The sequence below is a fragment of the Callospermophilus lateralis genome, unplaced genomic scaffold, assembly GCF_048772815.1.
Source record: "Callospermophilus lateralis isolate mCalLat2 unplaced genomic scaffold, mCalLat2.hap1 Scaffold_65, whole genome shotgun sequence".
In the NCBI taxonomy this organism is placed as follows: Eukaryota; Metazoa; Chordata; class Mammalia; order Rodentia; family Sciuridae; genus Callospermophilus; species Callospermophilus lateralis.
Window position 1 is genome coordinate 62264 of NW_027514826.1, and position 114301 is coordinate 176564.

General features: G+C 35.3%; 1 protein-coding gene across 1 annotated transcript; it reads left to right on the plus strand.

The window, feature by feature from the left end:
• The first annotated feature begins 28040 nt into the window (after nucleotides 1–28040).
• On the plus strand, nucleotides 28041–101709 carry LOC143389792 (protein crumbs homolog 1-like). Its single transcript, XM_076842598.1, is given in 13 exon segments — nucleotides 28041–28145; nucleotides 32478–33049; nucleotides 33114–33257; nucleotides 42909–42976; nucleotides 46253–47209; nucleotides 52485–53032; nucleotides 54553–54718; nucleotides 59868–60774; nucleotides 63263–63391; nucleotides 67029–67103; nucleotides 67105–67138; nucleotides 101495–101675; nucleotides 101678–101709. Coding segments are annotated over 13 exon segments (3918 nt in total).
• The last annotated feature ends 12592 nt before the right edge of the window (nucleotides 101710–114301 follow it).

Here is a 114301-nt window from a genome sequence, read left to right on the forward strand (position 1 = left end):
AAACAAACAGTTATTATTATATTCACCATGCTATACAATGTATTTTGAAAACTATTTTGATAATGTATTTGAACTAAAGCAAACAATATACTTAAAATGATAGAATGTTGAAACTGCAAGGAACTATAGTTTGTCTACAGCTTTTGTTCAATATTAGGAACTTGAGCCAGGAAAGATCATGTAACTAGTCATTGATTAGGGTAGAACTAGAAATAAGTTTTCAGAGACTTGAAGTGTAGTATGGAAATAGTATTATGAACAAGAAGAAAAGATTAAATTTATAAAGTACTTCTGCAAAATTGGTTCAAGATAAGTTTTTGTCATATTCACTTGCTTTTATGATTTCCAAAGATTTCCCTATCTGAGGGAAGGAGTGAAAAGCAAACTTATATTTATGTTAATAAGTAAATCCAGTGAATCCAAAGACAGTTTTCTGTATTTTGATAAGAAAAACATTCAAAGACTTTCATATACAGACTATATTTTCTTCTAACAAAAATTATTTTCTGGGATTTCTTGGGAAGTAAATCATTATTTTATTTGTTGATAGAGCTAGGTTCTTTCAAATCAAGATCAAACACCACAAACTGGTAAAAATTAACATCTCCTACCAAAAAGTTCTCTCACTGAAGTAGTACTTTTGACATACCCCCAGATCATATAGACTATATAGACAATATAATTCAAGCACATACTCCAAATGTTCAACACTTCCAACTCAATTTATTTTTTTAAATTTTTTTATTATTAGTTGTTCAAAACATTACAAAGCTCTTGATATATCATATTTCATACATTTGATTCAAGCGGATTATGAACTCCCATTTTTACCAACTCTTTATCTTTAAACAAAGATATGTTACCCAAATAAGCATGTAATGTGATTACAATGGTATCATCTTTATACATGCAAACAGGGCAAATAATCACTAAAGTAGTTTTAAACTACTAATGTGATTTAAAGTAAATTAAATGTTAAAATATTAATATCAATATAACAATTCCAATGTAAGAGTGTGTCAATAAACAATCTTCAACAAGTTTTCACACAATAGATTAAATCTAATTATCCAACTGACAATTTAAATAATTACTGAATAAAGTCATACAAAAACATACTTTTAATGCCTTCACTAAGGATTTGCTATTTTAAAAATTTTAAAAGTTTCAAATATGTAAAAGATCATAAAGTTTAAAAATTTATATCTATATATGATCTCACCCTATTATGATTTAAATTTTTAGCTCCAGATCAAACAACAAGAACAAAATAAATGAAGTGAATATAAATTATATACACTCATATAAAATAAATTGGGCAACCCACATATGCACAAAGAGCAGTACACTTTATTTAAAGTCTCAATTTTTACCCTTAGCTCTTCTACTCCTGTTATGGCTTGGATCTGTCATATCCCCCAAATGTCATGTGTTGAAGGTTTGGTTCCCAATGCAACAATGTTGAGAAGTGGGGCTTTTAGACAGTGATTGATCATGAGGATTTTAACCTTAACAATGGATTAACCCATGGACAGATTCACAGATAAATGAACTATTGTGGGGTGGAGGAAAACTACAGGAGGTAGAACCTACTTGAAGGGAGAGGACTCTTAGGGAATGTGCCTTTGGGGACTGTATCTTTTTTTTTAGAAGAGGAAAAGTGTATTTAGGGGTTCATGGTTTCATAGGTCTCAGTCTATAGAGGGCCAACTCTATTCCTTGGGGCTCCAGATGAGGCATGGTGTAAGAGTATGGTGGAGATGAGGTTCATAAGATGATCAGGAACCAGGAAGGGAGACTGCACTTGTCAGATACAAAATATATACCCCAAAGCAACACCTCAATGTCCACCTCCTCCAGCTATACCCTACCCACTTTCAGTTACCATTCAGTTGATCCCCCATCAGGGGATTAATTCTCTGATTGGGTTAAGGCCCTCATAATCCAATTATTTCTCCTCTTAACCATCTTGCATTGTCTCACACATGAGCTTTTGGGGGATACCTCACATCCAAACCATAACACTGCTGAATAATATTCTACATTGGATATGTGACATTTTGGGGGACTATATCTTGTTCCTCGCTTCCTCCTCTCTTTCTCTCTACTTCTTGGCTTCCACAAGGTGAGCTGCTTTGCTCCACCACACCTTACCTGCCATGATGTTCTGCCTCACCACAAACCCACAGCAATGGGGCCAAGCAACTATGGACTGAAACCTCTGAAACCATGAGTCAAAATAAAACTTTACTCCTTTAACTGGTTTTTCTCAGATATTTTGTCAGAGTGATGCCAAAGCTCACTAACACTACTTCAGGGATTTAGAATCTTAAGTATGAAATTACTTTACTGAGATCTAATCTTCTCATCAGTGAAATGGGAATAGCTGCTGAAGCTAATATAGAGTTGTTGAGAAATACAAAATTAGCTTAAGACAATGTGTGCAAAACCCCTTTGAATCTATAAATTATTATACAAATTTAAATTATATAAGGAAATAATAAATATAATACAATGACACTATTTCAAATCATTAAATACCACAAAATATGGCAGCCTTTACAAATTTCTCCAGTTGTTGTTTTCTTTCAAAATAGTAATGGTTCATAAAAATGTTTATGTTATCTGGGACTAGTGCTGTAGTGCAATCATAGGATCACTTGCCTAGTATGTATAGTGCCCTGGGTTCTAATTCCCAGCACCAAAAAAAAAAAAAAAAGAAAGAAAAAGTATGTGATCAACTGGACATATGTTTTGATAGAGGTAAATAACTATAAACCAATCTGTCATCAAGTAACCTTTTTTCTTATTGTTATCATGACAGCAATATCAAAGAACATGACACATTTTATTGAGTATCTATTTATATAACACTCTGAAGAACTTTTAAAAAGCAAAAAATACCTCTAAGTAATTTTCAGTGTAGATGCCATGATGCTGTATACCCATAAATCATGTAAAGTGTTAAAACATTTCACTTTTGGTCATGAGATAGTAAGCATAAAGTAGTTAGCTAACTGTAAAAAATGTAAAATAAAATAAAACTGCACAAAATATTTGAAACAAATGTTATGAAATAAGCAAAGCAAAATTCTAGTCCCGAGAGAAAGAAATTACATGAAATGAATACTACTATCTCCCTGGCTTTCAGCTTTGAGGCATTTTAGAACTACAGCACACAAGCAAAGAACAGCAGCCATGCTGAGGAGAGAAAGGACAGAATCAAGTTGTGGAAGGCAGCAAAATTAGTAGGAAAAGCTATCAAATATTAGGATCTCCAGAAATTTGCATAAAGGTCATAATAAGTCAAATTATTAGGTTGCAATGATCAGGATGATATTCTACAAAGTCTGGCAGTGAATAGCCAAGTGGCATGCATATAAAACCATGAACAAATGGGAAATCAACTAATACTACCCCAGAAATGTCACACTGTTGGGAAAGAATCCCAGGAGTCTCTCATGTTTCCTTACTCTTTGAGAGCACAGGCACTAACTGGGTTTTATTCCAGACTATCTCTTCCAACATGCTTTTATAGGGCAAGAAATCATTAAAGCCATTCTAAACTACTAGCATAATAGTAACATGATTAAAGCAAACAACCTTGGAAAAGACAATCTGTCTCCATCCAAAGCAAAGGGCAAATCAGCTTATATCCTTAGAAGATAGAAATGAGCTCACCCTCTAGCAGTAAAGGGCAGGCATACTTTTTGTACATTACATGCTATTTGGGTTCTCTAAGCTCAAGGTTCTTCTCTGGTAATGCAACCAATTACAGTCATCCATCTGGTCCTATTCACCTTATATTTCTGTGATTTAGGGGCAAGGAATAGTGATGCAAATATGTTGATGCTCATGCCACTTGCTGTGCCATGTCATGAAGTTCTCTGTATCTAACTCTGCAAACTCATATCTTCTGATAGTATTCATGAAACTCTAATAGGCTAACTGGCATGCAAATAGAGTAAAAGGTTAGACTCTGCCCAGTTCTTGATACAAACCTAAAGAGTATGAGAACCTAAAGAGTCAGCTTCTGTAGCCTTAGAGTAAAATATTCTAAATCCACCCAGAGATTAAAAATTAATCTTGTAAGGATCAAACTGATCCAGCACAAAATTGCAGTTCAAAACTTACTAAAAGAAGATAAATTTTAAACTGTCAATAATATATCCTCAATATTCAGCACACAACAAAAAGTCACTGGACATGAAAATAAGCAATAAAGTATAATTCATAATCAGGATGGAGGACAGGAGGAATGAACAGTAAATAGAAATAAATTTCAACATGAAACAGATACTAGAATTGGTAGGCAAGAATTTTAAAATAATTACACAGGAGACAGAATAGTGACCTCTCAAAGATGTCTATGTACTAATCATTAAAACCTGTAACTATATTAGCTAATATGGCAAAGGAGAAATAGAATTTCAGAGAGAATTAAGTTGCTGATTAGGTGACTTTTTAAAATAGGCAGTATATCCTGGATTATCCAAGTGGTCACAATATAACTGCAAGGATCCTCATATGTTGAAGAGAGAAGCAGAAGTGTCAGTGATGAGATGTGAGGAGGGCTATTCAGCCATTGTGGGCTAGGAAGATGAAAGGGGGCCATGATACAAGGAATGCAGAGAACCTCTAGAAGCTTAAAAAAAGGTGAGAAATAAGATGATCTCCTTGGGCTGGGGATATGGCTCAAGTGGTAGCGCGCTCGCCTGGCATGTGTGCGGCCCGGGTTCGATTCTCAGCACCATGTACAAACAAAGATGTTGTGTCCGCCGAGAACTAAAAAATAAATATTAAAAAATTCTCTCTCTCTCTCTCTCTCACTCTCTCTTTAAAAAAAAAAAAAAAAAAGATGATCTCCTAGATGTTCCAGAAAGAAACATACCTCTGCTGATTCTTTGATTTTACTGACTTCTGAATTCCAGAACTTTAAAATAATAAATGTGTACTATTCTAAGTCAGGATATTTGTTTATGGTATTTTGTTACAAAACAGAAAGAAACTAACACAAGTTATTTCAAATATTTCTAAGAGTTTAAAGGAAGTGATAGGAAAAAAATGAATGACCAGATGAAGACTCTCAGTAGAAAAATAGAAACTAATAAACAGGACAAATAGAAAATATAGAACTGACAGAGTGGCAGCTGTTATGAAGACAAACAACAATAAGTGTTGGTGAGGATGTGGGGAAAAAGGTACACTCATACACTTCTGGTGGGAGTGAAAATTGTTGTAGCCAATATGGAAAGCAGTATGGAGATTCCTTGGAAAACTGGGAATGGAACCACCATTTAACCCAGCTACTCCACTCCTTGGTTATACCCAAAGTACTTAAAAACAGCATACTACAGGGACACAGCCACATCAATGTTTATAGCAGCACAATTCACAATAGCTTAACTGTGGAACCAACCAACATAGATGCCCTTCAACAGATGAATGGATAAAAAAATGTGGCATATATTTACAATAGAATATTACTCAGCAATAAAAGAGAATAAAATCATGGCATTTGCAGATAAATGGATGGTGTTGGAGAAGATAATACTAAGTGAAGTTAGCCAATCCCCAAAAACCAAATGCCATATGTTTTCTTTGATATAAGGAGGCTGATTCATATTGGGGTAGGGAGGGGGAGTATTGGAGGAATAAACAAACTCTAGATAGGGCAGAGGGGTAGGATGGGAAGGGAGGGGCAGGGGGTTAGCAAGGATGGTGGAATATGTTGCACATCATTATCCAAAGTACATGTATGAAGACATGAATTGGTGTGAACATACTTTATATACAACCACAGATATGGAAAATTGTGCTGTATATGTGTAATAAGAATTGTAATACATTTCATTGTCATTCATTTTAAAAAAATCAATTTTGAAAATTTAGAAATAAATAAAAGCACAAAGTAAAATTTTAAAAAATCTAGAACTGAAAGACAAGTTATTTGAAACAAAAGTCACTGTATGGGCTTAATGCAGACAAGAGAATACAGAATACAAGGTCAGAAAATCTAAATAAAGAATAAATACAACTATACAAAATAAAGCAACACAGTGAAAAAATACTGAGAAAAAATAAAGAGTCTCTTTAAAGTAATATTAACAGTCTAACATAAATAAAGTGTAGTCCTAAGGGAAAAAGAGTAAAGAAGAGGGTGAATAGAAAAATAGTTTGAAAGAAACAATGATTGACACTTTTCTTAATTTGACATATGTATAAAATTAAATTTATTTATTTTTAATTTGTATAAAATCAAATCTGTGGATTCAAGAAGTTCAAAAAGTCGTAGGCAGTATAATTACAAAGACAACAAAAGCTAATTAGACAAATGATAATAAAATTTCTTAAAATCATAATGAAAGAGAATCCTAAAAGCAGCTGAAGTAGGGTGGAGATACACTGTCATACAAAGGAATAACAATCAAAAATTTCTGGTGCAATATCACAAAAAACTATGTAAGCTAGGGGCTGGGGTTGTGGCTCAGCAGTAGAGTGCTCACCTATCATGTGTGAGACACTGGATTCAATCCTTAGCACCACATAAAAATATAAATAAAAGAAAGGTATTGAGTCCAACTACAACTAAAAAATATATATTAAAAAAACTATGCAAACTAAAAGACAAGGGAACAGCAATGTTAACATGTTGAATGGTAAAGCTCTCAAACTAGAAATCTATCTCCAAATATTTTTTAAAATTAAAGTATAATAAATACATTTTTAGATACAAAAAGTCTGAGAGAATTTGTCTCCAGCAGACTTCATTTACAATTAATATTCTTTTAAAGTTTTCAGGGTATAAGAAAGTAATTCTAGACCAGATTGTGAATCTACATAAAGGAGATTGCCAAAGATGGTAAATGAGTAGGAAAATACAAGATTATTCTTTTATATCCAAACTTCTTTAAAAAGTAATTTATTGAGAATAATTATAAATTACATGACAGAAAAATGTATGAAAACAATACCACAAAGGAAGGAAAAGAATAAATATTGTTTACTGTTGAAAAGTTCTCATATTAGCACTGGTATGAGTATTTAATTCATGCTAGATAGGATCATTATTGATGTACAATGTTATTCTTTAAGTTTCTAAAAACAAAGCCAACAGAAGAAGAAAAACATAAGTACTAAAAGGGAAAATCCATTAATCTAGATCTATCTAATGTATACAAGGCAAAAACAGAAGAAAATAATGACAACACTAAATAATGATCAACTTTTCTGCTAATCAAAGACAAAAAGTACAGCACAATAGGGAAAAATGTTATCAAAATTTTAAAACAGAGATATTTTTGAAAAAGGCAAAAGTGTGAAAACAGTAAAAAGATCAGAGGTTGGGGGAGGAAAGGATAAATATGTAGAATTCAGAAAATGTTTAAGGCAGTGAAATAACTACATATGATACTATAAAGGTGGGTACATACCTTTAAAACTGTCAGAACCTAGAGAATCTATATACCAAGAGTGAACCCTAGTAACCATGAACTTTGCGTGATACTGATTTTACCATGCTTATAATGAATGTACCACTCCTGTGAAGGATGCTGACAGTGAGGGAAGTTGCATGTGTGAGAGAAGGGGACATATGGGAATTCTGTACTTTACACTCAGTTTTGCTAAGAAACTAAAATTGCTCTAAAACATAATACCTATTTTTTTAAATACAGAACTTCAAAGACTAGAAAAAACAGTATGAATTGTTTGTGTAATGTTTTTATGTTGACTGTGTATTAAAATAGTGCTTTGAGATGTTGAATTGATACTGTTAATATTTTTAAAAAGGATTAATAGTATTGTTGAGAAGAGTGGTACACAGATGCTCTCAAACTGTCAATAGTAAACACAATTTTTCTGTGAAGACAATTGGCCAATACATACCAAAAGTTCAAAAATGATATTATTAAGAACCTATTCAAAGTAGATGATAATACCAGTGCCATAGGATGTATGCACAGCAGACTCAAAACAGTGGAACTCAGAGAATTATCAAATTTTAGTAGATCTCCATTTTCAGACACAAAATGATGTTCATGATAAATTGTCAACTGTTAAAGGTAAAATTGCAGGATGCCATGGGCAGAGGAGCCAGTTTATGAAAAAGAATATAATGTGCACATATTCAGAGTTGTGGAAGATTATTCAACAAAATATTAACCACAACATTCTTTGGGGGATAGTATTTATGATGATTTTTGGTGTCTTCATGTTATTTTTTTTCTTTTGTTTGAATTTTTTACAATGGGCTGGGATCTTTTTTCGTAAATCATGAAGGCATTCCCACTCACATATAGCTAACACATAGTATTTGGCTACTTCAATTTAAACTTCTGATTTATGATTTATCAAGAAAAAAGTTCATTCTACCTAAAAAAATAATTTATGTGATCCTATAATTTGGAATAATTCTCATAATTTACCACACTTATCTGAAATAGAATCAAAGTGTACTGGAATAAAAGTAAGTTTTAGAGTTGAAATCTTGGTTTAAGTCTGCCAGTTATCTGTGTAAGCCTGGTCACTTCACTTTCTGTTTTTCAGGTTCCTCAATTTTAAACAAAAATACTAATATCCATCTAATGATTGATATAAAAATCAAATAAGTAACTCATGTAAAAAATATTTTCTGAAAATACTTTCTACAATATTAGTAGTGGTATATCCTTAAAAGCAATATATTTCAAAATGGAAAAGATACAATATGAAACAAGGAAAAGCAGACTTTTTAAAATGGGAAGAAAATTAGGAAGAGGTAAGCATTATCATCACTCATTACTATACTTTCATTTAAATGCCTTCTAAACACAGAGAACTATATTTGGGAATAGAATTCAAAGATAATAGGTGATACATATGTCATTTTTTGCTTTAGAAAAATTTATAATTTATTTGAAGGATAAACTAGAGTACCAACACAAATATAAACCCAATTATAAAAACAAGGATACACATGGAAAAGAGTAGCAGAACAGATTTATAACCCAGGAATAAGAAAGATGCTCAATCTTCACACCTGTATCTGAGATTTATCAGCAGTAAACGCAGCTTGATGCTGAAACACAGACCTGGAGACATAGCTGGCCCAGTACCTCCTATCCTAGTCAAAACCAGACCTGGGAGCTGGAATTAGTTATTAAATGTTACTCTGCTAGCATTAATATATTAAACATTAAATAATTAGTCACTCAGTACACCACCTAGTCAATGTTGGATTTTTTATTGCAAATGTTACCAAAACTGACAGGAAAAGTAAGCCATCAATCATCAGGAAATAATACCTGTCTATCACCTCAATGTTGAGTTCACCCAGTTGTTAGTTAATTTAAAAAAAATAGAAAGGGTGATTTTTTTGAATCTGAAGAGCTTCCTAGAAGTTATCTGAAAACCTTAGTAAAATCAAAGACCTAAGACCAGTTGTGATCCAGTATTATTTAATGACTGATTTTGGAATAGATCTTCCCTGTCACCTCCTTATTAATAATTGAATCTTCAAATTAGAAGTGGTCACATTCAGAGAGGATATTAATAACTGAGATACTTCAATAAATTAAGAACAAAATAAAAACTTATTTCATCTGGTTATAATTACTGGGTTCTCAAACATTGAGTCTTTTAATGAGAGTAGCAGTTACAGATGGGGCTTGGAAAAAATCTAAACTCTAACAACTAATAACCCCTAAATACACTTTTGTTTCACTAGATTGTAAATTCCTTTATTGAGTAGGCCCCAGTATCATCTCTGCATTCCTTCTAACATCAAGGAGCCTTTTTATATTCAGGAGCATAGATGGATGGATGGACAAACAAGCAGTGGAACAAACAAGACAGGGAACATAGGGGCAACTGGAAAGGAGAAAGAAGGGGTGATCACTGCAACACTGGTTCCCCACAAATGAAATGGGACTGGGATGATACAAAGGTCAGCTGGAATGTCAAAGAAAAAAAGTGAAGTTAATGGTGGAAAACAGACAAAAATGCACACAAGGAGAGACTAAAAGCAAACTGAACAATATTGAAGTCTAGGCAGAATCAGTAATGGCTTTTTAGGACAGAAGTCATGCTTTTTCTTTTTAATCATTCCTTAAGAATTTAATAACATTTCTTTCAATAAAAAGAATACACTGTATTCACAAATGGAGAAAAGAACTGGCATTATTAAAAAGTTAAATATAGTATATAATACAAACTCTCTTACCAAATGATTTCCAAAACACATGGGAAAATAAAGAAAGCAGATTAAGAGTTATAATGGCTATTACCAAAAAATAAATAAATAAATTTTGTAAAAGTTGAAAATGAAGGAAATAATATATCTACAGATACTATTTTGACTTATTCTAGGGGAAAACCTTGTTAGATGATAAACTGGTTTTAAGGTCTTATCATAACATTTGTATATGATTTCATAATTTGCAATTTAATTTTCTCACTTGACAGATGAGGAATGAGAAATACAAAAAGGGTAATTTGCACAAAGTTATATGGTAGGTCATGCAAATGTATTTGGAACTCATATTTTCCAGATTGCATAATAATCTAATGCTATTACTTACAAAATTAATAAAAATACTACAAATGAAAAAATTATATTTTCAAAGAGTAATTTCATGGGTTAATAATCTTCACAATATGTGCCCATATCATGATGAAAAGAAATTAGATGAAATACGCAAGTAAAATTTTCTGTTCACTAAAGTTAATATATATTCCACTTCATAGAATCAATAACATTAATAATAACAAAAATAAGGAAGAGTAAGCATAAAAGCTTTCAGGTATTTTAATACATCACTCACATCAAAAATGACCTAAAAGATGGAAAAGCAACAGAAAATCTCAGGAAAAAAGTTTGAAAATTAAACCAGTTCACTATACTGACATTGGACCAGCAAACTTCGCAGCAACTCAAACTCTATGTCAACACAATCTGATGTTAAAACAATCTGAAAACTAAATTAAGTAAGGCAAAGAGAAAAGAATCTTCATAAAATGCATCCACTTAGGTCCAAGAGGATGTTTATGTAAACATGCAAGCAAATACACTGAAAATTTCTGAGGAAATGTAAAAGAAACAATGAGTATACTCTAGAAAGAGGTGGTAAGGACTTTTGATTTAAGGTAGGAAAGAAGACATGTTTTTCTTTGTATGCCCCTTAACAGTAATGTTGTTTTTTACCATTTCCATTTATTACTTTCTGATTTAAAGACTGTTACTTAAAAGTATGTTTTAAATAATTTCCGTTAAGGCAAGCATAAACTTTAAAAAATTACCATCAAATAAATTATGTAACTTGATTATAGTAATTTAAATATACTAACATGCATTTGGAGAGGACTGACATATTATCCTGAAGGCAGGATTTGAAAGCTGAACTTTCATGATGAATACAAATCGACCACATGAAAATGGAAAATAATAACACTCTGCACAGAACGGAAATTATGCATGATTACCTAAAATTTGTTTGAGTGATGAGAAGTGCAGGTAGTGAAGTAAAGTCTAGAATGATTATCTGAATCCACATCATGGAGGATCTAGAATATTAGAATTCATTGTGGCCAGGTAGGGTGGTGCACACCTGTAATCCCAGCAACTCAGGAAGCTGAGGCAGAAGGATCACAAGTTCAAAGCCAGCCTCAGAAACTTAGTAGGGCCCTAAGAATTTAGTGAGATCTTGTCTCAAAATAAAATTAAAAAATAAATAAATAAAAGGGCTGGGAATGTGGCTCAGTGGTTAAGCACCCCTTGGTTCAATCCCTGGTACCAAAAGAAAAGAAGAATTAAATGTGGATACATGCTGGAGATGAGGCTCACTTTTTTATGGAATTATTCTCTTTTTATATTTATATGAGACATCGGAATGCATCACAATTCTTATTACACATATAAGAGCACAATTTTTCATATCTCTGGTTGTATACAAAGTATATTCACACCAATTCCTGTCTTTATACATGTACTTTGGATAATAATAATAATGATCATTACATTCTACCATCATTTATAACCCCATGCCCCCTCCCATCCCCTCCAACCACTCTGCCCTATCTAGAGTTCATCTATTCCTCCAATACTCCCCCTTCCTACCCCACTATGAATCAGCCTCCTTATATCAAAGAAAACATTTGGCATTTGGTTTGGAGGATATAATGCTAAGCTATTGTGAATTGGGCTGTAAACACTGATGTGGCTGTGTCTCTGTATATGCTGTTTTTAAGTCCATTAGGTGTAGACTAAGGAGAGGGATAGCTGGACCAAATGGTGGTTCCATTCCCAGTTTTCCAAGGAATCTCCATACTGCTTTCCAGATTTGCTGCACCAATTTGCAGTCCCTCCAGCAGTGCATGAGTGTACCTTTTTCCCCACATCCTCGCCAACACTTATTGTTGTTTGTATGCATAATAGCTGCCATTCTGATTAGAATGAGATGAAATCTCATTCCTAAGTCCTTGATCCATTTTGAGTTGAGTTTTCTGCATGGTAAGTTAGAGATTTAATTTCATTTTGTTGCATATGGATTTGCAGTTTTCCCAGCACCATTTGTTGAAGAGGCTATCTTTTCTCCAGTGCATGTTTTTGACACCTTTGTCTAATATAAGATAATTGTAATTTAGGGGGGTTAGTCTCTGTGTCCTCTATTCTGTACCATTGGTCTACCAGTCTGTTTGGGTGCCAATACCATGCTGGTTTTGTTACTATTGCTCTTTAGTATAGTTTGAGGCCTGGTATAGTGATGCCACCTGCTTCACTCTTCCTGCTAAGGATTGCTTTAGTTATTCTGGCTTCCTTATTTTTCCAGATGAATTTCAAGATTGATTTTTCAATTTGCAGGCCCCAGTTTGAGAAAACCTTTAGTTAGCAATGGAGATCAAAAGCCTGTTGGCAGGACAAGATTACCACATTACTGGTCTACATAATCAGAATGGCCATCCCACTATGGTGAGTATGATGATCTGTTAGATTTCACAGGAACATTACTGATATACGTAAAACCAAAAATCTCATCTTCACCAATTGTATAAGACTAATTCCTCAATAAAAGTCCTAGGAATTATCATAAACATACAGTTTACATGCTTAAGAAACAGAGTATTTTGACAGAATTAATATACTTCCCTGATGCTCTGAAGATTGTAATGTCAAGACCAAAGGCTACTGTTAGGTGTTTTCCAACAATTAAAACATGCTCCCTTTAAGATAGTTAGTTTTATTTCTTATGGGGAAAAACTGGTACCAATATCCTGACTTTCAGTAAGAATGAGTCACTATTATCTTTTTTTTAGCATAGATTAATTTAGGTTTATTCTATTTGGACTTCACTAAGTATCTTTTTTATTATTTATTTTTTCTTATTTGTTATCCATGATGGCAGAACACAATTCATTTTATATTACACACATAGAGCACACTTTCTCAAGTCACTGATTATACACAAAGTATTTTCACACCATTCGTGTCTTCATACATATACTTAGGGTAATGATGTCTAACTCATTCCACCATCATTCCTATCCCTTTGCCCCCTCCCTCCTCTTGGCCCTATCTAAAGTTCCTCCATTCCTCCCATGCTCCCCCTCCATTGCCATAGTATATGTAAAGCACTCACTTAGAAACCTTAACACCAAAAAACAAATAACCCAGTCAATAAATGGGCTAAGGAACTGAACAGACACTTGTCAGAAGAGGATATACAATCAATCAACAAACATATGAAAAAATGTTCAACATCTCTAGCAATTAGAGAAAGGCAAATCAAAACTACTCTAAGATTTCATCTCACTCCAGTCAGAATGGCAGCTATCAAGAATACAAACAACAATAAGTGTTGGTGAAGATGTGGGGGAAAAGGCATGCTCATACACTGCTGGAGGGACTGCAAATTGGTGCTGCCAATCTGGAAAGCAGTATGGAAATTTCTTGGAAATCTTGGAATGGAACCACCATTTAACCCAACTATCCAACTCTTCAGCTTATACCCAAAGAACTTAAAAACAGCATACTACAGGGACACAGCCACATCAATGTTTACAGCAGCACAACTCACAATAGCTAAGTTGTAGAACCAACTCAGATGCCCTTCAGTAGATGAATGAATAGGGAAACTTTGGTATATATATACACAATGGAACATTACTCAGCATTAAAAGAGAATAAAATCATGGCATTTGCAGGTAAATGGATGGAGACAGAGAATATAATGCTAAGTGAGGTGAGCCTATCCCAAAAAACTAAAGGCTGAATGTTTTCTATCATATGAGTCATTATTATTGATATTTATCTTTTATTTTAAAAATACATGAAAATAGATGACAATGAGATTGTTAACTATAATATTTATCAGAACCCATAATTAAAGTTAACTATTATTAAAAGGACTTAGCCTGAAATGGAAAGAAACACAGTCATAAATGTAATACATCCCTTATAATATTTACTTTTTATTGTCATTGTTAAATCTTGCAATTCTCCTTCCTAAAGCCAACCCTGGCGTACACTATACCACTGTTTATTAAAATATAGACACATTATATATATGCTTATATATATGTGCATACACTAGAAAGTTATGAAAAGCATACACTTGCAGTTTTCTTGAATTATAATTTAAAAATTTATTATTAAGTTAAAATTATAACTAAAATAACCATATGTTCAAAAGCGTATGCATGCACTTTACTATCTTGATTGAACATCACAGCTTTATGGTTGAAAGAGAAGGGATTATAATTATTTTTGTTTTAAACAACAAAACATAGGTTCAGAAAGCTTAAGTCAGAACTACAACCCAAATTCTTCTAACTCCAGCCAAACTCTAGAGTTTTGCTGTCCTCTTCTAGGATAAATAATAATGAATAAAAAGTAGATTTTCACCAAGAACACAATGAAGAGAACATTCTAATCTGGGTCATTCTAATGGGTAACAGAAAGAAAATAATGACCCCTTTAATCCTAGGAGGCCCCAGACCAGATACCTCCTATCATTGCATGAAGTCCATTTGCTCTGAAGCATTATACACATATTGTCATTTTCTATGTGTCATAACATAAAGTTAAGAAACACTATTCCTGAGAACTTAAGTAATGTAAAGAAAAGTCTTAAATAAATTAGTTTAACAAAATATGTTTCATAAACTTTATTAAATCACTTATAAAGAGACAGAATCTCACTTAACAAGAATCTTGCTTCAAGTATAATTTCTAAACCCAAATTAAATATTGTGCTGTATATGTGTAGTAATAATTGTAATGCATTCCACTGTCATTTATTTTTTTAAAAAATCAATTAAAATTAATTAATTAATTAATTTCATATTCTTTCAAGAAAGCTATAGAGGAATTCAAATAAATGAGAGTAATTTCCTTGTACTTGCTATAATTTTTTTCATCCGAAAATTGCAATATAGGATAAACATTCCTAATCCAAAAATCCAAAATCCAAAATGATCCAAAATCTGAAACTTTTTGAGTGTCAACATAAGGTCACAAGTGGAAAATAACAGTCGTAGTTAAAATGCAGATGTGTCAAAAATACTATAAAAGAGTATATAAGCTTAAAAGTTTTATATATTATATGTAACCTGATATATAAAATAAAGTTACCTTCAGGTATATATGAAACACAAATGAATACTGTGTTTGGACTTGGGTCTATTTCTCCAAATATCATTATGTATACACAAACATTCTAAAATCTGAAGAAAAAAAAATCCAAAAGGCAAACATGCCCAATATGAAGCATTTCAGATAAGGACTACTCAACTTGTTCTCGGTATCTGCTTACACAGTTCTCACAAGCCAACTGCACTGTACCTCTCAACTGATATGTCCTTTGAGAAGCCCTGCACTTGTCTAATGCTATCCTTAATCTTTTCTCATCCTTATTCCTTCAGAGTCATGAACCCTTAATGCTATTCCTGTTCTAATAATGTTCTAGCTTGCTAATATTAACTCTTAGAATGTTGTGGAACTTATATATCTGTGGAACTCCCATTTTGCCATTCAAGTTTGTGTATATGAAGAGTTCAGAAGAAAGAAGTGCCAAAGAAAAGATATGGCTGGGGATGCAGCTCAGTAGAATGAGAGGGCTTTCCCAGCATGTCCAATGCCTTGGATTCAATTCAAGGGAAAAAAAAAGATGGGCAAAAAAGGGAAAAGGGGAAGAGAGAGAAATAAAGGAAGGAAGGAAGGAAGGGAGGGAGGGAGGAAGGAAGGAAAGAAGGAAATATTGTCTAAGTCTTCCTTGATTCCTCTAGAAGCTATCAAGTCTTGAAGTGTATACTATCTTATAAATGGAAAAATTCTACACCTGACTTCCTATGACATTCATAAAATGCAGATGTGCCAAAAATATTGTATAAGATTACCTTTAAACTAATACATATATACATATATAATATAAAATTGCCTTCACATATATAAAAAACAAACAAATTTTGCATGCTACAAATTTTCATACTCTTGACAAATATCCTTTTCAAAGTGAAACTGACTTAGCCTCAAATACGTCAATGTCTTCCATCAACCTTGTTTCTGATACTACTGTGATATTAAATATGGGACTTAGAAGTTACTATGCAACTTTCCTTTAAGCATTCCTTTCTTACAGACTGATGACGCACATCAAAACAGGAGAGTTTTATCACTGATGTTTCCTTTCTGTTGAAGTGATTATGTCCTTTTCACACAGCTAAACACAATGCAGATTAAAAAAAAACAATAACAGTTTATGTACAGATAGTGTTTAACAGTTCGATTTACAAAATACTTTCAGACCAGTATATGTACTTGACTCTTAAAAATATTGAGATATGCTGTGAAAAGATTTTATAAATGTGAAAAGTTAAAGGACAGAGCCAAAGTAAAACATTTAATAAGTGGTGAAGTCAGAACCAAAATCTGTATTCCAACTCTTAGTACAGTATCTTTCCACTCCACTATGATGTCAGGTAAGCCATTCTATTTTATTCATGAGAGGATCCAGATTTTATGTTTTAAGAAAATCATGGTATCTAACCCATTTGTTTATATTCACCCTGAAACAGAGATTAAATTATCTATTCATATTTAGTCAAAGTATAAGTATAAATTCAGAGTGTTTTTACATTTTGCATCATATTTTTACTTCTCTACTAATTGTCCTTTTCTCTTCATTAGAAAAAAGTTATATTTCTAAAAAAGAAGTCAAAGGGTTTGCTACTCATATCAGATTAGGAAAGAGCAAAACTTTTCCAAACAATTAGAGTATTTCATTAAATAATTTTTTTCATTAAATAAATTTTAAATAAAAAGAATAAAAATTTTAAAATATAATAAATAAACTAATATAACATAATAAAAATAAGCAAAGCACAACTAAAAACCAAAGAATCTAAAACATTTCAAAGTAATATAAAATATTAACTGTCTAATCAAAGAAAGAATAAATACTGAATACATCAAAAAAGTAAAAACCACAAGTTCCAAAATGATGGTACATGCACCACCTTCATGTAGGTGGCTCAAGATGATGCAACCAGCAGGCCTCCTTTGGGCCATTCTGGTCAGAGATCCCAAAAGTAAAAAACAAGACCTCTGGAGAAGACTCAACACTCCTGATCAGGATTCTAGGTTAAAAACAACTGTGTGGGAGGAAAACGCCTCTCACTGAGGGCTGCCCTTGGCTTTAATCTCTCAGACTCCTAGGCAAAAGCACCCATTATGTACTCTTCCCCAAACCTAGCTTCTAAATGAAGTTTCGATTCTGAATCTAGTTTTGACATGCCCCTTAACAGAAAAACAAAAACAAATATTTTATTTTGACAAAACTAGATTTAATATCTAAAAAGGATCAATTCTAATCATATTTAAAATTTGTTTGAAAAGTAAATTTAAATTATTTATTGTCATATGTAATAAATATAATTATACATTTTTGAAGAATTAAAATACCTTAAAAACAAACTGTCAGATATCCTCAATGCATTTTAATCTCACTTTAATGACTGGGAAGGCAATTTGGTAGTATTCAGTGCCTTCCAATATTTTTAACACTTACACCACTATTTTGAATATTATAAGGAAGAAAGCAGTAGTAAATTATTCAAGGATTAAGGTAGAACATTTGACATTAAGGCTATATCTTGTCTCATTTCCAAGTCCATCTACAAACAAAATTATCATTGCCAATCTCCTAAATTGAATAAACTATAAATAAATTGATTTAATAATGGGCTTTATAAGGAATTTTGGATAGTAATTTCTACCTCAAAGACCAAATTTAGAAAAATGACACATGTTAAGCTTAACCCTGTGTATGTTCATCACATTATGTCTTTAATTCTGGAGCTAAATATTTCTAATATTTAAAAATTCGAATTTTGTCTTCCAACTTGTATTCAATTTTAATATTTTCACTTCTTAGGGTAAACATTCAATGTCACTAACAACACTATAGTAACCAATAAAAGTTGGAAGCTAGAATTTTTGTATATCACAAAACTCAGCTTACAATTTCTTCTTTAACATGTCTAAACTTGTGCACAGTGAATACAACCAATACATAATATTGATGAAACTGTGCTCTCCCTTTTTGTCAATGATTCCTCTGCACATATTCAACACCAAAATTGCACCAAAATTTCATCATAAAACAAAAAATTCAAAACTTAATTCTCACCAAAGTATTCTGTGTGCACATGAATGTATCACAATGAATTCCACTTTTATGTATGTACAATTATAATGTAACAATTTATAAAGTAGATTGATAATAGAAGGAAGGCCAATAGAGTAAAGGAAGGGGATCATGGTGTAGGAGAATAGAGAAAAAGGTGGTAATGAGGATTGAAATGGGGCAAATTATAAAAATATCAAAATGAACCCCCCTATCATATATAACTATAATGCACTAATTTTTAAAACTTAGTTCTCAAGTCCTGTAATAATACACAAGTTTTAAAATATAACACACTATTTTCTAAAAACTAAATTAATTATCCATATTAACTACTTGCAAAATATTAAACAGAAAATGCTATTTTAATTTATTTAAAGGGTAAAAATGACCAAGATCTTGAAAAAATTTCCTCCCAAAATTATACAACTTCCTCTTCCAAACATCATCCCAGATACATGGGAATCTTAAAAGGTTTTAAATTTTTTTAATAACTCACCATTTAAAACTCCATTCTAAACCACTTCTGTGTCCATTTAAGAGAAACAATACTTTTAATGCATACATCCTGAAAAGCCTAAAATCTAAAGGACAGCATAGTTGAAGAAAATGCGTTTCAGTGTATTAAAACACATCTGAACTCACTTGGATTTCATTACAACCAATGTTTTCTACATAAATTCCCAAGTTAATTTTAAGTATCTTATCAACATAATAAAGTCATCTAAATTTTACAACTACTCAGGTAACAAAGTTTTAAGACAGCTTAGCACTAATTAAATATTAAATACACCCTTATGTTAGTGAATTTCTGCTAACAAACCAAGACAAAATTATTTTTGAAATGATTAATTTTTAGAAGCAAATACACCTACAGAAGACCATCAGATGTACTAAACCGATAGCTACAGGCTTTTTTTTTTTTTTCAGATTCAAGTGATAAATAAGAAGGAACTGAAAGAGGAAAAGGTTCTTTCTATCTGATCTTCACCAGTTCTGCCAAGCAAGTTACAGTTTGTGGTTAATCAACAGTTCTATTTTAAAAATCTTCTTTTAAATAAAGCACCCATTGCTTGTGAGGAGTAAAAAAACTGCAGTCTTTCAAGTCCTCTACATAAATTAAAAGAGTTAAGAAATCTTCAACAGATATTGGTACTACAGGACAACCTTTTTCTAATTTTGTTTTAATAGCAGAATATAATTTAGCAAGTAATCACTGAACACCATCCATATACAAGACACCTTCCCAAAGTCTGCACAAAATTCAGCCTCAAAAGCCTAAAACCTAAGGGACAGCATAATTCAGGAAAATGAATACCTAGTTCACAGCAGAATATAACTGCCACAAGACAAGCACCAAAAGGATTATTATTCAGCAACTTCTTTTAGTTATCTTTTACTTCTGTAGCTTCACTTTCACAAACTTCATTATTAATAATGTTAAAGAAGAAATTAATGATAATTATCAAACCTTCACTACCAATTAAGGAAATAAACAATTTCCTTTTACTTAAAAGCATCTTCATCAGTTCTTCAATAAATATTCACTAAGCACACACTATGAGTCAGACATTGTTTTATGTACTGAGTAAATAAAACTAACCCAACAACTCCCTGCCAAGGCAGGTTACACTGTATAAGCAAGAATAATTCCTGATCTTCTTTAGATGTAAATATTTACAGCAAAAGCAATATATTCTTCACTCTTATTCACACTCAATATAAAGTAACACTCCAAATAACTTAGAGAAAGATATGCACATAACGCCCAATGGCTGACAAAACGTCCAATCTCTCCATCCATCACCTACCCCTGAGCTTCCCCATGCTACATTCACAGCCCAGCTAGATGCCTCCTTAGAAGAACTTCAGTGCTACAAACCATACCCTTGTGCATTGTTACAATCATTCAAAGCCACTTTAAAGAAGGCCACCTTCCTAATGAAGTTACCTGACATGACTGACACACACATTCACCAAATGATGGGAAGGGACAAATGTTTCCCATGGAGTTTAGGCCCCTCTTCCCATTATGTTTGGATGTCTACTAAGAATTGATAAAATATCAAAACACCTCTAGTCAATCCTGGAATTTGTCAGGGATTTTCTAAAATCAGTAGTTTTCGAAAATTGCTGCCAATGATCTTGTTACCATTAGAGAAAGTTCACTGTTTAAAATGAGGTACCACGGGGCTGGGGTTGTGGCTTAGTGATAGAGCACTCACCTAGCAGGTGTGAGGCTTGGGTTCAATCCTCAGCACCAGACAAAAATAAATAAATTATTATAAAGTATTGTGTCCAACTACAACTAAAAAAAAATATTAAAAAAAGAAAGAAATGAGGTATCAATGGATAAAAGCTCAGGCTCTGGTGTCACAGAAACAGGCTGAAATTCCAGTCTTAATTTCTAAAACTATGAAACTTAGGCAAACTGGTTAACCTTTCTGAGCTTCCAATTCCTTATCTTTATGAAAGGATAGCAGTCTCTACCTCCCCAGACTGCAGTAAATAGTTTTATCACTATTTCTGTAAAAACCTACCTGGAAGCCTAATCAAAGGAGATAAACTGATAAATTAAGCTCTGTAATTATGATGTTACAGCTTTATTTCATTAACTAAGAATTTTAAACCAAAAAATCTTAATGAAATTCACTGAACAAATATTCTCATTAAATATACTTACATAATTATTAAAACCTTCAATCAAAAATTATAGAGTATCAACACAGAGAAAATAAAGAAGGTAAAATCTAACCAGGATTTACAGTTAAAGCTACATTTCATTCTTAGTTTAGAGATCTTTCCATTAGAACAAACTACACCTTCTAAATTAATTTGAATTTACAAGGCTTTCTTTAAAATCAAAATGTTCCTGGGCTGGGGTTTTGGCTCAAAGAGCGCTCGCCTAGCACATGTGAGGCACTGGGTTCAAACCTCAGCATCACATTTATAAATAAATAGATAGATAAATAAATAAATAAAATTCAAATGTTCCCTTGAGAGCTTTCTATCAGTTGTTTCACTTCACTGTGAGTTACTTTGATCAGATAAATACTAATACCCACCCACTTAAAGAAATTGTTATTTGAAGAGCTGGGAGATCATCTTATAACAAGTGTGCTTGGGGTGCAACAACACTTTATGCAGCCACAGGGTAGCCAATGACAACAGAACCTACAGGATAAGAGGGGCTGCAGGAGCTGCAAAAGTCACGGAAGCAATAGGTACTTCAAGTTCAATAATTCTACTTTCTTCTATAGAGTGTCCTAAGTGTTACTGCCATAACCCCTTAAATACATACCTCTATAAGTCAACTAAGGAACACTCTTAGTACCCCATATACCAATGATTAACCTATCACACAAATGTGAACCATCACTTTCTATAGATAAAATTAAATTAGTATCTGAAGTAAATCAATTTACCCTTATATAAACTAAGAATCTAACAACCCCAAATAAATATTACAATTGGGAAATCATTCAACCTAACAATATAGGAATACCTGGATCTCAGGTGTTTTTCAAAAGTATCTTTAACCCTTTTTTGTTTGAAACATTCAAACAAACAAAAACTCTCCCAGCTTCAGGTGATGTCTCTCTATCATAAACTAAGAATCAAAAGTGGGAATCACTTTTGAATGTTAAATGTTAAAACTCATTTCTTTGAACCTCCCATGCTCTTGGATACACAGAATTAATACTGAAAAGTGGCCATACTACCAAAGCACTACACAGATTCGATGTAATTCCCATTAAAATTCTAATGATGTTCTTCATAGATATAGAAAAGGCAGTCATGAAATTCATTTGGAAAAATAAGATGGCTAGAATAGACAAAGCAAATCCTTAGCAAGAAAGGTGAAGCACGAAGCATCACAGTAATAGACCTTAAAATTTGATATTACAGAGTTATAGTAATAAAAATGGCATGGTATTGGCACAAAGATAGAATTGAAGACTAATGGAACAGAATAAAAGACAGAGAGACATGCCAATATAATTTCCCTCATATTAGACAAAGGCACCATAAACAAACATTGGAGGAAAGATAGCCACTTCAACAAATGGGGCTGGCAAAACTGGAAAACCACATGTAGTAAATTGAAATTGAACCCCCATATCTCACCCTGCACAAAATTTAACTCAAAGTGGATAAAGGACCTTGGCATTAGACCAGAGACCCTGCATATAACAGAAGAAAACATAGGCCCAACTCTCCATCATATTGGCTCAGGAATAGACTTCCTCAATAAGACAAATAAAAATAAAATAAAGCACAAGAAATAAAATCAAAAATCAATAAGTGGGATGATATCAAACTAAAAAGCTTCTTGGTAGCAATGGAAACATTCAAGAACATGAAGAGAGAGCCTACAGAATGGGAGAAAATCTTTACCATCTCCACCTCAGATATAGCATTAATCTCCAGGATATATAAAAAACTCAAAAAAATTTAACAACAAAAAGACAACTAACCCAATTAATAAATGGGCAAAGAAACTGAACAGTAACTTCACAGAAGAAAAAATACAAAAGGTCAAAAAAATATGAAAATATGTTCAGCATCTCTAGCAACTAGAAAAAATGCAAACTAAAACTACATTGAGATTCCATCTCACTCCAGTCAGAATTGCAATTATCAAGAATACAAGTAACAATAAATGTTGGTGAGGATGTGGGAAAAAGGTTCACTCATACATTCCTGGTGGAACTGCAAATTGGTGCAGTCACTCTGGAAAGCAGCATGAAAACTTGGAATGCAACCACCATTTGACCCAGTTATCCCACTCCTCGGCTTATACCCAAAGGACTTAAAATAAGAATACTACAGTGACACAGCCACATCAGTGTTTATAGCCTCTCAATTCACAATAGCCAAGCAATGGAACCAACCTACGTGTCCTTCACTAGATGAATGGATAAAGAAAATGTGGTACATATATACAATGGAATATTGCTCAGCCATTAAAAAAAAGAATGAAATTATGGCATTTGTAGGTAAATGGATGGAAATAGAGAATAACATGCTAAGCAAAATACACCAAATCCCAAAATCCAAAGGCCAAATGTTTTATCTGATAAGCAGATGCTAATTCATAATAGGGGCAAGAGGGTAGGGAAGAATGAAGGAACTTTAGATTGGACAGAGGAGAAGGAAGTGGGCTGGAAGGGTGGTAGAAATGAGATGGACATCATTACCCTATATACATGGATGACTACACTACCAGTGAGACTACACCATGTTCAGCCAGAGGAATGATACATTATGTATGATGTATTAAAATGCATTCTACTGTCATGTGTAATTAATTAGTACAATTTAAAAATAAAATTTAAAAAAAGAAAATGTAGTACATATACACAATAGAGTATTACTCAGCTATAAAGAAGAATGAATTTATGGCATTTGCTGGTAAATGGATGGAACTGGAAAATATCATGCTAAGTAAAATAAGCCAGTCCCAAAAACAAAAGGTCGAATATTCTCTCCCATAACAAGGGAGAATGAGGAAGGGAAGTACAGAAGTTCATTGGATTAGACAAAGAGAAATAAAGGGAAGGGAAGGGGGTTGGGAATAGGAAAGACAATGAAAAGAATTGGACAAAACTTTTCTAAGCTCATATATGAATACACAACAAGTATAACTCTACATCATGTTCAATCACAAGAATGGGATCAAAATTGTAATTTTTCTTTTGCACCCAAAAGAATTATTCTTTTGGAATTAATTAAAAATAATAGGGATTAAGTGTGATATTTTCATTGTTACCTAAAACAACTTCAACACCCACTCAAAGCACCCCAAAATACCTACTTAAAGCACCCTAGAATGCCTATTTCACATACACACACACACACACACACACACACACATATATATATACATGCATATATAGATATGTATATATATACACATACATACACATGTGTATATATATATATGTGTGTGTGTGTGTGTGTGTGTGTGTGTGTCTCCTAAAATGCATATTGTAAAAGGTAAATTACTATCCTATAATGTGCAAGTCAAAAGTAAATACAGGAAGGGGGGAAAAGAAGGATATTATTTGAACATAAGAAAAATCTTGGGCTGGGGATGTGGCTCAAGTGGTTGCATGCTCGCCTGGCATGCGTGCGGCTGGGGTTCGATCCTCAGCACACAGACAAACAAAGACGTTGTGTCCGCCGAAAACTAAAAAATAAATATTAAAAAAAATTCTCTCTCTCTCTCTCTTAAAAAAAAATATGTCAAGAACACATTATCCTGAAAGTCAAGAAAAGAAAGCTCCAAGAAGAAACCTGAACAAACTTGTTACACCGTGGCAGCACAGTAGTGGCCAGACAGCTGTGGGCAAGCACACCACTGAAGAACACTGCATCAGAGGCCTGCAGCCTTTCACCTATAACAGTTGGAATCATTAACACCCAAAGCCAAGGAGTCACTTTGATTAAAGCAGCAAAGGCAGAGAACATGTGAAACACAGAAGTGCCTGATGAGATAAGTTATAATCAATTATCAAAATAAAAACTTGGTAACATGCCTATCAAAGTAATAATGAGCAAAAATTGAAAAGTGAAATCTGATTTGCTTTTTATATTTGAAGACAGCTATAAAAATACAGACAAGCTTAACTATTTTGTGCATGCAACAAAAATGGCATATTCCAATGATCTGCTTCTAAAAGAATCACATTAACTTGCATTAACTCAGTTCCTGCTGGGTGAGTATGAAAAAATAAAACAATTTCATTTTATTCAACAAACTAGGATATAAAGTTGTACTTCCAGTATGGGTTATCTAATTTATCTTAGTATATCTACATTGAGAACGACACAAAAAAGAATATCTTAATGAACACAAAGCTAGAGCAAAAATAATTATCATGGTAACGACATTTTACTCACAGATATTTTCCATGTTGGACAATAATAACATCTCCTAAACCATTTTACTGTATGTATAATTCTCCAAGATTCTATTTTCTAAATGCCAGGGTTGTTGGACTTAGGTATATGTTAATGTCCCTGATACTTTCATGCCAGCATGCATCTAAGATCACTTCTACAAACAGCTCTCCATGAACTAATTTAATTAATTTAATCAGCATTTCAATAATTCAATGGCCAGAAATAAACTAGGTCCAAGTTTTTTTCATTGTGTAAATATTCACTAAACATGTCTGATAACTGCAATAAGTTTTTTTCTTAAGGATACAAATTAATATATATATATCTGTTAATATGGTCTATGAAGAGCTTATTTCAAGCAGGTAAACAGACTTTAGTCATATTATCTGTATGACCATATATGCCTATATTAGACATTTCTATAAGAACACAATAAGTGCTAAAATATATGCAGAATTGAAAGGCTCTGAATTCTAGTATGAATGGTATCAATAGAAGAAAACATTATTAAATGCCAAAGTGGGCTTAGAAATGCCTTTTTGTGCAGGCCACAGGAAATACTAAGTTAGGATTCTTTGACTTAATGGTCTTATTTAAGAAGAGTAAAAGGTCATTAAACTGCTAACATAAACCAGAGATTTTTAAAAAATGGATAATTTGATACCAGATTGAATAAGCTGATCAAAGTAAAAAGTCTGTTTATAAAAAGAGATTTATTCCTAAGGAAAATTATTCTAGGTAAAGAGGAAAGAAAAAAAGAAAAATGTTTGCTATATATGTGCTTAAAATTACTAACAAATAGAAGTACTGGATCAAAGATTCTTTAAATATAGAGATATAAAATTCTAAAAAAAAAATAAAGGACTAGGAGGTTAGTCTGCTGAGTTAGGGTCTATAACCACATGAAAAAAACCTGGTAGTAGTTTTAGGTGGAATTATATTGGATTCAGTAATTTTAAAACACTATATTACTGTTTCAAAAAATTACCTGCATCACATATAGCATATACTCTAATATTTCCTCTAATGATAAAACAGCCTATACTGAGATTACATAAAGTCATTATGCAATACAGCAGTGATTGAAGGACAGACTCTGCAACTAGTACTTCGGACAAGTTTCTTGATTTCCTTGTGCTTCAGTTTCTTCATCTGTGAAATAGTGATAAATATTTCTGGTCCCCTATGACTTGTGAAACTTAAATAGACAATGTGTTTTTTTTTTAAATCAGGACTGTGCTACAGAAGAAGGACTGCACCATTGTTTGTTGCTTCTGTTGCTTGCAGCAAACTATCAACAGAATAAAAAAAGAGAAAGCTACAGTCTCAAAGTCACTGCATAAAAGAAAAACCTTTAGAGGGGGCATGTCCTGTCTCTACTGGGGAAGGGTTAATTTTCATATCCCTGAAATCTTAAATCACTTTAGGAAAAATGGAGGCAGAATAATAACAATAAGCTCTGCTATTAGAACTGAGCAGAGGCCATCACAACTGGCTGTACTTCCCTGTCTGATGGAAAATAGAGAAGAAAAAAGAGAAGAGGGAGGAGGGCAACTAGCTTGGAGATATACCAGGATGAGCATTAAGATCTAAATTTCGGCACTTCACTCTGGAGAGTTAAAGTACAAGTTACTAAGGTTATCTTGCGGGAAATGGCCATTAAAAGATGCCACAAGCAGTCCACAGATACCACCAGAAGCAATTCTACTAACACACAGGAAGCATGATGGGAAACACTAGCAACCCCTCTCATGGTGATTTTTTAAATTTGTGGGGCATTCCATATGAAGCTAAATTACTCTTCAGTGTTCTAAAATTTATTGTGGCTGCGCATGGTGGCTCACACCTGTAATTCCAGTGACTCGGGAGGCTGAGGTAGGAGGATAACAAGTTAAAAGCCAACCTCAGCAACTTAGGCCCTACATAATTTAGAGAGACCCTGTCCCAAAAATAAAAAATAAAAAGGGCTGGGATGTGGCTCAATATTAAAGCACCCAGATCCAATCCCTGGTACTATTTAATTAATTAATTTTTAAAATGTGTTGTGCTCAGAACAATCAATGTAATGCCTCTGAAGCAAATCCAAATAGCAACAGACCAGGTCAAGATCACTATTTTACCAAAGCTGGCTATATCAAATTATATGTGAACAACTCATACTGTTTCAAACTACTAACTAAAACTTAATAATAACTATCTCTAAAGATACTTATAACCTAAGTTACTCAGGAAAAATGAGAGAATTAAAACTTCCCTATTTAAATAATGAATAAGAGAAGCATACCAAATACCTTAACACAAAGAGTAAAGAGCATTTCAATCTTTGGATAAATCAAGCCTACCCTGAACCTATTTTCCATTTGATCAAGCATCATCAAAAGAAAAAAGCAATGTTCTGAGAAACCTTTTACCAAGAATATTTTAATTGGTTTCGCAACACCTTCTTCTTGCCAACTATTCAGTAAATGAATCATGGTTGTCCTGCCACAGCCTTCCACCTACTCTGCCAATGGTACACTGGAAATGGTGATGCCCAAGATAACTCAGGACACTGAGATCCAACAAGAGTTTTCTGGGGTATTTTAGGAAAGAAACTTGTGAATCTAAAGAGAGAGCCATAAAAAGCCATATATAAAAGCCATAAAAAGCCCTACAGACATAAACAGGAGAGGAGACTTCCAACATCTACTGATGGTCATCTTATACTCACAAGAATCTAAGCCTTCTGTGGGTGGAAGAGCTAGGAAGTAGAAAGAACCTGGATCACTCCCGACCTATTGGGTTTCCTCTTGGGTTTCCTCTTATATGAACTTTCAAGTTTCTTTAGTATTCAAACCAGTTTAATGTTGGTAGCCCAAAGCATCCAAATTCACACATTTTGTTTTCCACTTCAACCACCATGTAAAAATTTCACCCATGCTTGTCTACATGTTAGCAAAAAAAAAAAAAAAAAAAAAAAAAAAAGTATTCCACTTCAAATAAGTTAGTATACATTTCAGAGTCATATTTAAAAGGGTTTATGGACAGTTAAATAGTACAATAATTTTAAAAATAATTTCAATAATTTCCCCTTCTTATTTATCAATAAAGGAAAAAATTGATAAACTATTATAGAACATCAAACTTTCAACTTGACATAAAATTTAACTTTTATAGCCCTCTTAGAGATATCATTACATTTTAGGGCACAAAATTTATAACTTTTTAGACCCTAAGATATTCATTTTGTTCATACTATTTAGATCAAAATCAAAAAAGAAAGACTAATGCTCTTTACAATTAGTTTAGCTTTTTAAAAAAAATCTTCAGAATTTTTTGCTCCAAACACCATATAAAATGCATTAACCTACAGAAAAAACAAATTGTTTACTTTATCCATCATAACATTTCAATTTCACCAAATTGGATAGACTATTCAAATACATATGAAGGTATTTTTAGGAAGTAATGATTTAGATAATAACAACAGCAAAAAAAAGAAGAAGACGATGATGATGATGACAACGGCAGCGGCGGCAATTTAAAAAGGTTGGAAGTACAAGATACATATTGGAATAACTAGCTCGTGCTAAGTGACAAAGAGCAAAGTGAAGAAGGAGGGAGCAAACCACTCAAAATCTTTACAGCAGGTCACAATCTCTGTGACACATGAATAGATCAATTGTTATATAAGGCAGATTCATCCTTTCATCAAGACCACTTTAGAATTTTTAAATCATGCATTCAAAATCACAGACATTCCATGTTTTCCAAATGAATTTAGGCTATTTTACAAACACATCAGGTAAGCATTACTTCATACACTGAGGTAATAGTATGGTAGGTATTTGCAAGATTAACTAATACCATAAATACAGTATAAATTTAAATCAGAGCTGAAAAAAATATTTATCTATTCCACATAACATGTCTATTCTGTAAAGAGGATTTGGTTGGGCCTGAAAGATGCAAACAGACAAACTACAATATGCAGGATAAAAAAAGATAACCTTTTTAATCAAAAAAAGGCTCTTTGCAACCTTAGAATCACTCCTTACCAGTAGACACACCTGATCACAGCTGTAATTCAAACAGGCCAGAAGAACAGCAGGCAGAGCTGGTAGAGTCAGGAATGTGTGTGACTTACTACCTAAAATTAGCCATGCCCATTTCACCACAATTGGGTTGGGCTCCTCTATTTTAAGGTGTGCAGTTCCAAATTACTTAAAAGTATGTAATTGCTGGCTAGTCTCTAAAACTAAGAATGTCAGCAAACTTTACACCAAGGCTTTAGATGGCCAACTAGTCTCCACAAAACCCCAGAGTATGCTATCTAGGGTCTAAGAACACAGCAAATAAAGTTAAGTGCTGAATATATCCATGAAGATGTACCATGTATGGACACACTAGAAAGAATTAAATGAGAAAAGATACTTCTTATCCTTTTCCACTTCTGTTTCCCCCACAAACACATACATTATAACAAAAGTGGTGCAAAAATTGACAAAAGTCATAGTACTAAAATATCCTGTCTTTTCAGGAAACTGTACAGACTGTTAGCTGAAACCCTTCCAAATAATGTTACACTATTGTTACCTCCCTCTGAAAATGCCATGTTACTGGAGTAAATCAATAGTAGGGGCTACTCAGTCTGTATTTCACATTCTAGAAACATTACCAGGAAACTGGTGAAGGTCCCATCAGTACTAGCAAGAGAATATGCACTAAACATTTTTTAAATGGAGCTAAATTTTCAAACAAATAAAAGAAAATGAAAAGACATACTCTTTTACCAGTATGAAAAATTATTTTTATCAACAAAGGATAAAAATACATTGTAAGTTATACAGGCTTAACACATGCTTGAAATTCAAGCTGCGTGGATAAAACTCCTGATTTCTCCGAACCCACCATAAAGACCTAGTATCTATTTTATTACTAGCAACTTGACACATTTGATGCAGAATCCACATGTAGTATTATTTACTTTCCTGATACTATCATGCTCCAACAGTCCATGATGTAACCCTTGTTTTGACAAATGTAATCAAATATTTTAAGAATTAAAACACACATACCTTCATTTTCTGAGGCATGGCATTTCACCTTCAATACCAAGTCAAAGGTTCTTTCTGGATTTTCCCTAAAAGAAAAAGAACTTTGTTATATTTATTTCCTAAAACAAACATCTGTATAAAGGTGTGTGTGTGTGTGTGTGTGTGTGTGTGTGTGTGTGTGTATGTGTTGCTTTTTATCTTTTTAGGGGTTAGGCATGAAGTGTTGTGGCTCAAATCCAGGGCCTTATGCATGCTATGCAAGCACTTAACACTGAGATATACCCACATCCCCTATATTTTCTTAATTCTAAAACTAATCTTGTTCTTGTCTCAATATACTTTTTCTAAGTACATAACTATAACTAGCACAGCAAAAATAACACTATCAGTTTGCAACTTAAGAGAGACTTGAGGCAAAAAGTTTAACCTCAAAGACTGTTTTCTTACCTATAAAGAGTCTTGTCCACATCACAGAATTTTGAGAACTATAAATCAGATAATATATGTGCAAGTACCTTATAAAGGTATACTGCTATATAAATGCAAAGCATTGCTTTTATCCTACTGAATCAAAATTGGAAAGCCACTGCATTACTCAGTGCCTTTAAACCCTGCCACACCTTAACATAGGTTCTCAGGCCTTTTTCAAAGGACATGCAACGACTACCTGGTTCCACTTGCCATTGCCATGTAATATTTATAATGTTCTATAAATGTGGTACTTTGCATATGCTCTTCTTGAGATGTACTTACTGTACTTAAACATGTTTATGGTAGCAAACTATTCACACACTCCAAGGCTAAGAAAAAAGATCTGCTTTGTATGTATTATCTTTGGGGAAAATGAATATCTACCTCCACATTAGATTTTTCCCTACAGAAACAGTAAGGTTGCTTTGATTCATTCAGAATTTACTGACATTTTTACTAACTTCTCACACATTTAACCTATTGGTTAAATTTCAAAAACAGTGGAGTGAAATTTATTAAGCCACTTTTCTCTCCCAAAACACTGGTTTTAATCTCTCTTTCCAACACAATCACAAGATTGTGACACCACAATGCCAAAATGCTAATACACATAACTCAGTTACCCCTGGCAAGACCTTAGTGTCTTTGTATATTTGCAATTTTTAATATGTATTTCCTTCAAGAAATTAATGCCAGCTCTCACTTTTAAATAAATGTTCATTTAAAAAATCTTTACATGTATCTAGAATCATAGGAAGTGACAAACTCTATAAATCAATTTGCAAATATACATTTTCTTAGCTTTCCCACTATTATCTTGTTTCAATGACAATAATGCACACTCAGGTAATTTCCTTCTTATAATAGGTCAAAAAGTATCCTCCTTTTTTTACTCACCCTACTCACTATGGTGTCAAACACTGAAGAAAATAATTTTAAATTACATAGTTTCCCTATTTTTCTAGTATTATTTAGAATCTCTCGTAGGTGTAAAAGTTAAATATTGATTCAGTTACACTCTGTGACATTTAAAAGGCTTTCTGCAATTATACAAATATATGTGATATTTATTATTGTAATTTGAGGGAATAGTTTGAAGGGAGGAATGCTTTCCAAAGTTAGTTTCAGGAGAAAAATAAAGAACTCATGCCTCTAAGATACCTAAAAGAAAAATCACCATCGTTATTCAAATTGCTTTTTACTTAACCTGCTGAAGTAAGACAGGCACTGATGAATACTTTGACCCAGGCATACCCTTTGCCAGCACCACACACCACACAATGCCTCCAATAAACAAGCCTCAGGGACCCGTTTAATTTTCTAAGAAACAGCAAAAGGAAACATGCAAGTCAGAACCGAAAAAATAAAAACAGCTTACAAAAAACGGTTATCTTAATGCTAGGAGAGCACTTTAAATAATAACCACTTAACCTCAAGGCTGCTCCCTCCAGGCCACCTCGCACCACCCAGACGTGTGGAGTCTGACACCCGCGGGAGGAGAAGCCCACGGCGTGGGTGTCGGCGCGCCCGTGCTGTCTGGCCACCCCGGGGTGCAGGCGTAGGCGCAGCCCGGCGGCCAGGGGCAGCCGCGGACCCCGCCCAACGCGACTCGGGCCGCCACGCTTTGAGGCCTAGCGCCAACCCGCCCGCAGCGGGGTCTCGGGGCCGGCCGCGCCCCCGCCTGCGCCGCCCCCTCCGATCCCGGGGGAGCCGGCCGGGCGGGGCTGAGGCAGCCGCGTGGGCCAGGATTCCAGCCAGGAGGGGCCTCCGAGGGACGCCCACCCCGCGCGCCCCGGGTCCCCACTCACTTGGTCCTGTACTCCACGGTTACATGTCGCTGCGGGGCTGTCCTTCCCGACCTGCGGCCGGCCTGGAAGCCAGCTGCCCTCCACTCCAGGGTCGCGCCGCTCCCGCCTCCACCGGCCTCCCCACCGCCAAGGAGGCTACTCACAGCGGCGGTGGCGTCGGGCCCATGTTGCGGCGCCCCCTGAGGAGCTACCCCGCCTCCCACCCCACCCCTAGAGCCTTTCTGTGACAGCAGCAGCGGCGTGGCCGCCGCCCCCGTCTCCGCAGGCCGCCGCCCCCGCCGCCACCAAAGCAGGGGCCTCTTAGTTCCTGCGACCGAGGCCGCCCACAGCGACTCCTGCACCTTCTACAAACCAGGAAGTCGCTGGGAGCGGGGGTAAGGGGCGCACGGGGACGAGCCCGGCAGCTTCACTTGGCAGCAGGGCCCCAGGGCGGGAGCCTGCAGAGGACGCCTGAGCCGGGATCCGGGCGCCCCAGGCGGCCAGCGGGGAGAGAGGGGGTGCAGGCGCCTGCTCACATACTGTTCTGCTACCAAGCCAGAATAGTAATATTGGGCAAGCCTTCCATTTTCTACCGTGGGAAAATCACAGCGTTTCTCTGAAATGAAGAAAAACTCAAGCTGAGACCATGGAATTCGCAATCAAGCAATAAAACATTTTTAAATCCAGCACTTATTTTTATTACCTAAAATTTTAAGGTGATTTTTTTTGGACAATCCAAGCATTTGTTTTCTTTTTCCACCATAATTAATATACTAGTAGTTCTGAGCAACTCTAATAGATGCATAATGAAAATCATATGTAATTGTAAAATTCCTAAAATTTTCATATTACTAAAATTAAAAAAGAAGCATTGAAGTTCATTTTAATAATATGCTTTATTTGGTCCAATACCTTAAAATATGTTGCATTCTTCTTACCCCCTTTAAAATCCTGTCTGTATTTACACTGATAGCACCTTTTAACTAGGAATATCCACATTTCAAGTACTCAACAGTCATAGGATTGTCCCTCAAAATTAGCAAGAGATTGGTTCCAGGGCTGTCCAACAGATATCCAAACCCACGGATGCTCAAATCCCTTTGTGTTGGTCTTGGAGTAAAGAACAGTAAAACATGATGTTATTTATCTAGTCTTCAGATGATGGACATGCTACTTCCTTCCTAACCTCAAATAAGTCTGACATTGATACTGTCATGTAGTCATCTATAGCTCTGTGAGATTTCTTCAGCCTGTATTCACTCACAGGTGGGATTATTAGGTCAATTATCCAGGGGAAACAGAATGACAAATTACTTTGTGAAATGGCTGTTTCAATGTATGTAATCTTCAAAAGGTGATGGGCATGAGCTGTTGCTTCCCTTCACCGGCAGCAGCACTTCCTGTTCTCTACTTTTGTGCTCTTTGCCATACTGTTGTTCATAAAGTGCCATCTCATTTATGTTCATTTGATAGTCTCTGATTTTTGCTAAGTTTGTACATCTCTTCATATACTTTTTTAAATGTTCAGATTTCTGGGATTTCCTAAATTGTTTCTGATTAGCATTTCTCTTTGCTTTATGGCTCTTCGGAGCTGATTTGTAAGAAGTCTTTATAAACTACAAGTTGTAACTTCTTATCAGTTTTAGACATTGCAAGTTCCTTCTTCTAAAGTAGTATGTATGTGTTTTGTGGAAAATGACTTTCAAAGAAATTCTCAAATTTTTAAATAATAAAACCCATTACATTTTACCCTTTAGTTTCTTTTTTCTTTTTTCTTTTTTTTTGTACTTTTTAACTATCATACAGTGTGATTGGTACCTCCTGAACTGTGCAATATGGGGCCTTGATGTTATGAGTTAGAAATGATAAAATCTTATATTTTGTTGTACAAATTAATTCTTTGTCTTAAACCATTTTCTGCTATTTTCCATACTTAACAGGTTGTTTATATTTTCATACTCAGTGTATCTCATTGTTGCTTCTTTTTTTAAAAAAAAATAATTTTTTGACTTTTTTATTCTAATTTGTTATGTATGCCAGCAGAATGCTTTACAATTCATATTACACATAAAGATCACAATTTTTCATATCCTGGTTGTACACAAAGTAGCAATGTCATTTTTGCTAGGTTCATGATGGGACCTAGACATTCAGGACAAACAGGAGTGAGAACTAGTTACCAAGGGGAGATATTTTAGTGAAGGTAAGTATGGCATGAGCTGACCTTGAACAAAGTTGGAATTTTCAATAAGTGAAAAGCGAGAGGGAAAGCTTTGAATATGTTTTAATTTTTATTCTAGTAAAATATGTTTTAAAATAGGCTGCTTATGTAATGGGCAGTGGAAAGTAATACTGAGGGATAAATAAAAGCCAGATTGTGGAGGGCCTTGAATGTCAGGCAGGCCTTTACCAGACCAGTAATTTACTTGGCCTTTGGCATTATTTTTGTAGCTGTGCAGACAAAAATATTAATAAATTTGTGAAAAATGACAAACAGCACCACTAAAGAATGTAAAGCCGATTCTTACTAAGGCAGAGAGAAAGCAAACATTACTTGGAATAGCAACACATCCAACCCAATACAAAGCAGGTTTTTGTAATTCACCATAACTTGAGTGTTTAATCATTCACTTCTGACAAGAAGGAAAAAAGGACTAAGCAAGTGCAGAGCCGTTTCTGATGATTTATTGATCAAAGGTCAATTAGGATGGTTCTGGTTGAACTCAGTTGAGTTTCTCTGAAATTACTTTTCAAAGCAACGTCAACAAGAGTGAGCATGTGCAATGCTGTGCTTTCTATGTGTTAGTCCATAAAATAACCAAAAATCACTTACCTATACCCACTGAGCTTCAGGATGACTTTTGAAGTTTAAAATCAAGGGAAATGTAGAACTGAATGCAAAGCATTTTGCCATTTTGTCTTTCATATGAGGATGTCAGAATATTTTTCACATAATAGACTGGGTAAAATTTTTCTCTAGTTTCAGTGTTTATTTTATCCGAGCTAGGATTTGCTTATGAACAAATACCAAATCTAGAGAGTGTGTTTCTATCATATTTTCAAAGTAGTATTATAATACAGTGAAAAAGTGGGCACTGAAGAAACAACCCATTCTTTATTTTATACACAAAACATAATCTTTATACAAAACAAATCACCAGTTTTTATGGTATCGTTAGGTTTGTGGGTAGTGCATATAAATGAAATTTGACAGAACACATTTTTATAATTTTATGAAAAAATTTGTTTTCCCCTAACTATTTCATATATATATATATATATATATATATATATATATATATATATATATATATAACATTACTGGCTAAAAATTATTGATGAGTCATACTTTTGATTATTATTTTATAATGTCTCAATATTGATTTTTCTCTTTTTCTGAATATCTCTAAATGATTATATATACATATATATATATATATATATATATATTTTTTTTTTTTTTTTTTTTTTACTTTACTGGTGATTAAACCCTGGGATCTTCTACCACTGACCTACATCTTCAGTCCCCTGTGTCTGTCTCTTTTAAGTTTTTATTTTGAGATAGAGTCTGACTGTTGCTGAGATTGGTCTCCAAGTAGCCCAACTTGGGATCCTCCTCCCTCAGCCTCCCAAGTAGCTGCAGTTGTAGGCAAGCACCTCTTCTCCAAGTAATGACTATAATGACTATATATTTTATATTATTTTAGGCCAGCTCATCATATTATTTTACTTGGAGGCACCACACTGTAGAGAAAAAAAAAGTCTCATCTTAAGAGTCAGGCAGTCTGGGTACCAGCCACAACCTTGCTCAGTTTCATCACCTAAGAAATGACACTGGTAGTGCACTCTTCATCATTTATTGAAATTACTCAGTGGTCACGTAAATAAAACTCTTATGGCACTACCTGGTTCAAATTTGGGTCTCAGTAAGTGCTAGCATCCTCCACTGATATTCACTGTTTACCTCTCAGCTATCATTTCTTGTAGCTGAAAGATACATGAAAGTTTTCCCTTTTCCTTTGTTTGCTCTTTGCACTGAAAGTTGAAATATTTGATAATCAAGCTTATTTTAGTTGTATCTAGAATACCAATAAATGACAAACAAGAACCAGAAGCAATAGTCAAATTTCCAATCCTTATTTTTCAACATAGGTTTTTTTAACACATATCTTGGTTCTTGAGTATGTCCAGATAGATGAGGTCACTTATTGTGAATGACCTCTGGAAAAGAGAAATGTAACTATAATCAACACAGAGTACATTGTGGACACTATGAAACCTAGTTATCTTCATGCAGGTAGGGAATTATGGCAAAGACAAGCAGTGTTTATGAGCACTTGGGATGACCTGGAACCAAATGCTTTGAGCAATTGCCTCATTTAAATCCTCATAACAGCCTTCTGAGCAAATTAGCTTTTTATAGATTTTAAAAATTATTATACGATTATTGAGTTGTAAGATCTTATACTCAGTAAGTTCTCCACTTAACAAAGTTTTCTACTGTTATCTATTGATAAATTATTCATTTATGTATAATAATTACTTAAAAATTATGACAGCATCTCAGGATTGGAAAAATCAGTAGAAACTATTGAATGCCATAACTTACCCTTTCTTAAATTTCTACTGTAACATCCATGCTAAGGTATTCCTTTCTGAATTTATTCATTTTCAATGTCAGGAAAAAGGCTATCTCCCAAGACATCTTATTTATTATTTGGTCAGCCCACCATATTTATGGTAGGCATACATATGATATCGTATGGCATCTTACTATTAGTACCAGTTTTCACAGATGGAACCAAACTAACCACAAAATTTGATGGGATGGATGTTCAGCCATATTAAGACCCTTCTGATGTGCAGGATTATTTGCTTTTCTTCACGTTCAATATCCCATTTCCTTCAATTTCTCTTTGACATGATTTAAAGTAAACTATTTTTTTAGATACTTTTTATCAGCATCTGTATTTTTATCTCTTCCTATTAAAATAAAAATATTTGCACATAAATATGAAGTGAGAGACTGAAGTTTCCTTTTTCATAGATATTATCATTCTCCATGACAGCCCCATTACACATCACACATTACATTACTATGGCTCTGTATTCCAATGATAGGTTGAGATAATATACACAAAAGTAAGCGAGCCATGTACACTGGTGCATGCCTCTAATTCTGGCTACTCGGGAGGCTGAGGAAGGAGGATCACAAGTTGAAGAACAGCCTGGGTAACTAGTAAGACCATCTAAAAAATAAATTTTAAAAAAGGTTGGGGATGTAGCTCAGTGGTAGAGCACCTCTGGGTTCAAACCCCAGTACTGAAAAATTAAAAAATAAAGAAGACACTATAAGTAAACCATAAACTACAGAATAATGATAATAAATATTTCCCTTGGTTGTTATGTTTATTATCAATTGAAATCCATATGTCTCCATGTGATAAACTATGTGTCCTTCATCCAGTTTCATATTTGCTTAATCTCAGATAGAAAGTGATAGCCATTCTCTTCCCCTCTCCACCAAAATGGTGTGTGCACTTGACTCCATTCCTTATCAGATCTTCTCACAAGACATTCATGATCAAGAAATTCCATTCTAAGAAACAAAAGTGAAATCATCCCATTCCGCAAAAGATTTAGATGACAACTCATGATAAAATCAGTACAATAAACCCAGGTAATACAACCAGGTCCAAGAGGAGAGATTGGAGAACCAAGCTTGGTTTATAGGGAATTACATACTATATGGCTCATATTTTTATGGTGTGTTAAGGTCACTATCATTTTAATCATTTCTTTGTTTCTAGCTGATTGGTTCAGTGATAAATGTGTGAAACCTCTGTTGGAGAAAGAGAGTCAACTTTTCTCCTCAATTCATGAAAAACTGTCTCCTTATCCAACACAAGAAACTTGATTTGCCTGCACAATATTTATCCTGTTCTGTTATTCTTTATATGTGGTGTGTGTGTGTGTGTGTGTGTGTGTGTGTGTGTATTTTAGTTGTAGATGAAAACAATATCTTTATTTTATTAATTTATTTTTATGTGGTGCTGAGGTTTGAACCCAGTGCCTCATGCATGCAAGGCAAGCACTCTACCACTGAGCTGCAGCCCCAGGCCCATATTCTGTTATTCTTATTCTATTCTGTTCTTTTGCTCCCATCCCCATTTTTCTCTTCTCCTTTTGTAAATCATTGTAATCAGATATATAGACTAATTTACATATATTTGTGTAGTTTATTAAGGTTTGCGTATATGTACATATTGTGCTAACACCTTCAGTTTTTTTCTCTTTCTATTTGTCACCATGCTGTTCAGCTTTCATGTCCTATCACCTGGTTTCCATCACAACTTACCTGACTTCAGTTACAGGGACAATTTGAAACTCAAATGCTACCTCAGGGTGAATTTACAAAGGATTATCTTTTAGTATGGATATTACAGTAGAAATACAACATAAATGACTACCTTCAGGGTAAAATTATTATCCCTCTCAGGTAACATATTTATATTTTCTAAGGATTCCAAGATACAAAAATCTCAATCTAAAGTAATTGCTTTAGTGGTAAGAATTGGAGGCCACTCCATCATTCTGGGTATAACTTCTCACTTGGCAAGACTAAATAAAATTTCCATAAGTCTTCAGGTCTCCCCTCTCAGAAAATATAAATAAATAAGTAATCAAATAAAAATTCACGCACCAATTACTCTAAGTATTTCTCAAACACTACATATATGCAAATTACTCCATTTCAAAGAATGAAATGGCACCAGATTTCAGAGGAGTATAGTTATTCTTTCATAGAGGGTGAAATTTAAGTCAAGCACCACATAAATACAGCCACCCCTTTATATCCATGAGAGCTCAGTTTCAGGACTTCTGGGTACACACACTCCATGGATGCTCAGGTCATGTAAAATGGTGTAGTATTTGCCTATATCCTACATATATCCTCCTGTATACTTTAAGTCATTTCTAGATTACTCATAATACCTAATACCATGGAAATGTTACCTAAATAGTGGTAAGCCATATTGACTAGGAAATAATGACAAGGATATAGTCTGTACATGTTAAGTACATGCACAATTTGTTAAATGTTTTTGATTAAATATGCAGATGTAAAACTTGCAGAGAACCAACTCTAACTCTTGCCACAGTCTGAGTTGATGAAAGCCCCTGCTCTTTTTCCATAAGTTTTTCTTCTCTCCATTTCCTGCATAGATCAATAGATTTGAAGTTGCCATGAATTTCTTAACCACTAATCAAAAGCAAAACAGAAAGAAAAGCAAAAAAAAAAAAAAAAACAGCATTTCTATTGTTGTGAAGAAAAGCAAATCTAGCCCTAATTTTCCATCATAGAAGTTGCTCGAAATAGTAGTCTGTGTTTAGATTCCTCAAAACCCAGTTTTTTTCCATAATAATAGTTTCCTTCAGTGTTGTGATCAGATTAACATTCACTAGTGTGACTTGTAAAGGGAAGGCACCACATATTAAGCACAGATTGTATCTAAAAATAACAAGTGTGTCTGTAATTGGCACAAATGAGTCTTACACTAAGCCCTGCTGATCCTGCTTGGGAGTGATGAGTCAAAACTGAGTCCTCACACTTGCCACCAAAGGGGAAGAGAGAGGCATTGAAGAACAAGAACACTTTTGGAAATGGTACAAAATCATCAGAAACTTGCTCTATCCACCTTGTAGGTGTGAGGTTGGGTTTTCATCCTTTTTTCAGAGACATGTTTGGAGCCAGGACACATGGTTTTCGCATTTTAATGGTGATGCTCATAGGTTATCTGTTCTTTTCTTATTTTTATATATAATTGGTGCCATCATTACAGTTTTAAGATGCTTATTTGGCAACTATGTTTTATTATAATGATGCTACTAGCATGTGAAAAGTAGAACAGTTGAGTAAGGGAAAGTAGATATTACCATGCTTTGAGCTCTTAGTTTTTATATTTAATTTATTCTTGAATTTATTTATTAAATTCAGAAAATACTTTGGTCAAATGAAACAGATCAAGAAAAAACTCATTTTTTATGACTTGTAGAAATAAATTAAAATAATCATTGATTATAAAACTTCAAATGTCATTTTCATAGCCAGTGATGTTTATATTATACATAAAGTCTATGTTTTTATCCATTAATACAATTTATTCTGATTAGTGTATGTGATATACCAGGTAGTAGAGATTTTCTGTATCATTATTTTTTAAGAAAAGTATTATCAGAATCAGAACTAAAAGAATTTTAGTAAAATAAAATAAAGTGACAGTTTCTAGTTAATTAAATTAACTTCATATAAACAAAATGATAGTAAGCTTCAAGTAACATGCCTCACACTATAAATACTTGGAAATAAACAATGAATTAATAGTCAACTAAAATATCCAATTAAGAAGACCAAGTGGCACTTATAATCCCATAAATAATGCCTAATCCTTTTGTCTTTGTTTACAATAGAGCTTCTCTTTGTTCAGACAGTCAAATAACCAATGAAAGGATTTTCAATCTGTTTTCCTACTTTTAGTTTGCTGGGTTCCTTAAATAAATATGTTGGACTTTATTTTACTTTGAAGATGTCAATAGAATTGATTTTTTTAAAGCAAGAACATAAATCACTGTTATCATCACACTTTTCAAATTCTGTTTACTCTTCTTGAGACATTTGACCCTAATACAGGCTTGCTTTCTTCCTTTTTATTGTTTTGCTTGTTTATTTGTTTTGAATGATGGCAGAATTTAAAATTAGCATCTCTCTCTCTCTCTCTCTCTCTCTCTCTCTCGTTCTATCTCTCTCCATATATAGAGAGAGATAGATTTAGTAGTTGTTTTATGGAAGATCAAGTAGAAGAATTATAGGAAAAAAATCTAGTAGTAAACAATAAAGAAAGCCCTACCATCATATTTGCTAGTGAAGTATAAATGAAAGAGAGCTGTAAATTGTGAGGAAATAAGCATCCTATTTCAGGCCCTAATAGTCCTCTGTGTGAACAATTTTAATAGCTGCCTGGAGTGTCTTTCAGTCTCTAGTTTTTCTTCACTTCATTCTGTTACATATTCTAGTGGGAGTGATCTTTACGAGAAACCACATTGGTCTTCTATCCAACAATTACTTTATTGTTTCCCATGGCCAGAAAATAAATAAACAAGTAAATAAATAAAAATAAAAATAAAAATTTTCTCAGTTCCCCGACTTCCAATCTGGCTGCATTGAGTCTTTCCGACTTGATTTTCCTTCATACATCCTTCTTGCCAACCAGATTGCCCAACTTATTGTCAATCTCCAAATGCCTTGAAATTTTCTTCCATTGAAGAGTGTTTTCTTTAGTCACTTCTTTGTATATGATGACTCTTTTGTCAGTCTGACCCATACTTGAAACTTTGTGAAATCTTCTGTAAGGTTGCCAGAGTTTGATGTTCACATATTATCCACACCAACTGTGAGCCTACTGTCTACAAGGAATTTTCATAAATATACATTTTTGTCCTTCCATGATGTCATGAGCATATTCTCTTCTATTTTGCTTCTCCCACAATCCTCTGTGAATAGGACACAGACCAGGTATTTTGTAAATTTGAGAGATGGTAAATTGAAGGGTCAATTAAGGGTACTAAAGTGAGTTATAGACATCAAAAAAAAATTGAAAATCACAATAAATGAAGATAATAGATTTCAGGAATTTGAAATGTTTATAGTCATTCAAGATCATGTAAAGATTATTCAGAGGTAGTTATAAACAATGGGTCTACAGAGAGATTTCTTTCAAGAGACTGTTTTGAATTACATAGCACCCCTCAAATTTAGAGTTAGAAGCTACATTTCAACCCCAAGCAAAATAAGTCTGTGTCAAGAACAATTTCAGTGTCCACTAAACATGGGGTGGGGAAAGAAATCATCCGTTTAGACTAGACTCTCTACCTGGTTAAGGAATCTAATGGGGGTGACTGGTAATCTGAGGTAGAAGGAAAGAGAGGGAGAGAGAATTCCTGCTGTGTGGTGCCGGAAATTGAATGTCCACTCCCCTCAACTGCAGGTCAAAGGTACAGGAATCCCGAGGTCCAGATGGGCAACCCATGATAGGAATGTCCGTGAATGGACCAGGTAAAAGGAAACCTTCCCAACAGGCCTCTGTCAAAAGGTGAGGGAGCCCACCTGGACAGAGAGAGTTGTGAAAAAGGAGTCAATGTCTGTAAACCAATACATACGGGGGGAGGGAGAATGGAGCTGTGAGAACAGCTAGTCATCGGAAAGGCCAGGTCTCCCTTCCTCACAGGTCCCTACAGGAACAGAGCAGAAGAGGCTCCAAGGAACTCAGAAATGACCCTAGAGCAAATATAAACTTTAAGGACCTTCTAGGCTCAGTGGACATGAATCATGCTACATTAGCTCTTGTCATGTAAAAGCTCCCTGTATCCTCTTCCCCTTCACAAACTCCAGTCTTCCCCTTCAGCAAACTCTACTCCCTGAATCCTCTTCCCTCTCACAAACTCTAGTCCTCTAAGGGTCAGAACACTTAGAAGTTTGGAGATAGAGACAGTAAAGGAACAGAAACAGAGGGAAGAAATTTTTCAGGTCTTCCTTTAAGACAGCCTAAGTTTGGCCTATCAGAAAAAGAGATTTAGGTTAGTGTGAATTGCATTGAGACTTTTATAATTATATGTGACTGGCCATTTTAATTACCATTTGTTTTTTTTTTTTTTTAATGATCATGACTCTGTTATCTAAGAGTGAGCAGAAAAATCATGCAGTCTCCTGGAGATATTATCCGGAAGCAAGGCACATCTTTCCCCTATTAAATATATTAACAATGGAGTGAGAGAAAAATAATAGTATTTTGCTTGGTTGTACTTCACATCACAAATTGTTCAATATTCCTCTTAATGAAATACTGGTTGATTAATTATTTTTAAATCATGGGAAAATCAAATTTAAGAAAATATCTTCTAATATAAAAGTTTAACTTATTCATAAAGTCAGTAAAATAAAACTTGCACTAGAACACTACTTTAGGATTTAGCTTTACCTGTCATACCTTTGTCAGTTCTCTGTATTAAGAATGATTAAGTAACAAATTGGTTCAGTTCAACTCTGTTCTATCATCAAACATTTTAAATCATGTGCCCTTAGCACTGTGAAGGCATTGTCAGAAATTTTAGTTTATAGTGCATTTACTATTTTCACAGAGCTTAATTTTTTTAATTAACAAGGACTATATAGAAGTAATTCAAGTACAGTAACATATAAGTATAATAGAATCCAATCAAGTTTCTAAATGTATGGTACATCAATGGCAGCAGATACTCCAAGATTAGCATTGTCTACCTATATCCAGAAGTATACACAAGAAGAGCATTTCGGAGTTTGGATCAGATTAAATGTGTTTATTACTTAAGGACAGTCATTATTGATTAATTCATTCAAAAACCTACTCAAACAATGCCAAATACAAGCCAACCACTAAGCTGTGTTTTAGACATACATTGATAAATAAAACAGTCATTTTCCCTTGCATGACAGAACTCACAATCCAATGAGATTCTACACTAACATGCTATCCATGTAAATCTCTCATTATGTAAAATTGTGCAATTGAGGGGTACTACCTAGGCCACACATTTTAGATTATCTCTTTCAATGATCACAGCACTATTTAAATGTTATCAGTAGAGGGTTAATTCTTTTGTTTATTATCTTTTAGTAATGGCCGACACTCTCTGAGAACTTATATCCAAATGATGATATGAGCATTGTATATGTTTTCACTTACTTAATCAGTTAAAAAACCCCACGATACAAAGAAACACTCTTATTCACCCCATTTTGTACATGAGGAAGTTAAGACACAGAAAGTAAATGTATCTTGTTTAAGATCATATAGCCTAAATGGAACTCATATCTAACACCATATCTAACATCCTTTTGATTAAATTTTTTAAAACATATATTCAGATATTAAGTTAATTGGGAACTTTATTGCCAAAGCTCTTTAATCTGAGTGTGATGTTTATTCTTTACATGTAAAAACATGATGGCATGACTTAATAATTCATGTATGAGAAAAGGCAGAGCTGCTTAATGCATCAGGATCCTTTGGTTAGAAAAGGATTTTTCCATCAAGAAGCCTTGTGCCTATTAAAGATTTCAGTCTTACTCTCTTTTGGGTAAAGTATATTTCCCCCTTCAATTGATTTGTATGATTTACGCATTATTTGCAGTATATGTACTGGTGACAACAGTAAAAAAGAGTGCACTAAGTTGTCAAATAAAAAACAATATCACTTTAGATTTTTTAAAACATAGTTTAGGGTCACATTATAAATTATCTTTGGTATTTAGAATTTGTTCTTCCTAAACTTCCATTTCTTCTGTGAAAATGAACTAGGAATATCTGCCTTGAATACCTCAGACAATTGTGGAGGAAGGTATTGAAGAAATCATAAAGTGTTTCACATATATCAAATTTTGTTTTCATTATTTGTTCATTTGAATTCATCATAATTCTTAAATGGTATTATATTTCTTCCTATTACATTGATTAAATAAATTCTAATAATTATTTTACTGGATGTCTTTCTTCGGCTTGGAGTTAGGAAAGAGTAAAGAAAAATGAAGTAAAAATTTTAAGCAGGGGCTTGATATGAGATAGATGCCTTGTTTTATTCTAGAATTGTTGGGAAGGAGGAAATGGGAACTTTCATCTACTTAAGAGCTCCATAGTGTGAGATGTCCAGGTCTTTGTATTTTTCAAATTTTGGTTTTAGGAGTTATCTGGCACACAAATAAGATAGAAGAAAACATCACTATTTCCAAATAGAATAGAGTGAAATAAATGGATAAACTTATTATTTAACTACTATAAATTGCAAAAGACATCCACAAATTAGTCATTTATATGTAGGATTAGTTCCAAGAGCAATATTTTCCCTTTTTTATTTTTATGGTATTTAATGCTCAATGTATATCTGACAGTGGTAGTTTGAATCAATCACTGTAATCAACAAATGATCTATTTCTACAGAAAGAATTCAAAGTCTATCATGAATGCTCTCCTCATTACAATGTACATGGAATGGTCAAATTGATCTTAGTCTTCCTCAAGAACTATATTTTATTCCTTTACAGTTTTGAATTTCAGATATGTCTAAACTGGGAGATTATACATGAAAGTTATGTGAAATTTCTATTTCTAATCTGAATATATCTATTTTTTAAATTTGCTCTAATTAGTTATACATGACAATAGAATGCATTTTGACACAGCAAACATATATGGAGTATAACTTCTCATTCTTTTGACTGTACATGGTGTAGAATCAAAGCAGTCATGTAATCATATTGAATATACCTATTTCTAACCTATTGTTTATTATTTAACAGGAATTCATTGTGAAGAAGACATCAATGAATGTTCATCAAACCCTTGCTAAAATGGTGGTACTTGTGAGAGTTTACTTGGGAATTATACTTGCCATTGCCCATTTGACAACCTTTCTGGAACATTTTATGGAGGAGAGAACTGTTCTGACATTCTCCTGGGCTGCACCCATCACCAATGTCTAAACAATGGAGTCTGCATACCTCACTTCCAAAATGACCAACATGGATTCAGCTGCCTATGTCTACCTGGATATACTGGATCATTGTGTGAAACTGTCACCACACTTTCATTTGAGGGCAATGGCTTTCTATGGGTCACAAGTGGTCCACATACAACCAAGGACTCAGTTTGTAACATAGCCTTCAGGTTTCAGACTGTTCAGCCAACAGCACTTCTACTTTTCCAAGGGAACAGGGACACATTTGTAAAGATGGAGTTACTAAGTGGCTACATTCACTTATCAATTCAAGTTCATAATCAGTCAAAAGTGCTTCTGTACATTTCCCACAACACCAGCAATGGAGAGTGGCATTCAGTGGAGGTAATATTTGCAGAGACTGTGACCCTTACCTTAGCCAGCAGCTCTTGTACAGAGAAATGCATCACTAAAGCTCCTTCTCCATTTGAAAGGACTCAATCAATATGTGCTTTTCAAAACTCTTTTTTGGGTGGTTTACCAGTGGGATCAGCCAGCAATGCAGTCACTCTGCTTAACATCTATAATATCCCATCCACACCTTCGTTTGTAGGCTGTCTCCAAGACATTAAATTTGATTTGAATCCCATTACCTGGGAGAACATTTCATCTGGCTTGTCGTTAAATGTCAAGGCAGGCTGCGTGAGGAAGGATTGGTGTGAGAGTCAACCTTGTCAGAATAGAGGACGCTGCATCAACTTGTGGCTCAGCTACCAGTGTGACTGCTACAGGCCCTATGAAGGTCCCAACTGTGTGAGAGGTGAAAGGGGATAGGTGCCTAGGAATGCTGTCCCCAGAGCAGAGCAATCACAAGGACAGCCTTGCTATTACTGATATGAAGCATAATGAACCTCAGGACTTACGCTGCTGTTTGCCCACTAATGAGAAAACAGAAGAGTGCAGGGCTGTGTGTTCATTTTGAGTGGATTCATAGGAGACCTGAGTTTCTCTCAGTCGGAAAAATAAAACAATAAGCAAATAGCTCCTATTCAAATGGGTTTTCATTTTGCTGTTTGTACCTGCTCTTAGAATTTTACCATTAGTTGCATATCAGAAATTTGTTGTAAATCTCATTTGTAAAAGGATTTTATTCACAAAACTAGTCAGTGCCACCTATTAGCATAGTCTGTTGTGCTTAGTAGAGTCCCAGTAAATATTCACTTCCTCAATCTTCTTTCTATGCAATTCATACTTGCTCTAAAATCATGCTTAAGTTTAGCACTTTAACAGAACACTAATTTCATGCAAAGTGACAAAAACAAGTTTTGCCAGAACTGCATTGGAAAAAATAGATAGAGGTCTTACAGAGGGAAAGAAAGAAAGGAAGGAAGGAAGAGAGAGAGTCGGTGGGGATGGGGGGGGAGTCAAAAGTAACAATAGTAAAACTTGGTAGATGCCATAAACAAGTTGATCTGATTTTTCTAGCAAATCATGGTTTGAAATAAATTTCAAAATCCTTTATTTCCAGCATCATGTAAAAATTGCTGTTGATAGTGATCAATACATACCTGTTTCTTTTTATTATTATTATCATGCATTGAAAAAGTCTGAGAGGTAATTGTAACAGACCGCTTTGAAGTTCAGCTGTAATTTACTCCAAGATTTTAGAGTAACTCCAAGTAGGACAACATCTGGTAAATAGTCTTCTCTGCTTTATATGAAATAAAATTAAAACCAGTCTTAGCCCATACCCTACTCAATGTTCAAATGGCTAAGAATTATTAGAAACTATTCACGGGTTTCCCCCTTCCCACAATATTCATTACAAATCATGGAACTGTTTGACAATGAGGAATGGCATCTACTCACTCTATGTAATATTTTAAACAGAATGGCAAGTTGTTTCGTGATTTTTTTTTTTTTAAGGAGAAAAGGGGAAATTATGCTGAGGCGATGGTTCACTTTTTGAAGAAAAATTTAATTGACCCAAGGCAATATTTTTAGTACATATACAAAATAACAAACAGATGCTGACTCACTTTGACTGACTTCCAGATGTAGTGACCCTCGAGGTTAATGCTGACCATGGCGATGCTCACTGTCCTAGCAGATAGATTCAAGAGATGCTAATCCAGTGGGCTCTGGTTTTCTTTAGTGCATTTTTTTCCAACTTGGAAAATTATGAACTTTTTAAGCCAAGTTCCTGAATTGCTTATATTCCCTCTACTTCCCCCATATCCTTATATCCTTACACTATTTAAAACTGTTCAATCCCCGTGAGAATGTTTGGCTTCAAGAGATTATAACAAGTTCTGTAAAATCTTTTCTTTTTTGAATACTTGGGATAAGTTTAAGAAAAATTACATTTTTCTTATCACCTCTAGTCATAAAAATAAAATATTCTATATTGGCTGTTGTCTATGAGAAATGTTTTGTGTGGAGCATATTCCTTTTACAAAAGATGCTTAAATGCAGTAATTACACATCTTTTGGCAATTGTATGTTTGTAAATGCTCTTAGAATTTTACCATTAGTTGAATATCAGAAATTTGTTGTAAATCTCATTTGTAAAAGAAATAATTTTTTGGAAAAAAAGGACTTTCTTTGTTATGTGTGTATTCAAGAGGGAGGATAGGTACTAACAAGCAGAAAGACACAAAATTCACCCAAATCATGATTTTTGGAAAACATTTCCCAACCTTGTTACACACTGCAAGTATTAAGCAGACCTGATAGAGAATTTCATTGACTGACTAAATACAAAAAGCATAGGGATTTGTAATATCTTAAAGTCAATCTTTTTAAAATTTGCCTAAACTCTGAAGGGTTTCCCTAAGCTTAGACCCAAAACTGTCTGTAAGGTGGTCCCAGCTTACCTTGGGTCGATTGTGTGTAAGAACACAGAGTTTCCAAGATATTCTTCAGAATAAATGCACCACCTATATCTTTCCTTCGGGAGAATATTTAATTTATAAAAACAATTTATATTTATCTTCAATTATACACCTATACTTTGGGAATCTTATCTTTCTAGAATTACAAATTCACATCTATAGAAGAAATTTCATGCCATGGTTGGATTTGTTTGTTTTTTTTTACACTGTTGTGCCTGCCAAGTGTATGGACCCAAAACTCTGCTTAAATACCTTCAGGAATGGTGAATTCACTCATTCCTTCTTGTCAAAATTTCCCTGAACAGTTCTGTCCTTGTGTCTAAAGAAAATGTGATTTCCCCAAAGCTTTCATTTATTGGTCATGTTATAATTCCTGAAGATATGCTCATATAACTCTTAACACCTTTTCTTCCTAAGGATGCTTAAATACTTGAAGAAGAGCATCTAGAACTATCAAACTTTTCACATCTATCATGCTACACATCCTAGTTTCTTCTAAATTTTCCATATGGCACAATCTTCAGACATGTTGTCACCTGCTTCTTGGTGGTATACCTGCTTGTCTGTCTTCTTTCTAAAATGTGACAGATGTGCTTGATGATACATGGTGACACAAGACCTCAACCTCCTTTATTCTGGATAACATGCTTCTATGTTGCAGCCTAACATTAGACTGATGCTCTGCCACTTTTCTTGTACTTACATCACATGAGTATCTCACTTGGAGTCACTGTCATTCACAATGTCATAGAATCCTATTTCTCTCCCAAAAACCTATGAGGCACTTTTTGATCTAAGCGCCTTTTATTTATTCTCATTAAATTTCATCTTGTGTTCCATCAATCATTAAAGCGTGTCAATTTTTTTTTTCATCTGCATATGTTACCACTGATCTTCAGGACATATATCACCAACATGTATGAGAATTATCCCTTCCATTTCCACAGAGAAATCAAATTTGGCTTCAGGTATTTCTAAAATCTTGTAGCACATCATACATGCTGACTAACTGTATATGATTCTGAAGAATAGGATTACTAAAGAGTCAAGCTTCTCAAGGTGTATGGGGGGCAACAACTCTGTATTCTGTCTTTTAGTTGAGGTCTGCAAAATGATACTGCAGGGATCCTAGATTGATCAGCAGGGACTTCTGAGATTGAATGATTTTGTGTGTATCCTCAATCCTTAAGCTTCAAGAGCCAAATCTTCTTAGTAAGCATTTTTATCGTAAATGAAAGTGCTGCAGTGTATTCAGAGTTGTTAACCTCTTCAAAGAGGATATTTTATCTAACAGTACACTTTGAAAGCTATCTGTAGTTGCCTGAAGCAGGTAGGTCTCCAAATGAAGATTCAAACTGCTATGTTCCATAGGAAATCAAGTCAGAGCTCTGAAAATATAGCCTGTTATGCAGGAGGTCTTCAAACAGATGGCTGCCTAAGCAAGTTTCACTAAAGCTCAGCTGAACTAAAATACATCTAACTTTTGGCCAAACTTTAGCTAAACCATATGATGACATTTAAACACTTCAGATGTGCTTTTCTTCTAGGACAGGGATGCAAAAACCCAAAGACAGCAATATTTTTAAGACAGTGCTCTTGTCAAGTTCAGCATTGATTTCTAGGTAGCAAGACGTAATGGGCATTTCTTAGTCTTCCTCTCACTTGACCTTTTAACAACAGCAAACACAGTTGAGTGACACATACTCCTTAGTGTGCTTACAGGGTATCAGTCTAACTGGATTCCCTTATCTTACTGATTCCTCTTCTGTCATCTCCTTTGCCTCCAAATGTCTGGAACCGACAGGCTCAGTTCCTGTACCACTTCTTTTACTTCCTATATATTTACTTTTGTGATGGTACCATTCAGTCTTCTGTCTTTAAATCCTTCATGTACGCTGAAAAATACCAAATTATTATAGTTATCCCAGAACATCTTCCCTGAATTTCTGTGGCAACTACCCAGTGTTCATTTCCATGTAGATATCTAATAAGGCATCTTTAATTTTATGTGGACTCCCATTTTCCTCCGAAATCAGTTCCTCCAGTTTTCTTCCTCATCATTACAAATGGAAATTCCAGGCTTCTAGTTGCTGGTCCAAAATCTTGAAGATGTACTTGATTTAGAAAATTCTATTTGTTCTACTTTTAAAGTATTTTAAAACTCCTACTACTTCTCACCACCTCCTGATTCAAGGTATCATTATCCTTTCTTGAATTACTGCAGTAATGTCCCTCTCTTTGGGTTTTTGCTCAAATATTACTTCTTAGAGAGTTCTTTCCTTATTATTCCATTTAAAATTACAATCCCATCCCTATTCTCAAATCTTCCCATTCTATTTCTCTATGACTTGTTTTATACTAAATGATCTCTAGTGTGCTGACATACTACACAGCTGGCTTTCTTATCTGTGCCATATATGTTTATCCCTACTAGTATATAAATTTGATAAGGATAGGAATATTTGCTCCTACTACCGGACCGATGTTTTTAAATGCAGGTTTCATTTTTACACGTCTTGAGTTTTCTTGAGGTGGAGTGCATCACTGATATTGCCTCTTTTGCGCATTTCTAACTCCTTCAACCATAAGAAAGACCTAAAGGGGTCAATATTCCTCTTTGCTCTCTTTTCTCTCTCCTTTTCTCCTCCCAAGCAGGACACAGAAGGAAGAGTCTTCCTCTTTTTTTGATCCTCTGTCCTGCCTCATTATGTGGGGTATCATCCCAAAGAGTATTTACTAATCAAATTCTTGATTTTTGTCCTTTACAAAAAAAAATAATTAGGTTTAATAATTCATTGGCTCCAGCATGCCTACAAATAGCAAAGATGAAGCCTGCCTGAACAATATGGTTAAAAATCTCAAATTTCTTCCAAGATGGAATGCAATATAGTGTCTGACATTTCACCACTAAGCCCCAGCATTTTAGGGCAGTGAAGGGGAGGTTCTTTAGTTTTTTCTCTTTTGTGTTCGATGGCCTCATTCATGAACTACAGACTCAAATGCAGTTGTTTTCAGGATAAAGTAAACTCAGAATTACAGAAAATGAGGCCAAATTGTTAGTCTATTCAGTAAGTCTGTCCTGAACACAAAAAAAAATGTGTATGTGTGTGTAGATATAAAATTTTCCCCTTCTGTACCTTCTTCCTTTTGAGTCTCAAGATGTTTCCTCTTTGTTTCTCCTCTTCCATTTTGACATCGAAGAGTATGTGGCAGGCAGATTTGGCCAGGATGACTCCACTGGATATGCTGTCTTTAATCTTGACAGGAGTTATGGACAGAACTTCAGCCTCTCCATGTTTGTCCAAACAAATCGTCCATCGGGCTTACTTCTAACTTTGAAAAACAGCACTTACCAATACATTTGTGTCTGGCTAGAGCATGGAAGATTAGCACTGCTGACTCCAAGCTCTCCCAAATTCACAGTAGAATTTGTTCTTAGTGATGGAAATGTCCACTTAGTGACTTTGAAAATCAAGCCAAATACAATTGAATTATATCAATCTTCACAAAACCTTGGATTTATTTCTGTTGCCACATGGAAAATCCAGAGAGGAGATGTCATCTACTTTGGTGGCCTACCTGACAAGAAAGAGACTGAAATTTATGGTGGCTTCTTCAAAGGCTGTATCCAAGATGTAAGATTAAATAACCAAAATCTGGAATTCTTTCCAAATTCCACAAACAGTGCATCCCACAGTCCAGTTCTTGTCAATGTGACTCAAGGCTGTCTCGGAGACAACATCTGCAAGGTAGGGTTATTTGTACCAACTATGGACATATTGTATGCTAAATTTTTATTTTATTAACATGCAATTTAATAAAACCATCCTTTGTACCTGACAACAATGTTACTGGCCCATCAGCAAAAGACCTGTTAAATATCTATGTTCCCAACAGACTGCATGATTTCTGATAAATTTTAGTGGACTTATTGGCATCATGATATATTTAACAATGATAATAACTTCAGTTACATATTTCCTACCCCACATCAATCAAATTTCTTAAGAATATTAATATTCTAATTCTTAAACTCTTATGGCACTCTATAGGCTTAACTGAACTAACTCTTTTAAAAGACTCAATTAACTTTATCTTAAATACCAAGCTATTGTTGTTTTAAACTTTTATTACTTCAGCAAGAAAAAAAATCTGAGAGTTTTTTTTTTTTTAAATTTGAATTCCTCTGAAATTTCTCACAACCCATGCTTTATATTATGTACTTTATATGCTCTTCTAAGGGCTACATTAACTGTATGAAACTGTCAGCTCTGCATGAGCTTTCAGAGGAAAAGAAGAAAGCATATTGATGTGTGTTACATGTTTACTGAGCTCCAACTATGGTCACAGACTAGCCTTAGTCCTAAATATACACAGAGGAATCATTATGAGTTTACTATAGGAGCACTTCTAATGTGCCAGGCACTATTTTACATAGACTAATCCATTAATTCTGTTGAAGGATTACTGTATAAACCAGATATTATTATCCCCTTTTATACTATTTATAAAGAAACTAAATTTTATGTAACAAACTGAAGGTGTGGCTCAGTGGTAGAATATGTGCTTTGCATGGGTGAGGCCCTGGATTCAATCCTCAGCCCTAAAAAAAAATTAAGAGATAAAAATAAAAATAAAGTTATGTAACTATCCTGAATGGTTTGCTAATAGTTGACCTGGGATACACACAGTCAGGCTCTAAAAAATTTTCTTTTAAAATATTTTTATTTTGAATATTTTGTGAGTGAACTTGTAAGACCTGAATTAAGAACAATGAGTCTCTGATTCAGAGGCAGAGCAAATGGTGAGGGAGGGCATTGCATTGGGACCCAGAGGATCTAGGTACCAAGCTTCATTTTCATTTCCACAACAGAAAGACCCTCATCTGTAAAAATAAAAGTAATAATCCTTATTGCAAATAATTACTGCATGTGAAAATATGGGATAATTTGTAAAATACAGCATTTTAACAAGCATCCTTGTATTATACATTGATTTTATATTTCCTCTTTTTCTTTCCCATTCTCTCTTTCCCCCTTTCTCTTTCCCCATCCCCTCTCTCCATTGCTCTTTCCTTGCTGCTCTTTTAGAAAACAGTGGGCAATGGTAACATTCAGTTTTATTCCATATACTTAAAATCCATGTTAAATGTTTAAAATCTGAAGATATAGGAAAATTGGCATTTTAAAATAACAGATATATGTTGTCACCTTTAACATTTCCACATCTAATTGCCAATGATTTTGATGATTTTTTTATCCCTGCTCAGACCAATCCCTGTCACAATGGAGGCATTTGTTATTCCCTGTGGGACGACTTCTCCTGCTCCTGCCCTGCAAACACAGCTGGGAAAGCCTGTGAAGAGGTTCGGTGGTGTGAACGCAGCCCTTGCCCTCCCAGTGCCCAGTGCCGGTTGGTGCCCAAAGGATTCGAATGTACGTAGAGCTCAGGACTGTTATCCTTCCAATGAATTTGGCACGTTTAAGTTGTTCTGATAGGAAACAAATAAATAAATAAATAAACAGACATGGTCAACTTATTAAATAAGTGGATGGTTGTTCACCCTTCTGTGAGTAGTATAATTAACCTGATATGAGTAGTATAAAAATCCAGATTAGTCTCTTGTTTTATCCTGCCCTGTGTGTCTGCATGGGAAATGGAGAATGTAGCAATACCAAATCTGAGTCCTTGGTCATTTAAAGCTGATTTCTAAAGAGTTAACCGGGTGATACTGTCCTTCCTCATTATTAGAAATACAGAATAAACGTGCTGGTGTTAGCTCACTGCCGTTTTAACTTCGGGTAATTCACATGATCTCTATGGTCTAAAGCCTCCTTTCCTGTGAAATAGGGGTACCGAAATCTATAGGTTTCTTTGTGATGATTGCAGATTCTTATGTATATAAACAAACACATTAGGTACCCGGTGATACTGGCCAGGACTGCATCCCTTTATGTGAAAGATTCCTCTGCCCCTTTCAGTGCTACAGAGCACAATTTCTCAAATGTTAATGATTTGAACACCACACTTAGGATTTTTTGACATTTTCACAAAGTAACCACACTGTCATTTCTGTGCTGTCTCCTCTCTTAATTCAAATAACGCACAGCCCAAGATATAGCCCATCCTCTGTTTAAATTGAATTTGAATCCCTTCCCCTTATCCAAAGATTCTGCTGCTAAACATTTTGCTCCTAGAATTTCTCTCTTACTCTCCAACATCAATAGTTTTTCCATTAGCAGATAAACATTCCATCAAATTTCCTCATTACAAAATATATCCCATGACCTCCCTTCCCCAAATTCCCACCTGTGATTTCCCATTTCTCTACTTCCTTTTCTAGTGAGTAAAACAAAACAAACCTCTGAAGATTTGTGCTCAAAATACTTCTGCTGTCTCATTCCAATCTTTTACCTCATCACTCAGGCCCCATAAACCTCTTCCACTCTCTCAGCCCAGAGCTTCACAGTTTCTCTCCACCATTTCATTCAAATTTGGATGCCAGGGTCTTCCTACCTGTTTTTTTCTTTATATCTCTTACTATTCCTTGATATTTTTGTGGGGTGTGGTACTGAACCTAGGGGAACTGTGTGACTGAGCAACAGCCCTTTTTATATTTTATTTTGAGAGAAGTTCTCACTAAGTTGTTTAGGGCCTCCACAAGTTGCTAATGCTGACCTCAAACTTGCAATCCCCCTGCCTCAGCATTCAGAGCCACTGGGATCACAGGTGTGCATCACTGCACCTGATCTGTTCTTGAGTATTTTGATATACATGTATGTGTTTATTTTGTTTATTTGTTTATCACCTCTTTCCTCAGTAGAAAATAAGTTTCACAGTGCAAGAAATTTTTCTATGTAGTTATTTAATTCACTGTTGGCCCTTAGAAGAGTGCCAAACATCATAGTAGGTTGTCATAAATATTTGTTAAATGAATAAATTTACTTATTTTTCTGCAAATCAGTTATTCACTTAACTGCTCTACATATAAGTATATTATCTTCTTACAATAAAAATATACATAAAATATATTTAAAAACACTGCACTAAAATAATGGAATGGAACTAGATGTGAGAGTGGCTGAAGGTCAGTTCCAACATCCCATTTAGACTATGCCTGACATAACTGAAGACAAGAGAATACATTTATTTTTATGTTTCTATATTTTAAAAGATAGATATGATACATGGTAAACTGTAGATATACTTGAGGAAATTTTCTAGAGGAATGTGTATATTTATAACTCATTTTTAGGAAATACCTACTACATACAAATAGAAGCATGATGAGTTGATAGAAAGTAAAATGGTTTCTAACCAACACAGAACTTTACGGATTTATTTATTTATTTATTTATGTAGAATTGGTGATTAGATCCAGCAGGGCCTTGTGCATACTAGTCAAGTCTGTACTACTGAGCGACACTCCTAGCTCAGCACAGATTTTAAGTGCAACATTTTCCATTCTTCTATCTCTGACATGCTTGTTGAAAACGATGATGAATGAAAATGAACTATTAATTTTATTGTTACTCTTTTGATAGAAATATTACTATTGCTAGTCCCAGCTTTGTTCTACAACAGCGTTCAATTCACTTGGAACATTTCCACAGGGGAAATGAAAAGAGTAGGATTTCAAAAATCAGTGGCAGCCCAAGAACAGCATATACCCAAAGCAGTTTGGACTGGCCCACATGTGTATCAGAAACAAGTGAATCTTCACTGCTGTACCATGACTACTACAAAAGGAAAAGAAGCTGGCTCCAACATCCCCAAAATATCCCAACAGCCTTCTTTTCGAAGTATGACTTATCTTAGTGCAGACAGAAATGGAAATCAATAGGAGGTTTACAATAGGAATTGTATATCAGTTTCATAATTGACAGATATGAACCATGGATTCATTTTTCTTCTTTGTATACTTTAAATTTTGTGTGACCTTATGACTGTATTGTATTTTCTTTTCAAATAAAATATATTGAGAAGATTAAGTGTAACAGAACAACATACTCTTGAGAGCACGGCTCATACATTACTCTGAGTTTGGCCTTTAGATCTTTAATCATCTGTATCTCTGTGTCCCACTAGGATTAAACCAAGATTTAAAAATTTACAACTCACCTTAGATACAGGTGTGTTTATTATGGCAAAGTACCCCAAAGAAAAGTCAAAGAAAAAATGTTATGTGCATCGTGGTTTTTACCTATATCTCAAGAAGTGATTTCAGAATTTTGTTATTTTAACATTTACTTTAAAATATGAGTCACTCATTGCTCTTTCCCTCCTTAATTCTTACCCAAAAACCTGGTTGGAGGAAAAAAAAAAAAACCTCAACAATCAGAAACAATGAAATCAAATGAGATTTTAATTTAGTCAAATAATAAAACTTGAATGATACACTTTAATTTTCTCTTGCTGTGATTTATAATCATGTCATTTCCAAAATAAAGGAGAAAGTTATTTTCATCGATTACTCATTTACTAAAGTTTCCTGAGCACCTATTGTGTGTTAGGCAAAGTTCTAGACAGAGATCTCTGATCTCAAAAAGCCCATGCTATAGAACAGAAAGACAGTCAAGGAACAAGTATACAATTTTAAACTTCAAATGTGATAGGAGTTATGAAGAAAATAAAACCCAGAGTGAAACAGAGAGTAAACACAGGGCAAAAGTTGTTTTAAATTGGATAGTCAGGGAAGGCTTCCCAGAGGAGGTGACATTTGAGCAGCTATCAACGCTGAGGAGGAGCCAGGTACAGGAAGGCCTAGGGGAGAATATTCCAGGTTTAAGTAATAGCAAGTATAAAAGATCTGAGTCAGGGAGAAGCTTGCTATCTTCAGTGAGTGGCAGGATATGTGAATAGGGAAGAGAGTGGAAGGAATTGGAATTGGAAACTTAACCAGGGGTCATATCACATAAACTCCTGTGAGGAGCTGGGGTTGTCGCTCAGCGGTAGAGCACTCACCAAGCACGTGCGAGGTACTGGGTTCAATCCTCAGCAGCATAAAAAAACCCTCCTGTGAGTATTGTTTAAGACTTAGGCTTTCTAGATATGATGGCAACTAATCGAGGTCTTGGGCTAAGGAGTGGTGGTTGGATTCACCCTCAGCATCACAGAAATAGGGACCCTAATAAGTAATTAGTCTATATGAAAGATGACAGTGGTTGGGTATATTGCCTCGCACATTGAGTAATGACAGTGTTTCAAGGTCAATAGCTACTGAGAAGTGGGAAAAAAATGAAAATGGCAAATTGACTACTGGATTGGATAATGTGGAGGTCACTGTGACCTTAACAAGAGTGGTTTTAGTGAGGTGATTGGAACAGAACCTGAGTAGCATGTACTAAAGAGAAAATGGTAGATAAGAAAGTGGAGACCTTGAGAATAGGAAACCATTAGAAGAGTATTGATGGGGAGGGGAACAGCAAAGGAAGAAGCAGAGTGGGATGAATATAAACGGGACCCAACACATTGCTGACCAGGTTGGCCTTGCACAGGGTCATGGAAGGTGCATCCATTTTAACAGGATGAGAAGCAGAGTGCATCTGGGGACTGTGAAGTTTCAGACTTGGTGGAAAGCTGGGGCACTTTTTCTCCTATTTGCTCAAGAATGCAAACAGGAGACTGAGATAAGTTCAAACATTTCCAGAGAACAAGTTGTGATTTAATAATCTTATAGATTTAACAACCTTTTAATAGAAAAATGCAATGAGTACCCCAAACTGCTCTGCTTCCAAATAGTACATGGTAATGATGAGGTAGAGGTGGTTGATTTGGCTGTATATTTTTTTCCCAGTCACACAAAAATATTTGGTGATAGGTGGAGAGTGGGTAGTTTGGATTTTTACCAGGTTAGGTAACCCAGTCATTGGGAATGCACATGTCTGTGTGTTGTGGGCCGGGGGTCCTAGGGATTGAACCCAGCGGTGCTCTAAACTTTTTTTAAAAGCTTATTTTGAGACAGGGTCTTGCTAAATTCCCTGAGCTGGCCTTGAATTTGTGATCCTCCTTTCTCAACCTCCTGAGTAGCTGGGATTAGAGGTGTGTACCTTTGCACCCAGCAGGAATACTACCTTTTCCTCCCTGTTGGACAGCTTCATCAGAAACCAGTCTCTACTATTGGACTTCTGTGTTGCTATAGCTGGATTTGTAATTTCTTGGTGCTCAATTTCTTTGCATATGAAATGGATCATCAGTGCCTTATTTTGGGGTTCTAGTGGAAAATAAAAATTGGCATGCATTAGAATATCAATGAAAAAGAAAAGTCTGGTTTGCGTTTTGGTATTAGACCATCCATGTTTTATGTTGTGGCTTTATTATCTATTAATTAAAAAACATAAGCAGACTGCTTAGCTTCTGTTAGTCTCTATTCCTTCTTTAGTAAAATGAAGATAATAACCATACTTGTAGTCAAGAGTTTTTTATTTGAAATAATTAAAAAAACACAACTAGCACAGTACCCACCATGTCAAACAATCAACACATGATATCATTAACGTGATGATCACTACTATTAATGCAGCTAATTAAGCACATATTATAGACTTAATAAAGTTGCTAATTAGTGTTGTCTTCTCTCTTTAGGTATTGCAAATGCTGTTTTTAATGGACAAAGCAATGAAATATTATTCAGAAGTAATGGGAACATTACCCAAGAACTCACCAATATCACATTTGGATTCAGAACAAAAGATGCAAATGTGATAATATTGCATGCAGAAAAAGAGCCTGAGTTTCTTAATATTAGCATTCAAGAGTCCAGATTATTCTTTCAATTGCGAAGTGGCAACAGCTTTTATGTGCTACATCTTACAAGTCTGCAGTCAGTGAATGATGGCACATGGCACCAAGTGGCTCTTTCCATGATAGATCCACTGGCCCAGGCCTCCAAGTGGCAAATGGAAGTGGACCATCAAACACCTTTCATGACCAGTGCAATCGCTACTGGAAACCTCAACTTTTTGAAGGACAATACAGACATTTATGTGGGTGACAGAGCTCTTAACAATAGGAAGGGCCTGCAAGGGTGTCTAAGTACAATAGAAATAGGAGGCATTTATCTCTCTTACTTTGAAAATGCTCATGGTTTCACTAATAAACCTCAGGAAGAGCAGTTTCTTAAAATCTCTACAAATTCAGTGGCTACTGGCTGTTTACAATTAAATGTCTGCAACTCCAATCCCTGTTTGCATGGAGGAAATTGTGAAGACGTCTATAGCTCGTATCACTGTTCCTGTCCCTTGGGATGGTCAGGAACACACTGTGAACTCAACATTGATGAATGCTTTTCAGACCCCTGTATCCATGGCAACTGCTCTGACAGAGTCGCGGCCTACCACTGCAGGTGTGAGCCTGGATACACTGGTGTGAACTGTGAAATGGAGATAGAAAATTGCCAGAATCACCAATATGCAAATGAGGCCACCTGCATTAGTGAGACTAATGGCTACTCTTGCCTCTGTTTTGGAAATTTTAGGGGAAAATTTTGCAGGTGAGCATAATGTCCATGAAGCTTGGTTCTTATCAAACTGGAAGCTCTCTTCTCAAGGCCTGCGTATACACTGTGCTGAACGGGAAAAGTTTTGGTCATTTCAAACAATTTGATCATCTAAAGATGGGATTTATCTTGATGGGATGACCTATAAGTATTAATGGTAGTGTTTCAACCAGACAGTGTTTCCTCAGCCACCTTTGTTAGAATATGTGAACTATATGAACTATAACTCCAGGATCTGACAGCCCAAGGTCACAAGAAAGGAAGGGTTATAAAGGAAGGCAGGATGTCTAATAACAAAATAATGCCCAGGGTTATTTCAGTGGATAAATCTCATAAAATCCTGAAAAGGCTACATTATCGTTTCAAAAAAGTAAATTTATGATTTTCAAACGTAAAATGAACATGTTTTAATGATTTTATTAGTTATTAATTAATGCAGAAACTAGGGAGACATTAAAAACAGTCCAAAGGACAATATACAGAATATAGATGTATACAAAAAATAGAAATGATGAAGTGGATCTACTAATAAATGCAAAACTGTTTACTATTCCACAGGAGAACAAAATTAGGATCTGAGAAAATCTTTCCTGAAGTATGACAATCAGTTGTATTGCTACAAATTCACTTGCATGTCAATAGCAAGATTCTTTTGTATTAATATAACTTTCTACAATTTACAAAATTGTAATATTGCTTAGTAAAGAAAATCTTAAGACATCTACCACTATAGAATCAGATTGTTCTAGAGATCCTTTATATAACATCCAGTATTTCACTGAAGATAATCCACTGATCTCTTGCCCATTTCAAAGTATTTCTCAATTTTTTTCTGAAACTACAAAAGCAGTATTTTATTTCTAGCAACCACTTCTATTTCATGCTGTGTAAACAAAGATAAGAAAGAATATTTTCCTACTAAGTCACATTGCTCCACTGTTTCCATGTAAGTAGAAGCCATTATTGTTTTACAACTTATACTGCTTTAAATTTACTAAAAAATTGAGTCATTATGGGTAGGTGAGAGGGTTATTATTAACAAGTAATACATTCCAGGACTTTGGCAAGAACACCTGGAGTGGGTTGGCAGCCTGTAGACATTGGAGACATTACACTAATTCAGAGCTGACATTACACTAATTCATTAATTACATGAATCTTATAGCAGACATAACATGTATCCATCTCCATAAAATGTGGATGTATCTTCATAACATTTATTGTTGTTCAGAGCATATGATAGCAAAGTGATAGCTGCTAAGTGTTAACATGCCAGTTAGATGTTACTTTCGTGAGCTCATCCACTTATTTGCCATTATTCAGGATCAAAATCAGTAGCATTCCACAGTGAATTTGGGTAAGTAAAGTACATTTGCCCTAGTAACTATTCTCTAGAACTTTTTTTTTTTTGCCTAATTCATCAAAGTCAAGTTCTTAATGTATAAACTTTTCAAAAGTACCTTCTAATGAGATTCAGAAATTGTTTATTAAACCTAAGATGTATACAGAGCTTCATTTTGCATTGCTAATTGACTTCTTTCAAAGCTGGTTGACATCTTTGACTCTTTTGAAATGTTCTTATATCTTCTTTTAAAAGTAGAAGTGATTAGCTCTTGTGATAAGAGACATTCTTACTATCATCTAGTCTAGTTTCTCCACATTAGCTGCAACAAACATGACAGAACAAAAAGGAATTCATTTTACATTTCCTGAATATTTATTCTGTATCTGATACCAAGCACATACACAGTGGGCCAAAGGACCTAAGCAACATTCTTAAAATCTTTTTGAACATCAGTCCCTTGAAACTAGGGTTTTGTCTAGCCATGATGTTCAGCTTAGCTTTTAAAAGTTTGCTCTGCCTTTTATAAGAATTCTTCAGCACGTGCAGTTTTGTTGTTGCAGAAGAGAGTTGCAGGCTGAATTCACATGCAGTTGCCATGAGTGCTATTATACAAACCTCCTGGACAGCACTTGGCTTACATTCTGCAAAGCTATGAATTATTGGAGAGAGAGCAGCAAGTCTTGGCAGGGCAACTGGAGTTCAGCTCTGAAAGCCAACAGAGAAATCGCATGAGTGTTTGGGTACCACAGTGCTGTCCTTGTTTTCCTGGCCTTTATAGAGATGCAATTTTCCAATGGCCTTTGTTGATTTATTAGCAGAGCGGCGGCAAATCTAACTGTAGCAAGTTCCTTTCCAACTCTGAATTTATTGCCACTCCATGGCATAGATCTTATCTCCCAAATAAAAACTGTGTAGAATAGAAGATGGATAGCCAGGTTTGCTACAGTACCCTCCAGTAGGAATTTTTACTGGAGAAAGTGGTGCTGGTATAATGCAGCACAATTCAGCACTTAGAAAGCGTCCAGACTGAGTACCTAATTAGCTTGACATTGACTCATTATGTGAACTTTTCAAAAAAGTTTTCTTGAATGAAATGAACAAGATGAACAGCTGTGGCTGTTACTTTTCTCTTTCTAGATACAGAAGATTACCCTCAACAGTCTGTGGGAATGAACAGACAAATCTCACTTGCTACAATGGAGGCAATTGCACAGAGTTTCAGACTGAATTAAAATGTATGTGCCGGCCAGGTTTTACCGGAGAATGGTAAGTCACCTTAGAACATTCTGGAAGAGAAATCTGGGCTAAAGAACAGTGGGATTACTTGGAGTTAATTTTCTTCTCTAATTTTTCATCTTAGTTCCCATAGGAATATCTATGCTGAAATATAGGTCTAAGGCAGAGTTGAGCAATAAAAAAGAAGTAAATTTACAGTGTAGGTCAAAGTAGAGAACATTTTATTAGCCAGGACTTCGAATAGGGAAATATGTTTTATTAAAAATGTATAATGTGATATTTTTCTTTCTTATAAGTACTTCTGGATTCATATTTTCCCACTAACTCTAATACACAATGCAAATATGGTTGCTATTGAAGTAAAATGACATGCACCTGAAAGACTGCCTCTTAGAATTACCAAAAAATCCAAAAAGTATGTACACCTTACCCATCTGATTCTCTTTTCCAGAGCAACGCCTTCAGTTCTTCCTCACTTTCTACAGGGACAGTCACTGACTTTAGACAATCTGTGACGTGCTGAAAATGCAGGGAAATTTGCATATGTGTGTGACTGGCTGAGGGTGAGATCAAGGGAGAAAGCAAGTTCTTCATAACATGTATCAGATTCCCAAAGGAACCTGTGTCCCCCAAGCAGTTGCAAACCAGAACTCTATAGGTTATCAACATTATAGAGAAATAGTCAAGCATTTGTTTATCATTGTGTCATGAACCTTATGATATCATCCTTCATTCTTAGAGCTCTCCAAGGTAGGTTTTACTGTTCTTATTTTGCATATGCGCAAGGTAAGACTGACAGGTTAAGTGACAAATCAGGTGTCCATTCAAATGTATGTAGCAGTAAGGTTGACCTGCCTTGGAAGCCTCCAATCATTTATTGGATATGTTGGCATAATTGTATGAATAAATTTTTGCTCACCACAATTAAAAGAAAATGGAAAAATTACTCCCCAATCTCATGTTCCATCCAGGACAAGGTCTTTCTGGTCAAACTTTCTGCACAGAGCAACATAACTAACAAAGAGATTGTAACTGAAATTTCCCAGAAGAACAGATAGTAAAATAATAGGAATGTCCCTGCTCCAATTACACTTTGGATTAATTTGAATTTTTGGTTTCTCAGCTGACTCTTTTGGCATTACACAGATACAGCTCTTTTGCCATTTTTACAAAACAGACAGGGACCATATTACCCTTTGGAATGTTCTAGGTGGCATAGGCAGTCTGAGTGTATAGGTGTGGAAAGAGATAGACTAAAGTCACACTTTCCATTTCACAAATCTATTTCATGCAGTTATCAATTCAGAAATGGTCCAGATGATTTCCACTTCCATTTGTCTTCCAAAAGGTTTATTTATTTATTTTTTCAAAATTATTTCCTTGTCCTAAATTTTGAAAAACTGCTTTAAGTGCGGATCACTTCCTGGCCTAATTACACCACTTCTGTTGATGTCACAATGCACAGAGCTCATCTGAAATCTTGGATTATTTTTCTATTACACCTTGCCCCTATGTATAGCAAATATTGACCTCGCCTCTTAAATGTATTTATTTATTTTTAAATTATATTTTGCATTGAAATTTAAGTTGTTGATTTGAAATATGAAAAAGAAAGCTCATAACTTTCCTTTCTCTCTGAATAAACTTCTCATCTGGATAAAATTGTCTGGCACAGCATGATTTCTAAAATAGCAAATCTCAGGTAGACTCAGTACTTTCAAAGACTTAATTCATCATTAGTTAATTCTTTGGATACCAGTGGATTTATTTAGACTTTCCAACTATAAATTCTTTGAATGAAAGCTTCAGTGTTGCTTGTTATACGTGTGTATGTGTTATTCACTGTTTAGCTCAAAATATAAATAGGTGAGAAAGAGTAGCTGGAGGAAGACTAGAAAACTTGGGACAATCTCCCAAGGACTAGGGAAATGAGACTTTTGGGACACCCAAGGTTATTGAAGAACTGCCCTCTAATACACTGCCTTCTCTCTTGCCTGGAGAGAAACCTCCAAATTTATAGTGTCATCCTGGCAGGTTGGATGATGGATGATGTGAACATGTTGGCCCACCCAGGACAGAGAGTGCTTGGAAAGCTCCTGTGAATTGTCAAGTTTTGCTCAGATCTAATCAGAAAAGACTCCTTCCAGCCCAGTAGGTTAAGCCAAAAAAGGAAAACAAAATGTCTCAGCTATGCTTGGTATTCAATGGGATAAGGAACTGTTTTTCTTGGAAGAAATCTTCATTTTTCTATACTGTGAGTTGATTACATGGAAGTTCTATGTTTTGGAAGGTAGAGGACATTAAAAATTGTTTACATCAAACTTCAACATTATAAGCTGCTCTGCTGTAATTCTTGAAGATGAAATTTTATATGAATTTCCTACAGTAATACAGATGTTTCAGTCACTGCTTTATTTGAAGGCCTGAGCAGTGTTTGTCACATGATAAAACCTACTAAATGACTGAATGAGTAGTTGGTGAATTAATCAATGAATATAAAGAAGAACAAGTTGCTGACCATAGGTAACAATAATGTACTGTATATTTCAAAAACCTAGAAGAAAGGAGTTTGAAAGTTTTTGTCAGAAAGAGATGAATCGTTTTTGAGGAGAGAGAAATGTTTAACCTAACTTAAACATACAATGTACACATATCAAATACCATGAATACACACAATTTTTATGGTTTTATATTGTGAGTTAAAAGAACTAAAAGACAAAAAATGTTGGTGGAGATTAAGGTAAATAAAAAGGAGGAGGGGAGGAGGAGGAGGAGGAGGAAGAGGAGGAGGAGGAAGAGAGGGAGGAGGAGGAGGGGGGGTGAAGAAGAATAGTAATAGCAGTAGTAGTAGTAGTAGTAGTAGTAGTGGTGGTGGTGGTGGTGGTGGTGGTGGTGGTGTTGGTGTCCAGAAAAGAGAAAAATTTCAATTTACTTTAGAATTGATGTTGAAATTTCTTTTGAAAATTTTGCCTTTGAAAGGCATTTTATTGGATCAACTAAAATTATGCTTAGCTTTTGAAAATAAAAACAGATTTATTAGCAAGTGAAATAATCTAATTACCCACTTTTGCTCAAATTAAAAAAAATGGAATTTCAGTGTAATTTAAAATCTCTCAGAGTTCACTGTTTTGTTGTGTCTGTTGGGTGGCTCACCTGAGGGTGCCTGTGTACTAGCATCCTGACAGCTAAAATGTAGGTCTGCTGTGCAGACTCTAGGTTGGCAAAGTGCAGCCTCACCTCATGACTTCTAAGTGCACCTAATAAACTGAGCATTTATAAGGTGGCAAACCCACTAGTGCTCTTAAGGGAGAAACTGTTCTATGCATGGCCCATGTTCCCTTGGTTTCTAAATAGTCGCACCTGTTTTCCCATTCTAATTAATCCAGCGTGTGCGTTTGTGTGCCCCTACACGTGTGCACAGATAATTTCTATTAAAACCACAACTGGCCGAAGGAGTTTGAAGGAACATTTCCCATGTTATCCAATATATATATATATATATATATATATATATATATATATATATATATATATATAAATTGTGTGGGAATGGGCAGATAAGATGGTGCGGTCCTGGGTAGATGAGGCGAACTGTTGCGTTCCCCATTTCACAGCCAATTTATTAAACCAGGCCCTGAGTCTCTGCTGTTTCTGTTTATTTTCAAAGGTGTGAAAAGGACATTGATGAGTGCTCCTCCAATCCCTGCTTCAACGGAGGCCTGTGCCAGGACCTACTCGACAAATGTCGCCTTCGCTGGGGAGTGCTGCGAGCTGGACGTAAGCGGCCTGTCCTTTTATGTGTCCCTCTTACTGTGGCAGAACCTCTTTCAGCTTCTTTCCTACCTCATTCTGCGCATGAATGATGACCTGGTTGTGGAGTGGGGCGAACAGGAGGATTACTAGCCCTCATTTCAACATTCCCCAGTGTAAAAGCCCTGGAGTTTCAGGACATGCCTTGATTCACTTTAGACCTCTAAATAAGAAAAAAAAATTTTTAAGTAAAAACCATCTTAAATATGGAAATAAATTCAAGGCCTATATTAAGCATATCACAAGTATTTTGTGTCTGTATAAAATATTTTCCTATTCTAGCTTTAAGAAATGAATAAAAAAGTCTTAACACAAGTAGAAGTATTGAGTGTATTTATTACAAATAAACATATTATCATTTTTTAATACTTCCATATTTGAGTGGTTTAAGAAACCATTTTCTCCCCAATCCATTTTTTTACAGACATACTTTCCTGCTGTCAGTTCCTCTATTCACTATAATTCTATTTTCACATATGTTCTTTATTCTCATCTATTATTTATGACATAAAAATTTGAAAACTACTCTAAACTGTTTTATATCATGTATGTTTTCATTCAAAGCCATTCAAATGAATTGTTGCCAGTTCTCTGATAAGTGATAAATGTATAAAGGAAAAGCAGAGAATTATATCCCTAAAATTATACAAAGAGAATGCTCTGGTATCAACATTTAAATTATACTTTGCTAGTGTAATTTCTGATTTTTAAGACCTTCTCTTTTACCATAAAATAACAGATAACATTTTCTCCTTTTTTTGCAATACTTTCCCTTTTATCCATGCAAAAAATTGATTGTTGATAAATTTATGCCTTAGTTGGCTTTTCTATCAAATTTTCACTGACATTTTATCACTTATTTTAAATATATTTGTGTACATATATCTGTCCAAAGGAGGCTTTGTTTGTGTTCATTGAAAGAAAAGATACTGGATCTTATGAATTAATTCAGAACACAAGTAAAATAATAATAATCTACTAAATGTCATTTTGTGAATGTGTCAATGTCTTTGGGAGCTTCCCTGGTTTGAATATGTAAGCATAATTTATTCATTGGATGATATCCAATATTCTTATTATTTTAAGAACATTGTTTTTCTCTGGAAATGACCAAGGTAAACCTAAATATATGTTCAGACAATCAGGAGAACAAAATAGTGTGATCTAAAAGCAAAGAAAACACATTACATTTATTTTACAATAGTAATTGAATGTTTATGCAGCAAATATTCGATGGAGTACCAGCAATCACTTCAAACCAAAAGTATCTAATTTTGAAATCAGTTCTTTATACGCAACCATTTCTTTCACATCCCAGATTTTGTGGCAAGAGACATGGGGAAAGCTTTACCCCAACATTTGCATTTCTAAATATTTGCAGGAAAACATTAGATAAAATATAGCTAAAGACCATACATGTAGTTTTCACATTTACTCCCTCCTAGACATATCTGTAATTATAAACTCATAGGCCATTCCAAATGTAATTTTTTTCCTACCAAAAATATATCTAAGAAATATTAACTCACAATCTCTTTGTGCAATTCTGAAGCCTCTATTGTCACTGTAATTGTCAACTGCTTTCTGTTTTCCAAATGTGTTTTTGTCATGCAATATCTGACTTTAAAAACGTGCTATCTTTTCTCTTTATTTTTCTGTAGTTTCAACTGTGTTGTGTGTGACTATGGCTTTTACACATCTGCATAGAAAAATAAAACCTTTTCTCCTGCACCTTCTATTTCTCACCCTCTGATGAGACTGTCTTTGTTTTCTTTAACTGTGCCTTGCATGGTAAATGTCCACAAGGCAGGCCCATGTGTGCAAACGTGCATGCATACATACACATAATTCACATAAGGAACACAGAAGCACTAGTCCCAATCTCCTGGATCATGATCTCTTTCTCCACCTGTCCCTGCAAATAAACACTGTGGCATCAAGGTCAAGTCCCTGTACTTTCCCTCTCTGGCAAGTAATCATCTAGTTGGCAATCTATTACTGATTGCAACCCTAATTGTTCTGACTATTGATTTATATTGTCCCTGATAAACCTAGCCTTAGTTCAACCTAGCTTTTAGGAGGAGACATCTCACCTAAGTAACAGAAGTTCTCAAACACTACTCTGGACCAAACTTCTAAAACATAACCTGCATTTATCTGCATAAAAACTAATTTTATTTTCCTCATTTTTCAGATTTAACAACTGAACTAAGTAAAAATATTTTACTGGTTTGGGCCACACTTCCTCCTTTGTGTGTGTGTGTGTGTGCATAGTGATTGGGTTTTGTTACCCTCTATTTTGAATTAAAGAGAAACAGAATAGGCAAATTTGGAGAAATTGGTGTTTTAGTAGCCAGGAGAGACAACAAAATCTAATTAACACTATTGCACAACTTATTCTGTGCCAAAAACTGTGATAAGCCATTTTTAAATACATGATTTTTTTTAAAAAAAATCATGTTTTTTTTTAAACACAAGGTCAATCAAAATCTTTTACCTTATAAACTCTTCACTAAGTTTTGCTGAAAGATCCTTTTGCAATGTGTGGGTTTGAGATAGTAGCTATTCAGCTGTGATTTTTTAATGTTTAATTGAAACTTTTTAGAAATGGTGCTATATAAAATTTGAGTATGGTAATTTAAGTAGGAAAACAGTGAAGAATTTTACTCAACTGCTAATAGTATCACTGCTATGGATTATTTCACTTCTCTAAGTTAGCTTTTTGGGTTTTTTTAAGAGAGAGAGACTGAATTTTAATATTTATTTTCCAGTTTTCGGCGGACACAACATCTTTGTTTGTATGTGGTGCTGAGGATCGAACCCGGCGAGCGTGCTACCGCTGGAGCCACATCCCCAGCCCCAGTTTTCTGATTTATTCAACACATGCTAAATGAATAATATGTGCAGGGCCCAAGGCTAGGTGCTGGGAATATGACTATGAATTAGTTGCCAAGCTTGCTCACAACAAGCAGAAGCTCTCACAGGGAATGTAGGAAGACAGAGGGGCAGGTTCCAGGGCTGTGCTGAGGTGGAGTTGAGCACCAGCAGGAAGAGTGTGCAGAGGAGGAGCATTTCACCTAATTTTAAAGATGGATGTGGAAGGTCAAGAAACGTTTTTCCAAACCTAAGCTGAGATTCAAAGGTTAAACAGAAGCCAGGCTCTGAAAGGAGAGAAGGAACAGCCAAGAGTGTTTCAGGTCAAGGTTGGACAGTGTGACAAAAGCACAAAGAGATGGGGACATGGTAAGACTGGGGCCATAGAACTGAGTTGAAGAGAGTCCTTACACGCCATGGTGGAGAAGTTGGCTTTTCATCTGAAGAACAATGGGAAGTTTTTCAAAGGTTTCAAACAGAAAAAAATTACATAATCTTACTAGCACTTTTAAAAATCCCCTGGGCTGCTGTGTAGAGGATGGATCAAAAAGGAAAAAAAAAGACTAGACCCAGAAAAACATAGTTAAGAGGTTGTGTAGGATACAGACCAAATGAAAGAAGACTTTGCTCTACCTTTCACAGTTGAAGGTGTTATAGGGAAGGGGAGAAATTAACCAAGTCTGAAGTGGTAAGCCCTTGTGATTGTTTTAAAGAAGGTGTCGGATGATAAGGGAAAATGAGTTACATTTGATGAATATTATATTTTAAATATTCACTTATTGAGAAATGAATAAATGTAAGGTGTTCTGGGATATCTATTAATCAATCAGTATGGAAATTTCATTCTGTAGTTCAAGAAACAAATCTGAACTGAGCATATAAATTTCAGTTTCATGTTACAGATATATTGGCTTTTATATTCTCTATCTCCATGGGTCCATATGTACAACCCATTTGTATTATTTATCTACTACTGTATAACAATATCTTTTCAAACTTAAAACTATAGGTTTATTATCATACAGTGTCATATGTACAACCCATTTGTATTATTTATCTACTACTGTATAACAATATCTTTTCAAACTTAAAACTATTGGTTTATTATCATACAGTGTCTGTGTGCAGGAGTCAGTCCAGGCATGGCTCACCTGGGTCCTATGCTTAGGAGCTTATCAATAGCAGTTATCAACTGGGGATGTAATCTCATTTGAGTCTCCATAGAAGAGAAATCCACTTCCAAGTTCCCATAGTTGGTTGGTGGAGTTCAATTCCTTACAACTGAAGGACAGAGGACCTCAGTTTTTTGTGACTATGGCTCAGAGACAGCCCACAGAGTTCCTGGCCACATGGGGCTCCCCAACATGGCTCCTTGTTTTAACAAAGTCAAAAAGGGAGAGAGTCCAGCAAGACAGTCTAATAAAATGTAGTCATGTAATCATGCTCATGTAATCACAAAAATCCCTTGGCTTTGTCACATTCTGACAAAGCCTCTGATTAGAAGCATCACAGGACATGTCCACACACACAGAGAGTCTCAACAGAGACTAGGAAAAGGTGACCACAGAGTCCACCTTCAGAGTCATCTATTTGTCACATCCTCCCTATATTCTCTTTATCACTCTCTGTGTGCTCTCTCCTCCATGTTTTCCTGACATCTCTCTTCCCCTTAGATCTATTTTCCACTCTGTAGAATCCATTGGTAGCTTTTTAAATTCAATTATCTTTTAAACTGCTGGATAGTTTGTCATCTTACAAATCAACCTTTTCTTTCATCTTGCCCTATTTCTTTTCACCATGATTGCTGTTCTTTTTCTTTGAAATACTAAGAACTTGTTTAATAATCTCTTTCAGATTATTCTAATATTTCAGACTCTCAGAATGCTCATCTTCCTGTTTTTGTTTCTGTGGAATTTTCTTCACAACAGTTTTTCCTCTGTAGATACTATTTTTTTGTGGGTGAACACAACTTTAAGAGGATTTCCCCCCACTGTGGGAGTCTGTGTACTCTCTGAGTTATGGAAATGTTCCTGTCTGGAGTCTTCGCTTTGGTCTTTTCCTGGGTAGACAGGAGGTTTGTCAGTCTAGTGCCTGCTTGGGGATTCCCACAACATCTGGATACTGTAAATTTGGGCTCCGCATCCAATTTCGGTGGAAGCCCTTCATAAATATAACCCCAGCTGCCTCTCCAGCCTCATTTCTTATCCATTCTCTCACGACTCCCCTCTCCAGCTGTGTGGAAACTCTCATCTCCCTCAAGCTTTCCACAGCTCCTCCTTTACCCACTGGTACCTTCCTAGCTTCCCATTTCCTTCTTTTCTTCCTGGCAACACACGCTGTTTCTTGAAATTATAGATCTAATATGACTCCTCCAGGATCTTCTCCCTGACTTCCCCAGAAGTTGTTCACTATTTTATTTCTCTCTCTCTCTCTTGTCACTTTGTACCTCTCTTCTAGTGCTCATTGTTGGTAATCTAATCATCTAAACACAGAAAACGCTTCTCAATAATATGCAAGGACTGTCTAACACAAACTGACATGGCTCTACAAATGCTGGTGAAAGAATTATCACTTTACAGAACCATGAGGATCTTGAGAAGTAACTGTATTAGTTTCTTACCTTCATATGTTGATGTTAGCAAGGGTAAATGCTTGTTTTATATAGGATAAAGGTTATCATGATATACTTATAACTCAATTGCATTATCTTTGATAATATAAAATAGCACTTATTCCTAGTGGTATAATAATGTCAAAAGAGTTGTGGTTATGTCAGTCTCAATTTTTTTTCTTTCATTATATCAGCAGAATTCTAATAGCTGTTTTAAAATCTTATTTGCTCATTTCAACACCTGGGTCATCATGAGATTGGCCCCCACTGATTAAATTTCCTCTTGCACAAGGGATTTCATTTTTCTGTTTCTTTTTCTGGTAACTTTGGATTGTACCTTGGGCAGTATAGATCATGTGTTATTATAGATTATATAGAAACTATGAATTCTTTTCCATTCCTTTAAGAAGCATTTTGTTTTAGTGAGTGATCAATTAGCTAAATGAAACCCCCATTCTTATAGTGGTGCCACCTATTGATGCCATAGCTGAAATCACTCAGTTCTTCCACCTTTAGCCGGACTGCTTGGAGTCTCCTTTACCTGTGCACCTTTCAGAATATAGCTAAAAATCTGAGCAGAAGTCATTTTGTGAATTTGGGGGCTCCACCTCTGTAGCACTGTCCTTTCCAGAATTTTCCTCTTCCCTTTCCAGCTGCTATGGTGAAACCTACCTCTTTTCCCTGGTTCATTAAGCCTCAGGTTGCAAAGTTCACTCCTGGATTTAATTAATCAGCTTGGTGTTGATTTGGGACTGCATTCAGAAAACAGGTTGGGGAAAACAAACAAACAAAATCACCCAGTAGCCTCCTCATTTCTAAGTTCCATTGTCACATAGTTTAATGCATATTTTTGATTACTCACCAGCACTCTTATATTGCAGTTTTGTTATTCTATCCAGTTTTATAGTTGTTATTTAGCAAGAGGTTGGTTAAAAGGAGAAACTTGGTTATCAAAAGTGGAAGCTGTGATTTTATGTAGGCCATTTCAGACTGTGTTAACATAGGTATTTGGTCCCAGAACAAAAGATGCAATTTTCCTTCTGACTTCTGCATTGGCCAGGTCGCTTCAGAAGACAAGGTTTTACTTGTGAATCCATATTTAAAGGAAAAGTTTGAGGGTAACTGCCAGGACCTAAAAACAGGCATTTTAGAAATAGTGTAAGGATAAAGGAAGGTTTTCTCTAGATAGAGATGGCAAGGAAAACATAAAACTTCCTTCACATATTTCAGTGGTTATTGTGAGAATTTAGAAGTTGATTCATTTTATATAAACACAGAGAGTAGAAATAAAAGACAAAAGGATAAAAATTTTAGGATGATTTCAAGTCAGCCTAAGGGAAAGCCAGCTAACATTAGAACTATTCAATAATGTTAAGAATTGATCTGCACCAAAGTGAACTCCTGTCCCTGGAAACCTTCCAAGAGAATATGTCAGAAATATCACAGAGAATACTTGTATAGTGATTGAGAAAGATGCATGGATCTGACAATTTTTAAACATCCATGATTAGCTGAGTAAGCACAACTAATGCACTTTGTACCTATGAAATTTCTTAAGATTGTGGTATCTATATATATTACCCATGACAGCAGAATTAGAGCTAGTTTGAGAAATGAAATCTGTGTTTTTTAGTTAAATAAAATGCAGTATTGAGGGCTAAATAATTGACTAAGCTCACCTGATATTTTGGAGAAAGGAAGGACTGTGAAATATACTTCTGGGATTTTCAGATCGTTAATATATTAGACCATGTTATAGTGAAGCAATGTTTAAAAAATGAGAAATTTTCCTAAGAATGTATTTCTTGATGCACTGATTTATTATGCTGGTTTCTTAAAAATTGAAAACCTAACACCATCAACTCTGTTCCAATTACCATTTGAAAGGTAACTCTATCATTCAGAGCAAGGATAGCCTGGGTCTGGATGTCTTGTCATGGGTTTCACATGGGTATACAAGCTTTTCTGAGCAAACCTGGAGGTCTGCTTTGCTCCACCATCAATCATTTTTAGACAGGCTATGCAATAGAATCAAGGCATGTAGCCAGAAAAAAAAAAGAGCAATCTGGAAAGTTTATTTGGATGGTGTTTCTTTTTTTTAAGTCATATGTTAAAAGGATGTTGGAAACAGGTTCCATTTTAAATTAGAGGGCAATCCCTATTGGAAGATTAGGTTAATGGTCTTTCAACAATCACATTGAAGTACATGGCACTGAAATATTAGACTAAATTATACGAGGTTGTGTGTGTTTAATATTTAAGATCCACAAAAATGACAATTTAATATGGTACAATCTGTTATATAATAAGTACCTATATGTGCCAGGAGGCTGCTTCCCCTAAATTTTGGGTTACTAATGCAGCACAGTCAATTAAATATTTAAAGGGATTTCAGGAATGATCCAATTCAACTTCTGTTTATAAAAGATGAAGAATGTAAGTTGGGACAGGCGGTGCTTTACTTAAGCTGTTAAAGTATTCAGTTCAATATCATTTCCATAGTCCAAAGCTGAAAGAGCAAATTCCTTTCCCACTTGCAATGAAGATTCTGAATGAGATTTTCAGAGTACCCTAGAGTCCGGCATTTTCTCTACAGGTATTGTGAATTTTAAAGAACAAAAATACGTAAAACTGAATCAACATCAGACCTGTATTCATCAAAATTATAGTCTTATTCTGAGGATGTTAAAGGTACTACTCTAAGGCAGTATCATGACAAATGTGAATCATCATTGTTCAGTCCTAAGATCTTAAGAAGTTGTAGGAGGCAAAGCTGAGTCTGGCTTGATTTTGTAATAGAAAAAAATGAAAAGATATATGATCTGAAGGGAACTATTATAGTTATGTTAATATTCACAGAACCCTTATGAGATAAACACATAATGTATTTTTGACATTTTTGTCATTGACATTTATTTTGGACATTGACAATTAGAAGGGTTAGATATTGGCCCAATGTTAACACAGAAAGTAGATATCTAAATCTTAGCACAATTTAGAACTTAGGAGTGCTTGATTCCAAGCCATGTCTTTCCAGTATGCACCACTATCTTTAATAACAAATCCAATAGAATGAGTGCAAAAAAAAAATTACTCCTATCAACTTGTTTGTTTATTTTTAATAAAAAAAAATGAAAGAAAATATGCTTTGCTCTGAACTTTCTCATTTGGCATTCAGAAGGGCAAAAAAATTATAAAATTACTTCAATTGGTACCCCTAAAATAATTATTGTGAAAGGTACAAAAGAAATAGATGATACTATTGAAACTGGGAAAAGCAAGCCACGCCTACACTGTATTCTTTTTCAATTAAAGAAAGTCTATCAATTTTACAACTTCAGGATTTTCTTCCTTTCACAATAATTCTGACCGATATTTTTATCTTTATTTTAAAAGTGAAGAAATGGAAATTTGAAAAGTTTCCCTGATTTGGTCAAGGTCAATCATCTAGGAAGTGACAGACCTGGGGTTGAATCAAGTTTTCTATTTCTAAATGTAATGCTAAAGAAAGGCTCAGGATCTGTCAGTTGGGACCCAGGAAAGGGATATGGAATAATTAGTAGGGGTTCCTGTCTTGTGGCCCAAATTTGAATTATTACCAAAAATGGCTTGATGATGATTCACTTATTCCTCTTCATTCAACCCTAAAGCTTTGGTCCTAATGGAGTAGTTGCCATATTTCTAAAATGAAATAACAAGTAAAGATAATATAGAGGAGGGCAACTAGAATCATAGGATATAGGGGATTTGAGGAGTGGGCAGACACATCTAATGACAAAGTTCCTCTTCACCTGAGCTCAGTGAAGGGCCTGAACACACCTGGAAATTAATGGATGGTATGATTGAGGGAACCTGTTTGGTAAGCTCCCAAATTCCAGGATACAGGCATTCACTGAGACCTACCTAAACATAGCAAGTAACAAGAAAATCTTCTTCACATCATTAAAAAAAAATAATAACCTTATAGAACTCGTTAACCCAAGATAGTAAAGCAGAAAATAAAAATAAATGCAGCAAGGATTTGGAGTCATTTATGAATGACAGAGTCATAAATGGTTTCTGAGAGGGTTAGAGTTATGCTTAATTGTAACGGCTAATGTCAAGGATAGAGCCGACTGGCCCACTTCCTCAGGCTTCTGTTGCAAACCGAGCACTGGCCAATGCCACAACAGTCTTACTCTGATGTCAATTTCTTTGTACTCTGAATTTGGCCTGCAGGAAGGAGGCACACAGAATTCTCTTCAAATTATAATATAAAAAATCACTGTCACTTCTCGATGACTTTCTACTAATTAGCATTCAGAAGGGAGAAAATATAGCACTAGATATTTCTCCAGAGCAGACATAAAAATGGCCAACACATATATAAAAAGATGTTCAACATTACTGATCATCAGGGAAATGCAAGACAAAACCACAATGAGCTATCACCTCACACATGTTTATATGGCTATTCTCAACAAAACAAGATAGCAAGGGCTAGTGAGAATGCAGACAAGTGGGAATCCTGTGCACTGCTGTGGAGAGTATATAACAGTGCAGCCACTATGGAAAAGAGAATGAAAGTTCCTCAAAATATTAAAACAGAATGATTATAGGATTCAGTAATCCTGCTTCTGGGTAAATCTCCAAAAGAATTGAAATCAGGATTCAAAGACATTTCTAGACTTCCATGTTCCTTACAGCATTATCAATGCAAGTCAAGATATAGAAACAACCTAAATGTCCTTGGAAGGATGAATGGATTAAAAAAAAGAAAATGGTAGACACATACAATGGAATAGTATTCAACTGTAAAAAGAATGAAATTCTGACACCTGCTACAACATGGATTAAGCTAAGTGAAATTCACTAAGTAAAAAGTTTACTAATGTAAAATCATTACACAAAGTGAAATTCACTATTACAGAAAGACAAATACTGGGCTGGGGATGTGGCTCAAGTGGTAAGGAGCTCGCCTGGCATGAGCAGGATGCTGGGTTCGATCCTTAGCACCACATTAAAAAAAATAAATAAATAAAGATGTTGTGTCCACCGAACACTGAAAAATAAATATTTAAAAATTCTCTCTCTTCTCTCTCTCTCTCTCTTCTCTCTCCCTCTCTTTGAAAAAAAGAAAGACAAATACTGTATGATTTTACTTATAGATAGATGTCTAAAATAGTCAGTTTTGTGGAGCAGAGAGTAGAATGGTGGTTGCCAGAGGCTGGGCAGAGGAGGAAATTGGGAGTTGCTGTTAAATGAATGTAAAATTTCAGTTATACAAGATGAATAAGTTCTAGACATCTGTGTACACACTGTGCCTGTAGTTAACAATGCCTTATCGTGCATTTGGAAATTCATTAGGAAGGTAGCTGTCCTGTTGAGTGTTCTCACCACAGTTAAAAAATTACTTAATAGAGTATTATAAACATTTTAAATGGAGAAAAAAAATAGATATAATAAAATGAGTTCTTAAGTATTATTTTGATGCATTATCAGGCACTGAAGTCAGTTCTGATTTAGTTCACTAACCTGTTTTCCTTTCCTCTTTTCACACATTATTATGATTTCTGCTTCACCAAGTATAATTAATGTCCTTCATTTCTTAATGTGAGTCCATTGCCGCAGGCGTCACAGAAATCATGTACCATAGATTTTCACCTTCACAACGCATTTTTTTATGTGTTCAAAATAGAACACAAAGAGAAAATATAGTGAGACTCCTGAATGGTGGGTCTAACAAATGGAATTTATTCTTGTTATTCCATAAACAAGTATAGAAAATAACCAGGTTGGTGTTTGCCACTGAGGTGACTAGCTAACCATATTCTACAGCATTTTTGTCACTTGTCAAATCAACTCCTCTACTGAGATCTCCCTGAAATGATGATTGTCTTGCTACATACACTACTGGACTTAAAGAAACAATTTTTTTAAATAGTGCATTTATTCACTCTTCCACCATTTATTGAGGTCCTACTATAGGCAAGGCTCTGAGATAGGCAAGATAAGCAACTAAAATACACACAAAGGATGTTCCTGCTTTCAAAGAACTTAAGAGAACCAGACATATCTCCACACATAGAATTGTCCATTTTTGTAAATCATGGTGATATTTGAAATGTGCCCATAATGATGTACATTGGTTATGTCAAGGATGACCATATTATTGGTTATGCAGACTGGGATACTTTGAAAGTGAAAGGGAACTAGGAAAACAGCTTAAACTGATATTGTTCTGGGCTAACTGGGACATACCCTATTATCCATACTGTAAAATTAATTGTTTTATGTGGTACACTTCTGTTCTCTTTAAAACACAGTTAAAGTCTATCATAGATAGTTCAAGAAATCAAGTATACACTTTACAAATCAATTAATTGATCAAATCATTCAAAGAAAACCATAAAATTGATTGCCTCTTGTTAGTTTTAATTTCCTTATTTCCCTTATTGTTTACTTGAGGAGAACTTTTTGACATTTGGTTCCATCTATCAAAAATAGAGTTGTAATCAACCAAACTTGAAAGTGCTAGTATAAAACTGAATACATGCTGTTGTCTAGTACAATACGACATGAATTCAGTTTCTCTTAATTTTAATTTTCAAGAATGGAGTGTATAAATTTTTATGTAATATGCATCTCTTAAGTAACATTGCTTTTATGAATGAGGCTGTATCTCATTAAACCCATTGCTGAATCCTTTTGGTGAGAATACACGATTTGGCATACAGAAAACTAGATAGATAGCAAAATTTAATATTTGAAAAACTTAAAAAATCAAGGTCACTTGAAGTTGGTAATTGTTTTAATATTATTTCTACTGAAAGCTTCCATGACTCATAATATTTATTCATATAATATATGAATAATTTATTCATATAATGTATATGATTAAATATTATATATATTATATAATGTATATGATTATAGTTCTATGACTTTATACATATATATAATTTTCCTGACCTTTGTAATTAAACATTTTTCTTTTTATATATAAAAAAACTTAGTCTTGCTATTACCTTTTTCTCACAATGTGAGTACTAAAACATAAATTTGTTTTATGTAAATTGTTGAAATCTGCTTAACTAGTGGTCTACAAAAAAGAAGCATCCTGTTAAACATGATATCCAAAAACAAATAGGCTATTTGCATTGAAATTTACCTGATCATTTGGAAAGCACATTTATGATGGCTCCATTGTCTAGCTGAGTTTAATTTAGTTCTGTAAGTAAATACATTTTATTTAAAGTAAAGAGAATACATGTTTCTTTCATCTAACTCCCTTTATATTCCTTTGATAATCCTATTATGATAATAAGATAGTGTTATAAAGGAAAACAAAGATATTTTATATTTCTTATTCAAGGTGGCAAAGTATATATTTGTGTCTGGCAAATGACAAATATCACTCTACTTGATATCTAAAACTCAGGGAAAAATTACATCCTAAGACCAATATCTTCCTTTGAAATTTTTAATAGCCAACATCATGTTAGTTATAAAGAAGATAATAATTATTAACTGACATAATCAAAGAAGTGGTTCTGAAGCAAGTGCCAAAACAGCAATTTCTAACTTTAGAATCGTCTGTGCGTGGGCATGTGTGTACGTTTGTGTGCTTGCGTGTATGTGTGTTCAGTTTCTTCAAAGTTACTAAATTTAAGATGAAAAATGATAATGCATATTAATTACAGAAAATGGACCTATTTTCCCTAACAAATTCACAGAAGGAAAAGGCAAGGTATTATGGTTTGGATATGAGGTGTCCCCCAATGTGTCCTGTACTGATGCAGAATGCTCAGAGAAGAAAGGAATATATAATGAGATCTATAATAGGTAGATTAATCCATTTTATGAACTAATAATTTAAATGGCCTTACTAGATAGTAACTGTGGGCAGGTAAGTTGTGGCTGAAAGAATTAGATCACTGGAGGCGAGACTTGAGGGTTTACATTTTGTCCCTGATGATGTGTTCTTTCTCTGCTTTCCAGTTGGCATTTGTGGGGCTGAGTTTTCCTTCACCAGACCCTTCCACCATAATGCACTACTTTATCTTGGGCCCAAACAAATGGAGTCAGCCCACCAGGTACTGATCCTCTGAAACCATGAGCCCCAAATAAACATTTCCTTCTCTAAGTTGTTCTTGTCAGATATTTTGGTCACAGGGATGAAATGATGCCTAACATTAGATTTGGTCCCTACTAACCCCTTTATTGGTGATAGTGTCTTGGGGTTAAGTATGTCACACACTCCAAAATCTCTATCCAAGAACCAAATTCACAGACAGCTTTTTATTCATATTGGACTAAAACTTGATATAAATTAGCTCTTCTCTGAACCAATCCCAGAAGCAGTTTAGATCCATGAAGATATAACCTGTAATGAAGAACACTCTCATAGCAGTTATCCAACTAATATTCAATTAGACTTCCTCTGCTTTTAGAAGAGTATTATATGATGTCAGAATAGAGAGGACTGCTCAAAATTCTAGTGATCTAGAAGAAGTGGCGTAATTTCTCTTCAAAGTTGGATAACTATTGTTGAATCATTATAATCCACATCATTTTAGTTTACCTCATCTAAATCAGTAAGAACTGACCACTGTTGCAACTTTGAAAAGATATTTTAAAGGATATGCTGCTCATGATTCTTTTTAAAATCCTTATTTCATTCTTCTTTGCCTAGTCAAATATACATTTTCAAAATTCTCCAATGAAGACTTCCTGGCTTCCCCCACCACAATCAGTATTTGGAGGGTCTTGTTCCCAGAACATTAAATACACCTCTGTCACAACATCTTATGATAACACTAATTAATGAAGGCTGATTTGTCACTCTGAGCCAGAAATTATTCTATGGCCTTATGCACATTATCTTATTCATTATTCACAGAAGTCTTAAGACATCTTCCATTTTACTGGTGGGAACATAAACCAAAGAGACAGGAGAAAATGTCTTCTTTATCTTTCATAAATTCAGTTCCTGGCAATCATGCATGGCAGAGGAGAGCTTCATTATTTACTGAAGGAATAAAGGAATGGATGAATGAGTGGTATGTGGTATGCACAGATGAAAAAAGTACAATATTTACAAGAGTGGGGAGCACAGAAAATCTTCCCACAGAGGACATTTGACTCAGGACCTAAAGACTGCATAGGAATTTTCTTCAGAAAACACATTTTCTCTTGACCTGCATTTATGTTTTTTTTGATTATTTCCTTGTCATCGAAGTGTTGTTTTAAAATTATTTTCACTGGAGAAATTTACAAATTGTGCTCCTGTCTGCAGAAAGAGCTGAGAATACTCATGTTTTTAAGAAACAATATAAGTGCCATATTGTGTTCATAATGATCCTCTATGCCTTGATGGATTACTAGTTCTTTCTATAACTGCATTTTTTACATTTGTGAAGGTAGAGAAAGGGAAACCTTGGAAACAATCATTAAAGCCATAGACTTCCTTAGGGATTCCTGAACAAGGCTTGTAGATGTGAGAGAAGAAAGGAAATCTCAGGCACTGGCCCCAAAAGATAATCAAGATTGCTGAAGAGGTCCCAAGCAAGGACAGAGGAAAATATGCCAAGGAAGAGCAGGTGGTTCCAGAAGAAAAGCAGGATCCAGGAAAGATCTGGAAGAGCTCATGAGTAGAAAAAGCGCTGGTGCGGCCACAATAGCTCAGGGACAGGGCTAGAGAGGACTGCATTTGGTCTCAATGTACCATTACAAAGACCAAAATTGAGAATTTCTCACAAATCTAGTTATCAGGAAAAAAAAAAAAAAACAGACTTACAAAACATTTTCCAAATGTTCTCCCCTTCCCAAATTCAGCTGAGCAGCAGGGTTTGTACTGTGCACTCCCACCTCCTCCCTGCCAATTTAGCCTCCCTCTAAGCCACCTTCCTGTACAGTAACTGCTCCCTGTGGGACAAGCTGACATTCTGAGTCCCAAGGCAAAAAATCCAATGTTCTGCCCTTTTACAGGTCCCATGAAATGCACAGAACTGTAGGAGACAGTGCCTTCCGCATGCCCCCTGCAACCAAAAGAATGCCAGCATCTTCCCAAAGTGACCATTTCATCTACGCATTTGTTTCTTCAATGCCTCCAGCGATGGGTAGGATGTAGGCAGAGAGGGAGGAAAGTAAGCAGAAAGTTAGAAATACAATATATAATCCCTACCATGATAACTTCAAGGACACTGTAATCTCATTGTAGGGAACAAAAAAAGAAGAAGAAGAAACTAAAAAACATATCAAAAACAATCCCTAATTTATGTCACTGGGTAAAAGCACACATAAATTCACAGAAGTCTGATCTCTACAAGCTATTGCAACAGGGGAAGTTTTCGTGGAGGATATGGGAATTAAACAAGGCCATGAAATATGAGGAATATTATTTATAGGACAGAAATTGGGAGAGCAGCAGAATACAACAGTCACTAATAGGGCATTATGTAAGAACGTGGATGTGTAACCGATGTGATTCTGCAATTTGTATTTGGGGTAAAAATGGGAGTTCATAACCCACGTGAATCAAATGTATGAAACATGATATGTCAAGAGCTTTGTAATGTTTTGAACAACCAATAAAAAAAAAGAAAAAGAAAAAAAAAAAAAAAAAAAAAAAAAAAAAAAAAAAAAACAAAAGAGAAAAAAATGGCCCAAGTAAAGACGTAATAGTGGGAAAAAAAGTTTATATGGGAAAAGAGCAGCGATTAAATAGGCCTCACTGGAACAGGCAAAGAATGCTGCCATAATGGGATATAAAGTGGGTAAACAAAGCAGAGGGCTAGAGGATGGATTAAATTGCTCAAGTTTCTGTGAAAATTAAGGCAGAGTAGAAGAACCTTTCAGAACTCTGTGATTTAGGCCTGAACTATAGTTTCCTCAAAACTATTTACTGCAGCTTGTGATTATTGCTGGCTCCCACTTACTGACTGGAAGGCATCTGTATGAGACTATTCCATTGGTTGGGTGGCTTATAAACAGCAGAAATTTATATCTTGCAGTTCTGGAAGCTGAGAAGTGTGAGATCAAGGTTTTGAAGGGTATGGTATCTGATGAGAATCTGCTTCCCATTTTTAGATTTTGTCTTTTTTCTGTGTTCTCACATGATGGAAGGGACATTCCTGAGGGCTCCACCTTTGTGACCTGAACACCTTCCAAGTGTCCTATGTAGTGATACCATCATCTTGAATTTCAGGGAGACACAATATTCATAACATAGCAGGACTTTATGTCAAAATGTAGCAACTTTCCTCAATGATGCTTTTATCTTCAATAATAAATCCTCAATCATATTCTTAGACTTATTCTTCCATGAAGGAACTCAAACCATGTAGATGGTTCATTGTTATAGTGAGTGGGGGGGGGGCGGTGTTAATAATACAATGCAGACAAAAAGTTTTTCTTGAGCAAACACTTGGAGAAATTTGCTCTGTTAACTCTCCTATTAAATATACATATTATTTAAAGAAGCCCAGGTTTTGATTTTGTCTAATTAAAAGTTTTCTCTACACATAGTTTTGTTTTGAGCCCTTTAAAAAAATCATTCAAATTCCTTCTAATGTTCGTATTCATTAATTAACATTTCAGGCCTGTGGTGCTCTTTCTCTATTTCTATCAAAGGACTAAAGACATGTTTTATTCTGGGAAGGTTTGAGTATAATCGGTTTAAATCTCCCTTCCTTTAAAACAAACAAACAACCAAACAAAAAATCCTGAGCAAATTTCCTGGATCATCAGTCTCTGGTGAAATAGACTAATGTTATTGTTCATTATCTTAAAGCACATAAAATGGAGAAACTATGTAAACTCACTTTAGAAAATGTCCCAATGAGTAGATCAGTACAAAATGTGTACTATACTGAATGGTGGGCAGTCTGAACATATCTATGACTAGTGGGATCTATTTTCAGAGCCAACGAAGCCAGATATTATAAAAGCAGAACCTTCACTGTCTGAAAGACATTAGCCTAGTGCACAGGAACACTGCCCCCAACCTCAGGAATCAGATGGGCAGGATTCCCATGGCGTTTCTTCCTTCATGGAGATGTATCCCCTCTGACTTGGGGCTCTAGTGGTGATGGGAAGGATTCACCATCCAGTATCTCTTTTATCCTAACTATCAGTAGTTCCATTACTTCCACTTTATAGATGCAAAAACTAAGGTTTGAAGTAATTAAGTGATTGATTGAAAGTCACTTAGTTAATTCAAGCTTAAATCCTCATTTTGCCCAATCCAATATATAATTCTGGATTTCTAATTTGTTAAATTAAACCTTTAAAGATCTTTTTTTTACCAGAAAATTTTAAAAGTGTTTCTATTTCTTAAATTTAAAATGAGTTTTTAAAAATAGTTACAATTACATATAGTTCACAAAAATACAAGGTTTCAATGAGACCAACAATGCCCAAGAAACTGTGGATTTTTTTTTTAAGAACAATTCTAGGAGCAAAAGAGGAAGAAAATGGGAAAGAGATTGTAAAATTTGCTGTATGGCCTTAGCAGGATCTGTATCTATTTATTTTTACTATTAAATCCTATAAATGCTAGAGATAATCAGAGCTGGCAGTATGAAAATTATCTTAATTTGCAGCTTCTTGAGGTTGAAGGTTGTGTTTGTTTGGCTGATTTAACCGTATTGCCACTTAATTACCAATATAAATGCTCTCAAGTTATAGAAACCAATATAAGCATCTCAATTTAAAATTTTATTTGCAGAACCCAAAGTAATGACATTAAGCTTCACATTCACCTAGTGATCTGAGCTGAAGAGATCTGGCTTTTCTGTACATAATTGCGTATTATTAGTCTTCTGCCTGAAACAGAAGTGAGTCTTTCATAGGATTTCAACATGACTGGGGAGGACAAGCCATTCCTCCTCCAGTGTAAAAAATATGTGCACCTGTAGAAAGAGACACTCTGGGATGTAAAGGGCCTGGAATAGGTTTCAAGGGCCATGAAGGTGACGCGTAGTCACATGATGGCAAAGCATTTGAGCAGGGAACTCTACCTCTTTGAATTAAATATTCTTTGAGGGAGAGTAGGTTGTATCCTGAGTGTAACTCACGTAGTACTGTTGGCAGAACAGAGTATAACAAAGACACCATCCTTGATTTCATTCCCTTTGAAAGACTATAAACTAATTTACTCATTCCAATACCTGCACACTGCATTCATAACCACAAACTCCAACTGAGTTTTCTTGGTTCAGAGAGGGCTAGATTAGGCCTGACACATAGGTCTATAGATATCTGCCTGGAAAACATTTCAAGTATCACCTAGGTGTGTCAGGACTGATCATCACTCATATGGAGAAGTTCCGCATTTGTTTTACAATGCCATCTAATTTGTCAGTTCAGTTTAAAACAATTTGGATCTTTATGAACGCAGAAGCTAACAACATGAAGGGAAAATAGAAATGGTATGTTGTTTGACTCTAGCTTTCTGTATATAGGAAAGTGCAGGCCTTGAAATCATATCTTAAGTTTTAAAAAAATGTGATATGTTATGAACTGCAAAAGTTCATGGCAGAGAACATGCCAATTCGAATTTTTGCTCCATAAGATTAAAAGTATATCCTTACAAATAAAAGTAGTTAGATTTTTAACATACTATACATGGTTACTGCTGTCTTACTTGATTTTGTAAATGGGAATATGGGACAACTTTTCTCATCTGACTTTCTATATGCAGTAATGTGCCATCACAATGAGACAAGTGCATTTATATACTGTATCACAATCCTTATCAACAGGCGTTTATTTTTTTTAAATATTTATTATTTGTAGTTGTACACAATAACTTTTATTTATTTTTATGTGGTGCTGAGGATTGAACCCAGGGCTTTGCACATGCAAGAAGAGCGCTCCATAACCCCAGCACCTCAACAGGCGTTCATTGAATTCAGGCACTGTCCATGTATACTTTATATACTTGATAAATAATAATACTTAATTTTTTATGTAGTGAAATGTGTATATTTTCTTATAAATAATGTTCAGGTCCCTTTTTAATATTACATTTATTAAAAATTATTTTAAAAGTCAGTGTCTCAAAAGGAGTAAAAATCACTGCAGTTCTCCAATACTCCAGGAGTCAAATATGAAAGGCCTCTTTAGTTTGCCCCCAAAATATTCTTCTTTATCCTTATAAAAACATGAACTCCTAGAGTTAGAACAAAGGAACCAATGCATTTTAGGGAACCATGTATAAATACTATGATACCCAAAAGAATTAGCTGCCATTACTGGGAAATTGGGAAATGGATGTATAGTTTTAAATTATGAATAAATTTAAAACTTTCCATCAAAGTCAAATTATGCTGATGTTAGTCAAATCTCCTGTAGGCATTGATTCAATAACCTGCTGATGGAGTAAAAATACACAGAAACTTGTTAACAAGAAGTAAGATTATCTACATCTCAGCAAATAATGCCGAAGTGTCATATAATATGCTGAGCTCAGGCAGCCCATGGCCAATGGAAGAGCCCTCTCTTTGCTTCCCTGTTAATATTTACAGTTGGAAGCAATACATGGCTGCAATCTAAGTGCTGCACCTAAAAAGGGAGTTGATGGCTCGATACCTTGTTTTCTGACACTGTGAAGCACTGAAATAGCTACCTTCTTAATCACTGCCTGCTAACGTTGTGTTAAAACTGGAGCGAGCATAGCACATGGCTGTTTTATACAAGCAGCAACCTCGGGAGGTTGTCTACATTGTTTAGTTATTTTATTTCTTGATAGACATGTTGGGTGTTAAAAGCACAGGACTGAAAGTTGTGAATTATGGGTCCTTTTCTTTGTTCTCCTGCTGAGTTTTTTAGCATTTACGCAGGCAGGCACTGTAGAGACAGCTTACTGCCCAGACACACACTGTGTGCTGGGCACCCTCCTAGAACTCACCAAAGAAGCCCACCTACCCATCAGCATGCTTTACTGAAGCTTGTTCTCACGTGTGAAGCCTTCAAGTAATTAAACAAACTTCTACAAGCAGGGAAATGCGACTGGCTATAAAAGCACTGTACACAGTAAGAGACATAAAATATAAAATAACCACTGATTCTCTTCTCTCCATGAATAAATATGCCAACTAAGGGTGACAATTGAAATTACAGAGTAGATTTGGGGTTCCATCTATACAGTGCTCTACTTCACATGCCCCAGGGCAAAACCAAACAAGGGCTAACAATTTAGATGGCAAGTCTGTGGCTTACTAGCTGGATGAATTAGGATGAATTGCTTAAATTCTCTTTTAGATAATCACTATCTCCTCAGATGGTTGTGAAAATTAAAACAGGGTGAGCAAAATGCTGGGAGTATACTCAGTTTTCAGTTTGTAATGACTTTTCTCTTTTCCCTATATACCACCTTTTAATTTAGAAAAAGGATTTTCCAGAAATGATTCCTTTGTAGAAAATGAACTAGATGTTGGAAAAGATTAATTGCCCAGATAGAATGCACAAATATGCAAAGACCTCATTGTCATCTTTGTAGCAAAATTAATATATTTATTGTGGGTTCCTGAAACTAGGAAAAGGGCCCTAAAAGTATCAGATAACATCTTTTAAGAGAACAATAAAACCATGTGAAAAAATACCAACTTCTAAGAACCAATAGGAATAAAAATGCCTTTTAGGGAGGTGCTGATTTCTGCTGGGGTCTACCACCACACAAAGAAGAGTACTTGGACGGAGTGAGCCCTGTTGTGAGTGACTGCTTTTCTCTCGACTTCTCTCTGCGAAGTTGTAGCTACTCCTTGTGAAGATGTTGAATCATAAAAGATGCCTTCCTTTTACACCCAGTGCTGTCAGTGGAATGTAAATGTGACTCCTCACAACACTGAAAATACCGAGGCTGTGTGTTTAATCTGTGCTGTGCTAGCAGAATGACCCTGAAAAGAACATGAGCATGGAGCACGTTTGGAGAATTGGCATCTATCCTTGTAAACAGGATTGGGGAGGATTTTTTTGAGACCAATGACTAATCACGATTTTTTTCCTGGGGCTCCTAACAGCCATGTCCCTGAGGACAAGTAATCTAAATGGTGATTGAATAGAAAAGTTATAGACCCAAGGGAAATATTTTTTTAAAGGGGAAGGGAATGGAGTGTTATTCTGGGGTGTGGGGAAAAAAGAAGAGGGAATCGTGATGAACCCCAAAATCGAAGAGGCTGAGTTTATCATTTGAATTCTCAATTCTAAGTTCCTTTGGGAGTTAAGGAAACAAAATTTTCCTAGGTTTTAGATTATTAAAGTTAGGAAGAGGAATATCTTAGCAATTACTTCAAATATTCAGAAAAAATAATGTAAATAATTCAAATGTCAGTATGACATAGAATATGAGAAAATACCAAAATTGACAAGATTATCCAAAAAAAGAACCTTGTACTTTGTAAAACCAAAATATAATAAAGCACTTTAGCCAGATCATCTAATTTCCTCTTAAATACGTCTCTGAAATGGGTAGGAAGCAAGGAATGTGATTTTCATTTTATTAAAACAGCCAATGGAAAAGAAGAGTTTTTATGTAATTTGCCCTGTGAGCCTTTTTTAGGAGAGTATCAAACTTCCTAATGCCTCTACCTCCCATCCTTTCTTGGGCAAGGACCTGTTTTTAAAGAAGGTGAAGACATTATGCATACATATTTACTTTACATATTTTATATAGACTTAGAAATCCCAAAATATAAAGTAACCATTTTGCATATATTGTCTGAACTAATTTTATAATGGCTTTTAAATTCTGTGCTAAATCTTTATATAGAGAAAGAGCAATTTTAGTTTGGCAGTACTTTTAAGCTAATAGGAAAATGCTGGTAGAATTTATTTTGGTCTCCTCCAAGAAGGAATGCTTAGTACTAATATAAACATATCTTTCCCCCTGTCATGTGTTTGGGTACTTCGTAAATGGCTAGGAAAGTGAAACAATATTTTGTTTGTTTGTTTATTTGTTTGTTTGCTTTTTCCCCTCCTGCTATCTTTAAAACTTACAGAGTTTTCCCCAAATGGCTTATTTGGAATTTGAAAGCCCAACTTCAGAAAGACTTTTTTTTGTATCTCTAAAAGTAAATATTACTTCAACAAATCCTCACAGTGTGAAAGTTTTGGTCTTTGCTAGTTTTCAGGTACCTTGATGATTTCGGTTGCTGCTGTCTCATAGATTCTGGTAATGCTCACTTCAGATCTACCCAGCCATAGCTCCACAAGATCCCTCTCTGTTTAGACATACTGAGTCTAAAACTCTTTGGAAAGGAGAAGGCTGTGCAGTGAAAGGCTTCCCATTAAAGCATGGTGTGTGTGCTTCATCTTCCGTGAGGCAGAGTTTAAAACTGGAAGCCTGATAATTTGATGTAAACTGACAGTGACAATAGAAATGGCTACTTCTGAGATTATTTAAGGGAAGGAGCAGGGAATAGACATTCATCAACAAAACAGCAAAAGAAAGGGTTTTTTTTCTAGGTTTGCTTTTTAAAATAAGAATGGAGTAAATGGCACAATAGATTATATAAAAAAGGACTTCAATGACAAGCTGTCAAAGTTAAAGTAATATATTTTACACGGGTGACCGGACGCCACACTTTATCACCTACACTAGGGGAAGCCAATTTGAGTCTGGTTGATAAAATACAACCTCCAGAATTGGGCCTGGGGCAAAGCTGGCATTGCATGGCGGGGCATGATGACCTGGCATCCACTTCTGTTGGATGGGACACAGTGGGAGTTGGCACTTCTACCATCTAGGGTTCGTCTGGTATTTAAGCTCAATTTGATAAATAAACACTTGTGCAGGTATGTCAGAAGGGACAACACAGTTGGCTTTGCTCCAGTGCAGTTTATGCTCTGGTAATTTAATGCAGGGCTGAGGTATAAATGGGACTAGTGATTCAAAAACTGAATTTACTGCAGTCTCACAACTGTTGAAAATTAAACTACATGTGCTGCAAGTTAGGGGTGACTAGGGTATCTCATTATAGGAGGCTGTTTTTTCAGAGACTAGAATCTTTGTTGAATTACAGAGGGAAGTACTTGAATGTAGACTTGGACCAAATAATTTTCTGATAAGTTGACCATAAATCCTCAGTAAAATAAGCTTGGTGGTCTCAGCATATCTATTGGCTTTTTAATCATTTTTATGGCTTTCCTTTTACTGGTCAAATTATCCTTATATGCTTTTAAAGCTCCTCTGACATGGATTAAGTCAACACAAACCAATAGACCTTCATTACTTTGTCAACTGGTTTTGATTTGGGGGCAATAAATACAATGACACAGACTAGATTACCTTTGCCGAAGGAATATGTGATAAGCCATAAGGATGTCAGGGATTTGGCATCTTTTTCCTGTGTAATGTGGGAATGAATGAACAACAGCTTTTAACCAGCTGAAGAAAGTTGGAAAGAAGAAAGAAATCAGAATAAAAAAGTGCCATGGTTTGGGTTTTAGGTTAAAAATGGTGATACCAGTAGATCATGGGAAAGCCCACGAACACACAGTGAGTGTCTGATGCTGCTTGGCACTGGTAGTCAAGGTTCAGGGCAAATAGGTGGGGGAACTGTCATCTGATGTGACCCATACCTTAGTATCTGGAAGGATAGATTTGGCCATCAATGGGAATAAAACTTACTGTGTGATAAAAGTATAGAGGAAAGAGAAATCAGAAGGGGCTAGAATAGCCAAGGAACAGATAGTGGGAGAAGCAAGAACTGCATATTTTGGGAGCTAAAGAAACTTTTCATTATAAAAATCATTTTTTAAATACTATTTTCCAAATATTTTCTGGAATAAAGGCTCAAGTCTGAACAGAGTCAAGAAGAAAGGTAGAATGAACACATTTACCCTTCACCCACACGGACCAAGTTTTAAACACTTTGCTATCTTTGCTGTTTCGTTAGTTACATACATTTTTTGCTGAATCATTACAAAGTAGGTTGTAGACAACATAACATTTTTCTATGTAATTTTTTGGTAAGCATATCCCAAGAAAGAAGACTTCTTTCCAGAGTTACAATGCTACTATCATATTCAAGGAACCTAACATTTCATAAACTTTCCATATTCAGGATTTTCCAATAGTTCAAATAGCATCCTTTTTTGAATTATTTTTAATCCAGGATTCAATCAATTGCATTTGGTTATCAGTTGTTGTGTTTCAGTATCTGGAAACCTCAAACATTCCCTCTGCCTCCTTTTTTTAATATTTATTTTTTAGTTGTATTTGGACACAATACCTTGATTTTATTTATTTATTTTTATGTGCTGCTGAGGATTGAACCCTGGGCCTCGCCTGTGCTAGGCAAGCGCTCTACTGCTGAGCCACAACCCCAGCCTTTCCCCCTGCCTTCTTTATTCATTAAATATTCTCTTCCTTTTGAAATTGTGTATAAAAAAATTTGCATATTTTTCAATCACCTCCTCAAAATATACCTACTATGGAAGAGATGGGGTATAAAGAAACTCAAATCTTTCCTGTGCTGTAAAAGAAAGATTAGTAGAGAACTTTTGGCATGTACACAGAAGAAGAACTGAAATAATAAAGTTGATGTGTTTCCTGTAACTGGTCCAAGTCAAATGGACTAGGAAAGAACCAGCAGAGAATGTACATGAAATGGGCTTCCACCTCACTTCCAACTCCTCCTGAGATAGTGTCTCCATGGTTACCTGCCCAGGTTCCCTAAACACCTTCCAGGTTGAGCTGCCACTCCCTGCTTCCACCTCTTCATCTGTAACCGGCTCATCCTGCCCAGACAAGCAGATGTACCAGTACCGCTGTCATGCTTCTTGTCCCTCTTAAAGCAATGGGACCATGGGTGTTGTCATCTGCCTAATGCTCCTTCCCAGCCCTACTTATTTATTTATTAAGAGATTCTCAATAAGTTGCCCTGGCTGGCCTGAAAATTGGAATCCTCCTGCCTCAGTCTCCCTAATCCCAAGGATTACAGGCGTGTGTCCCTGTACCTGGTCACCCTTCCCTTCTTTACCTCATTCTCCCAGCAGCTACCTTCCTCTCGAGGTTCACCAGGAGGTCTTCCTTCCTTCCACTTGCCGTCCTTCCTACTCACCTCCCACCTAACGCAGCCCACAAGACAATGGTTGTTTGTAGCTGCCCCCACCCATACACACTACTATTAAATAGAAAGGTCATTTTTTTTAAGACGATGACCTTCCTTTCAAGTTCCAGACCTCCAGAAACTTCAATGTCTGAAACTTTGAAGGCATTCAATAAAGATTTATTGAATGAATAAATGCATGAATAAGCAAAAGAATGAATTCACCACCAATACATTTTCTGGGCTATACAGGACTCGTGACTGCAAGGAAATTAATAATGCATTTAACAGAGCAATGAGCATTACAAGTGTATGAGTCAATAACAATTGATTAGCCACTTTGTGCAAAGCTTGGCATTTTGTATTATTGGAAAGTTCCAGAGTAAATAGATAAACAGGTACTCTTTCCTTACAGTCCTAAAGAGAAAGGATAGAATTTGGCTTAACTCACAAAGAACAGTAGCAGCACTTCAAGTGTACATTCCATGTCATACATCCTTGGCTATAGGTCTTCCCAATTACTTGCTGACACTGGATATTGCTGTATCAAGGAACTAGAGAGAGTAGAGTCACAAAGACTTCCTTGGGGGTGCTTTGCAAACAGGAAGGAAAGATTGAGTAGTGCTCTAAAAAGAAGAGAGGTATGGTTGAATAAATGGCATGTTTCATGATGGAGAAGTGGCATTGGCAGAATTAGGCGATTCCCGCTGAGAAATGGAAAGAGTGGTGCTTTGTTGGAATGGAGGTAGATGGACTCTGACAGATAATAACCAGATGGGAGTTCATTAATAAAAAGGATCAGCTTAAAGATTAGAAATGTTGGTTTGATGTGTTTGGGTTAGTTTCCATGGACTTCTAAGTCTGGTAATCAAGGTTTGGCTTTCATTTCCTTTTTTGTTATCATTTAGATATGAGGTGTCCCTCAGAAGCTCATGTGTGAGAGAGACAGTGCAAGAAGGTTTAAAGGTGAGATGATTGAGTTATGAGAGCCTTAACCTAATCAGTGCATTAATCCCCTGATGGGGATTAACTGTGTGGTTGGAGAAGGTGAGTCCCTAGGGGCATGCCTTGGGGTATATATTTTGTATCTGGTGAGTGGAGTCTCTCTGCTTCCTGATCATGTGAGCTGCTTCCCTCCACCACACTCTTCTGCCATGATGTTCAGCCTCACCTCAAGCCCCAAGGAATGGAGCTGGCTGTCTGTGGACTGAGACCTCTGAAGCCATGAGCCCCCGAATACACTTTCCTCCTCTACTGTTGTTCTTGTTGAGCTGGATGGAGGGTGTAGATTCTAGGGGAAGAGAAAGTAGCTGGAGGACCTATTTAATCCTCAGGAAAAAGATTGCTAATGACTTAGTCCAGGATTATGACTGTGGGGATGCAAAAATGTGAAATGTGGGCGGAAGACTCAAGTGGGAAAGGGTCTGGGCACAGGCTAGTGAAGACATGAGGGATCAGGGTTGAAAGCTCCAGGTGTTTAGTAGCTCACAGCACCATGCAGTTTACACACTCAGAATCTTGGGTTAGCAATGACTCTTTTCCAAAATAAAACAAAGAAAGAAAAAGAAGAAGAAAAGGGAAAGGAAGCAAGAACATCCACAAAACTTTCTGAAACCAAGATGGGCCAAGAGTGTGTCCATGAGTTTCACCTAACCCATGGAAAGAATGATTCGCAGGTAGAAGATCACAGCTGGCTTCTGTTACTTTATTGCTTAATCTTCACTAGCAGTTCCTGCTTGGGTCACCAGGTGATGTACCTGCCCAGGATATAAGGGGCAGAAAAAAGGTAAACACAGATTATGTCTAATTTCACCAAGAGGAAAATACCTAACCATCTCTGTGCCCGCTTGGTGCCTCCCTCAGTTGTGTCCTTTCTTATCTACCATACCAGTGTTCCTCAACAGTACCTCAGAAATAGCACCTCCCCTGCAGGTGATCCAGAGAGCAAAGGCTTCCATTCCTCTGTCAGACACATGCCAAGGTTTTTATCAGGTAAAAAACCCCAAGAGAAAGAAGTTCTCAGTGGATCAAGTCCCTAGCTGGCCGTGTGGTGCTGTGCAAGCTCTTAAGCTTTTAACTCCCTGTTGTCAATCACTGTGTCTCTGTGGGACAGACACTGTTCCAGGTGGTGGGGAGACAGGCGGGAACAGGGAAGGCAAACATCTCAGCCTTCACGGAGCTTTCATTACAGATTAAAGGGTCGATGGGTAAACTAGACAGATATCAGGGTGCAGAAGAGAAAGCTGGGTGCAGTTAAAGAGGGGCGTCAGAGCAGGCCTCCCTGAGAAGGTGATGCAAAATAGAATGATCTACCTTGTTGGGTTAGCAGGGGAATCGAAGTGCTCTCTGCGTGTAAAACATCTGGCAAACCCCTGACAAAAGGGTCAGAAGAAATGCTTAGCTGTTATCTTTCAATAATAAATTTACAAAACATAATGAAATCTGAGTTTGGACTGCTGGGACTTGGTTCTTGTATGAGAGAAAGAGAGATAAGTTTTATTCATGAGTTCTTGGGTTCCAAGGAAAACAATAATATCACTTACACCACCTGCTTCCAGAGAGGAAAAATATGAAGGCAGTGTGTCCAAGCTTCTAGCTGCTTGTGTGCTTCTGCCTGCAATCTGGGTTCTAAAGCAAGAAGGCGGCTGTGAAGCATCAGGCGAGAACTCAGACCCAGTGCCTGGGCTGGCAGGGCAGGAACACGTGGGCTCACACTGGATCTCAAGCCAGCATGGTGCTTACACAGAGCGCGTGTACAATCATTTGTCAAATGCAAGAACAAATGTGTCGCTTTGTGCCCAATTTCACAGCACATCTCAAGTCTCAATATAATTCAGCTTTTTCCTTAAAGGTCATAAGAGGAAATGTGTCATGCTTGAGTTAAACTATGAAAGAGGCTAATGGTTTAATTGCACCTAGAATTCCAAATGTATATCTCTATGCTAGCGCAGTTCCTTTATCTCATTTACCTCCAGCGTTTTGACAGGAAATTTTCACAGTCGCTATTCTGGCCTCTTGAGCAGGGCTTTGTAGGGCGATCACATGGGAAGTTTCCCAGGACGACACCTTCCAAGCTGTGGTGGCCTGAATTAACCCATCTCAGCCTGGTTTTTCATTCGTGGCTGTCCTTGAAGACCCCTAATCAGAAGATTTTAAGGAATTATAATGATGTGGTGGGAGTTCATGAGACAGACTTTATGTCAGATTCCTTCTTTCTCCAGTAAGGAGTTTCAAATGCTGCCAACTGCAGTTGTACATAGCCTTAGAGAGACTGGGGCTCACCACTGTATTGTTCTAAGCAATCCCAGGGAGAGCTTGCAAGTTTCCTGGGAGAAGCAGGGTGGTGAGATGAAGAGATGGGCAGTGCACAGGAGAAAATGACTGGTTGCTCTGTGCTCTGCTGCTGGACTGGGCTCCTGGGGAAAGGCACGTAGCTCTGCCACAGCCTCCTCCTGCACATTCCGAAGCCTTCCTGTCAATAAACACAGCATCAGGCTGAATTGCCCCCTCTTTGTCCCAGGACCCCTCCCTCGTCCTGTCCTTGGCTTCTCAATACTTTATTTGCATCCTTTATAACTGTGAAGTGGACAGTGTATTTATGGTTAAAAATTAGCTGCCATAGTGATATTAATTTTAAAAACAGAGTCCTGGCATATATTCAATATTACTATGGAAATGGCTGTTTCTAGTAATTCACTGATAAGATACAGTTCAAGGACTCAGGTCTGTGTGGGAGGTTTTCACCATCCATAAAATTGAAGCTGTACTTGTTACAATAGTGATTTCCAAGAACTGCTCTCCAAAGTTAAATATGGAATATTCCTTTCCTTTTTTTTTTGTTTTGTTTTGTTTGGGAGATGAGAGTTAAAGCTATCTTTATTTTGTTTTAAATATGCAGATGCAAGATAAATATTCTAAGTGGTGTTTTAAAAACATATTTAATTTTCCCACTGATCACTAATTCTTATAATAGCACACAGTGTATGCTCATAATACCTACACAATGGTGCACACACATACATCACACGCACACAAACTAGTTTCAGAAACTCATATAGAGAAGCTGGACTGCAGCTTGTAATCACCTGCGCATTCAACATCCTAACTTCCCACCTTAAACTGTTTCCACGTATTCCTCTGTAACTGACATACAGCTGAATTTTGTGAAGGACTTGAAGAAATTCACTCCACTGCACTGTTTTCCAGGAGCCAATTTTAATCTCAAATATCACCACTGTTTTTAAACACAAACACATTTCTGCTGATCTTATAAAACCAGGTATGAGAGAATGACCTCAATGGTAGCGGCCTCAATTCTTGAATCGATTCTCACTTTAAGTCAAAGCTTTAACATCTTCACTTCCATGCAATGGGAAACGTGAGGTCAATTTTCCCAAGCAGTCTTGTAATGCTTCATATTGACTGGGGACGGGGGCGGCCTTCTTTTAATGTGTTTATTTTTTTCACAGTCTTCTGAACACTGTCATCAGCCCTAAATATTATGAAAGGCAGTTTTTGATGCTGAGGATATAGAAATGGGCCCATATGTTTTTCTTTCCAGATAGGTCAGCTCATTTTATATTTTCAGAATTAGATAAACTGTTCATTAATGTGTGGGTTGTGGGTGTCAGGAGCCCTGAAATCCACACTGGGCAAGGGCAGCCAGCAGGAAAGTTCACTGAATAATAATAGAGAAGGGCAACAGCATAGACCAAGTTCTCATTCTCCACACAGCCGAATGCTATGAATCTTGGAGTAATTCTGAGACACGAGAATTATTTCTTTTCTATTTTACAGATGGGAAAACAACACATAGAGACCAAATGTACTAAAAATTGACAAAACTAGATACAAACCCATTTGTCTGTTTAGCAAATACATGCCGTCTCCAGTCTGCCTTCAGCAGAAACAGTACAGAATCTCTTTTCTGGGATTAAAAGATGCACTGGTGAATGGTTCCAACATACAGTAGTCAAGTAAAAAGATTAAAAATAAATGCTGATAATTTCACCTCAGAGTGCCATAACATAATCTGGCTTTGGGTTATAGATAGGCCCTAAACCAGTCAAGGTTTCAGTGAACCCACTTTGGGGGAAAACCAAAGTGAAATACTTATTTATTCAGCAGCTAAAGAGTCATATTTTTAAAAAAGAAATTAACAATAATAATTCAATATAGTTTGAAGCCTGTCATCCTTCAGAAAAATAATTTTACATGGTAGTCATTGCTAATATGGGGTATATCTTTTCAGGAAAAAGCTATTCAAAAGCACAGCGTTAGAAGTACCACCCGTCCAAACAGGTCTTGTCCCACCCTTGGAGGCCCCCATCATCCTCAGTTCACATGTCACAGTAGTTTCAATTATCAAAAGATCCACTCTACGGCTGTATATTTTAAGCATGGTTGAAGAATAGCAGACCAAAAGGAGCCTTTCAACCATGGGACTTCAAAGGTAGAGGATCTTCAAAAGGGTTTTCAAAATCCTACTCATTCCACTTGACTCCAGAGCTTAATGACATGCCTTACTTGATACAGCTAAGGGAACTGTCTCATCAAAAACACTATGAGGCCTAAACTTGCAATTTAGGCTTTATAGGTTGGCTCACTGGGTCATACTGCAAAATCCTAATGAAATTCTAGTTTATCTTTTATAAATAAATAGAATAAGGGAGAATGGTCAATGGTGTGTTAATGGCTACTAATATTTTTATGTTTTGAGAACTTCCTTTAAGTCATGCTTTGTCTATTTCACATCACCTAGTTTCATTCAGTTCCATCCCTTGAAGTGGATATTAATATCTAATTTTATAGATGATGAAAATGACTCTCTGAGAGATGAAAGAAGTTGCTGGTGTATTCACACAAGTACGTGTCAGGATCATGAATTGAACTCAGGTCTCTCCCTCTATAGACTGGACCCTTAACCACTTCATTAAATGACAGCAACGAGTGGCAGAGATGGAGCTAGATTCTAGCCCTTGAATTTGCTTTTGTTCTTATTACATCTGAGCACAGTAAAGCCTCTTTAGGCAAGGTTCTTGGTTCCTCAAAAATCACAAGTGAAAAATCAGCTCTCTGGTGCCTCCTGAATCGTGGCACTCACAGGGACTCTGAGCCTATGCCCAAGAGCCCCTCTTCCTCCCAGGTGCAATGCATCAAATGAGAGGATGTATTTGGACTTCATTTCCCCACTGTCAGCAGCCTCCATCTTAATGAGAAAATAAGAGAGCAGAAAAGTTTAGAAAACAGAGGCAAGCCAAATCATTTCTGCCTGTCTGTCTGTGGACACACCCAGCTCACTCATCCAGGATAACAGCTGTACTCCCAAAGTTGACTCCATTTACTGGACAGACTAAGATTAAATCAACAACCAGGGATTTAGGAGTGCATTATCTAAAGGTCTGGAGATAATACCAAGGGTTTTGCTGGTCAGGTTCCATCTGCCCTTCTGTGTCCCTGACTTTTGATCCTTCAAGGCCAACTCTATGACTCTGTTCATTTTTCCCAGACCAGAGTTATCTTTGTCAATAACACATGTAATTACACACAAAAGCACGACCAAGCAGTATGGAATGGGAATTTGCTCTCTAAAATTGTTTTTTTTTCCCCCCTCAAAAACTACTGGATTCTGTGAAACTCTTCATGTATTACTCCTAAAGCTCCAATAACTTGAAAATGAAAAGTTGTTCTGACTCAGGATTTTTCACAGCAATATAAAAGAGAAGGGAAGCGATTATAGTATTTCTAATTACCTAATAGCACCATATCCCTGAATGTGCTAGGTGCTTGAAACTAGCTTTTTCTAATGTGAATTCATAGTCTTCCTACACAGGCCTGTTTCTTTTACCATGTCCTGTTCCCAAATAATGACATCCCATCCATGTATTCATCTAACATGGGATCCTCAGCCATCTTAATCCTTCTCCTATGCTTGTCCCCAACTCCCGTACAAACTGATGTGAAGTGATGCCAAATTTACCTCCAAAATTTCCCTCATCCACCCTTGCTCTTCAACCCTCACTTCTTGGCTAACCTTAGACCTAGGTCATTCTTTATCTTGACCAATAAATGAACTAACTTTTCTACCTCTAATTTCTTACCTACCTTTACTGTTTCCAATCCTTCATCCTAATATCAGAGACAAATTAATAAAACCCAGATCTAATTATGTCTTGTCCTTTCCAAAACATCTCCAATAGCCCAAAAATGACTAGAGGACAAACACCAGATTTTAAGGTAGTTTCAAATTCCTTGACAAAATTTATCTCCTTTATAGTTTTATCTTTTATCAATGATTTATATCCTTTCCCTATGCAAACATGGAGATGATGGGCAATACCTTTCTTTGGTCATTTTTGGCTTCTTACTGTTTCACAAATTCTAAGCACTTTTTTATCCCCTGGCTTTTTAAAAATTCAAATGATTTCATCCAAATAGCATTTCCTGCTTATGATCCTTGAACTTTCACTCATACTTCAAAGAACAATCACATGCTTCATTCTATTCTTACTCCACCATATCCCAATACAAATTAATGCACAATCATTACACAAATTTACAGTGCACTATGATTATTTGTATGTGTGGGTGTGTTTCCTCCTTTTCTCCTATCCTTAGGATCTGAGTTCCAAGTTCCAAACTTTAATTTATTTCCATATTTTTATTTTCTGGTAATACCTATAGTAAATAGTAAGTATTGTTGAATGAATAGAAAAACTAATGAATATGAGCAAGATTCAGTGATTAGACCCAAAAACAACAGTACAAAGACATCACTGTATTATATTAATTATATCATTATATAATTTGAACCGAAACAGAAAAAATTAAATAACAATAATGAAAACTAACGATAGCAAAGATATTTAAACTGCATAGAATCTTAAAATGGAGTTTCTGTTTGTAATGGTAGATTGGTTTGGCAATGGCACAGGGACCATAGAGAAAGCTAAGTGGGAAGGTAAGGGAATTTACTCCTATATTTACTCTGCTGGAAATATTTCTCCTAGAAAAATCACTTAAAATTCAAATAGTGACTGCTTCCTGTCTTTACTATTTCTATGCAACTCAATCACAGTTTCATGTACTTGTTGCCAAACTGATAGAATTCAGGTTTTCTAAAGAAGTGCTTTGTAATCACACTGCACCAACATTAAACCAACCATGTGCGACTTGTAAACCCACGAGATCTCAGGATTTGGATCCTCCTGCCAGGGCTCCACCTACAGCTTTCTGTTACTAGATGTTTGGGTTTGGCATTGAACTCATGTGCTTTTTTACAAGCATTCAACTGTCACTTCAAATCCAAATCGCCTGAGAGACTAGTGTTTCAGTCCCTCTTCTCTAGGGATCTTCCCACAAGGCTCAACTAATTTAATTTGCTTCCTTTCCCAAGAAAGACTGTAAAACAACATTTTTTAAAAGTCTAAAATCAAACTTTGGGCAAGGGAGGAAAGAAACCATAAATAATGCAATCCCATGAATTTAGAAATACACACGTGTGTGTGTGTTCATTTCTTGACCTTGATGTCACATGAATGACCTTAGTCACTAAGATTAAGACACTGAGTACAATAGATAGTTCACATCATACTCTCTGCCCACAGGAATCAGATGCTAGACAGGTGGTCATCTTCACATGATCTAGGAATAAGAAAACCTGGCTGTCTTTTAACACCTTGGTCTTTTTACAATACGGAGTGGTACCAACTTGATCTTGTTATTCTTCACTCCAGGGGAGTTCCGTTGTCCTAAGTTAACATTGCTCTTGAACTCACTTCTTAACTGTCTCAATCCCTTCAGTTGGCAGATGACTTGATCTCCGACATTTTCACTGCCATTGGCTCAGTGACGTTAGCCCTATTATTTATCCTCTTGCTGACTGTTGCTGCTTCTATTATTGCCTCCAAAAAAAGGGCAACTCAGGGAACCTACAGCCCCTGCCACCAAGAGAAGGAAGGCTCTCGAGTGGAAATGTGGAGCATGAGGCGCCCCCCACGTTGGAGAGGTTGATTTAGAAGCATGGTGCCCCTTTGAGAAAGGGGTCGGATCCCGGTGAACTCATGATTGGACTTGAGTGATTTTTAGACATACCTGGAGACACCAATTCAACTTGGATTACACTGGAACTGTGAGAAGGATAATTTTGATCTCCTTAAAGATTTTCATAGTGGTTTGACTTGACGCCATTGTTTTTTTATATTAACCAATCATTAAACTATGTCTGCACCATTAATTTCAGCCTCATATATGGCACAAACATCTTCCAGAGCACTGTATCTTTTGCAAAAAGGTCCAGTGGCTATTGTTTAAACTCTTTACTCTGCAACCTGGGAACAACGTTTTAGTGTGCCCTTTAGCAGACAACTACCATTTTTTTTTTATACAGGAACTACAGTAACAACAACAAAACAATAGAATACCTTTCTCTTTCTATCATGTGGTGAAAGGTTTAATTATATGCCTGTGAATAGATATACAGTCTCATCCTTTAGTCAAGCACTTAGAGAACACCATGGGAATGACCCAAGGTCAAAAAGTGACCAAACCATAGAAAAATAACCATTGAAATGTGGTTGTTCTTTCTGAGTATTTTTTTTTTTTTTTTGCATTTTGTGGCATTAAATGTGACAAAGCAACCGATGGAAGCATTTGAAAAACATGTTTATGAATCTTTTAACTAAATCATCTCACATTGTTTACACTCAAAAGTCCTTATACTATTTTATATTTTTGTGATACTGAGATTACAGGCATGTGCCACTGTGCCCACTATAGTCTTTATTCTTTGTAAAGGTTAGTTTAAGATCAAAACATTTTCTAGAAAGTTAAAAAAGCAATAAAACTCAAATTCTCAATTCTGAAAAACCTATTTTTGATAGGTCACCAAGAGTGACATTCCAAGGTAAGAACCCTAAGTGAGATTCATGGTAATGGTTATGTGTACAGACCATCTATGTGGTATGAGGAGGAAAATCCTAGGCCTTCTATTTATATATTTATCTACACAGTATTTGTTATATTTTTACATATGTTTTGAAACACATGAAACAACATACTACTAAAGTATAATACAAATCAAACATTGAAATACATGCCTATATATTTGGGGTATATGCTCAAACATCTTAATGATATGAATTTTTAAATTTGGTTTAAAATAATCTTCTTAATTACTCAAGGACATAATTCCAGAAAATTCCTCTCTCTTTGAATATCATCAGTTTTCCCACTTTATTGGATCATTCCCTTAAGCATCAAACATGCTGTTCTATGTCCCATCACATAGAATTGTCTCCTATGACCATATATCCTTTTCAGTCAAGTATCTGCAAAAGCATTTTCTATCTTCTCTTTCTCTCTTCCAATCTTCTCTTGAATTCAAACTAATTTGCCCTTTCTGTCCATCAAAGACTTTCCCATTGCCAACTATAATGGTCAGTACTCCGTCTTCCACTTCTCTGACCTTTCAGAAGAATATGAAATAATTGTCACTCCTGCTGACATACTTTCCACACAATGATATACTATTCTACCTCCTCCTCTTACCTCACCATCAGTTCCTTCTCAGTCTCTTTCTGGTTTCTCCTGGTCTGTTAAACTCTGCTTTATTTTTTCCATATTGTTTATCACTATTTTTTTTCTGTTTCCCCTGATTGGAATTTAAGTTATGTGAGGAAAAGAACTTTCTTTGTTTTCACTGTAAAACCCTGCACTTACAACATACCCTAATGAAAACATGATAAATATTTTGTGGCTAAACCAACAAATAATGAGTGAATGTTATTTGCATTTGTACCTGCCAACAGCAAAATCCCAGTGTGCCCAAGATGAGTGTGTTCTGTCATTGGATGATCTGGCTCCTAAACTATCATGGCTCTGAAGCCTTCTTAATGTCTTAATCTCTGACTTTCCCCCAATATTTAACTTTGCTTTAAGTGTAAGTTCAAGAAGACAGATGTCTCTAGATGTCTACATTTGGAGTATGCCATGAGACATGTTTATCTTTGTATCCCATTAAAGTTACAACTTCTTAATAGAGTTTTATATGGGAAGGACAAAAAGAGCTGTTGCCTAAAGGAAAAAGAAATAAGTAGCTGAGCTTAAAAATACAAACTAAGATATTACAGAATATAAATTTTCCTTATGGATACTAACACAGGAATAAAGAGGTAACTCCAATAGTAATACCATAAATTTAATTGATCTATTAGTCTGTGACATCTAGGTTTACAGCTTCATGGAAGAATATAGACGCATACCTGTGCATGAATGAATGCATGCAGGCATGAATAGATGAACAATTCCATGTGGAAACTCCAAGTGTGTACATGACAACGTGGTTTCTTTACAAATCTTTGCATCCTTGAACAAGTAAAACATTGAATACCTTTATGTGAGCAATGCTTCAAAATTAGCTCTATGGAGTATTTGCACTGAACATCTTTGAAAAATAAACTTCACTTTACATAGAAAAATCTAGGATCTGCCTCACAAATGGTGCAAATGTTCTATTGAATACATTTTGCAATTTATATCCAGATTGGTTTCAAAGATGGTTACAACAGTTTCTGTTATCCTTGTTTGCAATGTAATGTCACCATCCCTCCCATGGAGAGGTGGAATCTGTCTCCCTTCCTCATGAATCAGAGGTGGCCTTGTAATTCCATTCAGCCAAGAGCTCACTGAGAAAATGATATTGTGCCAATTTCAGATCAGGCATTAGAGGCTTGTGACTCCCATTTTCCCTCTCTTGGAAGGCGGTTCTGAGACTGCTATGCTGCAAAGAAGCCTGAGATGTAAATACCCTGAGGAGAGAGAGGTCCAGCCATGCCAGCTGAGCCTGCTGATCCTGATCCGGTCTTGCCTGCTGAATGTAGTCACATAGTATGACCCATGTAAGACCAGCAGAGAAACAACCCAACCAACATTCAGTCTTATGAAAAATAATAAACCACTGTACTAAGTCAGTGAGGTTTTCGGGTGGTTTTTTTATACAGCGGTAATAGGCAAATGAGATGTATCCATTTATGTCAATGAGGCAATCCAAGGCAATATAGGGTACTTCGTAATTCTTTTTTTTTTTTGAGTATGAAATATTCAATTGCCTAGTAACAATAATTAGTACATTATTAATAAAATATGAATATATGCCTAATTTCTTTCTGAGTGGCAAATAAGAATGAGGATCCATTAAGTTCAAATATAGGTCCAGGAGGAACTGAGAGTCACAGTGCTCTGGCAACTATTTGCAGGATTTGGGACTGGGGTGTAAAGTGGACACAGCCGGCTTACTTCCTGCCCCCTGGTGAACCCTGGCCCAGGGCAGCCCCTGTGAAAGGCACATATGGTGTGTGTTTATAAGGAATGACAGGAAGGCTCCTTTAAGTGGCCTCTTCTGTGGCAGTCTCAGAGCACGTCAAACCTGTCTCTCTTCCTCCTCCTTAAATTACTACTTGCTCAACAGGTCCTCTATGAAATGGAGATCAAGATGCTCCTACAGTCTGGCCCCCGGAGCAATAATCATTATTTTTACCAATTAGTGTTAGTGGTAGGAATTGAAAAGCATCATTCATAATGGGTTGAGAGCAGCATAATAATGATGATGATTATTGGGTTATTAAGGAGGGATCCTTCACTGAGCTCTAACTGTATCACTAGGAGTATGTTAACAAATTTGCCACAATATATATACATGATATCTCATTTAAACCTGCAACAGCCCTTTGAAAGGGAAACTTGTATCTTCATATTAGGAAACTTTGGAGACAAAAACAAACAAACAACAAAAAACCCTCATAGGTTTAAGTTTCTTTCTGCCCCATCTAAATGATCTGAACTAATCTGAAAAATGAGTCAGTCCACTATCTCACAAAGAGTATTATGATAATTATCCCTTAACTGCATAGTATATATTAAGTGCACAATATCTATTATTATTATTCAGAGAAGATGGAGGGTCAGTAGGACAAGTGACAAACATGGGTAACATTTTGATTGTTTCCACACTCTTACTTGTATCTACCAAAAAAACCAAGGGCGTAACAACTTTATTCCTATCTTCTGTCTTACTTATCTCATGAAACATCTGTAATATTAGTTGGTTCACACAAAGGTATTTTTTTCATGTTGTTCTCACACCTCTAAAGTGGCCTCATGATGGAAGTTCCATTAGCTAAAGAAGTTGATTAATCTGTAAGACTGAAATAAACTGTACATATCACATCTTCTTCTCAATAAAATTGCCAGAAAATAAATCAAAAGGCTTCAGGTCTATCAGACTCCCGAAACTTATAATACAGAATTTTTTTGTAGAGTTTCAGTTTATAACCATAATATAATCATCATCTTCATCATCATCATCATCATCATCATCATCTGCTTTTTAGAATTACTCCTTAAACCTCTTTTGTGAAGGAACCAAGATCATCTACTACCATCATCAACAAGACTGGCCCAGATATCCTGGTTTAAAGTATGCTTCTGATGATGATTAGCTAGCCAACTTTCACCTAGCTTTATGCTCTGCAAGGGTATGATCCAAACCATAAAATTATTCTTAATTCTGGAGTGGATATGACTTTTCAAATTTCAACCTGCTTCCAGTAAAAGTGAAATTTTTACTGCTTCATATGGCATTGCAGAGTGATGACAAAAAATTCATGTTTCCAATTTAAACCCATTCTTCTATGATTTAGTATTCAGGCTTTGTTTTATGTGGTTCCAGAAACCTGGGAACAACATCCATCAGATATATTTGGCAGTGTCTGCCTGAAGAGAACTGCTTTACGAACCAGTTGAAGGGTCTTCTAATATGTTAGGCAAATAGCTCCCTTTGAAAACTGATAAAATCCACATCTTCCAACACTAAAGGGGGCATGTCTTGGAAGAGTTCAGGGTTTGCAGCTTAAGGCTCCTGGCTCAAATCTGAAGCTCATCCATGGTTAAAATAAGACAGACACTGAATCGAAACACACATATGTGCTATTGAAAGTCTGCAAAGTATAAGTGTTTCAGCACTCTGTTTCAATTCAGCCCTTCATGTCATAGATTTGGTTACATCATGGGTTAACTCATTCAGCTCCATGCTCAACATCCACCTTCATATGGTTGCTAAGTCTTTTATTATTGGAGTCAGGTGGTCCACAAGGTAGTTTCTATGTTAGCTTTCCCGTAACAGAGATATTCAGAAAACTTATATTGCAAAGTTAGTCTCGTTTTCTAATACCTGCTTTAAAAAGAAATTGCTCTACCTTTGAATGATTGGGGAATGTTTTGATTTTTCAAAAATGAAATAACTAAGCATCAACTATCAAGGGTAGGTTTAATTAAACAATATTTTTTTTATAAAGAAAAATTCATTAAGTCTAACTTAATAACCTTAACTAAAGGCTAATAATAAGTTTCTTTTGTCGGGTTTGCAAGGCTGTTCAGTTTCATAGGTCAAGAATATAGACATCCCCACATGAACTCAGGCTCAGATTTTACCAAGAGTACTTGTTATTTTTCTAGTGCATTATATTTACTTCCCTGATAGAAGGGAAACCCAAGAGCCCCCTTGATGTGAAATAGTACATGGATTTCAATTCAACATCTCTCCAACTGCCAAATACTAATTTAATTCAATCGAATCTGTAGTTAACAGAGTTTAAGTGGCTCAAGTTGAAGAGAGGAAAGAACAATCAATTTACAAATTATGGACTGTTCATCTAAAGCATCTAATGGCCACAGGAGAGGAGATTCCAATTAAGGTAACTTATTTAACCTTAATGTTGTATTGGTAGAATGAGAGGCCTTGTCATAAGGAGGCAAAAAAAAAAAAAGATTAAGAAAGACCATTCAGAATTAGAAAGTCAATCATGATATTATCATCTGAATTGATAGAGGCTACCAGCTTCTTTTTATCTTTTGAAATTAAATATACATTAATTCTACCACTTCTCTCTTGAAGAAACTAGTCAAGCACACCAACATGATAAAAATCACATTTGCTTAGATTTACTGGGGTTCCTGGGGTTCCATAGGAGAATATATATAATATAATATAATATAATATATATATATATATATATATATATATATATATATATATATATATATATATATTACTATTCTGAACATATTAGTAGATTTCACATCTACCTTCAAGTTATTAGGCTAGAGATGAGTCCATTATACAAATATTTGGTTCATAAAAATATATTCTTGCCATGCATTGTTAAGCTTAAATCAGTTTCATAAATATTCTGTTTATTTTAAAAGGAATGATTGTATATTTTTGTATGGGATATTTATTTCTGTGTTCTTTAATCAAGAAACAAAAGCTAGAAATGATAAAGGTAAGTGAAAAATATTTCAAGATGACAGATCAATGTGTGATTTAGAGCTTAAGGTAGAGCCTAAGAGTGTTAAGGAACAAATTTGGTCATTTCCCTTCTACAAACATTTGCTGATTAAGATATTAGACAGAGTTCACATTATTTAATCAATTACAAAGTAAAAACTAATTTGGGGGATGTTATGGAATTTTTTGTCACTGTTAGAAATAAAACGCTTGAATGTGGCTTAAATATTCTCTAAGGGTCCATTGTACTGGAAGTTTTGGTCTGCAAAGAGGCACTACTGAGAAGTAGATGCCTGTGGAAGTTCTGCCAGGTGGGAGATCTTTGGGTCATTGGGGTCAGGCCCTTAAAAGTAATTATTAAGCCCAAACACTGAATTTCTCTTCTGCACACACATGTTCTCACTATGATTTGTTGTCAAACCAATGGGATTAACTGCTCTTAGACTTTGAATCTTCAAAATTGAAAACTAATTTTTTTTTGGTACTGGGGATTGAGTTGAGTACTCAGGGGCACTCAATCACTGAGCCACATCCCCAGCCCTATTTTGTATTTTATTTAGAAACAGGGTCTCAGTGAGTTGCTTAGTGCCTCACAGTTGCTGAGGCTTGCTTTGAACTCGAGATTCTCCTGTCTCAGCCTCCCAAGCCACAGGGATTATGGGTGTGTGCCACCACACATGGTTAAATAAACTTTTTTGTCTTTATAAAGGTAGGTGCCCTGGTATTTCATTGCAGTAAGGAAAAGTTAATTAATATAGAGTTCTTTAAAATAGCTTATGTTATATGTCAGTCATATGTCTCCTTGAGACTATGAAAGTTACCCTCTGCTGCCATTTAATGCCCACCAGGTTGTACAGAGAAGTGATGCTCCATCCATGGCATCCAGGAAGGAGAGAGAGCAAGAACAGTGGGAAAAGACCATAGGAGAGCTGAATCCTTCTGGTACATGTCCCCTATGACCCACTTCCTCCTGCCACATCTCGTAAGACTACAGTTATGACCCAGTCAGTTCATTGGGTGGATTGATTAGGTTAAAACTTTAATAATTAATCATTTCACATCTCAATATTCCTGCATTAACATAAGAACTTTGAGGAGATACATCATATCCAAGTCATGACAGGGAGATATTAAGGAGTGAAAGTGATCAAGTTATATACATGTATCAATATACCATAATAAAACTCATAATTTTGCATAATTAATTTGGGCCAATAAAAACAAATTATCACATTGATTCTGAGCTGCAGAATTATTAATTTTAACCATGGACATGTATTTTGCTGATCCGAAAGACATCTAGTAAAAGAATCAGAATATGTCTTGCATTTGGCACCAAGAACAATATGATAAATTGATATCAAATGTATTGCGGTGCACCATGGTGCATGCCTATAATCCCAGTGGCTGGGGATGCTGAGGCAGGAAGATCGCGAATTCAAAGCCAGCTTCAGCAAAAGTGAGGCGCTAAGAAACTCAATGAGACCGTGTCTCTAAATAAAATAAAAAAAAAAAGAGCTGGGGATGTGGCTCAGTGGTTGAGTGACCCCGAGTTCAATCCCAGTACTCCCTCCAAAAATTCAAATGTATCACCTGAAATCTTACCTAAGAGTAGAAATTGTAATGATAGTGAAGATTGCATTAAACACAGAATACAGAAGTTTCTGAAAAAAGGTCAATTATCCTGAAAATTTTGGTTTGTTTTGTTTTGTTACTGTTCAGGACAATAAATACTCTTGCACTGAGGGAAATAGTAATGTATTGAAAAGGAAGGGAAGGGAGTAACCAATTACGTAAATACTGGTCTGTTGACATTTAAAATGTGACAAGATGAGAAAGGTTAAAAAAATTTTTTGACATGCATGCGAAGAAACCCAAGACAAATCATAAAATAAGATGCAACTACTTAGGTTGGAATTCCACCAGCACTGACTGGATCATTCAAATATCCAACATATCAAGATATTATTTCTGGCTTTACAATGAGCCTAGGGTCAAATAATTTAAATATAAAAAAGTTTTAAATGATTTCTAAATCCTTGCTATGTTAACATTTTCAAAATCTCTAAATAAATGTCTGGAGATATTGCTGGAACAAACCAAATGTCAGTTGCTTATATAGATTATTCCAGTTAAAATTTAACATACATATGGCATTTATTGTTGATACTATTTCATTAATTATATGATCATTTTGTAAAGAAAGAGATTATGGTTGGGTAAAAAGTTTCACATTTAAGTTGCTAGTCTAATAAATCAGGGGGTCTATCTTCTTGAACTATCTTGTCTAAGTAATAACAATTATTTTCCCAAAATTTACATGTTTATATTTTATTAGTCAATCTCTATTGCTTTATTTTTTCTACTTCTGAAGGAGCAAATTTCTTCATATGGTTTTATTTTTCTGAATCATCTTCACTGGAAGTTGTTTTCTGTGGTAATACCATGTGTTCTGAATTTTAAGATGCATCTATAGATTGACTTTGCTTTACTTTTGTAAGAGTCTCAGGGTTGTCACTTATTATGGACCATGTTTTATGATAACACAGGAATGTGTTTTCATCAGAAGAGAAAGACCTCCTAACATGGGGATAAGGGGAAGAGTTCTACAGTACTGACTCAGCAAAAGACACACACTAGGTCGAAATGAAGACTACCCCAGACCCATAATAGCACAGCTTAAAGCAAATTTTAAAGGACTAACATGATTTTCAAGGCATTCAACTGCAATACAGAATAAAAATCCGAGAATATTTAAACAATACAATGAATTCTAGCATCCAAGAATATTTGGTATATAATAAAAAAATAAAGACATGCGAAAAAGCAGAAAAGCATGCCCTAAATGCTGATAAACAGGTCAGCAGAAACAGGTCTTGAGATAACAAAAGATGTATGATACACTTTGCAGTCAAAACAACAACAACAAAAAAAGCTGCCACTAATCATGTAAATATCATATAAAAAATAAATTGAAGACATAAAAATACATCTAGACTCAGCTTCTGGAGAAAAGTCTAATATCACAAATTAAATATATACAGAATATGATTAATCAGTGATCATGAGAAAGTTATAAAAGAAGCAAGTGATAAATGACACTATCTAGAAGGCATGAATTACAGTAGATTTCCTGTCAGAAAGCCCACAAGACTATGAAGTGGCTACTAAAAGTGCCGAAAGGGCTTTGTTCCCCTGCAAAAAAAAAAAAATCTTTCAAAACATATACAAAGAAGAAGGAGAAAAAAAAAAGAAAGAAATTTTTACAACAACAGAAATTTATTATTGCCAGCAATCCTGTATTAGAATAAATAGTAAAAGAAGCTTGTAAGATAGACAAAATATGATGCATATGCAAATAGGCATCAGAGAGAGGAGTTTGAGACCAGCAAGGGTTAGTATATGGGTAAACATAAAAGATTCTTCTCATTTATTCTTTTCTTTAAAGGTGAATATTTTAAGCAAAAAATTAAGTTACCAAATATTTAGATATAATTATATGACAAGAGTATTAAAGAACTGGGTGAATATTGCTGTTAGCTTCTTACACTATACATCAAGTAATACATGTTTAAACATAGACTGTGATAACTTAATGATACATATTTTAAACCCTAGATCAAACACTAAATATTTTTTTCCCTTGGCAATGTGCTGGGGATTGAACCTAGAGCCTCATACACATGAGGCAAGTTGTTCTATCACTGAGTCACATCCTCAACCCCTAAAAAAATAAATTTTAAAAAAGATAAGACATGAAAAAAAAAGATAAGACATGGGCTGGGGATGTGGCTCAAGAGGTAGCGCACTCACCTGGCATTTGTGGGGTGCTGGGTTCAATCCTCAGCACCACATAAAAATAAAATAAAGATGTTGTGTCCACCGAAAACTAAAAAAATAAATATTAAAAAATTCTCTCTCTCTAAAAAAATATAAGACATGATGATAAAGCATCTGATGGTAAAATATAATTATGAAAATGACTCAATCTCAGAGCAGACAGAAAATTATAAAAATAAATCAATAATAGCACAAATAGAAAACAAATAGTAATATGCTAAATTTATACCTATTCATATCAATAATTACAATAAGTGAAAAATCTAAACACTACACTTGAAAAGCTAAGAGCCTGCCAGATTGGACCAAAGAAGAAAAACAAGGTGAAATTCTATATATAAAAAATTCTCTTTAAATAGGAGACACAAACAGTTTGCATGTAAAAGGGCAGTAAATATTATCTCATCCAAGCATTAATCAAAATAAGTGTGGCTGTTGGCTACAGTTAAAAGATAGAGAAGAAAATTTTAAGTATGAAAGAGGGGAATTGACCAACATGATGTAAAATACAAATGTAAATGAACTTAATAAATCTGAGTTTTTGGTGACTTATGAAGCAAAAATTGATATAACTCAAAGAAGAAATTTAAAAATCTACAATTTTTACTAGGAAATTAAACAAACTTCAATATCTGATAAAACATATATTAGATATTAAAGAGTGTTTAAATTAAAATTCAAGCAAGTTATTTTTAATAGGGGAAATATATTCTAAAGTTTATACAGAAAGGCAAAGACCTTGAATATTAAACTTTCAAGAATAAAGTGGAAGAATCAAACTGTCCAATTCTAAAGCTTATTATAGAGTCATCAAGATAGTGAAAAAATGCTATAGAAATGAGTATGTAAATCAATAGAAAAAAATACGGTCCATACATAAGCACACATAAATATGTTCAATTGACATAAAATGTTATGCTCTTATGAGGGAAGAATAGTCTTTTCAACAAGTGGTACTAGGAAAAATGGGAAAATCTGGCCCTTAACACAACATTAAAAAAAATGAACTCAATATGAATCATAGATCTAAATGCAAGTAACTATTAAACTTCTAGAAGAAAGACATTGTGATATTCTGACTAGACAACAGTTTCTTAGGACAAAAAGGTGTATATTGTGAAATAAAAAGATTGCTAATGTTGTATTTCTTCAAAATTAAAAGCTTTTTTTTTGAAACATTACTAGGAAAATCAAAAGTCAAGTCACAGAAAGAAAAACTTACAAAACGTATATTAAGGGACATTTATCCAGAATGTTTTAAAGAAAACAAATTCTTACAAGTCACTAACAAGAAGAAAAAATAGCTCAATATGTGTGTCAGCAAAGATTGGGAGTATACTTTCACCCAAAGAAGAGAAATCAATCACCAATAAGCACATAAGATTTTCAAAATTTTCGGTCATAAGAAAAAAAAATTGAAATCAAAATGAGGTACCATTACATAACTACCAGGGTGACTACAACTAAATCTACCAACAAAAGCATTACACCAAGTGAGAGAACTTGAAAGAACCCCTTTATGGGAAATTCTTAAAAGATGAAACCATAGTGAAAGCAGATCAGCAGTGACCAGTAGTCAGAACCAAGAGTGGACAGTCACAAGAGCACAAAGTCATTTTGGGGGTAATGAACTTTTCTAAATCTTGATTTGAAAGTGATTACATGATATATATTTGTTGAAATTCATTGAATTATACCTGCTAAATACGTGAATTTTTATGAAAGTAAATTGTACTTCAAAAAAAGTTCATTTGAAAAAAATGTGAAAAAATGCACCTTGAAAGAAAAAGAATCTTCACCAAACAAAGAAGCAAATTTGTAATGGGTGTTGGTAAAGCAACTTGAAAATCCTGTAAAACACCCATGGACTTTGAGTTTCCCTTTTATTTGTACATCAAAAATCAATTGTGATACCCCTCAATAATTTCAAAGAATAGTATGTTCGCCAGAATGATCCTTTGCAATATGTATATGATCAACAGTCTTAACTAATTATTCTATTATTTTAAAAAGAATAAAATTTAGCCATATCATCAAACACTTATTTCAAGTTTCTATTGACTGTGATTTAGTTAAGAAATACACGATTTTCTAAGTTTGTCAAGAAGTGTCTCTTATACAGGAAGCCTTAAGATAAAGCAGCACATTTCTTTCTAACATCTGTTCATGAGTTGGGAATTTTGCCTAATGGACTGTGTCCAATTTGGACATTTATCAAATCTCAGAAAGCTTAGTGCTTACTTTAAAATATATTTAATATTAGATTTTTGAGGATACAATGAAATATGAAACTAATATTATTAATGTATTTTAATGTCCTAGAGAATCCCTAAATTGGAAACTGGTGTTTCAAAAAGTAATTTGTAAATTATGTTTAATGGTGTTACTCTAAAACACCATTAATATAAAACATTGTTCATATTTAA